The following is a 144,179-nucleotide window of genomic DNA, read 5'->3' as shown; positions in this document are numbered from 1 at the left end:
CTACGTTTCATGCCCGCAGGTGCAAGTAGGCAAGCTGAGGGTCCCCCTTCTTAAGATCCCTGATCAGCGAGAGTTGGCGTGCTCTATTTGATCCGAAGCTGCATTTGATATTGGTACGATACGCTTGTATATATATATGTATATAGGTATGACGTGGCTCAGTCCCGTCTTTGTACAATTATATTTCTATTAGAGGTCTGCGGATAGTATGTCTAGTTGGGTTGTATGTGGCCTTGTCGGCTTTCAGTTTTGAATGTATAGTTATCTATAGAAGCCTTCCCGGCTCGCCCACTGTATTCTGCATGTATACATACATATGCCTTTATGGTAGGTTTCCTTCATGTATGTTATTTTCGTAATGCAGTAGATGTTATTCAGGTTCATATCTTAGACGCATGCTTAGGGGTGTTTGACAGAAAGGACTCAGGTACCCGTCGTGGCTCATCGGTTTGGGTCGTGACAGTAGGCAGCTCAGAGACCAGGGTGCGGCCTATATTTTTCAAAACACCCCATTCAGCCAAAATCAGTCATCATTTCTTTACCCGACAACTCTTTCATCCTTCCCGGGTAAAGAGGGGCAGCTGTTGATATCCAATTTTTTCCTGATATTCCTCAAATATATATATACCTTCAAAATAGTGCATATGCACCATCACTTGGTTTATTAACATATGCAAGCATTTTTCATAATTTTCTATATTTTTTATAAAGGTTTTTATTCAATTTATTCTTGCATTTTTATCATATAAATAACTATTAGTTGCATCTCAAATAATTTTTATGATGATTTATCATTTAATTTTCCTCATTTGTATCCATATTAAGCTTTAAATATTTTTTATGAATTTATTATAATCATATTTGTATCTTTAGGCTAAATTGCATATTTTGCAATAATAGCCCATATATATGCATAATTGCATTATTTATACATAAAATGACTTTTTTTATTTGTATAATGTTAAGTAATTATTTTGAATCATTTTCATGCATAGGTGATATTTTTGTTATTTATTAATTATTTTCAATAAATTATTTATTTGTTAAAAATAAATATTTAAAATCTAGCCCTTTTCTTAATTATTTTCGGACCACCCCAACCCAGCTACTTAAACTCCTAAGACCAACACCCCTATATACCAGCCCAAAATAGCCAGCCCAAATCAATTAACCTAACCCGCTAAACTCGGTCGCTACCCATCTATTATAACCCGCCCCGGTCACCTTTAAATCCTAGCCGTTGATCCTTCAAGTTCAACGGCCCACATCCCTTCTCCCTATTTTAATTAACAAAACCCCTAACCCTAAATCTCATTCACCCAAACCCGCCGCCTCTGTATTCTCTCATCTCTTCCTCTTGTCCTCTCAAAACCCTAGCATTGTCATCTCATAAATATCTCCGATTCCAACCCCAAAATGGAATCAATCCATGATTCCTTTATCTTATTGACCCCTCCTCCTTACTGGTTACCCGTTTTGGTATTATATAATTGCTTGCTTAATATGGCAAGCAGATCTTGTAAGAATCGATCAAAAAATTAGTTCAAATCCTTAACTTGATGTTTATTCCGTCTGTGTTCATCATTTGCTCTTTGTAAGTACGAATATTTGTGTATCTTTTGTGGATTCTTACTTACCCTAAATTAGGGTTTTCAAATCTCTTTTAGTTGAACCAAAATAGGTTCGACTCTCTGATTTTAAGTATTATTCTATCCATATACATCCTATATTCTACTATGGCACGTTTTTATCATTTTTTTAATATTTGTCTTACCCTAAAATTAGTGTTTTCAGATTTTCTTAAATAGGACAAAAATTAGTTTGAGTTTTTGTTTTTTGTACTATTTGGGTCTATATTATTATTTTTATGTATATTCTGGTAATATTTGTTTTTCTCAAAAAACTAGGGTTGGTTGACTTCTCCTAAATTGATTCCAAATCAATTTCGGATGCTACTCTTTCCTTTTCTTTTGAGGTTAATTGATTGTTTTCCTTGTCTGTGCGTTTAACTTTTACCACTATTTAAACCCTTTTCCCGTTTCCCTTTCCCCTTTCCCCTTTAGAGAGACAGAGAGCTATCAAGACTCTCACTGAAACTTAGATTTTAACTCTAATTCTCTTTGCGCATTTGTTTTTGGTCTTGGCCCGCTGAAATCCAAGGCCGATTAATTCCGGACTTAACTACAGTGTTGTATTTTCTTGCTTTCCTGCTTAACTAGTAAGTCATTATCCCTTGCCATTTTATTTTTCTATGTTTCCATAATCTGTGTTGTTCGACCCAACATGTTTGAACTTTATTCTGAGAAGTCCCACCTTCATGATTCTATGAGTTCATCTAGTCCCAGAAGGGATATGGTTAATTGGTTATATTGAATAATATGAATCCTCTTAAAGGATAACTTATTATTTTAACTTGTCTCATGCATACTATTTGTTGGTCCTGAACATGTTCTGAACTTAGCATCCTTAAGGTATAAGTAGTATGGAATTAGTTAATCAATCCTAACTTTACAGATTTATATTGTTACTTAATTCATATGCCTTGCCAACTTGTTTTCTAACATGTCTTGCACCCTTCTAATTCATGTGATAATCTGACTGTTTGCCTTAACACTTTGCCTAAATGTTGCTTTGATTAAACAAAGTTGTCCTAAAATGTTAGCATGCACACTTAGTATAACTAGGTTTTTTTCTGACTTAACCTGTTTAAAACTATGTACTTTGCAAACCTTGCTAATTGGTTTCTTGGTGCAATTCTGCCTACAAATTCTGTGTTCTAAACTCTGTTATGATGGTTTTCTTTTAAAATCAACACTGTTTTAAATCTATCCCTGTCTCCTTTTTATGTGTTTCTACTTTTTAAACTCCTACCCTTAAGTCCTTTAGGTTCTATCCTCAACTTTCCCAGTGTGAGCATTGCTCAAGGTCCGTGTGAGATTCCTATGAACTCTGACACACTGGAATTTGGTTCCTAACCTCCTTTGAATAACTTCTAAGCATTTGTTATCTAGTGTGAGCATTACCCTGGGTCCTTGAGGTCCTTGGGAATTTTGACACACTAGAAACCTGGTTCTATATGTGCTATGGGGGAATTACTCACCACTGACTATATTGTACCTGTGAAATAAGCCTTGAAGCTGAAATGGTTTGAAGGCCTGGTTGCCTAGGTGTATTTGGGCCTATTAAAGGGCTTCATATAGTTTATTTTATTACTCTTATGTATTTCATTTACTGATCGAGTCTATAATAACTTTGTAACAAATAGATTCTGGGGTGTTTAGTAAAAAAATCGGGAAGGGTTCTTTATTTTTTTTGTTAATCTGGGTAGAAATCATGCCTATGGGGTTTGATTTATGCTTTTGATTCTGCTCATTTGTCAAAACTGTATAAGTTTTATATTGTGCTTAGAAATTTTGCCTATAGGATTTTCATTTGTGATGTTGATCCTGCTCATTTTGTTTACGTATTAGAGATCCCGCCTATAAGGTTAATCTTATAATTTTATTAGAGATCCTGCCTATAGGATGTATCAATAGGTCCAACAAATATGTGTTAGTGAATCATGCCTATAGGACTAATATCTTGCTTAATTGTTTTCTAGCAGTGTGTACAATTTCTGCCCCTTCACTGCATAATAGATATCATGCCTATAGGAGTAAAATAAGATCAATCCTGCCTATAGGATTCTGCTAAATGATTCCAAATAGAACCGTCACTGTCAATCACTTAGATACTATGCCTATAGGATTTAATGACCATTCTAGATTTATAGTTGTGACTTACTATTATTCATTATTGTCTGAAGCACCCAGATATTATACTGAATTAAAATCAGTAGGAAAATAATAGATCCTAACATTTGCATTAAGAAACTGACTTCTTTGCATAATGCTTCTCTCCTGTTTCTCACATAGATATCCTGCCTATAGGACTTTAAGATTAATAAAGCCTGCCAATTAATAGCGTGCATTTGTTGTTTTATGTGTGGAGGTCAACATGAGCCCATATCTACTTTTACATGAAAGTCCTAATTATTTTGCTTGTCGCCTAGTCTTTTACAATTTTGAGCAACCTAGGCTTAGTCTAGAACCATCCCAAATAGAGGTCCTAATGCCTCCAAGGCCATAGGTAAGGGACGGGTAGTGCATGCATAGGAAACAAACTAGAATCAACTAGAGCACTTTAAGTAACAATTTAAAGATAGTAATCGGGTAGCAGGAGATGATAGTCTATGCCCGTTGGATAATATGAGTAACAACCCTATCCTGGGGAAGTTACGAAGTATTGTTTATGTTGCACAGGGTGATGCTATAGGCTAAAAGATTTAGGACCCCCATCCCTATTAAATCGATTTCTTCGCTTTCCAAGACTAATTCGCTTAATTTATGTTCTACCGGGACCCACCGTTGTGGACCTCGAGAGGTGCCTAACACCTTCCCCTCAAGGTAATCTTAGCCGTTATCCGATCTCTGGTGATGCAAACTGGTATAATATGAGTTATCTGCTCTAGGTGCCCTAATTCACCTTAATCCGTTAGGTGGTGACTCTAACCAATTCCTTTTCCCTACCCTCTCAAAGGAGTTGTCAAATGTCCAAACCCGATTTCGCGAGAAAAAGGGGGCGCGAAAAAAGTCACTCATCAAGTGAGTGCAATTGTACATTCAATGGCACCTAAGTTGGAGGTTCCCGATTCTTTCATGATTCCTTGTACAATTGGAATTTCCTAGTTTGCTAAATTTCTTCGAGATCTTGGGGCAAGTATTAATTTGATACCCTACTTGGTTTTCAATACTTTGGAAATTGGGCAACCAAGACCCACCTCTATGAGATTTCAAATGGCCGATCATACTATGAGAGACCTTTGGAAGTGATTGAAGATGTCTTGGTTCGTGTTGATAAATTCATTCTTCTAGCGAATTTTGTCATTCTAGATTGTAAAGTTGATTATGAGGTGTCAATTATTCTTGGAAGACCTTTACGTGCTACAGGGAAGTCTATTTGTGATGTTGAGGCCGGAGAACATACTTTTCGGGTTGGAGATAAAAAAAATTGGTTTTCCATGTGTGTAAGTCCATGAGGAAACCAAATAGCAATGAGGTGTGCTAGTTTGTGGACTTGGTGACCGATGTTATTGTTGATGAAACAAGTGCTATGATCAATGTGGGTGATATGTTGGAGGCCATCTTGCTCAACTTTGATTATGACGAGATGGATAGCTTCATGGAATGTGTGAACTCTTTGCAAGGAATGGGGTCGTACAACTATGCACCCCGGAAGTTGTCCTTGGATCTTAAAAATAGGACAACTCCTCCTACAGAGCCTTCTATTGAAGAGCCTCCTACTTTGGAGTTGAAGCCACTGCCTCCACATATTCGTATGAATTTCTTGGTCCTTGTTCTACTTTACCGGTTATTCTTTCCTCTTGTTTGACTAACATGCATGTATGTTCCACTTTGGTGGTACTATAAAAGAGGAAGAAGGCTATTGGGTGGACCTTGGCGGATATTCGGGGGATAAGCCCCGCATTTTGCATGCATAAGATCAACTTGGAGGAAGGCGCCAAACCATCTATTGAACATCAAGTGAGACTCAATCAGGCTAAGCAAGAAGTTGTCAAAAAAGAGATTATCAAGTAGTTGGATGTCGGGGTTGTCTATCCCATCTTCGTTAGTTCATGGACTTCTCCGGTTCAATGTGTCCTAAAGAAGCGGTGCATAACGATGGTCACCAATGAAAAGAATGAATTGATTCTTACAAGAATGGTGACCGGAATAGAGAGTGTGTATGGACTATCGCAAGCTCAATAAAATCACAAGGAAGGATCACTTTCCACTTCCTTTCTTAGATTTAATGCTCGATAGATTGGCCGGCCGTGCTTTCTATTATTTTCTTGATGGGTATTTGGGCTACAACCAAATTCTTATTGCTCAGAAAGATCACGAGAAAACAACCTTTACATGTCCCTATGGTACTTTTTCCTTCAAGAGGATGCCATTTGGTTTGTACAATGCACCGACGACTTTTCAAAGGTGTATGATCGCTATTTTCACGTACATGGTGAAGGACTACCTTGAAGTTTTCATGGATGACTTCTAGGTGGTTGAAGATTCTTTTGATGATTGTCTTGCAAATTTGAATAAGTGTTGGCAAGATGTGAAGAAACAAACTTTGTGCTTTATTGGAAGAAGTGTCATTTCATGGTCGAGGAAGGCATTATCTTTGGCCACAAAATCTCAAAGAATGGAATTGAAATTGCCAAGGGAAAGATTGAGATAATTTTCAAACTTCCACCTCCAACTTCGGTGAAGGGTCTGTGGAGTTTCTTAGGCCACGCAGGGTTTTAACGGCGTTTCATCAAAGATTTCTCTAAGGTGGTGAACCCGTTGTGCAAGCTTCTTAAGAAGGATGCTAAGTTTAACTTCAATGATAATTGCATGAGAGATTTTGAATTGTTAAAGTTCAAGTTGACAACTACTCCCATCATCACCGCTCCAAATTGGATTGTCCCTTTTGAACTCATGTGCGATGCAAGTGACATAGCGGTTGGGGCTGTTTTGGGCAACCTATCAACAAGATTTTTCATCCGGGCTACTATGCTAGTAAGACCATGAATTGTGCCCAAGTCAATTATATCGTTATGGAGAAAGAGCTCTTTTCCATTGAATTTTCAATTGAGAAGTTCTGCACGTAATTGGTGGGTGCAAAATTCATTGTCCACATGGATCATGCGGTGCTTTGTTATCTTATGAGCAAGAAGGACTCCAAAGATCGACTGATGAGATGGGTGCCTTTGTTGCAAGAGTTTGATATTGACATCCAAGATAAAAAAGGGAGTGAAAACCAAGTGGCTGACCACTGGTCTCGTTTGGAGGAAGAGGGGAGACAGCATGATGGCCTTGAAATCAATGACTCCTTTCCCGATGAGAAACTCTTAGCTATTTCAATGAAAGAGGTGCCATGTTTTGTGGATCTAGCAAATTTTCTTGCATGTGGAATCGTTCCGGATGAGTTCTTTTCAAACCAAAGGAAGAATCTCAAATGGGATTGTCAATATTATTATTGGGATGAACCATACCTCTTCTAGATTTGTACGGATGGGGTGATTAGAAGATGTGTACAGCAAGAAAAACAAGGTGAAATTCTTGAGGCTTGTCATTCTTCGCCATATGATGGTCATCATGGTGGAGCGAGAATGGCAACCAAAGTTCTTAGTTGTTGTTTCTATTGGCCCACTCTTTACAAGGATGCAAGTGAGTTAGTGAAAAGGTGTGATGAATGTCAAAGGGCCAGTAGAATCTCAAAGAAAAATAAAATGCCTCTCACTACCATTTTGGAGATCGATATTTTTGATATGTGGGGTATTAACTTCATGGGTCCTTTTGTGAGTTCTTATGGAAACACCTACATCTTGTTCGCGGTGCATTATGTGTCCGAATGGGTTGAGGTCGTTGCTCTACCCAACAATGAGGCGAGAAGTGTGGTGGCCATTTTTAAGAAAAATATTCACAAGGTTAGCTTTAATCATTTTAATATTCCATTATGAGTTTAATTAGCTTTTCTTCTTTATTTTCTTCAATTTCCATTATGAGTAGCTAAATTTTTACCTGGGTTGTGATCCAACTCTAGTGTGTAAACCTTATGGTTATTTAATTTAGTGCTTCTTTATGATTGTGTGTTGATTATTTAGCTTAGTTCATGCTTTATTTTAGAATTAACGGTTGCAAACATTGATTCATGCCTATTTAACTTAGTATTTACTTGAGAAAGAGGGACTTAGTCTAGGGTAACTTAGCTAACAAGGAATTTGGTTACTTGAGAGATTGATTAATCTATTAAAGGGTTCAAACTAGAGATATTAAGAATCCGACTTGAACTCTTATCAATTGTTTTGGCTGATACTCATTTGGGCTTGAGAAAGCCAAATTGGCAAAATCATTCTCTGACCGAGAGGCATTGAGTGGGTAATATAGAGTTGAGAGCTATAATACACCCTAATCAACAAAACAAGCATTAACGTCTTTATCTCATTAGGCAGACACCTAGGTTATGGTCACATCCCTAGGCCTTTAACATATTTGGAAAAACCTGAAAAATATTTATCTCTAATCTATTTCCTTTAGCTTGCATTCATTAGAGTAACAGTAGAAGTAGAAAACAAAACTCTGTTGTGGAAGTGCAATCTTAGATAACCCATTTGCTTGCTTCGAATATATACTCCTAACACCCATCATAACTCCTAGTGGATTCGACCTCGACTTATAGTTGGGTAATTATTATTGCATATGACTGTATCATATCTCTTATTGAGGTGTGTTTTGGACGTCATCAGTGGGGCGTAATCGGATTCAACTATATCATCATCTATTCATATCATAATCTGGCCTTACTCCTTCTTATCAATTCAATACTGTTCAACATCGTTGCAGCGTGCAATCCGATCCCCAAATAATTTTAAACCATTAACTCAAATAACTCAACAACAATAATTGAAAAGTATCAACACATAGGGGTGAAATGTACAAACAATAAAGAACCACATTATAAATGGGGAATGCCCAACATCTAAAAATGTCAAACAATGGAAACAGGTAAAACACGTGACAATTAAAATATACAATTAAAGCAAATTGAAACAAGTAGCAAATAAGTAGAAATCGCATGGAAAATGAACAAATCATGGCAAGTAATAGTTAAATAACAAGTAACAAATATTGCATTGATGTCAAGTAAAAACGAAATAATATGGAACAAATGAAAACATGGAAGTGAATACTTCAACCCCGCATGCGAACTCTCGTGATAGCGCATATACACTTGTGACTTTGCATACACGCCGCTTCCCAACATAATACGCATAACAAATAATTCAATAAGTCCTAATTCCCTCAAGTTAAAGTTAGACTCAACACTTACCTCACTCCGGATTAAGGAACAACCACGACTTTTTCTTTAGAATTAGCTTCCAAAGCAATTAGATCTAGACAAATATAGTTCAAATAGTTCAAATTAGGCTTTAGAAACTACAACGAGTGAAAAAGATTCAATATTTAAAGATTTCAGAAAAGATTAACAAAAGTCAACCCCGGGCCCGCTTGGTCAAAATTAGAGATTCGAACCAAACCCAATTACCCATTTGCCCCCGATGTGATTAGCTTCAAAATTTGACCTCAATTTGAGGTCTAAATCTCAGTTTTTCAAAATCCTCAATTTCTACCTAAATCCCTAATTTCTACCTTGATAAATCTTATATTAAAGGTTAAAATCAATGGATGTTTATGAAAATGTAATAAAATAAGTTAAAATTTAATAACCAATGAAGTGGGATGAAAAACCTCTTCAAAATCACCTCTAGGGTGACCTGTAACTTGAAAATGGTGAATATCTCGACTTTCAGTTATTTTAATACCTCGCGAAGAACAGTGGCCCAAATGGCCTACGCGTTCGCGAGCCAAAGCTCATGTTCGCGATGAGTAACATATTGCCTTCCTCTCAGTACCCCATAACTCTACGTGTTCGCAACAGGACTATCGCGTTCGCGAAGGGTAAGCCCCCCGCTACTTTGTATTCGAGACCCAGTCCTCGCGTTCGTGAAGAACAATTCTGCCCCAACCCAAGTTTCCCATTTGTGATTGCGAGAGTAGCTTCGCAATCGCAAAGCACACCACACCAAACACTAGAAACTGCTGAAAACTAGCAATATCCTAAGTTCGAAATGGTCCGTAGCCTATCTGAAAATCACCTGAGTCCCTCGGGCTCCAAACCAAACATGCACCTAAGCGTAATAACATCATATGAACTCGCTGGCACGATCAAAACAACAAAATAACATCTAGAACTATTAATGGGACATCAAAATGTATGAAATTTCAAAGAAAACTCAAGAATCTCTAAAATCACAACCAAGTGTCGGAATCCTATCAAACCAACTCCGATTTACACCAAATTTTACAGACAAGTTACAAATAGCAAAACGGACCTATACCAAGTACCAGAACCAAAATCCGAACCCGATAACCATAAAGTTAACCTTTGATCAAATCTATGAAATTTTCAAACCTTTAAATTACTGTCTTTCTGCAAAATGAGTCAAATCACCCTAGAGACCTCCGATTTCAATTCCGGATATACGCCAAACCAAAGTCCAAAATTATAATACGGACCTACCGGAATCGTTAAAATAATGATCTGGGATCATTTTTACAAATTTTTTTTTTTTTGGCAATCTGCTAGGCAAGTGCCTAGGGCTAGTTTTTTATTAATAGAAGAAAAGAAAAATACAACAATTAGGAAAAGTACAAATAAGGGGGACAATAGCATCGGTATTGTTACCCATATGCCTTGGCTATATAATCACTCCTCTGCACCTCACATTGCCTATGGCAGCCTCATGTAGAGGATTTCACAAAATATTGACCTTAGTTAACTGAAGTTATTTTTAAAGTTAAAAATTTTATTTTGTTCAAATTTTAACGTAAAAGCTTTTCGGAAAAAAACACGGAGTGGCACGCAAATCGAGTAATATCAGGTGGATCTAATAGATGTCTTAGAATATGGAAATAAGGGCTAATACTCAAAATGACCTATCGGTCATCAAACACAAGCCTAAAGATCTTTAATTAGGAGAATTCAATCTTTTTTATTCTGAGTAATTTGAACAACTCAAGCTTCAGTTCTTTCAGTTTACAGAAGGATCCTGCTGGCAGAGGACCACAGACAGATCACTTGTAAACTGGTAAGACCAACAAAATTCAGCAACTCCAAAACAGGGAAAACGCCAACTCCTGGTATAATGCAGTTACGTGCGTTTACAAGAAAGTCGAAGATATCACAATTATAGATATGCTATAACTTTTACATTCTGAAAAGCCTCCGGGATCAACTCTTTCACTGCAATCCTTGAACCTTCTCCAACTAAATCTATATATTTTTGGCCCTTAATGTTGACCGAATCTAATTAGCTAATGGAGCCATTGTTGGTAGGGAAAGGTACATAGCTCGCTGGAAACGTTTTTTCGATATTGTTGGGAAGGAGATCTCTTATTGATATAGCATTTTTATCAGCTTTGAGGAAAGAAACATGTTTCTTAGAATAGCCCTAGCATCGGCTATTTCAATTTCTAAGGTACTCAAGTTTAGTAATGCTTCTAGTTCACTAATAGAAGCATTACTTTTTTCTTTGCCTTCTTCTTCAACAGCCCTTCTAAAACTAAATTTGCACCCCATATATAGTTCTTCCAAGCGAACTAAGCCCGATATCATGTTTGGTGCAATCTCTATAAGATCGCCACAACCTGACATATCCAACAACCTCAACTTCTTTAGTATTTCTATATCTGCAGGAAATACCTTAATATTAAAGCCATAGAAACTAAGAATTTCAAGGTTCACTAACACAACAATCACGGATACATCTTCTAATGAGAAACTATAAAGATGCATTGTAGGAAGGTTCTTTAGAAAGCCTAGAGATGGTGGTAAAAATGAAATATCCATGTGATAGACGTCCACTACTTTGAGTGATCTCATTCCTTCAAAGAAACTGTTTGCTACTGAGAACTGTGGCTTCTCACAATCTAATAGCAAAAGACCAAGTTTACTGAAAGTCAATCCACTTGGAAGTGAAGACATTTCTTTTGAAATCACAGACATGCACTTGTAACGCTCGTTGGAGTCTTCTATCGGCCAGTCTATGAGGTAGAGATTGTGGCTTATCATAAAAGCACGCTTAATGCAATAAATATTGCAACATCACGAACAAGAGATCATACATTTTGACATATGATGCTTTAAATCCCTGTATAAGCAAGAAACGATCTTTAAGTATCTCAACTAAAGTATATGCTTGATTTCTTGCTTCTACCAAATATATACGTAGTCTCGTTCCATATCTAATCAAGTCTTCAATGGGAATATTAAAATCTTCTTGGAATAAAAACAAAGTAGAAAGAGAGACCTTGCTTTACCGCTTTCAATCCATTCATAGCTCATCTCTAGTGGTCGATATACATTACGAAGCAATCTAGGTATGTTAGTAAGCATCCTTCCACAAAGGCTTGTGATTGTTTTGCATTGCCCTTCCTGCAGTTACAAGGGCAGTTGGATGAACTTTGCATTCATTGGAAACATCTCTTGCTATAGGACGTAAGTCGGGTGCTTCGATACAGTTTCCAGGTTTCCCTATAAATAGAATCCAGGCTTCTTCTTCATTTATTAAGACTTCAACTGTTAGAATTTTTTTGCAGTGCAGACATCTCGGACTCTGGATGGTTGCATGATTTTGCATCCTTCATGTGAGTCCCATAAGAAATTTCGAGTTCTTCAAGATCCAGCCTGGACCAAACATCATCTAGAATGACAAGAATCTTCTTAACATTTATTAATCTCATCCGTAAACGAGACTCCCTAGCTGATAAATTTTCCTCTTCTAACTTCAGACCCACTAACTTGAAATTTCACCTTGAATCATTCTGAAGTATGGTTGTTGACTAACAACTGTCATGACAACCTGATCAAACAGTTTCTCTTCTCCCGCTCTCTTAGCAATTGTTTTCACCATTGTAGTCTTTCCAACTCCTCCCACACCACATATTCCGATTATACTGGTAGTCCTATCCTTTAACGTTGTCATGATATCCAATATAACGACCCAACCAGTTGTTTTGCTTTCTAGAACCCCATTCCCCTATATAAGACTCCATGTACGTGCTTTTATTGTTTTGTAACCTGCGGGGATGGTTTGTTCAGGATTTAGAAGGATTCAGGTTGAAATCGGAACATTTGGTTCCTTAAGTGTGGTAAAAAAGGCTAAGTTTGACTTTCGTCAACATTTTGAGTAAATGACATTGGAATCAGGATTGGACGATTCCAATAGGTTTGTATGATGATTTCGGACTTGGTCTATGTCCGGATTGGATTTTGAAAGTTGGCATTTTGGGGTAAATTCCTTAAGTTTGAGTCGAAGGAATTTTTGTGTTATCGATGTTCGTTTGGGCTTTCAAGCCTGGGAATAGCTTTTTATGGTGATTCTGGTCTTAGGCCTGCATCCGGATGTGGATTTGAAGGTCCGTAAGTCGTTTCGGGGTCATTCGACGAAAGTTAAAAATTTGAAGGTTTTTGAGAAGTTTGACCGAGAGTGGACTTTTTGATATCGGGGTCAGATTCTGATTCCGGAAGTTGGAGTAGGTCCGTAATGTTATTTAAAACTTGCACGCAAAATTTGGCATCATTCTTGGTAGTTTAAGTATGTTTCAGCGCGTTCGGAGTAAATTGAAGAACTTGAAATTCATATTTTTGATTCAATTGGTTTGGGGTGTGATTCTTAGTTTTAATATTTTTTATGCGTTCCGAGAGTTCGAGTAAGTCCGTTTTATAATTCCAAACTTCTTGGGTCATTCGGGCAGGGCCCTAGGGGCCCCAGGTGTTAAACTGACGAGGGTCGGATCAAGTTTTTGGCTTAAGGAAAATGCTGAAGCTTTCAGCTTCTGGTGCGATCCACCTGCGCTTTGCCAACGGTTGCAAAGGAACGGCCCCAGGTCCTGTAGGTGTGAAGCTTGGCTAGCTAGGGAGGACCACACCTGCGAGGTTTTCTCCGCAAAAGCAGAACCGCAGGTGCGGCAGTGGCTTCACGGGTGCGGGAAACACTGCGCAGCGAGGTTGTTTTAAAGTTCGGGTTTGAGCATTTTTGCTCATTTCTAATATCTTTTGGGGACGATTTTGGAGCTGGTTAGAGAGGGGATTCCAACAACCAATTGAGGTAAGTAATTTATACCTATCGTGAGTTAAATATATAGTTTTTGGGAAGACTATAATATGTAAATTGGCAGAGATTGTAGATTAGATATAAAACCCTAGGTTTTGACAAAAATGGAATTTAACCATGAAATTTGTTATGGAATTGAGTGGAAATCATATATTTGAATTCGTAAGGCTATGGGTAATGATTTTCTTCGAAACTTTTCGGAATTCGGCATGTGGGCACGGGAATGAATTTTAAGAATCTTTTAATTTGGGTTGGTAATTGCTCAAATGGATAATTATGGACTTTTGAGCATATGTTGATTACTTTGTATAACATTTGACTAGTTTCGGATTTTTCGGCACCGAATTGAGGCTTTAGAACGGAATCTTAGCTGGAAAGTGAGCTTCGAGACGAGGTAAGCCTCTTTTCCCCTAGATGTGTTTTGCTAAAGATTTATTGTATATGGGGAGCTACGTAGGTACTAGGTGATGAGAGTCCATGCGTAGCCATATTTCATATAAAGTCCGGGTAGTCTTAGGATTCACATCATGTTTTGTTGTTATCATAATTTGATTATGTTTATTAGTTGTCTTGAAAAGTGTTGAGGTTGAGGATTTTGAGATTTAAGGCTTTCAATTAGCTTCCTTATATTAAGAAAAGAATTGAAGAATTATTTAATAATTTAAGAAATTTATATTCATTCGCGTCGCAACTGTTTATTGACCTTGAGAAGGCATACGATAAAGTTCTGAGGGAGGTCTTATGGAGGTGTTTGGAGGTTAGCAGTGTTCTGGTAGCGTACATTAGGGTGATTAAGGATATATATGATGATGCTAAGACTCGGGTGAGGGCTGTGGGTGGTGACTCAGACCATTTACCTGTGGTGATGGGGTTGCACCATAGATCGGCTCTTAGCCCATTTTTGTTTGCCTTGGTGGTGGATGTACTGTCACGTCACATCCAAGAGGAGGTGCCTTGGTGAATGCCATTTGCCGATGATATAGTGTTGATTGACGAGATGCGTAACGGAGTTAATGCGAGGTTGGACGTTTGGAGACAGACCTTGAAGTCTAAAGGTTTCAAACTGAGTAGAACCAAGACAGAATACTTGGAGTGCAAATTCAGTGAGACCCATGATGCAGACATAGAGTTTAAGCTTGATGCTCAAGTTATCCCCAAGAGAGCAAGTTTTAAGTATCTCGGGGTCTATTATCCAGGGTAACGGGGAGATTGACGAAGATGTCACACATCGCATTGGAGCGGGGTGGATGAAGTGGAGGCTCGCTTCCGGTGTTTTATGTGACAGGAATGTGTCGTTAAGACTTAAGGGTAAGTTTCATCGGGTGGTAGTTCGACCCACTATACTGTATAGGGCTGAGTGTTGGCCAGTCAAGAACTTCTACGTGCAGAAGATGAGATTAGCAGAGATAAGAATGTTGAGATGGATGTGTGGGTGTACCAAGCGAGATAGGATTCAGAGTGAAGCTATTTGGGATAGAGTAGGAGTAGTCTCCGTGGAGGACAAGATGTTGGAGTCGCGACTGAGATGGTTCGGACATGTTAGGAGAAGAAGCATTGATGCCCCTGTCAGGAGATGTGAGAGGTTGGCCATGGAGAGTTTGAGAAGGGGTCGAGGTAGGTCTAAGAAGTACTGGAGAGAAGTGATTAGGCAGGACATGGTGCTGCTTCAGCTTAATGAGGACTTGACACTTGATAGGAGGGTGTGGAGGTCGACGATGAAGGTATAAGGTTAGTAGGAAGTTAATAGTGTGCACTGATAGGCTTAGTAGCATGCATGTCCCTTCATATTCTTACATTTTTATTACGTTATGTGATTATGTTCGCCTCAGGTATTGTATTCACTATTGCTATTATTTGATACTATTTATCCTTTATCTGTCCCTTTTTTTTCTCTTTCATCTTTCTTCCTTCCTTGCTTTCCTCTTCTTCTTCTTGCTCTTCCTGAGCTGAGGGTCTATTGAAAATAGCCTCTCTACCTGCATTAGGTAGGGGTAAGATCTGCGTACAGACTACCCTCCCCAGACCCCACATATTGGGATCAAACTTGGTTTGTTGTTGTTGTTTTAGCTTCAAGAAGGTAATCTTAATGCTTCAAACTCATTTCTTATGAGTCGGTGAGAGTAGTTATAATATTTGTTTCAAGTATTTATGGTTGGATAATTGATTTCACAAATCATAGTTCATCCCATGAATAGAGTTTTTGAGAAAATGGGGAAGATAAGTGTTCTTAGAAATGAAATTAAAGGATGCGATGAACCTATGGAATCATTTTCTAGCTATATAGAAAGTGTTCAACTAAGCAATCATCAAATTGCATATTTTGGAAATGTTGGTTAACGAAGACGGTACATAGTAATTTGGCGGTATTGGAGAACTAATGTACTATCATTGACGACTTCAAAGGGGTATTAAATGATAAGAATGGAGTTGAATATGCTAGTAAGTGAATCTATTTGGCGATTTGAGTTGTTGGAGGATTGTAGTTAACATATGAGCCATAAATGGATGTTGATCAATATCTTAGGTCATATTTTTATGTAATTAAGGTATATAATTATAGATATCGACTTGTTGGTGATATTAAGCCTATCAACAGTGGAATGATAAAAGAGGATTGAAAATTTGTGGATGTTAATAAAGTAAAAGCGAGGTAAGTTGATTAAAATTTACTCTTCTTGAGGGACTTTCTATAAATGCATGTTTCGAGTTAATACTTAAGTTGTTTGCAAATGCGCTTTCGTGCTTGTGGGTACAAACAAGTATAGATGTCTCCATGTATTAAAGTATTATGTTGCATATGTAGTATCATGTTGTATTATAAAATTTCATTTTAAATCTTGTTGGCAAAATGACACTCAAGATAAATGTTATAAGTTTTTATCAAAACTTACGTATTGACAAGAGCATACATTTTGAGTGCTAAAGATAAGTTTTCATGTAAAGTATTTCTTTTGGAAATTGACGAACGAAATAGAACTTGTGGTATCTTTTAAAGATTGATATTAAATTGCTAAATGCTTTAGCATGTAAAAGGTTATTTATTTAAATTTTGTTCAAATGTTTTAGATTTTCTGTAAATGCTATGATTTGGTAAAACTAGATCCTTTGAGGTTACTATGGTATGAATTTATTTTTAAGGTATTAAAATGTTTTGGGAGCTACTTGTGTTTACTGAGATTGGCTTCGGATATATTGTGTTCGTCATCATGAAACTACACGTGCCAGTGTTGGCGTAGATGGCCACTTTGTGGTATAGACTACGGCAGAGTTCTCTCCCTTGAGAGTGTGCTATTATGTGCTATTATTAGCATGACTGAGTCGATTCGTACGGAACTATGATGTGATGACCTGAGCAAGTAGGGTATATGATACTTGCCGCTAGGTACATAACCTAGTTGACCTTCTTATGTCGGTGATGGTATAGTACTCCTAGGATGATTTTCTTATGTTTAGGCCTAAGGTGCCGAAAGTGATTTTAATGACTTGAATCAAATGGAATAATTTGTATAATTTTATCCAAAATCTTGGATCGATGTAAATATTTTAAAAGTTTATGTTGTGGGTTATATTTCACTTTAGTTTTATTTAAAATGACAAGGGTCATGAATTGATAACTTTATTATCCTTTTATATCAAATATTGGTGTATTATTTTTATAAAGTTTGTCTCAAGAACTTAAGTTAGAGAGAGTCTATGACACTTATTGAGTACCGATGTGATGTACTCAACCATTAGGGGGGCCCTCTAGGGTCCCGCTTACTTTACATGTTTCAGGATGATGTATGATACGTGGCATGCGGTCAGATTTAGGATGACTCTCTTTTCGAGGTATTATGAAGCACCACTTTTATTTCGTGGTAGCTGTCATGTTACTTCTTATTTTCTTTTGCTGGAATTACTCCAAGTGTTGGTTCTATACTTTGGTATAGAGGCTCGATAGATAGTTGTGTTGGATGGTAAAAATAGGATTGTGAACGTCATGCATAAAGGAATAATTATTTAATTCGATTATATCATTTTTATGAAAAGTTTCATGTATGATTTTGCAAATGAAAAATATGTTGTGACTTAATCTGAAAATACAAGGTTTTCAATTGGCTTTCGCAATTATACTTGGTCTTGATATATGGGTAGGTTTACTCGGGTCAGGTAGTGTATTGGGTGCCGGTCACGTGGATTTGGATCATGACAAACTTGGTATCAGAGCACTAGGTTCTAAGTCGAGTCCTATGAAGTCTATGGAGTTGTGTCATATAGAGTCCCTCTTATCGGTGTGTTGCCGGCCACACTTATATCGGGGAGGCTACAATGATATCTAGGAAGTTTCACTTTCTTCATACTCTATATAGTGCGTTTGTGCCTAAATTGAGAGTACGGATTCTCGATCATATTTATTATCTGGTTAGGAAGATACAGAAGTAACGGGAATAAAGCCCAAGGTTCAAGTTATAATACAAGATGTTTGGGCTAATAACCAAAAAAATTCATATTTGTTCAAAATGGAAGGATAAGTTGAGAATAGATTGGGACTGATACAGTCAACACGTAAAACTTTGGTGAATAAGAATTATCGGTCGAATACTAAGAAATTATGGAAGAAAATAAGGCGATGACGTCAGCTAGTATTGTCAGGATGATGTCCTGACTTATAAAGAATTTTACTAAAGGATGCGAATAAGGGCGCCTATGTTAGACCATAGATTTCAATTTAAGATTGTTGATAAAGATGTTGGAGCGATTGTTTACTATGATAATCACCATTAACGAGTTAAGCAAAGGTACAAAAAAAATTATAAATGAAGATGTTGCATCTTAATTATCATCACAAGATATAGAGAGTTGATATGGATCTAATTGATAAGTGAATATGAATCATTCAAATTTATGGTAAACATAGTATGACTCATAAGAAGTATGGAATAGTTAGGACATCGTGCATAATGACCAAAGACACCTTCCCAAAAAAAATTCTTGATTATCCGAAAAGAGAATGTTATAAGATGAGGGAGAAGACCCTTAATTATACTAGACATCGAATTTCCTCTGAGCATGATAGGTTATCGTCATGACTGTGTCATATGTAATAGAAATGACACACAAGAAATAAAGTGCCATGTGTAAGTAAGAGTAGAGGATAGACGAAACATGCCATATGTAAAAGATGGGCATGACAACATTGTAAGAGTAGAGGATAGACGAAGCATGTCATACGTAAAAGATGGGCATGACAACATTGAGTTCCTCCAGATGATGAATGTGATACAAATAAAAGTCAATCTTTAATTATGCATACCAAGGTATGCGAGGCTAAAGTATGTGGACTTAAATGGATAAGCGTGAAAATATTAAGGCATGAGATACACAAAAGGCGTAATCTTGGAGATTATAAGAAACAATATAGGTCGTTAGAGAAGGAAGGAAAAAGAAAATAATGTGGAATGATAATCTTGATTTTTTCTAATCAAGGTATGTCTTATTTTATTCTATTGAAATGATGAAAAATTTAGAATTTCCAAGAATGATCTCAAAGCAACTCTATATATGCCCAATATTGAAAGAGCAGTTAACTTATGAGCAAACAGATCACTATCATTCAAGAAGAATAAGTATTAAAATGACTCATGGGCTAAGTTAAAGTTGTTGAAAAGTTATACATATAATGTGTACAAGTGCAAGGCTCGAAAACAAAACTGAAAACGGTTATGGTATAGATTTGGAGATTGAGATATTACAAGAATTCTAAGACTACAAGATATCGTGTCACAAATTCCTAACATGATATGTATGGACGAGGTCGATGATACCATGAAGAATGGGAAGACAAGCAAGTATATATATTTTTTATGAGACATATGGTATTAGCTATGGCCAAAAGAGTTTGCATTATGATGAAGACATGAGGTAATAAGACCTACATGCATGACATCTTTATCATAATTATTTGCCTACTCGGTGGGATACAATCAAAATATAGTTTTATGAAAGGACTTAATAGAATGAAATATAATTTTAGATATATACTATGTTTGTCAATAGAAATATACGGGTTTAAATCGGAACATTTAGTTACTTAAGTTTGGTAAAAGGGACTAAGTTTGACTTTGGTCAATGTTTTGAGTAAACGACCTCGGCATCGGGATTTATCGATTTCAATAGGTTTGTATGATAATTTCGAACTTGGGGGTATGTCCGGATCGGGTTTTGGATGATCAGAGAACGTTTCAGCGCATAATATTGAAAGTTAGCATTTTGGGGTAAATTCCTTAAGTTTGAGTCGAAGTGGATTTGTGTATTATCAACGTCCGTTTGGGATTCCGAGCAGGGGAATAGCTCCGTATGGTGATTCTGTATTTGGAGGTCCATAGGTCTTTCGGCGAAAGTTGGAAATTTGAAGGTTTTTGAGAAGTTTGACCGGGAGTGGACTTTTTGATATCGAGTTCGGATTCTGATTCCGAAAGTTGGAGTAGGTCCCAAATATTATTTAATACTTGCACGTAAAATTTAGTGTCATTCCAGGTAGGTTAAATATATTTCGGTGCGTTCGGAGTAAATTGAAGAGCTTGAAGTTCATATTTTTGATTCAATTGGTTTGTGGTGTGATTCTTAGTTTTAACGTTTTTTATGCGTTCCAAGAGTTTGAGCGAGTCCGTTTTATGATTCCAAACTTGTTGGTGTGTTCGGGCGGGGCCCTGAGGTCCCCATGTGTTAAACAGACGAGGCTCGGATCAAGTTTTAGGCTTAAAGAAAATGTTGAAACTTTAAGCTTCTGGTGCGATCGCAGCTATGCTCGGCCAGCCGTAGGTGCGAGGCACGAGCCGCAGAACCAGTCAAGTCCGCAGGCGCAGAAGAATGGTCGTAGCAGTCCGCAGGTGCAAAGCTTGGCCAGCTAGGGAGGACCGCACCTGTGAGGTTTTCTCCGCAGAAGCAGAACCGCAGGTGCGGTAGTGGTTTCGCGGGTGCGGGAAACACTGGGTAGTGAGGTTATTTTAAAGTCCGAGTTTGAGCATTTTTGCTCATTTCTTACATCTCTTGGGGATGATTTTAGAGATGGTTAGAGAGGGGATTCCAACAACCAATTGAGGTAAGTAATTTCTAAATATCGTGAGTTAAATACATAGTTTATGGAAAGATTATAACATGTAAATTGGTAGAGATTGTCGATTAGATATAAAATCCTGTGTTTTGACAAAAATGGAATTGACCACGAAATTTGTTATGGAATTGAGTGGAAATCATATATTTGAGTTCATAAGGCTACGGGTAACGATTTTCTTCGAAACTTTTTGGAATCCGGGCACGCGCCCCCTTCGATGAATTTTAACAATATTTTAATTTGGGTGGGTAATTGCTCAATGGGCAAGTATGGACTTTCGAGCATATATTGATTAATTTGTATAATATTTGACTAGTTTCGGATTTTTCGGCACCTAATTAAGGCTTTAGAGCGGAATCTTAACCGGAAATTGAACTTCGAGACGAGGTAAGTCTCTTTTCTAACCTTGTAAAAGGGAACTTATTCCCCCTAGGTGTGTTTTGCAAAACGATTTGTTGTGTGTGGGGAGCTACGCACGTACTAAATGATGAGACTCCGTAGTAGCCATATTTCATGTGAAGCCCGGGTAGTCTTAGGATTCACATCATGTTTTGTTATTATCGTTATTTGATTATGTTTATTAGTTGTCTTGAAAAGTGTTGAGGTTGAGGATTTTGAGATTTAAAGCTTTCAATTAGCTTCTTTATATTATGGAAAGAGTTGAAGAATTATTTAATAATCTGAAAAATTCATATTCATTCGCGCCGCAAGTGTTTCCATTGGCGAGATATATGTTCCACTACACTCATGGGAGCAGGTCGTTCGTCTCGGCAGGTTAATAGATGCATTTATGGTTTGTGCCATTCGACCCTCGCAGTGCACAAAGTTATGTATATGTATTTTATGATCGGGCCGTACGTCCTCGGCATAATTCGTGCCTAAAAATATTTGGGGCCAATATTATACTTGATATCATTTATTGGCTTGAGAGGTTAAAGGATTAAATGGTGAAAAAAATTGATTTGGGATTTATTATCAGTGAAAGGATTGTTTATTTATTTCTGGTTATTGAGTTTCATTTTCATTACTTATGCCCATGCTTATTTAAGATTTAGATATTTTATTGTTGGCCCATAGTAAGTGTCGAAGTCGAACCCCCGTCACTACTTTTTTGAGGTTAGACTAGATACTTACTGAGTACATATTGTTTATGTACTCACGCTACACTTATGTACTAAATGTGCAAGATTTGAGGCAGGTGCATCTGGATATCAGTCCAGCGTGCATCCTTGATTTCACGAGACTTTGCGGTGAGCTGTTTTCTGAAACCGTTCTGCAACAGCCGAAGTCTTTCTTTTGCTTGTATTTTCTGTCTATATCACTTCAGAAAGTTGTGTAGTATTCTTTTCTATATTCTACTAGTAGCTCATACACTTGTGACACCAAATCTTGGAAATTATGCTAGTAGACACATGATGATTTTTGGATTATTTACTTATCCCATTTGATCGTAAAATTTGTTATAACAATTTTCACTTCTTATTTATGCACTAATAAAAAAGCAGCTATTTCCAAATTGTTAAAAGAAACAATCATGTGGTTAGATCACTGTTGACTTACATAGCGGTGACGTTGTGCGCCATCACGGCCTATAGGAGGAGTTGGGTCGTGACATCCAACTCCGTAAATTTTTGGAATTTAAATTCCATGTAAATTTTAGTGCCCAGAAAAACGTCCATCCCTAGTAAATGTGCTGGACCACACAAACTAAGATAACCATTGCCTTCAGTTTGTAGTTGTATGATAGTTTTTGTTATCTTCTTGACTCTCCGGCTTCGAGCATAGCGCACTTCAGATTGAGACACCATCTATTTAAACACCGATTTTCAATACTCAATGAATTCAAGATAGCATTCTTCATCTTTGGATTCATCTTCTTAACGTCGTCCAGCCATGCCTCCACATTAGGAACAATCTCCTGTAAGTTTCGACTAGCAACATCAATCGATCCCTGCACCCCATTACTTATAACCTCCAGCCTCTCTGATTATTGTTGAAGGTCCTTAACATTCTTTTCGTAGCAAAACAAATATCCAAACTGTTGGACAATTGGCTGGATCGAGTATTGGGCAACAGTCAAAGATAACCAATAATTTTCTCTACTACCATAGCTCATCCAACTTTTTACAGCATGCTGATATAGTTTTGGAATTTTTTAGGCCTAAACTCTCGTATGCACACTCCAAAACTATTTGTCATTAATCTGGATTGCTTTCATTTAAGATAACATCCCGTCACATAATAAGCATAACCTCTACTACACTCACTTATAAATTATAGGTCACAGTTCTTTTCAATGTTCTCTTAGGTGTAGCCAGTGGCGTACGCAGGAGTTTTAGCAAGCGGTGTCACCATTTTAGACTGAGCAGACCCTGCATAGAAATTTTCATACTTTGACCATATAAGCTAGACGCTTCTTTGTTGCGAGTGGTGTCACTTTACTCCACTTTATAGTTTTTGTTTTTTCTTCATTTGAATCATATATAAATAATTAGTAAAGATTTTCAACGAAGCGGTGTCACGTAATACCGTTTGGGGTAGGTTAGATCCGCCCCTGGATGTAGCAACAATTTTTTTTATTTAATACTTACTTCCATTTCCACTTGGTTCATTGAATAAAATTATATTACTAGTTTTTTTGAATACTGAACTTCTGATACTTACTTCCATTCCCACTTGGTTCTCCCTGTACCAAGTACCACTTTCCCCCTTTTACTTGCTTAGAGTTCCCCGTTCTAATTATTCTTTGTAGGAAAAATATCACCGGAAAATGGCGACGATACTGTAATCATATTATTTGTGAGTAGATACACAAATTGACTTGAGTCGTGTTGGACATTGTCCTAAGAAATTATTTTAGAAATGTGAAATATTTTTCCATGATTAAACAAACCTACCTCTATTTATTTAGAGGACACAGAAATCCGCAAAATTTAATAATAAATCCAGCAGGTTTGAAAGATTGGAGAGACGAATTAATAATAATGGATATTGATTATAGGAAGAAAGTAATGATTAGCTAACTATAAAGAAGGAAGAAGCAAGATGAATTCTCAGTTGAGAATTGGGTAAGTATGATGGCTAATCCACAGTCTATTTATAGACAATTAGGAAGGTTGCATGTATGACAAGTGTGAATGTCGTTTTACACTTGTCTAAATATATTAGTCCACTTGGCTTCAATATTAACAAGTGTACCTAGTCTTCCATGCATGAAGACACATGGTAGATTTGCATAGCCACTTCTTAAAGCCCTTCAACACTTGGCTTTAAGGCTTCATGCAAGAAGTCGCTTGGAAATAGATAGGACACTTGCAAAATGAAAAGACACATGACTATTTAAAATTTTGAAATACTCCCACAGTGGTTATTTAAGAAGTCTCTCAACATAATGTTCTTGTGACAACAATATGCAATCTTCACTCCTTATAAATTTAACTCCCAATATTGCATTTATTTCACCCAGATATTTCATATCGAAATTAGCAGAAATAATCTAGTACTTTGCACAATATTTAAACTTGTACCAAATATAGACATATTATCAAATAATCATTGTCTACCACTTTAGTATAAACACATTTATCCACCTCAATTGAAGAAAAATCATCTCTCAGTAAAACTTATTCAAATATCTCATACCACTGTTTAGGAGCTTGTTTAAGCCCATAAAGAGATTTAATTAATTTACAAACTTTATTTTCTTGTCCAAGAATGACACAGCCTTCCGGTTGAACCATATAAATCTCTTCTTCTAAATCATCATTTAAGAAAACTGTTTTGACATCCATTTGATGGATAAAATGCTTATGGATTGAAGCTAAGGCAATTAGAACTCGAATAGAAGAGATTCTAGTCACCGGTGCAAATGTATCAAAATAATCTATATTTTATTTTTGAGAAAATCCTTTTGCTACTAACCGAGCTTTATATTTATCTAAAGATTCATCATAATTAAAAAAAAATTAAAAATTCATTTACAACCAATAGGCTTTGTACCATAAGGTAAATCCGTTAAAATCTATGTATTGTTTTTCATGATAGAATCAATTTCAACTTTTATTGTCTCTTTTCAATAATTGGCTTCTGAAGAAGATATAGCTTCAAAATAGATGGTTCATTATTGACAAGAAAAGTTTGAAAATTATTTCCATAAGAAAATATTCTTTCCTAGGCCTTTTGCTCCTTCTTAGTTCCTTGTTAGAGGTAATTTTATTATTTGTTTTACCAGGTACACAAAAAAATTTATTAGACAGTGATAAATATATTCAAAGAACTCATCATTCTGTGTCTCAATTATAGTATTGCAATCAAGCACATCACTTTTTAAAACAAGAAAATTATATGCAGCACTATGTTGAGCATATCCAATAAGCATGCAATGAGTAGTTTTAGAACCTATTTTTCTCTTTTTAGGTTCATGCAAAAGAACTTTAGCAAGGTACTCCCACACTTTTAAATATTTCAAGTTATGTTTATAACCCTTTCGCAATTCATACGGAGTTTTGCCAGTTCTTCTATGTGGTATTCTATTTTATAAGTGAGAAGCAGATAATATAGCTTCACCCCACAAATTATCAGGAGCATTGGAACTAACTAACATGGAGTTTATCATCTCTTTCAATGTTCTATTTTTTCTTTCAGCAAATCCATTAGACTCAGGTGAATAAGGCAGAGTTACTTCATGAACTATTCTATTTTTTCACAAAATTTATTCAAAGATAAATATTCTCCAACTTTGTCAGATCTAGTTCTCTTGATTTTTCTACTAAGTGGATTTTCATCCTCAGTTTTATAAGAAATAAAAGCATTGAATGTATCATCTTTATTTTTAAGCAAATAGTACAACTTAGTATATCTAGAAAAATTATCAATAAAAGTCACATAATATCTTTTACCACATCTAGTCATAGTCTTCTTTAAATTGTCTAAATCAGTGTGAATCAAGGATAATAATTCATTTTCTCTGTGTATAGAAAAACAAGTATTTCTAGTACTTTTAGCTTCGGCACATATTTCACATTTGTCAATATTTTTTGAGTCTAAACTAGATATTAAGCCTAGTGACTACATTTTCTTTATATACGCGACATTAACATATCCTAGTCTAGCATGCCACAAAGAAATTTACACAACCATATAAGCAGAAGAAGATGCATTTTTATTGCTGGTATAAGAAATATTAATAAATCGTGGCTATAATATCCACTGCCCACAAAAATATTATTTTTGGTCAATACGACCTCATCATTCTCGAAAGAAACCTTCACTCCTACTTTTCTTAATAATCCAAAGAAATCAAATTGGTTTGGATATTACGAACATGCAACATATCACTCAATGCTAGAGTTTTACCAGATGTGAGTATGAGAAGAATTATTCCTTTCCCAAGAACACGAGTTGTTCTTGAGTCACCAAGATAAATAATTTTTTCTCCTTCCGATCCTCAACTTGTGTGTAAGATAAAAATTCATTTTTGTTTGCACAAATGTGCCTAATAGCACCAGAGTCTATCACCAAATCTCTCACATTAGCCTTATTATTTATTTAAGAAATGACTGCAACAATTATATTATCCGCGAGATTATCATTTATCCCAACTCTTTTCTTGCAATGAGATGTATTTTTCATGATAATAAGCCTTATCATGCAAAATAACCTTATTATCATGGGAGCCGTTTCCTTACTCCTCAATATGATAGCATATTCTATTTGCAACACCTTTTTAGGAACTGGAGCTAGAGAATCGACTTGTAAGGAAAATTTTGATTGACATTTCAACTTCAAGTGCTTTGTCATGCTAGGTCATAGACATATCCTTATTTTACCCAAGAATGAATTGAATTAGTTAGAAGAATTAACTCAAGTGGTTGCTCATCCAATCACTTAAACTAAAAATAGACGTTGAAGGTATAATATATGCATAATTTATGTATTATATATGTATAATTAATATATAATTAATGTATAAATTATATATGGCTAAAAAAAAAATAATGAATATGAACGGCTATTTGTGCAAAGATCCCTATTAGTAAGGTGAAAGTTTCAAGCCCGATATGGCCCAAAACCTTCGACCCTTCAGACATAAGAATTCTCTGACAGGAGCAACAATGGACGTACATAGCACATACCTATCGAGCTTAAGTTTCTATATCTAGCTTTTCGAAAATTGGGTTCAAGAGATATGTCTAAAATAGTATAACTCATTTTTTAATTAAAAAAAATATTAACCTACCCAACCGACATAAGAGCTTTCTTGCTTCACCCTGCACACACCCCACCCAGCACCCGCCCACACCCTTTGCATCTACAAAAATGTCAAATTAATCTGATAAGAGGAGATATTAATTTTTTCCCCGAAGAAGGATATATTAACTTGGTAGCGTAAGAGGCTATTTTATGGTGTTAAATTTATATAATGTCTCCGAAGAGACTCAATGGAGGTCGAGATGGATCAGGAATTAAGTTTTATAAGGGTTCGATTTTTAAGATTTTTGGCGTTGAAGCCACTGCACTTAGAAAATTATGATTTACATCATACTATTTTAATACAAATTTTTAGTAGATTTTTATACATAAATTTATACTTTACATCGTAAATAATGGGCTCAGATGAATTCGGTGCTTTAAGATGCATCCGCCCCTCAATGGAGGACCTACTTTAAGGCTAGGTAGTGTGTGCTCAAGCTCTCATTATTATTTTTACCTAAATATTATATCTTTTTATAGGAAATTAATGCTAATAACATATAAATTTATTGACTGAGTATCCAATTTCAGGAAATAATAACTCTAGATTAAAGGCAATTGAGCACTCATTACTTACAAATCCTAAATCTACCACTGAGGAGACTAGTTTGCATTGTTAAACCTCCAACTTAGTGTAACGACCCGGTCGGTCGTTTCGAGAGTTATAACCTCGTTCCGCATCTTATGCTTCATTTTTTGTGTTCTTCAGCTGTATTTGGTCGTATCGTGTTAGTTGGTTCAGATTCGGAGTGGTTTTGGGGAGAATTGAGACACTTAGTCTCTTTTGAGAAGGCTTAAGTTGGGAAAGTTGACCGGATATTGACTTATGAGTAAATGACCTCGGACTTGAATGTTGATGGTACCGTTAGCTCCGTTAGGTGATTTTGGATTTAGAAGCATATCCGGAATGTGATTTGAAGATCTGTGGTAGAATTAGGCATGAATTGGCGAAAGTTGGAAATTCGATAATATTGGGTCGAGAATGGAAAATTTTGATATCAGGGTCAGAATGGAATTTTGAAAGTTGGAGTAGGTTCGTAGTGTCATTTGTGACGTGTGTGCAAAATTTCAGGTCATTCGGAGGTCATTTGGTAGGTTTCAGTGTCATTTGTGGAATTTGGAAGTTTAGAAGTTCTTAGACTTAAATTCGAGGGTGATTTGGTATTTCGATGTTATTTTGAATGATCCGAAGGTTCGACTTAGTTCGGATGATGTTATGAGGTGTTTTAGTATATTTGGTCGAGGTCCCGAGGGTCTCGGGTGAGTTCCGGGTAGTTATCGGATCACTATTGGCCTTGGAAGTTGGAAATACCTGATATTTGGTGTTGGAAAGTTGCAGGTCTCGGATCATTTGGGTGTGTGACCGCAGTGTGGATTTTGCAGACCGTGGAGGCATTATGTGGCCGCGACAGAAGTTTGTGGATAGTGCAAAGGAAAAGGGGCCAGGTAGGCGACTACAATGGATTTTATGCGGACCGCAGAAGGTAAGGCTCAGAGTCCGCGGCCCCGATGTAATTACGCGGACCGCGGTGGGGAGTATGCGACCGCGGTGAGAAATATGCGGACCACGGAATGGATATTCAGAGGGTACTATATAAGCGAGGTTTAGAGTTTTATTTCACATCGTGGACTTTGGAAGCTCGTTTTGAGGCGAATTTTCGGGATTTTTCAAGGAAATCATTGGAGTAAGTAATTCTAACTCAGTTTTGACTAATAATCATGAATATTTCATTGATTCCATCATTTGATTAGTAATTTGGAATGGAATTTGGGGAAAATTTGTGGAGTTTCATAAAATGAACTTTTGGGATTTGAATGCCGATTGAGTGAAACTAATATGGTTAGTCTCGTAATCGAATAGGTTGACGGATTTTTTGACTTTGGTCGGATTTCGAGATGTGGGCCTGGGGCCCGTCTTTTGAGTTAACTTTTTGACTTTTGGCCTAAAGCTTAGTATTTTCTTATGGGATTGAGTCCTTTAGCTCGTGTTGATTGTATCGAATTGTTTATGGCTAGATTCAGAGCATCCGGAGGTTGATTTAAGGGGCAAAGGCATCCCGGAATATGATTTTGGCTTGGTTGAGGTAAGTAATACTTCCAAACTTAGTTCTGAGGGTTCGAGACCCTGAACTATGTGTTATATGATTATAGTGAGGTGACGCACATGTCAAATGATGGGCGTGCACCGTGAGAATTGTGGCCTGGTTCATTATATGGTATTGCTTAGTGACTTTTTCTTGTGGATATCCTTATTTCTATCATGTGATTAATTAAATACGTTGTATATCATGCTAGCTACCCTTTTGGGGTTTCACGCCGATACTATTGAGACTTGAGTGGTATTTTCTTGCTGTCATTTCATTAGATTCATTGATATTCTGTACTCAATTTTATTCATGCATATCATACATGTCTCAGTCTGTTTCGGGCTAGTTTCATGGCATTGTGAGCCCGTGTGTGTAAGACTGGAGAGTGATGACTGAGTGAGGCCGAGAGCCTGATTATGAGTGACAGTTATGGGATCGGGCTGCATGCTGCAGTGGTTATGTTGATGTTTATGATAGTGCTTGTGCTATAGGAGCCCATTCAGAGTCTGTAACACACCCCTAGTGAGCGCAAGTGATATCTTGAGTTATGGATTTACCTAGACATGGATTTGTCCGAAGCATTGATATCTGGAGATGGATTTCTCCACAGGGTTGGATTACCTTTTTTCCTGGGTACCGAGTGACTTATTGTCAGGGATGAATATGTTTCGGAATGGATTTCCCTGAGCCGGATGGCCATATGCGGTACTGAGTGGTTGAGTGTGTGTGTGTGTATATATATACCTAGAGATGAATTTCTCCTCAGGGTTGGATTATCTTTGTTCCTCGGTACTGGTTGACTTGCAGTCAGTGTTGTTTATGTTCTGGGAAGAAATTCCCTGGGCCGGATGTCCATATGCAGTACCGAGTGGTTGAGCACTTGAGAGTGGGAGCACATGGTGCATTTCATACATTCTGTGCATTGGCGTATAGAGTTAGCTGAGCTTTATATCTCACATTTTTCAGATTTGTATTTATTTTACTATTTGAGTTGTATTCCTGAACGGATAACATGCCTACTTTACTGCACAATTTATTTCTATTTCCTGTTGAGGTTATGTTCGTCACTACCTGTCAGTCCATAGCTTGAACTTGTTACTTACTGAGTTAGTATACTCATGTTACTCCCATGCACCTTGTGTGCAGATCGAGGCACTTTCGGTCCTAGTGGCAGTCATTGATCGAGGTTGCAGGCTTGGGAGATTGCTGAGATATCTGCATGGCAATCGTAGGCCTTGACCCTCCTTCTCCATTCTAGTTGTGTTTGAGTTGTATTCAGTAAACATTGTAGTAGATTATGCTATTTATCTAGACGCTCATGTACTCCGTGACACCCTGGCTTTGGGTTGGTTGTATCGTATTATTAATTTTGCCTTATGTTTTAAATAGTTTACTTAAACAATAAAAATGTTTCCATAAATGTTCTAAATTTTAGTATTGTGGTTTTAGATTTCATTGAGTTGAGGCTGGCCTAATTCCACGATAGGCGCCATCACAACGGATTGAGTTTTGGGTCGTGACGAGTTAGTATCAGAGCCTAGGTTACATAGGTCTCATGAGTCATGAGTGGGTTTAGTAGAGTCTTGGTGATCAGTACAGAGACGTCTGTATCTTCGAGAGGCTGCAGAACCTTTAGGAAAACATCACATTCTTGAATTCTTGTCATGCGAATCTGTTGATACGGGCAACTAGACTTCTGTTATTCTATTCTCTCATAGTTGGTGAGGACAAGTACTACTGGTCATGACAGACAGCCTCCAGTACCACCAGTTGGGGTCGCAAGAGGCCGAATTCACGATAGAGGTCGTGGCAGAGGTAGAGTTGTATCTCGCACTACAGCTAAGGTAGCACCAGCAGATCCACTAGCTGCCCCAGTTCAGGATCAGTTTTCGGGTGTAGATGCCCAAGCGAGACCAGTTCAAGCACCAACTGTGCCTATGGTTATTCCAGGTCTTCTGAAGACCTTAGCTCAGATTCTGATCGGGTGCACCAGTCTTGCTCAGGCGGTCACTGTTTCTACTACAGCAACTACTTCCCAGGACAAAGGGTGTCACTCAGACTCCCGCCACCCGCGCACCCTAGCAGGTTGTTCAGGGACTTCAGACACCGGGGGCACCACCAGCCCAGCCGGTTATGCCTACTTAGGAATATGCTTCTAGTCATGCCTGATGATGAGCAACATAGATTGGAGAGGTTCGGTAGACTTCAGCCTCTAACTTTCAGTGGTAGAGAGAGTAAGGATACCTAGTGTTTCTTCGACAAGTGTCATAGGATTCTTCGTACAGAGGGTATTATGGAGCCTAGTAGGGTCTCGTTCACTACCTTTTAGTTCTCTGGAGTTGCCTTTACTTGGTGGGAGGGTTTTGAGAGGCGTAGGCCAGTTGGTAAAGCAATGCTCACCTGGTAGCAGACAGTTCGAGCAGTTGCGTAAGGATGATATGATTGTGATGCAGTATGAGATGAGGTTTTCTGAGTTAGCCCGTCATGCTGTCTGGTTGGTTCCTACAGACAGGGAGAGGATCAGGAGGTTTGTGGATGGCCTCGCTTATCAGCTAAGGATTCTTATGACTAGAGAGAGCGTGTCTAGTGTTTCTTTTGAGGAGGTGTTTGACATTGCTTGGGAGATGGAGTCAGTTAACCGCCAGGAGCAAGTTGAGAGGGAGGCCAAGAGTCCTCAGGGATCTGCTAGTTTTGGTGGTGTTCCTTCTGGAGGTCAGTTCCAACACGACAGAGGCTGTCCATTCAGACATGCTCAGTCAGCTTGTCCAGGTCACCATGATGGATCATCTGTCCATGTTTCTCACAGTTCACATTAGGTCCATTCATTTCTGAGTGCACTTCCAACTCAAAGTTCGACACATGCACCATCAGTTCAGGGTTCATCTATGCCTGGTTCTTCTAGGGGGTATCTCGGTGCTCGGGGCTCCTTTCAGTCCCCATTGCTAGTGGCCGTAGAGGTTGCTTTGAGTGTGGAGATTTGGGTCATATCAAGAGGTTCTGTCCCCTCCTTACGGGAGGTTCATCCCAGTTGAGGAGTCAGCCTTCGGCTTCAGCACCAGTTACTTCCCCACTCGCCTAACCAGCTCGGGGTGAAGGTCAATCAGCCAGGGGTCACCCTAGAGGGGGAGGCCGATCAGGTGGCGGTCAGGACCATTTTTATGCACTCCCTGCCAAACCAGATGCTATTGCTTTAGATGTTGTGATCACAAGTATCGTCTCAGTTTGCCACAGGGATGACTCTGTATTATTTGATCCTGGTTCCACTTTTTCATATGTGTCATCATATATTGCTCATCTGGATATGCCCCTTGAGTCTCTTGTTTCATCTATTTGTGTATCCATTCTTGTGGGTGATACTACTGTTGTGGACCGCGTATATCTATCTTATGTGGTAACCATTAGGGGTTTGGAGACCCAAGTAGACCTTCTTCTACTTAGCATGGTTGATTTTGATGTGATATTGGGTATGGATTGGTTTTCTCCGTGCCACGCTATTCTGGACTATCACGCTAAGACGGAGACATTGGCTATGCTGGGGGTGCCATGGATCGAGTGGAGAGGTTCATCAGATTATGTTCCCAGTAGAGTGATTTCATACTTGAAGGCCCAGTGGATGGTTGAGAAGGGTTGTCTTTCTTATTTGGACTTGGTGAGGTATGTCAGTGCAGAGACTCCTACCATTGACTCAGTTCCGGTAGTGTGGGATTTTCCGGATGTGTTTCCTGCAGACCTGCAGGGCATGCCACCAGATAGGGATATTGACTTTGTTATTGATTTGGTGCCGGACACTTATCCCATTTCTATTCCACCGTATTGCATGGCACCGGTGGAGTTAAAGGAGTTGAAGGAGCAGCTTTAGGAACTCTTCGATAAGGGGTTTATTTGGCCTAGTGTGTCGCCTTGGGGTGCGCCTGTTCTATTTGTGAAGAAGAATGATGGCACGATGAGGATATGCATTGATTACAGGCAGTTGAACAAAGTCACAATCTATAACAAGTATCATTTGCCTCATACTGATGATTTATTTGACAAGCTTCAGCGAGTGAGAGTATTCTCCAAGATTGATCTCAGATCAATGTATCACCAATTGAAGATTGGTACTCGGACATTTTTAAGACAGCTTTCAGGACCCGATATGGTCATTATGAGTTCTTTATGATGTCTTTTAGGCTAACCAATGCCCCAACAACGTTCATGCACTTGATGAAGAACGCGTTTCGGCCTTATCTCGACTCATTTGTTGTTGTTTTCATTGATGATATTCTGGTGTACTCACGTAGTCAGGAGGAGCACACTGAGCATTTGAGAGTGGTATTGCAGCGATTGAGGGTGGAGAATCTTTATGCAAAGTTCTCCAAGTGTGAGTTTTGGCTTAGTTCGGTGGCGTTCTTGGGGCACGTGGTGTCCAGTGAGGGTATTCAAGTTGATCTGAAGAAGATAGAGGTGGTCCAGAGTTGGCCCAGACTGTCCTCAGCCACAACGATTTATAGCTTTCTTGGGTTGGTGGGTTATTACCGTCGGTTCGTTTAGGGATTTTCATCTATTGCATCACCCTTGACCAAATTGACCTAAAAGGGTGCTCCTTTCAGGTGCTTGGATGAGTGTGAGGTGAGATTTCAGAAGCTCAAGACCGCCTTGACCATAGCTCCAGTGTTAGTTCTGCCATCAGCTTCAGGTTCTTATGCGGTATATTGTGATGCTTCTCGGGTCAGTACTGTGTGTATGTTGATGCATGAGGGTAGAGTGATTGTTTATGTTTCTTATTAGTTGAAGACCCATGAGAACTACCCTCTCCATGATTTAAAGTTGGCTGCCATTGTTCACTCATTGAAGATTTGGAGGCATTAACTCTATGGTGTGTCTTGTGAGGTATTTACTGATCATCGTAGCCTACAACACTTGTTCAAATAGAAGGATCTCAATTTGAGGCAGCGGAGATGGTTGGAGTTGCTAAAGAACTATGATATTACTATTCTGTATCATCCGGGGAAAGCTAATGTGGTGGCCGATGCCTTGAGTAGGAAGGCGATGAGTATGGTTAGTCTTGTATTTATTCTTGTTGGGGAGAGACCTCTGGCGGTTGATGTTCAGGCCTTGGCTAATCAATTTGTGAAGTTGGATATTTTGGAGCCCAGTCGGATCCTAGCCGGTGTGGTTTCTTGGTCTTCCTTATTTGATCGTATTAGAGAGCGCCAGTATGATGACCCTCATTTGCTTGTCCTCAAGGACAAGGTTCTGCATGATGATGCTAGAGATGTTACTATTGGTGATGACGGGGTATTAAGGATGTAGGGCCGAATATGCGTGCCCAATATAGATGAGCTTCGATAGTTGATTCTAGAGGAGGCCCATAACTTGCGGTATTCCATCCATTTGGGTGCCGCGAAGATGTATCAGGAATTGACGCAGCATTATTGGTGGAGAAGGATGAAGAAAGATATAGTTGGGATTGTAGCTCGGTGCCTCAATTGTCAGTAGGTAAAATATGAGCATCAGAGACCAGGTGGCTTGCTTCAGCAGGTAGAGATTCTGGAGTGGAAGTGGGAGCGGATCACCATGGATTTCGTAGGTGGACTCCCATGGACTTTGAGGAAGTTTGATGCTATTTAGGTAATTGTGGATCAGCTGACCAAGTCCGCACATTTCATTCCTATGTTTACTACCTATTCCTTACAACGGTTGGCTGAGATTTATATCCGAGAGATTGTTCGCCTGCATGGTATCCCGATTTCCATCATTTCAGATAGAGGTACTCAGTTTACATCGTAGTTTTGGAGGGCCGTGTAGTGAGATTTGGGTACTCAGGTTGAGTTGAGCACATCTTTTCACCCTCAGACAGACAGACAGTCCGAGTGTACTATTCAGATATTGGAGGACATGTTACGTGCTTGTGTCATTGATTTTGGAGGTTTATGGGACCAGTTTCTACCGCTCCCGGAGTTTGCTTACAACAGTTGTTATCAGTCGGATATTCAGATGGCTGTCTATGAGGCTTTGTATGAGAGGCAGCGTAGATCTCCAGTGGGATGGTTTGAGCCGGGCGAGGCTAGGCTTTTGGGTACAGACTTAGTGTAGGATGCTTTTGGACAAGCTGAAAGTGATCCAGGAGCAGCTTTGTACAGCGCAGTCAAGGCAAAAGAGTTATGCTGACAGAAAGGTTCGTGATGTGTCTTATATGGTTAGGGACAAGGTTCCACTGAAGGTTTCACCCTTGAAGGGCGCTATGATATTTGGGAAGAAGGGCAAGCTGAGCCCTTAGTTCATTGGGCCTTTAGAGGTGCTTCAGGGGATTGGGGAGGTGGCTTCTGAGCTTGCTTTGCCCCCTAGCTTGTCAGGGGTGCATCCGGTATTTCATATTTCTATGCTCCGAAAGTATATTGGTGATTCGTCTCATGTTTTGGATTTCAGCACGGTTCAGTTAGACGACAATTTGAATTATGATGTGGAGCCAGTGGCTATTTTGGAATGACAGATCCGAAAGTTGAGATCAAAGGATGTAACTTCCGTGAAAGTGCAGTGGAGAGGTCGGCCCGTGGAGGAGGTTACTTGGGAGATCGAGAGGGAGATGCGGAGCAGATATCCACACCTATTTGAGGCTTCAAGTATGTTTCTAGACTTGTTCGAGGACGAACATTTGTTTAAGAGGGGGATGATGGAACTACCCAGCCGGTGGTTTCGAGAGTTATAGCCCCGTTCCCATATTCTGCTTCATTTTTGTGTTCTTCAGCTGTATTTGGTCGTATCAGTTTAGTTGGTTCGAATTCGGAGTGGCTTTGGGGAGAATTGAGACACTTAGTCTCTTTTGAGAAGGTTTAAGTTGGGAAAGTTGAGCGGATGTTGACTTATGAGTAAACGACCTAAGACTTGAATGTTGATGGTACCGTTAGCTCCGTTAGGTAATTTTGGACTTAGGAGCATGTCCAAAATGTGATTTGGAGGTCTGTGGTGGAATTAGGCATGAATTGTCGAAAGTTGAAAATTCGGCGATTTTTGTCCAACAGTGAAAAAATTTGATATCAGGTTCAGATTGGAATTACGAAAGTTGGAGTAGGTTCGTAGTGTCATTTGTGATGTGTGTGCAAAGTTTCAGGTCATTCAGAGGTGATTTGTAAGGTTTCGATGTCATTTGTGGAATTTGGAAGTTTAGAAGTTCTTAGGCTTAAATCTGAGGGCGATATGGTGTTTTGTTGTTGTTTTGAATGATCCGAAGGTTTGACTTAGTTTGGATGATGTTATGGGGTTGTTGGTATATTTAGTCAAGGTCCCGAGGGCCTCGGGTGATTTTCGGGTTGTTATTGGATCATTGTTTGGCCTTGGAAGTTGGAAATACCTGATATCTGGTGTTGGAAAGTTGCAGGTCTCGGATCATTTGGGAGTGCGGACATGGTGTGGATTTTGCAGACTGTGGAGGCATTATGCAACCGCAACAGAAATTCACGGACAGCGGAAAGGAAAAACGGTCAAGTAGGTGGCCATGGTGGATTTTATACGGACCGCGGAAGGTAAGGCTTAGAGTCCGCGACCACGATGGAATTACGTGGACCACGGTAAGGAGTGTGCGGCCGCGGTGAGAAATATGCAGACCCCAGAATGGAAGTTCGGAGGGTAGTATATAAGCGATGTTTAGGGTTTTATTTCACATCTTAGACTTTGGGAGATCGTTTTGAGGCAAATTTTCAGGAGTTTTTCAAGGAAATCATTGTGGTAAGTAATTCTAACTCGGTTTTGGCTAATAATCATGAATATATCATTGATTTCATCATTTGATTAGTAATTTGGGATGGAATTTGGGGAAACTTTGTAGAGTTTCATAAAATGAACTTTTGGGATTTGAAATCCGATTTGAAGTCTGAATTGAGTAAAACTAATATAGTTAGCCTCGTAATCGATGGGTTGGCGGATTTTGTGACTTTGGTCGCATTTCGAGACGTAGTCCCAGGGCCCGTCTTTTGGATTGACTTTTTGACTTTTAGCCTAAAGCTTAGTATTTTCTTATGGGATTTAGTCCTTTAGCTCGTGTTGATTGAATCGAATTGTTTGTGGCTAGATTCGGAGCATCCGGAGGTCGATTTGAGGGGAAAAGGCATCGCGAAGTAGGATTTTGGCTTGTTTGAGGCAAGTAACGCTTCCAAACTTGGTTATGAGGGTTCGCGACCGCAAACTATGTGCTATATGATTGTAGTGAGGTGATGCACATGCAAAGTGACGGGCATGCGGGCGTGCACCGTGAGAATTATGGCCTGGTTCATTCCATGGCACTGCTTAGTGACTCTTTCTTGCTGATATCCTTGTTTCTATCATGTGATTAAGTAAATGCGCTGTATATCATGCTAGCTACCATGTTGTGGTTTCATGCCGATACTATTGAGACCCGAGTGGTCTTTTCTTGCTGTCATTTTATTAGATTCATTGATATTATGTACTCAATTTTATTCATGTATATCATATCATGTCTCAGTCTCAGTTTTTATTATTTGGCACATCATATCATTGTTTCAGGCTAGTTTCATGGCATTGTGAGCCCGTGTGTGTGATACTGGAGAGTGATGAATGAGTGAGGCCGAGAGCCTGATTATGAGTGACAGTTATGGGATTGAGATGCATGCCTCATCGATCATGTTGATGGTTATGATAGCGCTTGGGCTGTAGGAGCCCCTCCGGAGTCTGTAACACACCCCTAATGAGCTCAAGTGATATTTTGAGAGATGGATTTCCTTGGACATGGATTTGTCCGAAGCATTGATATCTGCAGATAAATTTCTCCACAAGGTTGGATTACCCTTTTTCCTCGATACAAAGTAACTTATAATCAGCGATGAGTATGTTCCGAGATGGATTTCCCTAGGCCGGATGGCCATATGCGGTACCGAGTGGTTGTGTGTGTGTGTGTGTGTTTGTGTGTGTATATATATTCTCCTCAGGGTTGGATTACCCTTGTTCCTCGGTACTAGTTGACTTGCAGTCAGTGTTGTATATGTTTCGGGATGGATTTCCCTTGGCCGGATGACCATATGCAGTACAGAGTGGTTGAGCACATGGTGTATTGCATATATTCTGTGCATTGGCATGTAGAGTTAGATGAGCTTTATATCTCACATTGCTTAGATATGTATTTATTTTATTGCTTGAGCTGTATTCCTGAATAGATAGTGACAACTATGAATTCTACCTTATCTTATGCTCTCTTTTGCTTAGGTTTTGGATAAAAAATGTGTAAAAGTATTCCCGAAAACTAACTTATTGTGTTTGTTTGCATAGTTTGGTCAAAATGAAGAAAGAAAGTCATAACCAGCTCATAAAGGAGTTACACCTGCACAAGTTCAAAGCTGAGACAAAAGCGCTGACAGCGAAGGAAAAGAGCGGCCGCGGAAGGTTCACCGCTTAGGCGGCCACAATTACGCTGACAACAGAATTGAAGTTCAGAGAAAGTATTTTGGATGCAGACAGGCACCGTTGACCATGGTAAAATAGCACGACAGAGGGATAATTTATGCAGCCGCAGTGCAAATTCCGTTGAGAGCAGTAATCAAGGTTCAAAAACCCTGCAAAGTGAGCTCAAATGAAAAGCGCGGTCCGCGAACATTTTACGCGGCCACGGTTGAAGACAACGTTGAGGCGATCTCTTTTACGCGCCTAGCAAAATCAAGCCCATCCCTAATCCAAAATGGAAGAAACGCGGTCCGTGCTTGCTTTTGCGCGGCCGCAAAAGTTCAAGCGTTGAGGCGCTCAGTATTGCGCTGACAGCAAATCCTCCATAGGGGTATTTTTGTCCAGTAATTTTAGCTATGCATAAATAGATCTTTTTCAGATTTTTAGGTCATCTTTTGTACTGAGGAGCTCGTGAACAGCCGTATTTTACTACTTTGAGTAATTTAAGAGTAGCTTTAGCTTAAAATCTTAAATTTACTTCTTGTAATTAACTTTATGGCTCATATTTCATCTTCATCTTTGATTTCTACCTTTATTATGAGTTGCTAAACCCATTAGTTAGGGTTGTGACCCAACTCTAATGTGGGTACTTAATGGATCTTCTATTTTAGGGCTTAATTATTTATGAGTTAGTGATATTTAGCTTGATTCATTTTTTAATTGTAGAATTAGTGGTTGCAAACACTGATTCATGCCTTGATGACTTTGACTCTTCTTGAGAAAGAAGGACTAAGTCTAGGAAAATTAGGCTAATAAAGAATTGGGGTGCACTCAAGAGATTGATAGCCTCAATTAAAGGGTTAAACCTAGAGATAGTAATACCCGACTTGAGCCAATTTTACTTGTATTGTTTGAACACCCAATTAGGCTTGAGAAAGTCAATTAGGGCAAAGTTACTCAAACTACCGAGAGGTATAGAGTGAGTAATTTTGTGTAAAGGTTATATCACGACCTTAAATATAACAAGCTTGTCCTAAATTTTAGATCCCATTAGATACTCTCCTAGGTGTAAGTCACTTCCCTAGTGCTTTTTATCACTTGAGAAAACTTTACAAAAACATTATACTTAGTTTATTTTCAACAATCAGTAGCATTTAAAAGTAGAATAGTAACAACTCCAAACATGGTTAGAAGTGCAATTAAAAGAAACACACGTAGCTAGATTAGATAGAAACCCAACTCCCAACCAAAATTAACTCCCTGTGTAAATCGATCCTGACCTTTCGGGTAAAAGCTGCATCGACCACTCCTTGCTATTATATAGTGGTGTAGGGTTGGAGCCGATCACTTTTTGGCGCCTTTGCCGGGAGTTAAACGGTTTTGGATATCTATCTAACTAGTTGGGTGTCTTGTTTTTCTTTCCTTCTGTTTTACTAACTTGTGTGAGTTAATCGATTCAGGTACAAAATGGCAAACAATGATCCTATCTTAAATGTTATCCCGGGGGATGAGGTAGATGATAATGGTGAAGATGAGGTGCCTCTGGTACCTTAAGCTCAAAGAAGAGGCCTTCAGGCCAATTAAAATATTCCAGACCCTCCCCCAGCTCCTCCACGAATAGCTCCTCGGGTGCTTCCAAATGAAGGATATGCAAGTGCAATTGTCCCACCTCGGATCCAGGCAGGCAATCTTCAGATTACAAATGTCATGATGACCTTAATGCAACAAAGAGGGTACTTCATAGGCACTTCCCATCAGAATGCATATAAACATCTAAAGGGTTTTGTGGATACCTGCTGGGGAAGCAAACAAACAAATATGTCGGAGGATGCATTGAGACTGGGATTGTTCCTTTTTTCACTTAGAGGGAAAGCTTTGGACTGGCTCGAAAGACTCCCCAACCATTCTATCACTACGTGGGATAAGTTGGCCGACAAGTTTATAGCCAAGTTTTTCTCACCAGGACATAAGGTTGCATTAAGGGATGTGATCTTAGCATTTAAACAGGAGCCAAATGAACCCCTTCACGAGATCTAGGATAGATATAGAACTACGGTCAAGGAATGGCCAATAATGATATGACTGAAGCAATGATCCATCAGACATTTTATCGGGACATAAACATGACCAATCAATGTGTGGTAAACCAGTTAGCAGGGGGTAATTTTATGAAGCTGCCTTATGCTGAAGCCTGTGAGATTCTTGATGAGATGGCTGACACTACCTCAGCCTGGCAGAGTCGGGAAAATATTCCTCAGGGGGACCCTCATGTCATAAATCTTCACAAGGAGCTTCAAGACCACGGACAATCCATAGCTGAGTTGACAACAACCATGAACCAGTTAGCCAAAGCACAACTTCATCAGATTCAGGGACCGAAGCAGGTGAACGTAATGGAAGACGTTAATCTATTAGTAATCAAGAAGAGACAGCATGGGCAACAAATGCAAGGTAATCAAGATCGATATGAACAAGGTAGTAGTGGTTACAACCAGGATGATAGGTATTGTGAGCAAAGTGAAGAGGTTTTGTATGCGAACAACTATCAAGGACAGTGAGGTAATGCTCCAAATCAACAATAGAGATCGTAAGGGAATAATCAAAATTGGGGCAACCAAGGCCAAGGGAATTGGAACAATAACAACAACAACTCTAACAATTGGGGGAACAACAACCAAAATTAGGGAAACAATAGAAATTGGGATGGCAACAATAACCAAGGAGGTTGGAATAATGGTAATCAAGGTAATCGGGGGTCGGGTTTTCAAAGGCCTCCAATATTTCAACAACCAAACAATCCGCCTCCATTTCTGTCCCAAGGTCCTAGCTCGTCCAACAATGAGATGGGGTGGATTGAGTCAATGTTTGAGCAAATAATGAAGACAAGCATCGACTCTAATGCCCAATTGGTGCCCCATAATACTTCTATCTACAATCTAGAGGTCCAACTTGGTCAGATTTCACAAGCGTTAAACACTCGCCCTAAAGGGGCACTACCTAGTGACATGGTAGTAAACCCAAAGGGTGGGAACAATACCGGCCATACAATGGCGGTGACCACAAGGAGCGGTAGAGGTGGTAAAGCAAGTACCTCTAAGCAAAAGAAAGTTGTGAGTGATGATGCTGAAGTGCAAAATGAAGGTGATCCAATAGTTGTTGAGCAAGTGAGTGAAGAGAATGCGAATGGTGATGTGAGAATTGATATTCATGACAATGAGGAGGAGACTAAGAATGGCGTGAACTCGTCTAGGGAGCACGTGATAGACATGCCATAAATGGTAATGCCTAAAGCCAAGGCTCCCTTGCCAAGGCCTCCTCCACCTTACCCTCAAAGACTTGCAAAGCAGAAGAATAAAAACCAGTTCAAGAAGTTTATTGAGATGATAAAAAGTTTGTCGATCAATGCACCCTTGGTCGAAGCTCTTGAGAAAATGCCGAGATATGCCATATTTATGAGGATTTGGTAACTAAAAAGTGATCTATGGATTTTGAGACCATCAAAATTACTCGTCAAGTGACTGCCATTATGCACTCGATGGCTCCAAATCTTGAAGATCCCAGCGCATTTACCATTCCATGTACCATTGGGAGTGCGGATTTTGCAAAGGCCCTGTGTGATTTGGGAGCAAGTATAAATTTGATGCCTTACTCCGTATTCAAAAATTTGGGTATTGGTCAACTGAGAGCTACTTCAATGCGATTGCAAATAGCCGATAGAACAATGAAGAGGCCGTTTGGTATTATTAATGATGTTCTTGTCCGGGTGGGCAAGTTTATTTTGCCTGCTAATTTTGTGATTCTGGACTGCGATGTCAACTATACGGTGCCGATAATATTAGAAAGGCTTTTACTTGTAACAGGGAAGGCATTGGTTGATGTGGAAGCAGGAGAGCTCACTTTTCGAGAGGGTGACAAAAAAGTTGTCTTCCACGTGTGCAAATCAATGAGGCAGCTGAATAGTAACGAGGTTTGTTCTTTTGTGGATCTGGTGACGGAGGTGATAGTTGATGACACGAGTGCCATGATCAATATGGAGGATCCTTTGGAAGCTGTATTGTTGAGCCATGATGCGACCGAGGATGAAGTCTTGGTAGAGTATGTCAATGCATTGCTAGGAATGGGTTCTTACTCCTATGAGCCCCGTAAGATTTCCTTGGATATTGAGAACAGAAAGACTCCACCAACAAAGCCCTCAATCAAGGAACCTCTTGTATGGGAGTTGAAGCATTTACCTCAATACCTCAGGTATGAATTCTTGCGCCCTTGTTCAACTTTACTTGTTATTCTTTCTTCTTGCCTTACTAACGTGCAGGTAGATGCCACCTTTGAGTTGCTTCAAAGAAGAAAGAGGGCAATTGGATGGACTCTCGCTGATATTCAGGGGATAAGCCCCGCCTTTTGCTTGCACAAGATTATACTTGAGGATGATGCCAAACCTTCCGTGGAACATCAAAGGAGGTTGAACGAGGCTATGCAAGAGGTTGTCAAGAAGGAAGTTATCAAGTGTCTAGACGCAGGGGTTATGTATCCCATCTCAGATAGTTCATGGACTTCACCGGTACAATGTGTGCTGAAAAAAGGGGTATGATTGTGGTCACAAATGAGCAAAATGAGTTGATCCCCACTAGGACTCACACCGGATGGAGGGTATGCATGGACCTTCGGAAGCTGAACAAAATGACCCGCAAAGATCATTTTCCATTGCCCTTTCTTGACCAAATGATGGATAGACTTGCTGGGCATTTCTACTATGGCTTTTTGGATAGGTACTCAGGCTACAACCAAATTATGATTGCACCAGAGGACTAGGAGAAAACCACATTCACATGTCCATATGACACCTTTGCATTTTCCCGAATGCCATTTGGTGTGTGTAATGCACCGGCCACCTTCCAACGATGTATGATGGCTATATTTACTGACATGGTGGAAGACGTCTTAGAAGTGTTCATGGATGATTTTAGTGTTATGGGTGACTCTTTTGAAGAATGTTTGGGTAATCATGACAAAGTTTTAGCCCGATGTGAGGAGACAAATCTAGTATTTAATTGGAAAAAGTGCCACTTTATGGTCGAGGAGGGAATTGTCCTCGGCCATAAGATCTGAAAGAATGGTATTGAAGTGGACAAAGTGAGGATTGAAGTGATTTCAAAACTCCCTCATCCTACTTCTGTCAAAGGAGTGAGGAGCTTTCTTGGGCATGCGGGGTCTACCGAAGGTTCATCAAGGACTTTTCCAAGGTGGTGAATCCCTTATGCAAATTTTTTGAAAAGGATGCAAAATTTGTGTTTAATGATGAATGCATGAAAGCTTTTGAACTTCTCAAGTATAGATTGACTACCACTCTCATCATCACCGCACCCAATTGGATCTTGCCATTTGAGCTCATGTGTGATGCTAGTGACGTTGCGGTTGGAGTGGTCTTGGGGCAAAAGGTGAACAAGATGTTTCATTCGGTGTACTATGCAAGCAAAACTATGAATTATGCACAGGTCAATTATACGGTTATGGAGAAAGAGTTGCTAGCAATTATGTTTGAATGGAGAAGTTCAGGCCTTATCTCATGTGTGCCAAACTGATTGTTCACATCGATCACGTGGCACTTTGTTACTTGATGACCAAAAAGGACTCTAATGCTAGACTAATGAGATGGGTTTTGTTGCTTCAAGAATTTGACCTAGAAATTGTTGATCAGAAAGGAAGTGATACAGGGACGAGCAGGAATAGGCATGAAACCTAAATTCATCAAGTTCATTGAGTTGCTCTACCCGAAGATTTGCTGCAACATCCCACTCAAGATTTAACCTCTTCAGTGCCCACATGGCCTTGTGCTCTAACTCAATCGGAAGATGGCACTCCTTCCCAAACACCAACCGGTACAGAGACATACTAATTGGAGTCTTATAAGCAGTCCTGTAAGCCCACAAAGCATCATCCCGTTTCCTTGACCAATCAGTTCTATTTGCATTGACAATCTTTCACAATATGCTCTTTGACCACTTGTCCCGCTTGGAGGAGGAGGGGAGACCCAATGATGGTCTCAAAATTAATGATGCATTCCCGGATGAACAACCCTTCTCAGTTTCTTTGAATAGTATGCCTTGGTTCGCTGATGTGGCCAATTTTCTTGTGACTAGCATTGTTTCGAGTGAGCTCTATTCTAACCAAAGGAAGAAGCTTAGACGGGGCAGCTTGGATTTTACTAGTACGAACCGTATCTCTTCAAGATTTGTAATGATGGTGTGATCAAGAGATGTGTTCTGGAAAAAGGAGTAAATGAGTATTCTTGATGCTTGCCATTCCTCGCCCTACAGTGGTCATCATGGTGGGGGGAGGGCTGCTTCGAAGGTTCTTAGCTGTGGTTTTTATTGGATTAATCTATATAAAGATACTGGTGAGCTTGTCAAGAGATGTGATGAGTGTCAAAGAGTGGGTGGAATTTCAAAGAAGGATGAAATGCCTCTCACCACTATTCTTGAGGTTGACATTTTCGACCTGTGGGGCATAAACTTCATGGGGCCTTTTGTGAGTTCGTTTGGCAACACTTATATTCTGGTGGCCATTGATTATGTTTCTAAGTGGGTCGAAGCCGTGGCTTTGCCCAACAATGAAGCCCGAAGTGTGGTGGCATTTCTCAAGAAAAATATCTTTACACGGTTTGGCACTCCTCGGGTAATCATCAGTGATGGGGGTTCATTTCTGCAATAGGGCATTTGACACTTTTATTGCAAAGTATGGTGTCAATCACAATGTATCAACCCCTTATCATCCTCAGGCTAGTGGACAAGTTGAGGTCTCCAACAGGGAGATAAAGAGCATATTATCAAAGATTGTCAATGCAAATAGAACTGATTGGTCAAGGAAACTGGATGATGCTTTGTGGGCTTATAGGACTGCTTATAAGACTCCAATTGGTATGTCTCCGTACTGGTTGGTATTTGGGAAGGCGTGCCATTTTCTGGCTGAGTTAGAGCACAAGGCCTTGTGGGCGCTGAAGAGGTTAAATCTTGAGTGGGATGTTGCAGCAAATCTCCGGGTAGAGCAACTCAATAAACTTGATGAATTTAGGTTTCATGCCTATTCCAACTCATCCCTTTATAAGGACAAGATGAATTACTTACATGACAAAATATTCCCGAAGCAAGGAATTAAAGGAGGGTAACTTGGTTCTCTTATTCAACTCTCGGTTACGACTGTTTCCGGGAAAGCTCAAGTCAAAATGGAGTGGCCCTTTTGAAGTGGTACATGTGACTCCATTTGGTGCTCTTGATTTGAAGAATAAAAATGGTGAAGTTTTCAGAGTTAATGGGCACCGAGTCAAACACTACTTGGGAAAATTTGATGACAGTCACGTGGTGGCCTTGATCAACTTCAAATAATAATGGTAACATGCGTCGTGCCGCGACGTTAAATCAGGAGCTTCTTGGGAGGCAACACATGTGTTTTTCATTTTTTCCTTTTTCATTTTCTTTTTAGAGTAGGATTTGTTTTGGACTAACTGGTTGTGAGACTTATATAAAAAAATTTGATGCAGTGCAGGACAATACTAGAAAATATTTTGCTAAAAATGCATTTGGACCGCTGACCGCGCTCAAAATTCCATGGTCAGCGGAAGCTTTTTCGCGGGGGTGTTATTTGGTAGCGACGCGGATTTGAAAAGTCAAAAATTAGAACTATCTGAAGTATAAACCGCGTCTGCAGTAGCTTTTTTGCGGTCATCGGACGCGTTCCATGACCGCACCTGCTTTTCCACTCTCAGCAGATCCCTCTTGTTAACAACCCATCAAAAATGGTAATAGCGCGGACCGCGGTGGAATTCCGCGTCTACGCCAGGTAAAGGTTGTGGGCCTCTAGGCTTTTTAATATAAATAGAAGGTCATCAGACCTTTTACTGTTTTCGCACTTTGCACTCACAACCGAAATAGGCCACTGTCCATCTCCTATATTCTGAGCCCTAATCTGCATAACACCAATCAAAAGATCATTTACAACACTCATCAAACATCTAGTATGCTCAAATCATCACATTGTTTCTAAATTTGTGTTGTTCCTTTCTTTTAGTTTTAACTTCTTTATCTTTTCTTTTAGTTTTCGCTAGGGTTAATTAGTTGTTAATTGATTGATGCTAAATTAGTTAGGGGTAATTGGTTGTTAATTAGTTGATGCTTAATAGGGGTTAGTAGAGTTTGTGATACCCGTTAATGACAAGAAAAAGGAAAACCCTAGGTTGCCCGTTTAATTTTTGAATTCTGTGGCTGTAGGTGCAATTCCACGGACAGTGTTCTTGTGAAAACCTTCATAACTAGGTATTCTAGTTCATTTTACACTCCGTTTTACCTGAGTTTTGGTTATAAATGTATAGAAATAGTCCCAAAGGTTTGCATGTTGTGCTTGTTTGCAGGGTTTGGTCAAAAAGGTGATAAGTAGTCAAAACCAGCTCAATAAGGAGTGAAACATGCACAAGTAGCAAGAACAAGTCAAATACAGTTGCAATAGACCAACCGCGGCCACATTCCATTTAGTGCGGTCCGCGGTGAGAAAATTCAGAGAGGTGCGAATTTCGAGTTTAAAGGAGTGCGGTCCGTGGAGGTTTTCTCGCAGCCGCAGAAGCCTCTTCGCAACCGCAGTCCATTTTATGCGGTCCACGAAGAGGGGGTTTCAGAGATTTAGAAGTTGGGACAATTGAAGCCAGTGCGGTCCGCGGAGCATTTTATGCCGACCGCAATGAAACCACCACGTCCGCGGTGCATATTGTGCGACCTACGATGGCCAGATTCAGAGAGTAAATATTTAAGCCAAAAAGCCTCACCGTGGCCGCGGTGCATTTTCCGTGGTGCCTCCGCCGGGGTATTTTTGTCCAGAAAATTCGGCCTAGTATAAATAATTCTTTTCACATTTTAGGCTATATTTTGTTATCTGTTAAATCCCAGAGCACCTGAAAGGCTGTTTTATTCCATTTTGAGTAATTTGTAGCTAGATTAACACTGAATCTTCATTATCTTAGTTTGTAATCATAATTTATGGGTTATTCTTCATCTATTTATCTGTTTTCTTCCATTATTTTGAGTAGCTAGACCCATTAGCTAGGGTTGTGGCTCAACCCTAGTGTGGGTATTTGATGGGTCTTTTGATTTAAGGCCTAGATGTTTATGGGTAGTTGATATTTGGATTTATTTGTGTTTTTCAAGTTGAATTAGTGGTTGCCAACACTAATTTGTGCCTAGTTGACTTGGGCTCTTCTTGAGAAAGAGGGCTTGAGTCTAGAAAAATAAGTTCAACAAGGAATTGGGGTGTAATCAAGAGATTGATAGCCCCAATTAAAAGGTTAAACCTAGAGATAGTAATACCCGACTTGAGCTTATATTGCTTGCACAATTTTGACACCGAATTGGTCTTGAGAAAGTCAATTAGGGCAAAGTCACTCAAGTTACCGAGAGGTATAGAGTGAGTAATTTCTGCATTGGCTATATCGCAATTCCCTTCATAACTCCTTTGCCTTAGGCTTTAGATCCCGTCAAGTATTCACCTAGGAGAAAGTCACTTCCCTAGTGTCTCTTTAACTATTTAGAAAACCTTACAAGTATTCACTCTTATTTTAATTTAGCATACTATTAGTTTAAAAATTAGAAGTAACAAACAACCAAAGATGATTGGAAGTGTAATTAAGAGCACTATGCATTTCTAGTTTAGATAGTAATCGAATTCCCAATTCTAGCTCCCTATGGATTCGATCCCGACCATCTCGAGTAAAAGCTGCTTCGACCGCTATCGCCACTTTGTAGTGGTGTAGGGTTGGCACCGATCACTTTTTGGCTCCATTGCCGGGGATCTAACGGTTTTGGTTATCTATCTAAATAGTTTTGTGTATTGTTTTTCTTTCCTTCTGTGTTACTAACTTGTGTGTGTCGAAAACTTAGGTACAAAATGGCGGCAAACAATGCACCTCTTAGAGACCTTCCACCGGGGGAGGAGGTAGACAACAATATTGACGATTAGGTTCCTATTGTACCTCAAGGACAAAAGAGAGGCCACCAGGCCAATGATAATGTTCCAGACCCTCCCCCGCCACCTCCAAGAGTGGCTCCTCGAGTGCTTCCCAACCAAGGATATGCTAGTGCAATTGTCCCACCTCGGATCCGGGCGGGCTATTTTTCAAATTACAAATGTGATGCTGACATTGTTGGAGCAGTGAGGATATTTCATGGGTACTCCCCATCAGAATGCTTACAAACATCTTAAGGGTTTCGTGGATACCTGTTGGCGGAGCAAGCAAACAAATGTGTCAGAGGATGCACTTCGGTTGAGACTTTTCCCTTTTTCACTTTGAGGGAAAGCATTGGATTAGCTTGAGAGACTTCCCAACCATTCCATCACTACTTGGGATGAGTTGGCGGATAAATTCATTGCAAAGTTTTTCTCACCGGGGCACATGGAAGCATTGAGGGATGAGATCTTAGCTTTCAAGCAGGAGCCCAACGAACCATTGCACGAGATATGGGAGAGATACCAAACCATGGTAAAGGAATGTCCCAACAATGATATGACTGAGGCAATGATACAACAGACATTCTACCGGAGCATTAACACAACAAATCAGTGCGTAGTGAACCAACTTGTTGGGGGTAATTTCATGAAGCTGTCTTATGATGAGGCTTGTGACAATCTTGATGAGATGGCTGACACGTCCTCCACTTGGCAAAGTAGAGCCAATGTGCCACAGGGTGACATTCTTTCAACCAATAATAATGGAGACCCCAAGGCAATTTGGGCAATCAACAACAACAAGGGAATAGTATTTGGGGGAACAACAACCAAAATTCCAATTGGGGCAATCAGAACAATAATCAAAACAATCAGGGTAATTAGAGTGGCAACAACAACAACTAGGGTGGAAACAACAATCAGGGTGGTTGGAACAATGGCAACCAAGAAAATTGGGGGCAAGGCTTTCAAAGGCCCCTAATGTATCAACAACCGAACAATCCACCCCCATTCCCATCCCAAGGTCCTAGTTCTTCCAATAATGAAATGGGGAGAATTGAAATGATGTTTGAATAGATGATGAAAAAGAATGCGGACTTTGATGCTCAGTTGTATTCCCACAATACTTCAATTAGAAACTTGGAGGTTCAATTAGGCCAAATCTCACAATCCATGAATACTCGTCCGAAGGGTGCTTTACCTAGCGATACGATAGTAAACACGAAGGGTGGGTACAATTTCAAGCATGTAATGGTAGTAACTATAAGAAGTGGACGAGGTGGTGATGTGAATGCCTCCAAGCAAAAAGAAATTTTGCGTGATGAAGTTGAGTTGCAAGAGGATGAGATCCCTTTGGTGGTTGAAAATGTGATTGATAAGAATGTGGATGAGGAAGTGAGGATTGATATCCAAGATGCCAAGGTGGAAACTCAATATGACGTGAACCCGTCTAGGCAACACGTAATAGACATGCCAGAAATAGTTGTGCCTAAAGCTAAGGCTCCTTTTCCAAGGCCACCTCCACCTTATCCTCAAAGGCTAGCGAAGCAGAAAAATGAGAACCAGTTTAAGATGTTCATTGATATGATGAAGAGCTTATCCATTAATGTGCCTTTGGTGGAAGCTCTGGAGAAAATGTCGGGTTATGCTAAATTCATGAAAGATTTGGTGACAAAGAAAAGATCCATGGATTGTGAAACTATCAAGATGACCCTCCAAGTTAGTGCAATAGTGCACTCAATCGCTCCGAAGCTAGAAGATCCCGGTGCTTTCACCATTCCTTGCACCATTGGGAGTGCAGACTTTGCTAAAGCTCTATGTGATTTTGGGGTAAGTATCAACTTGATGCCCTACTCAGTTTTTAAGACTTTGGGTATTGGGAAATCGAGGCTGACTTCCATGAGATTGCAAATGGCAGATAGAACCATGAAGCAGCCATTGGGTATAACTGATGATGTTCTTGTCCGAATGGACAAATTTATCTTGCCAGCTAATTTTGTGATCTTGGATTGTGAGGTAGATTATGAGGTTCCAATCATATTGGGAAGACCTTTCCTTGCAACGGGGAAGGCCTTAGTTGATGTGGAAGCATGGGAACTCACCTTCCGAATGGATGATGAGAAAGTGGTTTTTCATGTGTGCAAGTCAATGAAGCAGCCCGATAGTTTTGAAGTGTGCTCTTTTGTGGACCTGTCACGGCAGTAATAGTTGATGATACTAGTACAATGATCAATGTAGAGGATCCTCTAGAGGCGGTATTGTTGAATCTTGATGTAAATGAGGATGAAGGCCGAGTGGAGTGTGTGAATGCTTTATATGGAATGGGCTCTTAATCTTATGAGCCTAGGAAACTCTCTTTGGATCTTGAAAATGGGAAGACTCTACCAACAAAACCTTCAATCGAGGAACCTCCGGTGTTGGAGTTAAAGTTGTTGCCTCCACACCTTAGGTATGAATTCTTAGGCCCTAGTTCAACTTTGCCAGTTATTGTTTCCTCTTGTCTTACTAACATGCAGGTTGATGCCACATTGGCAGTTCTCCAAAAGCAGAAAAAGGCAATTGGATGGACCTTAGCTGATATTCGGGAGATAAGCCCCACATTGTTTATGCACAAGATTATTCTGGAATATGATGCAAAACCCTCCTTGAAACATCAAAAGTTTTTGAATGAGGCACTGCAAGAAGTTGTGAAAAAGGAGGTAATCAAGTGGTTGGATGTCGGGGTTGTGTACCCCATCTCTGATAGCTCTTGGATTTCACCGATGCAATGTGTGCCAAAGAAGGGTGGTATGATCGTGGTTACCAATGCACAAAATGAGTTGATTCCTACCAAGACCATCACCGGGTGGAGGGTGTGCATGGATCACCGCAAGTTGAATAAAGTGACCCGCAATGATCACTTTTCATTGCCTTTTCTTGATTAGATGTTAGATCGACTTGCTGGGCATGCCTTATATTGTTTCTTGGATGAGTATTCTGGGTACAACCAAATTTTGATGTCTCAGGAAGATCAGGAGAAGACCACCTTTACTTGTCCATATGGTACATTTGCCTTTTCTAGGATGCCATTCGGGTTGTGTTATGCACCGACTACTTTCCAGCGGTGTATGATGGCCATATTTACTGATATGGTGGAGGACATTTTGGAGGTGTTCATGGACGACTTTAGTGTTGTGGGTGACTTGTTTGATAAATGTTTGAAAAATCTTGATAGAGTGTTGGCTCGTTGTGAAGAAACCAATCTTGTTCTTAATTGGGAGAAATGGAACTTCATGGCTGAGGAGGACATAGTTCTTGGGCATAAAATTTCAAAGCATGGTATAGAGGTGGACAAAGCAAAAATTGATGTGATTTCAAGACTCCCTCCCCCTACTTCTGTCAAGGGAGTTAGAAATTTTCGTGGGCATGCGGGGTTCTACCGGAGATTTATCAAAGACTTTTCGAAGGTAGTGAATCCTTTGTGCAAGTTATTGGAAAAAGATGTCAAGTTTGTGTTCAATGAGGGATGTATGCAAGCCTTTGAACTTCTCAAGCACAAATTGACCACCACTCCTATTATTACCGCACCCAAATGGAGATTACCTTTTGAGCTCATGTGTGACACGAGTGATGTTGTGGTTGGGGCGGTCTTGGGTCAAAGAGTGAAAAAAATGTTTCATCCAGTGTACTATGCGAGCAAGACAATGAATGATGCTCAAGTGAACTACACGGTGACTGAGAAAGAGTTGTTGGCTATTGTGTTCGCAATGGAGAAATTTCGGCCATATCTCATCGGTGCCAAGGTCATAGTTCATACCGATCATGCCTCACTATGATACTTGATGACGAAGAAAGACTCCAAAGCTAGGCTGATGCGACGGGTCTTGTTACTTCAAGAGTTTGATTTGGAAATTGTTGACCGGAAATGTAGTGAAAATCAAGTGGCGGACCACTTGTATCGCTTGGAGGAGGAGGGGAGACCTCTTGATGTCCTAGAGATCAATGATTCATTTCCCGATGAGCAACTCTTTTCTGTGTCAGTGAATAGTATGCCATGGTTTGCGGACGTGGCTAATTTCCTTGTGACTGGTATAATCCCATGTGAGCTCTCTTCTAACAAAAGGAAGAAGCTTAAACGGGATAGTTTGGACTTCTATTGGGATGAGCCGTACTTGTTCATGATCTGCACAGATGGTGTGATCCGAAGGTGTGTACCGAAGGAGGAGCAATTGAGTATCTTAGAGGCTTATCATTCCTCTCCCTATGGTGGCCATCATGGCGGGGAGAGCACGAGTTCAAAAGTTCGTAGTTGTGGGTTTTATTGGCCAACTTTGTACAAAGATGCAAGTGAACGTGTGAAGAGATACGACGAATGTCAAAGAGCGGGTGGAATTTCGAAGAAAGATGAGATGCCTCTCAATACCATTCTTGAAGTTGATATTTTTTATGTGTGGGGCATTGATTTCATGGGCGCATTTGTTAGTTCGTGTGGGAACACATACATTCTAGTGGCAGTCAACTATGTTTCAAAGTGGGTTGAAGCCATGGCTTTGCCCAACAATGAGGCCCGAAATGTTGTTGCGTTTCTCAAGAAGAGCATTTTTACTAGGTTTGACACTCCTCGAGCAATCATAAATGATGGAGGGTCTTATTTTTGCAATAAAATTTTTGATACTTTGCTTTCAAGATATGGTGTCAATCACAAAGTTTCTACCCCTTATCATCCTCAGGCGAGTGGCCAAGTTAAAGTCTCAAACAGGGAAATCAAGAGTATATTGTCAAAGACGGTCAATGCAAATAGGACCGATTGGTCAAAGAAATTGGATGATGCTTTATGGGCTTATAGGACATCTTACAAGACTCCAATTGGTATGTCTCCATACCGGTTGGTGTTTGAGAAAGCTTGCCATCTACTGGTTGAGTTAGAGCACAAGGCCATGTGGCTTTGAGGAAGCTGAATCTTGAATGGAATGTGGCAGCAAATCTTCGTGTGGAGCAGCTTAATGAACTTTATGAATTCCGATTCCATGCCTACTCCAGTTCGTCCTTGTATAAGGACAAGATGAAGTACCTTCATGATATTATGCTCGTGGAAAGGAGTTCAAAGTGGGTGATTTGGTTCTCTTGTTCAATTCTCGGTTATGTGTATTTTCGGGAAAGCTTAAGTCGAAATGGAGTGGACCTTTTGAAGTGGTGTTTGTGACTCCGTTTGGTACACTTGACATGAAGAAAAAAAATGGGGAGATTTTCAGAGTTAGTGGGCACAGGGTCAAGCACTACCTGGGCAAGAATGATGACAGCCACGTGGTGGCACTGCTCTATCTAAAGTGATTTGATGGTAATCTGCGTCGTGTCGCGACGTTAAATCAGGCGCTTCTAGGGAGGCAACCCATGTGTCTTTCTTTTTGTTTTTCTTTGATTTTCTTTGTAGTATAGGATTTGCTTTTGGTCTAATTGGTTGTGAGATGTGTGTAGGATTGATTTGATGCAGTGCAAGAACTAAACTGGAAAAATGGAAAAATGATGCACTCTCTGAAGTTTGGACTACTGTCGCAATGCATTTTTCGCGGCCGCAATAGCCTTGTTGCGGTGGAAAAAGTTCATTGTGGTCCGCACTGTTGATTGCAAAAAAGTGAATGCTCTTTGAATTTGTCACCGCGGCCGCATTGTCTTTCTTGCGGTCCGCGATGCCCCCCTGCGGCCGCAGAACATTTCTTGCGGTCCGCAGTGATTGCCTCCACAGTGCTTCAAACTTTTGAGTGGACAGCGATGCCATTTTGTGCGGTCCGCGATGGGTAGGTACAGTGGGTCCCAGTGTCCTTTTCTATAAATAGGACCTTAGGCCTTCATTTAAAACTTTTCGCTCATTTGCTTTCCAAATAGTAAAAAGTACTGTTCATCCCTAACCCTAACTGCACGAATTTAACGACTGATTCTCATTCATCTGTGTTTCATCTCATTACTGGTACTTTTAGTCTTTCCTTAGTCATTAATTTTGTTTTATTTTCTTTTAATTTGTCAGTTCATGTTTCATCTGCTTCCCTATTTTCTTATAATTTTTAACTTAGGGTTACAAAACGCTGTTAGAGTAGGGTTAATTAGTTAAACAAGGTGATTAACTACCTAGTGGGTTGCTAAAATGTTGACTAAGGCTAAAAAGATGTAAGAATTTGAAACCCTAGGTTGGTATTGCTGCTTATGGCTTACCGCAGTTCGCGGTGGATTTCTTGCGGTCCGCGGCCCCTCTCTGCGGCCTACACTGCCATTTTGTGCGGACCGCGGTGGTAAAAATTCATAGAGGTTGAATGTTGAGGACCGCGGTCGCGGTGGATTTTTTGTGGTCCGCGGTGCCTTACCGCGGCCGCACTACAATTCTAGTGGACCGCGATGGCCTTTATTAGAGAGTGGGTATTCTGATCCCCAACTCAATGCGGACCACGGTACCATTTTGTACGGTCTGCGGTGGTCCCTTTGCGGCCGCAGTGCATTTTATGCGGTTTGCAGTCTGCAACTATTTTCTTCTCTGTTAGCAATCACTTTCTTCTCTGATTCTTCTGATATTGTGATACTAACAAGCTTCAACTGAATTCCACTTGCAGAAAATAGTTAAATCACGAGGCAGAGGTGGAAAACAAAATGGAAAAGGAAAGTCCTCCCAGGGTAGGGGACAAGGCATGATCAGATTGACCCCCAAGTCCGGCAGGCAATCAAGGACACTAGGACATCAATAAAGGCTGCGGATAGAGCTTCTTTCCATTCGGGAAGTGAGTATTTGCTCTTCCGGGAGGCATCCGACTCCGAGTCAGTGCTGGAGTACGTTCCTGACTGGCTGGAAAGGCGAAGATTGAGAGATACACCTCCGGGCACTCCTACTGCTCAAGCTTCAGTTGTAATTTCTTCTGAGTCGTCTGTGGGCTCAGCTGAGGGCAGTGACAGTGGAGCATATACTTTCCCCACAGCTTCAACACTTGGGGAGGATCCTATTGAAAGGGGAGAACCTCAAGTAGGGGGTGGAGAGAACCAGAAAGCCGGAGGCTTGGCTGGATAGATTTGTCAGTGAGCTTTCTTACCACAAATTCCGAGAGTGGTGGCCCGAGAGAAAGTTGATACTTGAACGGAGATTCATTGACAAGGATCTTCTGCCTCACAACCCAAATGTGCAGAGGCAATTTAGAGAGAGGTCGGGCTGGGATTATTTCATAGGCAACGTTGAGGATGAAAATGAGCACTTGGTGAAGGAGTTTTACACTAAAGTTGCCCACATCAAAAAGGGCACTACAGTGACTAAGGTGCGAAATTTGAAAGTAAGTTTGATAGGAAAACAATCAATGACTACCTGGGCTTTCCAGATGAGGATGAAACTTTATACTTAGAACAGGTAGCATTGGGGGAGGATGCCCGTCCATGGTTAGCAGAGTAATTAGCAATCCCAGGTACCACCCCAGCATGGTTGACAGCGGGAGTCAAAATTTTGAAGAGAACCCTGAACTTCGAGGCAAAAAGGGTAGGAGACATTTGTTTATAGCAGGCCATACCCCACCACTCACGAGAACTCTCTTCCTATCTCTCGAGCTATATTGGTGGTGTCTATCATGGAGGGGTACCCGATCAACATCGGGAATGTTATGTCCAGGATGATTACGCAGGTGGTCAATGAAGGTGATAGATCATACCCCTTCCCACATTTCCTGATATGTACTTTGAGGATCAGGATGTACAAAAAATGATATTCGATGTGAAGGTGAAACCGAAGGCACCCTTTTCCTGGTACAGCCTCAAGGGTGAGGACAACCCCAAAGACCCTAAAGGCAAAGCCACTGCCTCTACTATCCAGTCTAAAGAGCTAGTGGTAGTAGTAGCTTATTCTTAGCCTCCCTCAGCCATACCAGAGACTTCTCCAGGACCCTCTACTTCCACTGCCCCAGATATCCCCTCATCTTCAGCCTACCCATTGTCTGCGCATCGTTTGGGCCAAACCCTTGCTAGTATCAACAACTAGATGCAGACAACTACTTCTAAGCTGTCTGTGCTTTCTAGCTCGGTGGCAAACCAGTCTGTACCCCCTCAGCCACAGGTTCCATTGTCAGTGGAGGATACTCTCAAGGAGCTTCTGGACAACCAGAAGAAGCTCCTAGAGAACCAACAATTAATTTTAAAGGCTATAGGTTCTCATGGCAAAGCATTGAAGGAGCTGACAAAGGAAACAAAGAAGTTGAGAAAGACTCGGGTATTAAAGGAGTCAGTGAAAGAGTTGAGGGTGGAGGTAGAGAAATTGAAGGCTGATCACTTGCCCTTGGAGCTATTATTGCATGACCCGGCTCCAGCAGCCCAGCCGGAGCAGGAGGTGGAGAGGCCAGAAAAGAGGAAGAGGGTGACTCCCTGTGCTGATGATGTTGTGATAGAGTTGGAGGATCCGCATGGAGGTTCCTCTAGCCATCTGCAGGCCCCAGTGCAGGCCCAGGACCCAGTACAAGCCGAGACCCTAGTGTAGACACAGGTTACAGGGATCCAGTCACAGGTTCCCGAGCAGTCTGATGACCTAGGGACCCAAACTCATGATCCTATGCAGATGGAGGGCCAATAGTGATTTTTCTTTACTCTCTATTTTATTTTGATCTATTTTTGGTTAGTTAGCATTGAGGACAATGCTAGCTTTCATTTGAGAGGGTAGCCCTATTTGGATGATTTGGTATTTTAAATATGATACTATTTTCTTTTTAGTATGCTTTGATTTTCACTTTTGGTATGTATATAATTTTACCATTTTATTTCACTTTTCGTACATTGCAACTTTGGTCTGTATATAAAGTTACTTTCTGATGTATATATTCATTCCCTCTTATGTATATTCCTCTAAATCCCCCCTTGTACATATTCATTCTACTTTCTGCATTTTTCTTTCATAGCTTCTTATTTCATTTTGGTAGCTTCTTATTTTGAGTTTTGCGTTTAATAAGCCTTTGGTTTTCTTAATGTCACGGTTCTTTCCAAAGGTGGAATTTGTGTGAACCGGGTGGCTCTTTCCTATGATGGATGGCATGATAACCTTCTTAAGGGTTTGATTCTATTTTCTTTTTGCTTTTTGTGTAAATAGTAGCTAGTGAGTAATGGTGCCTCAAGCAAAGCTTCACTTGGGTCTAACACATTGGCCTTTGATCTTATGGTAAAAAAAAACAAATTATTGTATATAGGATGGTAAAAGTTGTGACCTTGAGACTCTTGTGTTGGCTGATAACCATCAAGTGCTTTTTCAGGACCATTGTGTTGCTCAAATCTTAGCTAAGGTTGTTGTGGGCCCCTGACTCTGTCTCTTTAACAATCCTACAGCTTGTGTGGTGAGAATTTGAATTGCAAGTCCAAGTCCCGTGCCATTAATCTAGAACTTGCCCTGAATGTTTGTCTAGGCAAAATCCTAAATGTAGTTTAACTTGAGAAGAGATTATAGGCTCTCCTTGATCCGAATGTTATCTTTGCAAACTTCCATAGCCTATTAATGATACTATCCATAGTCAACTCTTTTGATCCATATAGCCCTTTTTCTTGTAAAAAACCATGATACAAGCCTTTACCCATTCTAAAAGTACCCTCTCTTGGCACCCGATCTTTTCTTAGCACAAGGCAAAAGCATAAGTTTGGGGGGGAGAAATGAGGAATGCAACAAAGTGGTAAAAGGTACAAAATGAAGAAAAAGAAAGGCAATGAAAAAAGAAAGAAAATCAAAAAGTCAAAAAGAATGAGCAATGTAAAAAGAAACGAAGGGATCAATAAAAGAAAAGAGATGAAAGGTGTGGAAAGTTTAGAAAGGAGAAAAAGGTTTGAAAAGAACAAGAAAGAGTGACAGTGTGTCTCTATAACCCCTAAGAAAGGAGTAAATGACTCAAATAATCAAGAGAATGCGTGCCAAAATGAAGTGCTTCAGGGAAGATGGAACCTACTTAGACCAAATATTTCCTACCCTAAACCAAAAACCTTCACTACATCTCCACAAAAGTCCTATATGATCTTGAGTTTAATGAATCTTACATTAGTGGTGACTCACAAAAGGGGCAAGCTTATGGTACTTAGAGCCGGACTTGTGACCTTTCTTTGAGAGAGATGAGTGTGTTTCCACAATCCTCGTTCTGAGTGCTACAATTTAAAAGTGAGGTTTGCTTAAAGGAGAGTGAGGAGTATGAATTTGGGTTCCACAATGACCAAAGTAGTAGAAAGAGTTTCCTTGATGGGTTGAGTCAACTCTTGATGTTCTTGTGTCGCACTCAAAACCATGGTGCTTAAAAGGTTGAATGTTGTTAATGATTCATTTGAATTGAGGGCAATTATTAGTTCCAATTAATGCTAGATGAGGTCACTTTAGGTCAGCTAAATTTTCTTGGTTTTACTCTTAAAGAGGTGGGACTTATTTTGTTCACTTGAGGACAAGCAAAAGCTTAAGTTTGGGGAGTTGATAACTAGGGATTCTAGTTTATTTTACACTCCGTTTTACTTGAGTTTTGGTTATAAATGTATAAAATAGTCCCAAAGGCTTACATGTTGTGCTTGTTTGTGGGGTTTGGTCAAAAAGGTGACAAGTAGTCAAAACTAGCTCAAAAAAGAGTAAAACATGCACAAGTACCAAGAACAAGTCAATGCACAGTTGCAATAGACCCACCGCGGTCGCAATCCATTTAGTGCAGTCCGTGGTGAGGAGATTCAGAGAGGTGCAAATTTGGAGCTTAAAGCAGTGCGGTCCACGGATGTTTTCTCGGGGCTGCAATCCATTTTATGTGGTCCGCGAAGAGAGGGTTTCAGAGAGTTGGAAGTTGGGACAATTGAAGCCAGTGCGGTCCGCGGAGCATTTTATGCGGACCGCAATGAAGCCACCGCGGCCATGGTGCATTTTGTACGGCCCGTGGTGGTCAAATTTAGAGAGTAAATATTCAAGCCAAAAAGCGTCACCGCGGACGCGGTGCATTTTTCAAGGTCCGCGGTACCTCCACAGGGGTATTTTTATCCAAAAAATTCGACCTAGAATAAATGCTTTCTTTTCAATTTTTTTGGATATCTTTTGTAATCTGTTAGATCCCAAAGCACATGAATGGATGTTTTATTCCATTTTGAGTAATTTGTAGCTAGATTAACACTAAATCTTCATTATCTTAGTTTGTAAACATAATTTATGGGTTATTCTTCATCCATTTCTCTGTTTTCTTCCATTATTATGAGTAGCTAGACCCATTAGCTAGGGTTGTGGCTCAACCCTAGTGTGGGTATTTGATAGGTCTTTTGATTTAAGGCCTAGATGTTTATGGGTAGTTGATATTTGGATTGATTTGTGTTTTTCATGTTGAATTAGTGGTTGCATACACTAATTTGTGCCTAGTTGACTTGGGCTCTTCTTGAGAAAGAGGGTTTGAGTTTAGAAAAATCAGTCCAACAAGGAATTGGGATGTAATCAAGAGATTTATAGCCCCAATTAAAGAGTTAAACCTAGAGATAGTAATACCCGACTTGAGCCTATATTGCTTGCACAATTTTGACACCCAATTGGTCTTGAGAAAGTCAATTAAGGCAAAGTCACTCAAGTTACCTAGAAGTATAGAGTGAGTATTTCCGTGTATTGGCTATATCGCAATCCACAACATAACTCCTTTGCCTTAGGCTTTAGATCCCGTCAAGTATTTACCTAGGAGAAAGTCGCTTCCCTAGTGCCTCTTTAACTATTTAGAAAACCTTGCAAGCATTCACAATTATAGCTCCCTGTGGATTAAGAGCACTACGCATTTCTAGTTTAGATAGGAATCCAATTCCCAATTATAGCTCCCTGTGGATTCGATCCCGACCATCTCGGGTAAAAGCTACTTTGACTACTCTTGCCACTTTGTAGTAGTGTAGGGTTGGCACCGATCAAGCCTAAGCTAAAAATGATTTATTTTCTGTGGTCAGCGATGGAAATTCTTCTGACAGTACAACTTTCGTGGCCGCACCCATTTTTCCGCTCTCAGCGGTACATCAGATTCAGAGGCTGGGTAGTCTGATCTCCAATCCTCCGTGTACGTGGCCTTTTTTCCGCTGTCAGCAGTACCCATTCCGCGACCGCCCTCCTTTTTCCGTTGTCAGCGGACCTTTGCCTGTGAAACACTGTCAACTTTTCCTCTGATTTTCCTTGACTATTCTTTTAACACCAATACTAATAATCTTTCACTAATTTTGTCTACTGACAATGGTACGATCTAGAGGTGCCGGTGATGCATAAAAAGGGAGGTCTAAATCCTCCCGAGGCAGGGGCAAAGGAGGTCAAGGAAGGACCAAATTACCATTAGCGGTCCAGAAATCGATAAGGGAGCTGAGGAAAACAATCAAATCTGCGAACAGAGCCACATCCCATTTGGAGGGTAGTGAGTATGTCCCATCCCGGGAAGCTTTGGAAGGGAATTCAGTGCCAACCCATATTCCTGCAGACTTTTAGGGGAGATTTTAGTTGAAAGACGAGCCTACACCCCAACTTTTCCTACTTCTCCTGCTTCTTCTGAGTCGTCTGATGGCTCAGAGGAAAGTAGTGAATCTTCAGCATCAGCCTCTCCTCTAGTTTCTCCACCTAGACAGGGCCCAATTGATGTAGATGCTGAGATCCTTGATGATGGGAGGGGTGGTGATACCCAAACATGAGGGTTGGAGAGAATAAGGAACCCAGTGGTATGGCAAGAAAGATTTGTCAGTGAGAAAGCCTATCACAAATTTCGAGAATGGTGGCTTCAGAGGTCACTCACACATGAGAGGCATTTCATAGAAAAGGATCTTCTACCCCACAACCCCAATGTGAAGAGGCAATTTAATGAAAGAGTATGGTGGAAATTCTTCACAAGCAAGCTGTTGGAGGCCAATGAGCATTTAGTGAAAGAGTTTTATGCCAATGTAGCCCATATCAAAAGGGGCACCTTTGTGACCAATGTGCGGAACCGGAAGATTAGATTTGATGGCAAGACACTGAATGACTATGCTGGGTTTAATGACGAGGATGAGTCCTTGTATCTGGAGAAAGTGGCTATGGATGAGTTAGCCTGCTCGTGGTTGGCATAAGTGATTGCTCTTCCAAGGACTACTCCTACTTGGCTAACACTTGGGATCCCAATATATAGGAACACTCTGTGCTTCGAGGCAAATGGTTGGGAGACGTTTGTGTGCAGCCGGTTAGACCCCACTACTCATGACACTGATATGCCAGTCTCCCGTGCTATTATTGTGGGGTCCATCATGGCGGAGTACCCGATCAATGTCGGAAACATTATGTCTAGGGTGAGCACCAAAGAGGTCAACAAGAATGAGAGTTCATACCCTTTCCCGAACTTCCTCACCATGTACCTGGAGGATCAGGAAGTCGAGGCGAGGGACTTTGACACCAAGGTAAAGCCAAAGAGGCCATTCTCATGGTACAGCCTGCAGGGGTCAGACAACCCCAAGTCCAAGGGCAAAGCCTTCACTTCCACTGTCCAGTCTGAAGAACCAGGGGTGGTGGCTACTTGTTTCGAGCCTCCCACTACCATACCACATCCTCCCTCCGCACCATCTACTTCCATGTCCTCTTTGGTGCCTTCGTCATCAGCATACCCTCTCACTGCCCTGAGGGTTAACAAGACTCTTTCCAGCATCAACAACTGGATGCAGGTAGCTACATCTAAGCTGTCTGTCATATCCGGCAGAGTGGCAGCTTAGTCAGTTCCAACTCAGCCTCAGGTGCCCACTTCTGTGGAGGAATCTCTAAATGAGCTTCTGGACAACTAGAAGAAGCTCCTGGACAACCAAAAGCTCATCATGGATGCTTTGGAGGCACAAGGAAAATCTATCACTGACCTGAGCAAACAAACAAAGAAATGAAGAAGACTCGGGCCTCAAATGAATCAGTCAAACTGTTGAGGAAGGAGGTGGAAAAGATTAGATCAGTTGGAGACATTCCTTTGGAACTGCTATTGGAGGACCTAGTTCCAGCAGCACAGGCACCAGAGCAGGAGGCTGATAAAGAGCCTATGAGGAGAGGGGTGATCCCCCAAACTGATGATTTAGAAATTGAGCTGGACGACTAGGCCAGCCACAGGACCCAACCGGTGATCTCATGCAGATAGAGGCACCATATGAAGTTTCTCTTGACTCTCTACCCTTCCCCTATTGTATTTTTGTTGATAGCGTTGAGGATAATGCTACTTTTTTTTGGGGGGGGGGGTGGCCTATTTTGATCTTGATGATGATTCAGACATTGGGTTGTAATAACTTTGATACTATTTCTTTTCTTTATTTTTTACTTTTCGTACTTTCGGTATGTATATAAAGTTACCTTTCCATGTATATATTCATTCCCCTTTTATGTAGATTCGTCTCAATCTCTTATTGTACATATTCAGTTTACTTTCTGTATGTTACCTTATAACTTCTTTTGAAATTTTCCTCAATAGCATAGCTTCTTATTTCATTCAGTAGTTTCTTTTTTCAATTTGTAGATTCTTACTTTTACAAGTTTTCGTGATCAATAAGCCTTTGGTTTTCTTAATGCCACGGTTCTTTCCAAAGGTAGAATTTGTGTAAACCGGGTGGCTCTTCCTGATGATGGATGTCATGAAAACCTTCTTAAGGGTTTGAGTCTGTTTTCTTTTTGTTTTTGTGTAAATAGTAGTAATGAATAAAAGTGTCTCAGGCAAATCTTCACTTGGGCCTAACATATTTACCTTTGACCTTATGGTTAGAAGCAAGTTGATTTGAAAAGAATGGTGCTAGTTTCGACCTTTAGACCCTTGTATTGACTAAACGATCAACGAGTGGTTTTTCGGGACTATTTGTGTTGCTCAATCTTATCTAAGGTTGTTGTGGGCCCTCGACTCTGTTCTCTTTAGCAATCCAATAGCTTATGAGGTGAGGTAGTAATTTGCAAGTCCAAGTCACGTGCCAATAAGTCTAGAACTTGCCCTGAATGTTTGTCTAGGCAAAATTCTAAGTAAAGCTCGACTTGAGAAATGGTTGTAGGCTCTCCTTGTTCCAAATTGAAACTCAAAAGCATCCATAGCCCACCAAATATGATATCTCTAGTCAACCCCTTTGAGCCGAAGCCCTTGTTCTTTCAATGACCATGATACAAGCCTTTATCCGTTCTAAAATGACCCTCTCTTGGCACCCGATCTTTCCTTAGCACAATTGGAAAAAGCCTAAGTTTGGGAAGGAGAGACGAGGAATGTAAAAGTGATAAAAGTTACAAAATGAAGAAAAGGAAAGGCAAAAGAAAAAGAAAGAAAAGCCAAAAAGTCAAAAAGAAAGTGAACAATGTAGAAAAAAAAGGGATTCAATAAAAGCAATGATGAGAGGCTTGGAATGATTAGAAAGGAGAAAAATTATTTTCATGAACAAGAGAAAGAGTGACAATGTATCTCTCTAGTCCCCTAAGGAAGAGAAAAATGACTCAAAGAATCAAGAAAATGTGAGCCGAAATGAGAAAATGAAGTGCTTAAGGAAAGATGAAACCTTGATAGACCAATATATCCTACCTTGAACCAAAAGCATTCATAGCATTCCCACAAAATCCCTATATGATTTCGAGTTGAGTGAGCTTACCTTAGTGGTGATTCACATGAGGGGCAAGTTTATGGTACTTAGAGCCGGACTTGTGACCCTCCTTTGAGAGAGATGAGTGTATTTCTTCACAATCCTTGTTTTGAGTGCTTCAATTATTAAGTGAGATTTTGCTTATGGAGAGTGGAGGAGAAAGAGTTTGGGTTCCACAGCGACCTACGTGGTAGAGCGATTTTCCATGATGAGTTAAGTCAACTCTTGAAGCTCTTGTGTCGCACTAGAGCCATGTTGCTAAAAAAGTTGTGTATTGTTGATAATACATTTGTGTTGAGGGTAATTGTTACTCCCAATTGATGCTTGCTGAAGTCACCTTAGAACAGCTGAAATTATTCTTTCTTTTACCTTGTGGAGGTGAGAATTACTTTGTTTGTTTGAGGACAAGCAAAAGCTTAAGTTTGAGAGAGTTGATAACTACAGATTCTAGCCTATTTTATGCTCTCTTTTGCTTAGGTTTTGGATCAAAAACGTTTAAAAGTATTCTCGAAAACTAACTTATTGTGCTTGCTTCCAGGGTTTGGTCAAAATGAAGCAAGAAAGTCATAACCATCTCAAAAAGGAGTTAAACCTACACAAGTTCAAAGCTGAGACAAAAGCACTGACAGCGAAGGAAAAGAGCGGTCGCGGAAGGTTCACCGCTGAGGTGGCCACAATTACGCTTACAGCGGAATTGAGGTTCAGAGAAGGTGTTTTGGATGCAGACAGACACTGCTAACTGTAGTGAAATAGCACGGCAACAGAATAATTAACGCGGCCGCGGTGCAAATTCCACTGAGAGCGGTAATCAAGGTTCCGAGACCCTGCAAAGTGAGCTCAAATGAAAAGCACAGTTCGCAAACATTTTACGCGGCCGCGGTTGAAGAAAACGCTGAGGCGGTCTCTTTTACGCACCACGCAAAATCAAGCCCAGCCCCAGTCCAAAATGGAAGAAACGCGGTTCGCGCTTTCTTTTGTGCGGCTACGAAAGTTCAAGCGCTAAGGCGCTAAGGTGCTCAGTATTGCGCTGACAGCGGAACCTCCGTAGGGGTATTTTTGTCCAGTAATTTTAGCTGTGTATAAATAGATCTTTTTCAGATTTTTAAGTCATCTTTTGTACTGAGGAGCTCGTGAACATCCGTATTTTACTACTTTGAGTAATTTTAGAGTAGCTTTAGCTTAAAATCATAGATTTTCTTCTTGTAATTAACTTTTATGGCTTATATTTCATCTTCATCATTGAGTTCTACCTTTATTATGAGTAGCTAAACCTATTAGTTAGGGTTGTGACCCAACCCTAGTGTGAGTATTTTATGGGTCTTCTATTTTAGGGCTTAATTGTTTATGGGTTAGTGATATTTAGCTTGATTAATGCTTTAATTGTAGAATTGGTGGTTGCAAACAGCCTTGATGACTTAGACTCTTCTTGAGAAAGAGGGACTAAGTCTAGAAAATTTAGGCTAACAAGGAATTAGGGTGCACTCAAGAGATTGATAGCCCCAATTAAAGGGTTAAACCTACAGATAGTAATACCCGACTTGAGCCAATTTTACTTGTATTGATTGAACACATAATTAGGCTTGAGAAAGCCAATTAGAGCAAAGTCGCTCAAACTACCGAGAAATATAGAGTGAGTAATTTTGTGTAAATGTTATATCACGACCCCTAATATTACAGGCTTGTCCTAAATTTTAGATCCCACTAGATACTCACCTAGGTATAAGTCACTTCCCTAGTGCTTTTTATCACTTGAGAAAACATTACAAAAATATTATACTTAGTTTATTTTCAGCAATTAGTAGCATTTAAAAGTAGAATAGTAACAACTCCAAACATGGTTAGAAGTGAAATTAAAAGCAACACACATAGCTATATTAGATAGAAACCCAACTCCCAACCAACATTAACTCCCTGTGGAAACCGATCCCGACCTTTCAGGTAAAAGCTGCATCGACCACTCCTTGCCATTATATAGTGGTGTAGGGTTGGAGACAATCAGATAGCATGCCTACTTTACTGCACAGTTTATTTCTATTTCCTGTTGAGGTTACGTTCGTCACTAACTGTCAGTCCATAGCTTGCACTTGTTACCTACTGAGTTGGTATACTCACCTTACCCCCTGCACCTTGTGTGCAGATCCAGACACTTTTGGTCCTAGTGGCAGTCATTGATCGAGGTTGCAAGCTTGGGAGATTGTTGAGGTATCTGCATGGCAATCGCAGGCTTTGACCCTCCTTCTCCATTCTAGTTGTGTTTCAGTTGTATTCAGTACACTTTGTAGTAGACTATGTTATTTCTCTAGATGTTCATGTACTCCGTGACACCCTGCTTTGGGCTGGTTGTATCGTATTATGAATTTTGCCTTATGTTTTAAACAGTTTACTTAAACGATAAAAGTGTTTACGCAAATGTTCTAAATTTTAGTATTGTGGTTTTGGATTTCGTTGAGTTGAGGCTGGCATAGTTCCACGATAGGTGTCATCACGACGGATTGAGCTTTGGATTGTGACACTTAGCTTCTTTAACTTGTCAATAGATCATCATATCTTATGAAACCACAACTACTAATCGTGTAGTGTTAATTGCTTTCACTAATACAATTTACTCAACACATACATGACTATATATATAGTTCTAGATACGACAAGAGATGACTCAGATAGATATACTACAAGTGAATGACTAACTAGTATCCTGAAAGTTTGATTTGGCTTTGCCTTGTGTTGAGACCAACCTTGCCTACTTGGTGAACACATCAGCTAGCTGCGGCTTCGAGGAGATATAGTGCACAAATAAGTCTTTTTGCGCAACTTTATCACGAACAAAGTGAAAGTCAATACTAGTCCCTGTAGACTGTTAGTCATTAATTCATAAATTGGCCATGTCCAAGTCACATATAGACATAATGCTACTCTCCAATAAGATGTGCGAAGAGGTGAATAAGCGAGAGGAAAGAAAGAGAAGGGTTGCACTCAGGGTTTTTTTTTCTTGAACTTTTTCTTCGATTCTACTTTCTTCTTTTTTGGGGTGGAAGTACATTATCTAAATCACTTTTGTGAAACTGCAACCATGAGTCAAGTTGCTGCTTTCTTTGTTAGTTAGGCCATTGATAGCTATAACTATGACTTTCAACTATGAAAAGAATTGGAACTTGAAATTACTTAATGATGACAACAAAGTCAAGCACCACATATTCACTTTTAAAACAGTTTGGAATGTTCATGCTGTACCTTTTGGTATTTGGAATTAATTTAAAAAGCCGCTCACTAAATCGCATAATTAAAATAACCGGCGTATATATATATATATATAATAAGTATATAATTTATGTATACCCGCTAGAAAAAATAAACACTAACCTCGGCCGGCTATTGTGTAAAGATCCCTTTGGTTTAAGACCATTTCTTTACACAAAATCTACTTTATATATAGAATTATTATACGAACAAAAAAAGTAGTAATTATCTTCTCAAGAAAGATTATGCTCTAAAGAAATGTCTTTGTACGTCATGAAGGAACCATTTGTAATTTCTCTTTATTTTATAACGTCTTTACCTCCAAGATCATTGACCACTTGAAAACAATATCTGTATATCTTCTTTTTCGCATCTGCATTTGTCTTTTGCCGGCCATTTTCTTAACTAGAAGACCAAAAGAGAATAGAGAAAAGGAAAAGAATTTCATACATTCTAATAAAAAATGCTTAAGTAACACTGTTGTATTAAAAAAGAGTAGAGGAAGAATATACAAAATTTCAAAAACCAATTTTTTTTGTTGGCCGAATATATGAGACACCTAAAGTTGTCACCATTCATTATTTAAACACCTCAAGTAAGCTTTAATATTCCGATTAAATACCTATAATAGGCCCAAAATATACCAATTAGTCATATTTCGCTAACATGGTTGATAACACGAGTCGCACTGTGTAGAATGCTTTTTAGTTTGATGTCCTGGCTGTAGTTTGCCAAAGAGTTAACGATAATTATTAAGTTTTTTTGAGTAAAAATAGAGTAATTAAGAGATAAAAGTGTGTATGAATATATATTTTTGCGTCGAAAGTGCTTCTAGGACATCAGTAGAGGACAATGAACATGAGTATTTTATAGGTGCAACTCCCGCTATTAAGCATGTAAGCAAAATGTGTCTGATTGTATATTTTGGGCCTACTACAGATATTAAATCTAAACAAGGCATACTTGAAGCATCTAAATAAAAAATCATGGCAACTTGAGGTGTTTGTAAAAAAAGCAAATGCAAGCAATTGTGTGCGTTATAGCAATCCGGATACGCCTAGAATATTGAAGTCGGATTTAACTTCTATATTTTGATAATGTAAGAATTTTTTTTAATATTGGATTATTTAACATGTTATAATAAGTTGTCTATTTTATTTTCCATCTTAGTGAATCCATTTATTATGAACAGTCACCTAAAAATATTTTTAAAAATAAACTCATGCCTAAAGATTCTTTCTCACTGTTGGTGGATAAAAATAATCTCAATGAACTCGTATCTAGTAAAGCATATAGGCCTGATGAATCTATCTCCTAACTATTCATGAGGTTCATGCAAGAAAATTGCTCTCTATGAAAGTCCAGCAATACGAATCCTCCAATCCCATACCACCCAAACCACCTGATATTCTAATGGATTCCACTTTAACCTCATCCCATAATTCTTTAACCAACTCCAACATCAGTCTGAATAGCCATATGAATATTGATATCATGAAACTATCTCAAATTCTTCTCCACTTCATAAATCATACCTACACACCTTAACCTCTCATAATATTTCGTCTCCGCCATCTATCACTCAAGAATCACTAAACCTTAATTTGGTAATTAAAATGATGAACACGAAGCACCCTCTGACCCCTCCATTTTTATACCACTATCTCTTGAAGAAAAAAACAGGATTTGCAAACCTTGGCAACATGCAGTAATAGTTAAGGTATTTGGGCGCAAGATTGGACATCAAATACTTAGGCAAAAAATATATGCCATATGGAAACCGACTGAAAATCTCCCTCTAATTGACTTAGGGTCCGATTTTTTCCTTCTTAAATTTCAAAAAGACGAGAATAAGACACGCATTACAGGGCGGTCCTTGGTTCATTCTAAATCATTTTCCATCCGTTCGTCAATGGGAACCCAAATATGGATTCTGAAACTAAAATCACTTCCTCTGCTATTTGGTTGCGATTACCTGAATTACCTACTGAATTTTATAATTTTCAGATTCTTCAAAAACTAGGTCATAAAATTGGAAAATTATTAACTATTGATACGTGCACCTCTTCAACAACAAGAGTAAGATATGCAAGGCTATGCGTTGAGGTACCATTGGATAAACCATTACGGACACACATATAATTGGAAATCATAAATAGAATATCTTTTACGAAGAATTAAATTTGTTGTGTATTAAGTGTGGTCGGATGGGACATAATCAAAAGGTTTGTACATATCAATTACAAGTTAATCCTACTACCGATACCTCTAGCAAGGAGCTCACACCCAATACTAATCCTAACACGTCAAATATCTCACTGCCATCTACTGAAGAATGGAAGATTGTTCAATTTCCTAAAAAATCATTCATGAAAAGGAACACTTACACGAATAATTAATTCCAACCGGTGCAATCTTTGGAGGCTAATTCCACATGTATTCATGTAAAAATGGTTTAATACCCCTAATGCTCTTCCTTTCACAAAGCTAACCATTACTAATAATAATCCTTCTAGTTATAATTCAAACACATCCCCCCTCATTTTTTAAATAATAATAAATTTGCAAACCTTTTTACTAATGCCTTGGATAATAGTAATCCCTTACCTAATTCTACTGAAAAGAGCAAATTACACCAAACTAGTTCCACTCAAGTACAAAACTACTCGGCCCAATTAGAAAACACTCAAACATTAAAACCTATCCTAACCCATGCAAAAAGACACGTTACCCCACCCCACATGCAAGGCATGCCCCAATACCCAAACACACCTCTTCAGCACCTCACGAAAACCACCTACACACCCTCTCCAATCATCCACCACCTACTTTGATTATCGAAATACCATCACCATTGAGTAAACCTACTGTAGCTCCCATGCAAATAGGTAATGATGAGTTTTCCATTTCTAAAGACCACTCCAACACACCATCTCCAAATCAGTCATTCCAACCGCCCATATCTACCATTGATATAATTCCCTCTCTAGTTATTCATTCAAATCCAGATCACCCTACTACAATTAATCCACTACCAACTCCTCCCAATTTAGAAGATGTTTCCGTCCAACCTCAATCACTTACGCCGACCACAAAACCCAACTAGGCAAAATACTCATCGTCTTCAGCACAATCCAACTCCTTTCTCCCATCCTCCCTCACATCTGATAATGGAGCCCAATACAATTATCTACACAACTCAAACCCCACACGCACCAACACTACTAACATCTTGGCTCGAGGCAGGCCTTCAGAATCATGCTCTAACATTCGCCATGGAAGTCAATCATCAGGAGGTGACAATACTTATCAACCATCCGAGGGACTTAGCACAAATAGTAGTGGAGGGCATGCAATTAGGGATAGGCATTTATGGACGTTACCACTGGTCAATGATGCAAGCACCTTACCTAGCACCATACCATCTTCTTCATCTCCCAACACCATATTGGGATCCAACTCATCTTCTGCAAATGCCGTTCTATCCCACACCAACTCCTGCCAACCCTTGGATTCAACCTTACTAGGATCCACAACCAAACATACCACTCTTGGAACCAGTAACACCTCCTTCACCACCACACCATCCCAATCGACTCGCACAAGATGTGATATTTCAGGAAGAACTGGAAGCAGCAGTCGTTTACCATAGAGAAACACGTCCAATACATGCATGTCTAGATGGCATCAAGGTCTTTGTCCAGAAGGAGGAGTACGAAAGAAAAATCTTCATAAGGTGTCCCCTAAATCTCTTGGAAACATCGTTTCGACTAAGGCCAACAACAAACCCAGAGGTGGGGAAGTATGCCATGCTTCTACTCCCCACGTTGCGTCTTCGTCCAAGAGAGCTCACTGGAAATCAAAGGAATCCCAGGAGCAGTCAACTGCTTTAACCAATCACTAGCCATATAAACTTCATCATTTGGAATTGCAGGGGTACTTACTCAGTTGATTTCAGAAGAAATTTTCGATCTTTACTGGATTACAACCGTCCTTCCTTGGTTGTTTTGTTGGCAACTCACTGTCAAAGTCATCAAATATTGAAGGATGATTTTAATTTCATGGGTATGATTGAGGTGGCTGCTATAGGTCAATCTGGAGGAATTTTTATCTTATGGTTCTCTGATGTGCTGAACTGGTGGCTTCAACTACACAGGAAATTCACTGCCATGTTCAGGTTCATCTTTTTCCCTTTAAGTTTTTATTTAGTGTTGTATATTTTAGTTCTGATGTAGCAAATAGAATTTCCATATGGAAAAATCTAATCTGTGTATATGATAATTATAAGGGTCCATAGATTTTAAGGGGTGATTTTAATGAGATATTACATGCAGATGAAAAATTTGGTGGTTTACCTATTAATAATTCAAGAGAAAACAAATTTATAGATTGTATCAACTATTGCCACTTAACAGACTTAGGATACAAAGGTAGTCGTTATACTTGGACAAATGGTAGGCATAATCGTTTTAATGTACTTGAACGTATTGATCGTATTATGGCTAATTATGATTGGCTCACTACTTGTCACGACCCAAAAATCCCTCCGAAGGAGTCGTGATGGCACCTAGTCTCTAGACTAGGTAAACCTAACATAACTAAAATAACATTGATGCTTACTAACTTTAAATTACATTACTCTGAAAAAATTACAACTCCCAAAACCGGTGTTACAAGTCATAAGCCTTTCTAAGAGTAATTATACAAAGTAAATACAACACTGTTCTAGAATAAGAAGGAATCATTGAAACGTAAATACAAACAAAGGTGACTCCGAGACCTGCGAACGCAGCAGCAAGTTACCGTGAGTCTCCACTGCGACGACCTGCACAACTACTATTGATCAATACCTAGATATGTACACAAACAAATGTACAGAAGTGTAGTATGAGCACACCACAGTAGTGCCCAGTAAGTATCAAGACTAACCTCGGTGGGGTAGTGACGAGGAACAGTCAAGACACCTACTAGTCAAATAAAATGAACAGGATATGATAATAAACTATTGAGATATAGTTAACGAGGTAATACCAACAGCGGAGAGAAATCAAAATACAAACAGTAGGGAAATAAGGGAGAACACGGGTAGTAACGAACGATAACCAAGTAAATCAGATAATCAAGTAAATCAGATAACCAAGTAAATCAACACTGACATAACAAGAACAGAGACAAGTAAGAATGTATCCAAATAAAGAAAGCAATGCCAACTAAATCAATTATATCATGCCTAGTACACAATCCCGACCATCTCAACACTTGATTCCTCATATCATAATCTCAACTTCCGAACCTTCATCACACACGGTACCTTGTGCCCCCATATTTCATTTCACTTTTAACAACAAAATCTACATGCTACATAATACATAACGCCCGTACAATGCACTCAATATGTCCAAGAAGTCCCATTTACCTAATATAAGTAAAATTACAATTTATAAGTTAATTAGGAAAAGCCATCGAGAAAAGATGAAGTTGTTTCTTTGAAAATCCTTTGAGTAAAGAAAGTACCCCTTTTTAATTTAAAATACAACGACAAATGGATTTTTGCCTTTAACATGAGAGTTAACAACTTAAAACTTAGTATAAATTCCTTTTTAAGAAAAATATAACCTCAGACGGTTTAAGGGGATATAATTGAGAAACCAATTGAATTAAGGGTGTAACAACTGTTGAAGTTTGAAGTATTGGGACGTATATATATATATATATACACGGTGAGGTATTGAAAATATTGTGGGTTCTAACACCAAGAATCACAACAATAAGGAATTAATGGTTTAAATATTTGAATTGATAACAACAAGTAAACACAGCAGCAGAAAGTGCACGACGTCACCCTTCGTGCTTTTACTCTCGTTCTCTCCATAAGAATCAATATTCACTTTTATTTTTTCTTGTTGCGGCGTGCAACCCGATCCCAAACACATAGTACTGTTGCGGCGTGCAACCTGATCCAAATCATATAGTGATATTGCGGCGTGCAACCCGATCCAAGTCATATAATATTATTGCGGAGTGCAACCCGATCCAAATTATATAATGATGTTGCGGCGTGCAACCCGATCCATATAATATTGTTGCGACGTGCAACCTGATCCATATAGTATTGTTGCGGCATGCAACCCGATCCATATAATATTATTGCGGCGTGCAACCCGATCCATATAATATTATTGTGGCGTGTAACCCAATCCAAATCATATAATATTGTTGCGGCGTGCAACCCGATCCCAGCATACAAATCAACACCAATTACGAAAGAATCCCGACAAAGGAATAATAAGGAAACAACTATATCCCGGCAAGGGAGTCAACAACAAGGATAAACACATCCTAGCAAGGGAACCAACAATAAGAATTAAATACATCCCGGCAACGGAATCAGCTATAACCAAACTTGTACCAACAATTAACATCACAACGAAACCTCAACTAAACAACAAGACATAATAAGCACGTGATGACTACACTGACAACCACAACAATTGGACATGTAACCTATTTGCACGAAATCATAGAGGAACTCACAATCAAGAAGTATCAAAACAATAAGGAAGACAATCACTTCAATCAAGGAAATTAAGGGTCAATGTAACACGTAAGAATTAGAGAAAAGCTATCAACGTCATATGAAGCATATAGAGGCAATTTAAGCAACTAGGAAACCCAATCATAACAGGATACTTTCCACATAAAGACCTGAGAACCCTAGAGGCAAATTTCCCACAAATAAGACCGAGCACACACTCGTCACCTCGTATGCTTGGACTACAATTAGAATAGAAGACTCAATTCCTAAAAGGAAGTCCTCCATACAAGGTTAGGCAAGATACTTACCTCAAAGACGACAAACCGATACTCTAAGATGCACTTCTCGGGTGAAAAGACCTCTGTACGGCTCAAATCTAACCAAATTAACTTCAAAGTACAAATAAAACACATATAAGACTATTCCGGATCATAAAGTCTCAATCTTGATCAAATTCTAAAAATCGGTCCAAAATTCGACACCCAGGCCCGCACCTCGGAACCCGACAAATTTTACAAAATCCGAATACCCATTCCAATATGAGTTCAACCCTACAAAATGTATTAAATTCCGATATCATTTGGCTCTTCAAATCATGATTTTTCATTTTAAGAATTTTCTTCAAAAATTAACACTTTACTCAACCCAAATCACAAATTAAATGATAAAAATAAAGACAAATTCATGAAATATAATTAATTCTAGGTGAAGAACACTTACCCAATCGTTTTGCTTGAAAAACCCTTAAGGAATCGCCCAAAACCGAGCTCTAGAACTCCAACAATGTTAAAAATGGCCTAACCCTCGATTTGGAAAACTTATATTCTACCCAGATATTAATGCATCGCGAACGCGGAGGAAGTATCGCATTCGCGAAGAAGAAAAATGAAGGCTGCCCATATGTACTTCGCGAACGCGACAACATGCACGCGAAGGCGAAGAAGGAAAATATTATGGCCCAGAGATTGCTCTTCGCGAATGCGTGAACTAGTACGCGAACGCGATGAGGGATAAAGCAGAGCTTCATGAACGCGAGGAGTATTACGTGAACGTGAAGAAGAATTTCCAGGTGGTCAGCAGCAAAGTTTGTGAACGTGAAAGGCTATTCGCAATCGCGAAAGAGGATACCAGAAGCAGAAAACAGTAGTTCAAAAACAAGGGAAATGACCCGTAACCCACCTGGAACACACCCGAGGCTCCTGGGACCCCGTCCAAACACACAAACAAGTCATATAACCTAACATAGACTCGCTCGAAGTCTCAAATTACATCAAACAACGCCGAAACATCAAATCACACCAAGAATCGAACTTAGGAACTTTCGTGAGAATGTGCGAGAATATGTAAGTCCTCGGGATCAAACCCATCAAAACAAGGGAGCTGATGGTTTCCATATGTAATAAAAAGCTCGGTACAGCCTGAATGAACGCAGAGGAGTCTAAGACTAGGAGCAATTAGAAGACATAAAATATTTTCCCAGTAGTAGAATAAGGGTGTAATTGTGATAGATAAGAGGATGACATTTAAGCCTTTGATTGAGGAATAATTTAAAGAGAAGGGATTTTATGAATTGCATGGGATTGGAATACCCCCATAAGATGAATCGTGTTAGGATGCTATGAAATAAGGTTATTGAAGTATAGTATCGTCCCTAGGTGGATCGGGCAAATCACTTCAGAACTACAATACTGCCCACTACCTAGGAAAAACATTTTTCGACTTGAAACTATATGGACTACACATCCTTCCTTCCCATCAGTCAACGAACAAGTTTGACTAGAGAATTTACAATTACTCCCTGCTATTAATAAATTCACTGAAACAATACAAGATTGGAATAAATAAACGTTTGAAAATATTTTTAAGCGTAAAAAGAAATTACTGGCCCGTCTAGGAGGTATTCAATCTTCTTTACTTATCCAACTAATACCTTTTTACATAACCTGAAAAATTCATTAACAATGGAATTTAATAACATTCTAAAGTTTGAGGAAGATTTTTGGAAGTTAAAATCACGAATTGATTGGTTAAATGATGGCGATGCCAATACCAAAATTTTCCACCTTAGCACTTTAAATCGTAGGCGACATAATCGTATAACTGTGATTCAAGACCAAGGGGGAAATTGAATCTCCGACCCTCATCACATTAAAGATAATATCACACATTACTACCAACATCTTTTTACAACTCAAAAATAAAGTTCTACTAGAAGAACATTTCAACAGTATTTTAATATATTATCATCTCTTGAACAGTCTTGTTTAATAGCACCATTGCAAGACTATGAAATTCTAAATGAAATTCATTCTTTTAAACCTCTGAAGGCTCCTGGACCAAATGGTCTTCACCCTTTATGTTACCAAAAATATTGGCATATCGTAGGCAACTCCGTTAAATATTTTGTCATAAAGTTTTCTTGGACCATCAAATTGATCCGTCTATTAATACGACCTTCCTTTGCTTAATTCCCAAGAATAAGAATTCATCAACAATATCACAATTTCGACATATCAGTCTTTGCAATACTATCTATAATATTATTACAAAAATTATTGTTAACAGACTAAAACCTGTTCTGGAACATATTATTCACCCAACTCAATCTAATTTCCAAAGGAATAAGCGAGCAACTGATAATGCTATTATTGTACAAGAAATCATTACTAGATTCCAAACATTGAAGGGTAATAATCTAAATATGCTTCTAAAGTTGAATCTTGAAAAAGCCTTTGATAAATTAGAATGGTCGTTTATTTATAATACTTTAATCACCCTAAATTTCCCTCCCACCTTCACTAACTTAATTATGTCATGCATAACAACTACTACTACTGCTATTTTGATTAATGGCACTCCTACAGACTATTTTACACCCGCACGAGGCATTAGACAAGGAGACCCTTTATCTCCTTATCTGTTTATTCTATATTTAGAAATGCTTTCGAGGAAAATAAACACAGCAGTTGATTATAATGATTGGATACCAATTTCAATTGGTAAACTGGGACCTCAATTATCCCATTTATTTTTTGCTGATGATATTATTTTGACATAAAAAATTACAGCTAACTCAAGTCAATCAATAGTTAACACTATCACTCACTTTACACACCAATCTGGTCAAACTATAAATTTGGAGAAATCCAAAATTTTCTTTCCAAAAATTGTTCTTCCGATTTAAGGACTACTATATTATAAATTTTCCACATGAATGAGGTGAAAAGTTTTGGGAAATACTTAGGATTCCCTATATTTATCACAAAGCTTGCCAAACGAGATTACCAATTTTTAATTGACAATTTCAAAAATAAATTGGCAGGTTGGAAAATAATTGTTTTTTTATCAAAAGCATGAAGGACAACTCTAATTCGTTCAACTTTAAACACCCTTCCTAATCACCTTATGCAATATATTAAACTACCTTATTTTATTATTTCCTATCTTAATAGATATCAAAGTAATTTTCTCTTGGGCACCACTCTTCAAAAGAAAAAGTTACATTTAATTAAGTGGTCTACCATTACACAACCTCTAGACCAAGGGGGTTTAGGTATACAAGATATTAGTACAAAAAATCAAGCTTTGCATGCAAGTCTTGCATGGAGGTTATTTCAAAATCCAAATCAACTATGGGCTCAAGTGTTATTACATAATTACTTGCGACCACCCCAACTAATCAAACACCACGTATCCTTCACTTGGCGTAATGTTATGAGAGGATGGTCTAACTGTTGTTTAGGGTATAAATGGAACCTAACTACTGGAAAACATGTACAATTTTGGAATGATCCCTGGCTCAATCACAATTCTTTGCTTCGTAACTGCATAGCTGGACCCCTTTCCCAATATGAGGACACAAAACTTGTTTCTTATTACTATTACAATCATGAATGACACTTAGATAAATTACCATTTACATTACCTACTCATATACAATCTGCAATTATAAATATTTATATGCCTATTGTGCATACAATATATGACAAACTATATTGGGCTCTTACACCAAATGGTATGTTCTCTGTGAAATCAATGTACAATTCTATCATAAATTGCCTAAAGAAAAAAACTCCAAATCCACTATATTCCTATAAGTGGATTTGGAAACTTCATATTCCATCAAAAATTTCTTTCTTTTTATGGTTAATCTGTCATGACAGGCTCCCCACAGTTGTTTATCTTACTAGACTAGGGATACTTAATTCATCCTTATGTCCACAATGTCATATGGCACCTGAAACATTAAAACACCTTTTTCTAGAATGTCATAATGCCATTACACTTTGGACTGTTCTTAAAGTCTCATCTACACATCTCAATTCTCATATCTCTCATACTGATAGTATAACTTGGTTATACAACTTTATATATAACCAGTCATTCTCCACCACCCATAAAATCCCATATACCACTCTCATACCATTTGCATTATGTCATCTTTGGATTATACGAAACAAGAACTCTATTGAACATCATAAAATTAAGGTCCATATACCTCTAATATTGCAACAGGCTGCGGAATTTTATTATCTTACAAATCCCATATCAACAAATCATTCCCTCATAACTTGTTATATAAAATGGCATCCACCAAACCTCCATACTTTTAAGCTTACCTTTGATGGATCTTGCTCAACCACTCAAAACAAATTTGGGATTGGTGGTATTTTCGAAATCATCAAGGCAACTGGATTATAGGATTTGCAGGAACATCAAACCATGGACCAAGTGTTTAAACATAATTGTTAGCACTGCTTATGGGGCTGAAAATTGCTGTCCAAAAGCATCTCACACCACTCATCATTGAGACAGATGCTCATGCACTAATCGGTATGTTGAACTCACCTACAATGCAATACACTAATTTAATTAATAATTGCAGGTTATTACTCCTACAGCTGGATAGTCCTCCTATTCAAAGCATCTACAGAGAGCAAAATTATGTTGCAGATAGTCTAGCTAAGTAAGGAGCCATGCATGCACTGGAGAGTTGTCTACTTTTTGGAAGTCCACCTTTTGTCACACCTTATTACCAACAAGATCACAATGGCATGCTCAGACGAAGACTGATAAAACCTAAGTCTGTTTTGTGTAATAGTAGTGCATTATCTAGTACTGTATCTAGTAGTAGTAGTGTTGTAGTCACTAATCCTGCTTTTGTTGCTAGTAATGATTCCCACACGGGGGCCTTAGTATCAAACTATACTTTTGTACATCTGATGTAGCTGATGCATCTTAACAACTCTTTTGTACGTGTTTAATTATATATAATATAACTATATCTTTTCGACAAAAAAAAAAAAGAATCTATCTCCTTATCTTTTGGAACATTTCATGACCAATAAAAGATCCTTCAATTCCTTTATCACTGTTGTTTCAACCACTAGATAGAATCTTCAAAAATGCATCTCCCTTATATTCACAAATTCCCTAGTTATAGCTTAATTAGTTAGTAAAATGTTTTATTTTATGTAGCTTTGTTTGAGTGGACCGGAGTTTAAGAGAAAAAGAAAGACTTATGAAAATTGTGATTTAAAATAAGCCATATACATTATCTTTTGTCAATTAAGCTATACTTTTGAGTTACTTGCGTTTAGTTCGAGCTATAACTAATTATAATGATTATGGGTAATTACCCTTAATTATTTTGAACAATTAACGCAAATAGCTGTCCACTCAATCGCTTAAACTAAAAATAGGCGGTGGAAGTATAATATATACATAATTTATGTATTATATATATATAGAAAAAGTAAACAATGAATATGATCAACTACTTTTTTATTATTATAAACGATCCATATGGAGTACATGTGAATACGTTCTACCCTTGGTTGACTGCATATGAAAATTTAAGGCATGATGGAAATTAACCAATCAAAGGAAAAGGAATCTGTGAGCAAAACAAACACAGTTACAAATGGGAAGCTAATTAATCTACATAATTCTATTAAATATTGTGATGTGACGTAGAGGGAATTTCAGATAGCACAGATTCTATTTATCACAAAGCTTTATGCTGTATATCAACATATATATATATATTTCAACTAAAATGTTCCCTTAATATCAGAATATGAAAGGCAGTACCTCAAAAGTCAAACCTGAGCAAGTTGTCGTCTAAAAGGCAAAATAATTCTCTCTTTTTTGGCAGATCAGTTAAGAGATTAATTTCCAGAGCACGTACAACTAGAGAACTACAATTACATAATAGAGTTTACTATTCCAGCTTTAACATTCTGGTCAAACGCCGTATATAACTAGTAAAATATTAAGAAAGATCACTAATAAGTCAACAAGGCACTAGTCAATTTCTGGTAACTAAAAAGTGAACTTCCGTCCTTGGACAGTAAACCTAAAAAGTTTTTTAGGCGGTTTGAGAATACCAGCATTACTGGATTGCAGTCCAACTCAAGGCTAAGCTTTACGGTCCTGCTGCTTTCAAACTTCTCAAAGTGTTGATTAGCAGGACCTGATCAGGCCCTCTATGGAAGAGTTTATAACAAAGGATTAGGGTTGATTATTTATAGTGCTAATTAGTTTCGTCCATTAGTTGAAGCACTTTTTAATTTAATTGTTGTTAATCGTTATTCTATCCGTACTTAGTTTCTAGGTTTTGCACTTGTAAATACTCATGGATATATGTACTCTCACAGTTTTCATACAATAGAAAAAGAAATTAATTTAACTTTAGTGAAAGTGAAGATCACAAAATATATATTGTACACACATAAAACATCTCCATCCAGAATATATGAAACAGATATCACATCTTAAAACATGATTTCAGACCATGCATGCATGGGTATACGCGATAATGCAAGCATCTTATCTCGATAAAGGAAAAGGGTGACAAATACTCTAGGAACGGAATATTCAATATCTACAGATCAAATATAAAGAATGCACTAAAAATTAATCTTTACTCAATTGCATTTAGTTACTTAGGCCGTTTCATTTTATGTATTAGTTTGACTATGCACGAAATTAAGAAAATAAATTAAGGAGACTTTTGAATCTTTTGGTATTAAGGTAAAGAAGTGTATAATGTTACAAAAATGGTTTTTGAATTTTGTTCTAAAACATGTCATATATGTGATGTTCGAAATTAAAGGTTACTAAATATAGGAAATGATAACCTTTTCTAAACAGGTACAAAAGGAAGGTAATCCACATAACTTGAAACAAAGGGAGTATAACTTAACAAATTAATTAAAAGCGTAGGTTTCAACAGTCAAAATCAGTAAATAGGTAGAGACCAGATTTTTGGCTTTTGAATATTTTTAGGCTATGTGATGTCTTAAAGTAACTTCTAACTTTCCTTTAAAAGTTGCATCTTTTAGAAAAAACTTCTATCTTCGTTGCTAAGTTACACAATACATAAATATAACAGCCGGATGCATTAAGATTTCGTTATGTATATAGATTCGGGAAAGATTTGGATCACAATTTATCTATTGCACGCAATGTTTCCTTACATTTCTTTAGTTGTTTCCACGTTGTGAAGTTCATAAAGTATAAAAAAAAAAATTATGATTTTGAACTAAATAAATCAAATGATTGGTGATAGAATCCCAAACTCAATCCCATAAAGTTCAACCTGGAACCATCTTTGACCAAAAACGTTTTTGAAGTTCAACCTGATTCGAGCAATTAAGAATATTAATCTTGCACCATAGCAAATTAGAGTCAGAGCATGAAGAAACTCAGCGAAAAGGACGTATTTTATAGATTCCAAACAACGGGAATAAGTTATCTTTAAGATGCTTTAAGCTTAAGAGCCGTTTTGATTGGCTTATTTTAAGTGTTTTTAAGTTAAAATTGCTTTTAAGTTATTTGTAGTGTTTGGATAAAGCAAAAAGTATTTTTAAGTACTTGTTTTTAAGCTAAAATGACAAAAATAAGCTAAAAGCTACAAATTATAACTTTTGGCTTAAAAATCTCTTAAAACAAGCTCATCCAAATGAGATCTAAATCTTAACCAACCATATAGAACAATGGTAACTATACATGGGCTGTTATAAAAAATTATCTAATGGTGAATGTTCATAACTCATAAATGAGTAATTCCCACTACTCTGATCTCCATTATCTCCATAACTCCCACTACTCCAATATTTATGGAGTTATATATGGTTGTAACTCTCATACCTCCATAACCTCCCCATGATTTTCCTCCATGATCTCAAATATTTAATGTCATGTTTATGACATTCTCTTGTATACCTCTATGTAATACTATAAATGGAGGATGAGAAGTAATATTGTACACAGTTGAACACTTGATGAAATAAGAAAGTTATCTCTTCTTCTTTTATTCTATTACTTATCATCTTGTTTTATATTGTTACTTTGAGTTACATTTCTTAACATGAGCATAAAATAGTTCTTTAGCCTGATTCCTTTTGCAAGTGCTTAAGTATTTGGAGATCTTTTTTTGAGCCTAATTGAACCATGGACAAGACTCAAGAAGGTGTTCTTTGAAAAATTAGCACACTTGTGATTAATTTCACTAAGTATACATGGAAATCACCTAAAAGCAAGAATTTAATTAATTTCGCTGTGAAGAGATGGGAGATACCCTAATAGATTTTTCTAGCTACTAGCTAGGGACTATTATCCTGTGTCGGTGCATTTATCTTAGCTACTAGCTCACTCGGTTTTATTTGATATTATATTTTAGTCTTTTCCATAAAGAATTAATGATATATTTTTTATTTATAGTAATTTAATTTTAAACTTATCATTTTAACTTCATTAAGATTATATATATATTAAATATATCTTGACTTCTATACAATTATATTTCAAAATATTTTTAACACAATTAGGTTATCTTAAAAACAAATAAAGGTAAGTACTACCTTAACATATATAGAAAACTAGTTAACTAGAAAATAATATAGGCAGCCAGTTAAAATTATACTTAAATTACACAATGAAGTAAAAAAAAAATTACACTGTCAAGTGTATGTAAGTTAAATAAATATTTGGATAAATTGACTATTATTCACTTATTCTCTCCCCACCTCCTCCCTCGGCCTTCGGCCCTAGCCCACCCCATTACTTTTGCTTCATATTAGGCTCTTAATTAAGCATCACATCTACTCGCAGAAGAAAGAAAATAGAACGAAAGGAAAAAAATCAAAAAGATATTCGCCAGCTTGCTCCAACTAATTAATACCTTCTCCTCCAGCATATAAGGAGCTAAAAATGCTCTCTTTTACTCAAACCACACCCTCGAATTAGGTGATTTTCCCTTCTTCTTCTTCTTCTTCAATTCAATAGCACACTGAAATATAATCTTCGAGTCGAAGTTTACAAAAATGGCCTCTAATTGGACAACAAAGCAAAACAAGAGGTTCGAGGAGGCTTTGGTCATGTACGACAAGGGCACTAGTTCCGAAAGATTGCAAAACATAGCCAAATATGTTGGTGGGAAATCAGTAGAGGAAGTTAGAAGGCATTATGATCTCCTTGTTAAGGATATAACCCAAATTGAAAATGGTCAAGTCCCTTTGCCTAATTACAGGACTACTACTACAGCAGAAACCAATGCTAGAGGAAGATATGCTAATGAACAGAGGTAAATGGTATTTCCATATTATGGATAATACATTTTTGCATTTTATATTCTCTAAGGTCGAGCATTAAGGAAACAATAATCTAAACTGTTTTATAAAGGATATAACTAACTTATATACACTGAATAGTGTAAAATTTTCTACATTACACTTTATTTAATATGTTGTGACAGATTTTCTACCGTAATTTTTATATAGAGTAATTCCTTTTATTAAGGATCGGAGGATTGCCTATAATTATCTTCTAATTGATTTTATAATGTAAATTTTTTTTTACATTATACATGTTAGAAGTTTAACTTATGCACACTAACACTGCACAATTTTTATACACCATCAGACTTATAAGATATACCCTACGACCTACGTACAACCAGTGTTTTAAAAGGCGTTTCTGGGGCGAGCCCTGGGGCGAGGCGTACCAAAAACGCCCCGGGGCGATGGTGGGGGGCGAAAATCCCATAAGGCGTACGCCCAGAAGTTCGAGGCGTACGCCCGGGCGAGTTTTTTGGTTGAGGCGAGTTTTTCGGTTGAGGCGTAAGCCCAAGAGATATCTTTTTAAAAAGGAATTAAAAACATTAAATTTAAAAGTAAACTTTTTAGTATTGCTAAAAGTCCTAAATTAGAACTCTTTCCCAATTCTTTCTGCTAGTCTGCCTCTACCAAGAGCAACGATTTATCACTTTTTTTGGCAACAGAAAACTTCATTCTTCTCCGTAAGTCAAATTCAACAGGTTTGTTCTTTCCTCCATGTAAAAATTTTATTATTTTGAACTCATTACTTTCCTCTCTTTTTATATTTCACTATTAGTTTGTAAATATGTATGTAATTAGTTTTTTAAGTTAAATACTTCTCTTGCTCTCTTTCAAAATATAATATGGTATTATATGTATGCGTGCTTTTATATATATTGATTAGATTTATATATAATTTCACTTATTTATTTGTGATTTATAATTTCATTAGATAATATGGGATTTCACTTATATATAATTATTTGGGATTTATATGTAATTTCACTTTATTTGGGACTTCTATATAATTTCATTAGATAATATGGGATTAATTATATATTTCACTTATTTATAGTTTTTTTTTCAAAATTTTATGCAATTTTACCTATTTAATAATATTTTTTATAATTATATTATTTTATAAAATATTAAAAATTAAATACCCATGGGGCTTACGCCCCGCTGAAGCATATGCAAAATGCCTCGCCTTACGCCCACGCCTTTTAAAACACTGCGTACAACAATAGGAAATTCACTATAATTATTATCCTAATTTCATAACCTAAATATGCAGTAAATACCTTGTTATAACTGGTTAAAGATACTGATAGTGTAAAAAATTTAACACATGTAAGTTAAGCTTACTCTTGAAAACACACTAAGCTTACTGACAAGCGAGAAGTTAAATTTAGGTAAAATATACAATAGAACAGAGGCGGATTCAGAATTTTAAGCTTATGGGGTCTTATAACAATCTCAAGTTAATCTACATGAAGACTGGACCAACGTACTGATGTCCAAAGTAAATATTCTTATACTTTTAGTGAATTTTTTAGTATAAATACAGAGTTTATGTAAAAAATTAATAGGTTCACGGAAATCCGTACCCTTTGCTCTACATCCGCCCCTGCAATAGAATGTATAATTGAGTACACGGTACACATAACAGAATGTATAAGTGTAAAGTTAAAATTACCAAGAAGATTTAAGTTTCAGTCCATTGCACACATAATAGAATGTATAATTGTCAAATATTTTTAAAAAGACCTTACTAGCCTATTTAAGGCTTTAAGCAACTAACGGCCACGTTAAATCGAATCCTGCAAATTAAGATCGCATGCTTATGGTCATCTTAATCTCTCCAATCAATAATCTCTAATATTATAAGCTCTTAAGTACTAGTACTATTAATTATTTTATGATAATATAATTAACATCTTTTTCTTACGTGGATATATCTTCACCTTTCTCTGCTTTTATTCTTTGAGTCAGTTGCATATCCTTAGAAGGATGACGATTTAGACATCCACATGCAAAAAGGTTTCTTTTATATTCACCTTTGGCTTGAAACAAAAGCTAACTTCTATGATCTAGTCTTGACATAAGCAATAAAAATCGTAGTATTATCTTGGGATCTAATTATATAAAATGACCGTGTGAAAATTTTTAAACTATCATTTTCAGCAAAATTGTAGATATATGTATGAAAAAACTTGAAAAATTGGTATAACTATTAAGTTTTAAATTCATATTTCTTAAAACTTCAAAACCATAAACCCATTAAGTCAAAATATTGAAACTGTCTCACATAGCCACGAGGATATAATGGATTCATACAGAGATACTTCAACAGTTCGTACTTTTTTATTAAAAAATTGATTGTTTATTCTGTTCACAGGCTTCTGAAGAATCTATCTCTACAGTGAGAAGAAACTTGGACTATACTCAACAGTCAACACGCAACACCATATATCCAAATATCTTTAAAAAATTCCAAAAATGTGGATCCTTAATTGTAAATTCATGTTTAAGCGTTTTCTATCTTCTGTTTTAATTAAATTGTTGCCAATTAAGAGAGAAGGAAATCATGTGTAACTTCTGTCTTTCAAGTTTCAGCTACGTACCTTTGTTCCTGTTTAAGCTATCAGCCTATGATATATAAATTGAGATTTTCTAGCATTATTCGTTCCAGCAGGCATTTTACATTTAACAACATGGGATATATGAATTTTTCATCGTCCCACGTTCACGACAGCATAATAGATATTTGTGATTTAATGAAAAAATGAAATATTTAGAACATCCATTTTTTAGGGGGAAAAAAAAACTTTATCACGAAGATCAGAGTTGGAGACAAAATGTTGCAACCTATTACCCAATATGTAAATCTAAATACAAATGATATATATGAATAATGGAGACTCTATAGCTAGTTGAAAAATATTCGATGTACAAGAATCAAAATTCTGGTATCCACAAATAATTAATTTAGATATTTTTATAATACAAATAACCAAAACATGAATGGTATGCGTACAATGAAAAAAATTTAAAACAAAAGTCACGTTTTAAAGTCACTTATTTAAGTGGGCAAAAAAAAAGAGAGAGGTAGTTTTGTAGCATTTAAATTTTAAGTTATATAGGTATATCAAGGTTGAGGAGGTTGTGGGAGCTATGCGTAAGATGAGTAGGGGCAGAGCGACCGGGCCAAACGAGATTCCGATGGAATTTTGGAAGTGTCTGGGGAGAGCAGGTTTGGAGTGGTTGACTGGCTTGTTTAATGATATTTTTAAGGCGAAGAGGATGCGGGATTAGTGGAGGTGGAGTACGGTGGTTCCATTGTATAAGAACAAGGGTGATATCCAGAGTTGTAACAATTATAGGTGTATCAAATTACTGAGTCATACCATGAAAGTATGGGAAAGGGTGGTTGAAGCAAGGGTGAGGATGACAATGTCCGTATCCGACAACCAGTTCGGGTTCATCTCGAGTCGTTATACTACCGAAGTTATACACCTTGTTAGGAGGTTGGTAGAACTGTACAGAGAGAGGAAGAATGACCTACACATGGTGTTTATTGACCTAGAGAAAGCGTATGATAAGGTTCCTAGAGAAGTTCTTTGGAGATACTTGGAGGCAAAAGGTGTGTCGGTTTCCTACATTATGGTAATTAAGGATATGTATGATGGTGCTAAGGCTCGGGTTAGGACAATAGGAGGCGATTCTGAGCATTTTTCGGTTGTAATTGGGTTACACTAAGGTTCTGTGCACAGCCTGTTCTTATTTGCCCTAGTGATGGACACGTTAACACACCATATTCAAGGGGAGGTGCCATAGTGCATGCTATTCGTCGATGACATAGTTCTGATTGATGAGTCGCGAGCCGGTGTTAATGAGAGGCTGGGAGTTTGGAAACAGACTCTTGAGTCTAAGGATTTCAAGCTGAGAAGCATGAAGACGGAATACCTGCAGTGTAAGTTCAGCGCTGAGCCGGGGGAAGTGGGCATGGATGTGAGGCTTGAATCACATGTCATCCCAAGTACATGCAGCTTCAAGTACCTTGGGTCAGTTACGCAGGGGGGATGGGAGATCGACGAAGATGTCACACATCGTATTAGGGTATGATGGATGAAGTAGAGGCTAACTTCTAATACCTACAACTAGTAGTTGTAGAATTGAACTTTAATTTAGATTAAACATGGGCATCCTTAATTTACTTTAGTTGAGTACAAACCTTTTTAAATAAGTTGAGATGTGCCATCCAATCACATAGCATATGGCCCTCATATTAGTACAAATACTAGTGTAGAAAATACTTTGAACTCTCGTATTTTTCTTTAAGCGCATTAATTAAATAAATTATCATAGCTACGGGTACGGTTCCCATGACATAGTTGTGATACTTAATTTTCAAATTCGGGGGTACATTTATGTGATCCGACCATAACAACTAACAATGTTAATAAATTAAACATGTTGTAGATCGTGGGTACGGTTCCCGTGATAAGATTCGCAATGTGTACCAAACAAACAAGTGTACGACAATCGTAACTTATTCTAGAATAATTTCATAATTAATTAAAAGCGGTCAAAGGGTAAAAAAATGCACAATAGGATTAAAATATGTAATTAATCAGATAATTAGGCTAATAATAATAGTTGAGCAACCGTGCTAAAACCACGGAACCCAGGAATGCCTAACACCTTCTCCCGGGTTAATAGAATTTCTTACCCAGATTTTTGTGTTTCGTGGACTGTAAAACAGAGTCAAACTTCCTCGATTCGGGATTTTAAATCGGTGACTTGGGACACCATAAATTATCCCATGTGGCGACTCTAAACTTAAATAAATAATCCAGTTTTGGTTTTGTCACTTTAATTTGAAAAACTCCCCTATACCCCTTTTCCGGGGTAGAAAAAGGAGGTGTGACAGCTCTGGCGACTCTGCTGGGGACAAGAACCTAGAATCTCTTGTTCATGGTTTAGAATTTGAGCTTAAAATACCTTTTATAATTGGCTTTTATTTATTATCTGTTTTGTATTATATGTTTGGGCCTAATGTGCTAAATGCCGCTTTTACCGCTTTGATATTATTTGAATTGTATGTAAACTGTTGTGAAACCCTTCTCTTCTCATCTTCGAGGAAGTGCACGCTGGCGTGACTTCTTTTCTATTAGTGTCTTACCCTAATTTAGAAAGAGGTTCAAACAAGTTACAAAGCCGGATGGCCTTTTGGTTCCCGGTACGTAGCCCCCCTCGGCTCGAGTTGTCCGCTCGGGTACACCAAGTCTAGAATAATATACCCAGGTTTTAAGCCTAGAATAACTCAGCCTCATGCCGGATCCCTAGTAAAAACGCTTGTTTGCATCATGTGCATTTGACATTGGGGACTCAACATTGGTGTTGGGTCTATCTAGGACAGGTATACCCGAAAATAAAAAAAAGACCAACCTGATACATTTTTTTACGTGCTACTTGTGCATCCATTTGTTTTGGCTTACATAGTGACTGGCTTCTGGATTAGGTAGGAAAAATAAAAAAGGAAAACCAAGTTTGGGATATGAGAGAGAATTTCATCCATTTCCCAAAGTCCGGTATCCAAAATATCCCGAAACTCGACCAAAGTTTTTGAAAAAAAAGGGAAAAGTTATTTCAAAGTGTTTGTATTTTTCCATTGTGTCAAAACTGGCCGAACTATGTGGATTTGATTCTCACTGAATGTGGGATACATAGGTAACCCTCATCGGGTTCAGCCCCGCATTTGAAAATATTGGAAAAAATATAAAGTGTCGTCATTTTTGTCGTAAATAAAATGGGGGATGCCGTTTTTGTCTATATAACCGAATGTCCCAACAGGATGTCGGAAGGATGTTTTTTGCAAAAATAGCCACTAACGGTTTCTTTATCAATTTTGACCATTTAGCGAACACAACCCTAAAAACATCCATGTCGAAGTGCTGAAGAGCTGTATTCGCAAAAGTAGCCCTGCTTTATCTGATTTTTTGCAAAATAAACCCTTTTATGAGTTTTTCAAATGAGATTCACTTTTTCTTTAAACCAATCACCTTAATCTAAATGTGCAGAATGAGCACGAGTCAAAATTTACCAATGAAGGTCATGACCAAAATTCCGTTGGAACTACACATGTGGTGGAAAGATTTAGGGTGGGCAAGGACGAGACATGGTCAACCATTATTTGGGGGTGGTCACCGAATTACTAAAGATCAAGCCTAGGGCAGATATAATAAAAGCGTTGGTGACATTTTAGGATCCATCTCACAACGTTCTGCATTTTTCGGACTTCGAACTCACACCTACTTTGGAGAGATAGCTGGTTATGCTGGGAGTACTGAGGGTCTAAGACATAAATACCTGGTCGCTCGAAGGGCCGTCACCCCGCAAAAGTTTTTGGATTTGTTAAAAATAAGCAGAGGGGTCGAGTATGCAGATTTGAAGGGTAGGTTTTCCACTCTATACTTCATATACCAGCGGTACGGACATATCGGAGGATTTGAAAACCCGGAAAGCAGAATCTGTAGTAAGGGGAACCGATCAAAATGGAAAGAGCATAGATGTTTCGCTTTTATGGTGGCATTCTTGGGTCTTCTAGTGTTTCCCAAGAGGGATGGGAATATTGATCTACGGGTAGCCAGAGTCGTCAATACTTTAATTGTCAGTGCCAAGAGCACCCTTGGACCTATGATATTGTCTGAAATATTCCGAGCTCTCATAGCTTGCAAAGACGGAGTAGATTTTTCGAAGGTTGCAATTTGTTGCTACAAAAGTGGATGATTGAGCATCTATATCATCGTCCTCGGTACATGAACTATGGGTCGACAGGGAAAAGCTGCATAGAGGAGTTTGATACAAGGGTCGATGGGTTCAAGACGCCAGAAGGGTTCGTAGATTAAATATCCTGCCTTCGCTTCATAACTGCAGATAAGATAGAGTGGAAGTTGGGTTGGCTTCTTGTTAATGAGATTATATACATGCCTGCCACCGGTCCTCACTTCCTCCTAATGGGTCTCAGAATTATCCAACCTTATGCCCCATACTGGGTTTTGAGACAACTAGGAAGATGTAAAATAACCCCCAAGGACGAAGACCTTAGCATTCATGCAGTCGAGATCCGCTCTGATGGCCAATTTCATGAAGTAGTGGTTCGCCAGATCTGAAGTGTTCCAATATCTGACGGCAAACACCTGAATGCATGATTTATCCGGGGGTGAAGTCTCATCCGGTTACCTTGCTTGATATAAAAGAAGTGTTGAGTTTTGAAGACTAGCCAAAAGGCCCCACCTCCAATAATTTGTTGAAGCATCACAGAAACAATGGGATTGGTTGACCAAAGAAAATGAGTATAGGGCCACCATAAGCAAGTTGGAAAAGCAAGTCAGAGATCTTCAATTTGAGAGTGGTTTGCAAGCCGCTGCGGATGAGGGTGAAAAGAAAATGTTAGCCAAAGAAAATGACGCCTTCCAAGCCCAAATCCAGAAGATGAAAATAGCAGCTGAGAACCCTGCTAGAAATGAAAAGGATGAGAAACTTATAGACAACCTTAGGAGGAAAGTATGTGATTATGGGTTTGATTTGGAAACGACTTAGGGCGAACTAGCAAAGGCCCGAGTAAAGTTGGTCAGGAATGCGGAGGAATGGCCACATTTTGTTCAACAGTTGAAGGAAAAATACGATAAAGGAATCATGGGGTTGGAAAAAAAGATCAATACCCTTGAGAGCGAAATGACCAAGCAAGCAAAGAACTTCAAAGCGGAAAGAGAACACTGATATGCCTTGATGTCACAACTAAAAGAGGACCTGCAACAATTGTAATAGCAAAATCATACGACCACACAAGGTGATCATGGCTGGCAAAGAAATGGAAGTGAGTGTTATTGACCCGCCAAGAGAGGAGGAAGAATCTGAGTCCGGTTTGAAAGAAGAGTTACATAAGCTAAAGCACCAATACCAGGCATGGATGAAAGGGAATCCTCCACCATCATGCCCCGCCAACCCTGCTTTTATCCCACCGCTGGCTAAATCTCAAGAGCCCCCCGTTGTTGAGTTATCCCCACAACACGCACCAAGCTTCACCCCATACCACCACTATCATGGAACCACTTCCCAAACCATCCAAGCTCTACCAGCCAAAACAACCACATACCCCCCTCTGCCAGCCACCCCTATCTTTGTAGCACCTCCCCCATCTATACTCCATCGATCTTCCAGTGAGCCGGTATTCCAAGCACAAGATAACCAGTACTACACCCCAGAGCGCACCTTCAAAGTCCTAGACCACCTATATTTGACTAAGATAGAGAAAAATCCCAGTAAAAGCTTCATGGAGTATGGTTTCCGATGGAAAGAACAGGCGGCACGAGTCGACCCTCCAATGAAGGAAAATGAAATGGTGGATTGCTTTCTTCAGACCTTGGAGCCTACTTACTTTGGTCATCTGGTCTCGGCCGTAGGTAAGTCTTTCAATGAAGTGGTGAAGATGGGAGGAATGGTAGAGGAGGGGCTCAAGTCGAGCAAGATGATAAGCTACTCTGCCATCAAAGCAACCACACAAGCGATCCAGAATGGCACCGGGGGCGTGTTAGGGAAAAATAAGAAAGAAGATATTGCTATGGTTGTCTCAAGATCGTGTCCTGGCCAGAGGGGTCCGCCACACCATTACAACCAGCCTCAACCCCAGCCTCAAACCTACACCCAAATGCTATATAATCCACCCCAACACTACTTCCCACAACCAGACCCTCAGTATTCAGTCAGGCCACCACAATACCATGTCCATCACGCATATTCATATGCTCAACCCCCTCCTTACCAGCAATGGCGTGCACCAGCTCCACAAAATACTTACCCTCCTCCACAAACATACCGAAACCCTACTAGTCCAAGCTTTCACCCCAGGACGGAGTATAGGAAGGAAAGGTAGCAACAGAAGCAAACTTTTACCCCGCTTGGAGAGTCTTACACCAGTTTGTTTCAGAGGTTAAAGTAGTTAGGCATTCTAAGGCCGATTGAGTCAAAATTACCAAATCCCCCTCCGAAAAACCTGGATTATTCCCTCAGATATGCATATTGTTCTGATGCTCCAGGGCATGACACCGAAAAATGTTGGCATTTGAAGAGCGCTATCCAAGAGAATATCGATACAAACCAGATTAAGGTCGAAAGACCGGAGGTGCCCCACATCAATAAAAATCCATTGCCAGCCCATGTTGAAACACATATAATTGAGATAGTGTATAAGGATGGGAAACCCGAGAAGCCTTCGAAATCTGTCATGATGATCCGTGCCAGTGAAAATAATTTAATCAAAACCCTAATTGTTACAAATGCAACATCTTCGACAGTTGAGGGGTTGATAGACAAGATAAGCAAGCTAGATGCTAAGCCGTCTGTGGTAGGCGTGAAGGTATCCTAGATGATGTTGAAGCAAAACAAGGAAAGATTAAGGTGGTCGTGCCAGGGGTAGCAAGTAAGCCTGTCATAATTGTGGAAGGAGCTTGCACGACTGCTATTGTCATTAAACGTGTGACCCAGTTGCCGGTAGATGACACCAAGGCCGTCCCGTGGAACTAGAAGCGAGTAGTAGTAACTTATAAGGGTAAAAAAGTGGAAGAGGAAGTTAATGAAACCCGGGGGTTGAATCGTTTGGGGAGATGCTTTACCTATAGGAATTAGGGAAAGCCAAGACACTCAAAGACAGTCCAATTCTAGTGAAGAAACCAGTCACCGAAGAGGAGGCGGAAGAATTTTTGAGAAAAATGAAGGTGCAGGATTACTCCATAATGGAACAATTGAGAAAGACCCCCGCTCAGATTTCTCTTCTATCATTGTTGATACATTCAAACGAGCACCGCTGGGCCCTCATGAATATTCTGAATGAAGCTCATGTCCCTGACAAGATCACAGTGAACCATTTGGAAAAGATTGCCAATAAGATATTTGAGTCAAACAGGATCACCTTCTCGGATGATGAGTTGCCTTTGGAGGGTACGAAGCACAATCGAGCTCTTTATCTCACAGTGAAATGCGAAGATTCTATAATCACAAGGGTGCTAGTTGCCAATAGTTCCAATGCAAACATTTTCCCTCTCTCCACTCTACACAAGTTGAAAATTGATGCTGAGAGGATCCACAAGAACAATATATGCGTTCGAGGTTTTGACGGAGGGGAAAGGGTTCTGTTGGAGATATCATGCTCGAGCTGACAATAGGAGCAGTTGAATTTACGATGGAGTTCCATGTACTAGATGTGGCTATTTCTTACAACTTGGTATTGGGTAGGCCCTAGATACATATTGCCAAAGCAGTCCCATCCTCTCTACACCAGATGGAAAAGTTCGAGTGGGACAAACACGAGATCGTTGTGCATGGTGATAAGAACTTATGTTCTTACAATGATACATACATCACGTTTATCGAGGCCGAAAATGATAAGGGGCTTTGGGTTTACTAGGTTTTTGAGACAGTGTCACTTGAGAAGGTTCCAGAAGGGGAATGTATTCCATGTCCAAAGCTAGCTTCTGCAACCGTCATGGTAGCAAATTAAATATTGAAGAATGGTTTGTACCGGGCAAGGGTTTGGGTGCATCTTTGTAAGATATCATGCAACCAATGTCTCTACGTGAAAATCTGGGTACATTTGGTTTGGGGTTAAAGCCCACATGGGATGATGTGAAGAAGGCTAAAAAGTTGAAAAAGATGGCGTGGTCGCTCCATAAGCCTATCCCACGCCTCTCCAGGTCGTTTGTCAAGTCACGGGTAGGGAAGCGTCCGGTGTCAGCAGTTCCAAAGCCTATGGTTGACTTCGATGAAGAGTTGATTGAAAGGCTTTAGAGTCTATTTGATGAGGTGAACATGGTAGAAATTGGGGATGGTTCTAGCAAAGCGGATGTATAGTTTATCGGGCTGAAAGTGCAGTTTAGCAATTGGAATGCTACTACTCTCCCTACTTGGAAAGAGTCTTGGTTGTTTGCTTTATTTTCCTTTCTATTATCTGGATTATTCCGGGGTTGTAATCCAGATTTTTAATTTTCGCTTGTTTTGATATACAAACCCTTATATCCTTTTTTTTCAATGAAATACAATTTTCCATTTCCATTACATCTGATAGTGTCATTTTTGTCTTTCTTTGTACAGTTCTTTTTATGCTAGTTTCAATGACATGACATGCATGAGGAATCTTCAGCCAGGTCTTAAAAGCCAATCTAACTCTGAAATAATAATCCAAGAAATAGAGTGTGATGATGAAACAAAATATGATGAAGAGGAGGCATTTGAGGAAATTAGTAAAGAACTAAATCATTTTGAAGAGAAACCCAAGCCTAATTTGAATGAAACTGAAGCAATCAATTTAGGGGATCCAGATAATATTAGGGAAACCAAGATATGTGTACACTTGGAACCACAAATCAAGGAAGAAATAATCAAAGCACTATTTGAATATAAAGATATTTTTGCATGGTCATATGATGACATGCCGGGTTTGAGAATTAACTTTGTAGTTCACAAATTGCCAACTAATCCGGCATTCCCTCCCGTCAAGCAGAAGTTAAGGAAGTTCAAGACATACATAAGTGTGAAAATCAAGGAAGAAATCACAAAACAGTTGGATGCAAAGGTCATTCGAGTCACGTGATACCCTACTTGGTTAGCTAATGTTGTGCCAGTACCAAAGAAGGATGGTAAGACCAGGGTGTCCATTGATTACCGCGATCTCAATAAAGTGAGTCCAAAGGATAACTTCCTATTGCCAAATATTCACATTTTGATTGATAATTGTGCCAAGCATGAGATCGGGTCTTTTGTGGATATTTATGTGGGATATCACCAGATTTTAATGGATAATGAAGATGCAGAAAAGACAGCATTCATCACACCATGGGGAACGTATTGCTACAGGTAATGCCATTTAGTTTGAACCCTGCAAAGTGTGCATTTGGTGTTCCGTTTGGGAAACTGTTGGGGTTCATATTCAGTCGGCGAGGCATTGAGTTGGATCTGTCAATGATCAAAGCTATCCAAGAAATTGCCACCCCTAAGGAATAAGACTGAGGTGATGAGTTTGCTCGGGCATTTAAACTATATCAGCACGTTTATCGCACAACTAACGACAACTTGTGAGCCCATCTTTAAGTTGCTAAAAAAGGATGCTGCAGTCAAATGGACTGATGAGATCCGGGAGTCATTTGATAAGATCATGGGGTACTTGTCAAACCCACCTATGTTGGTCCTGCCGAAACCCGAGAGACCTTTAATTCTCTATTTGACAGTCTTGGATAATTCATTCGGTTCTGTGTTGGGTCACCATGACATCATTGGTAGGAAGGAGCAAGCCATCTATTATCTTAGCAAGAAGTTCACATCCTATGAGGTTAAGTATACTCCCCTTGAAAAGACATGTTGCGCCCTGACTTGGGTGGCTCAAAAGTTGAAGCACTATTTGTCGTCCTACACTACTTACCTCATTTCTTGCCTGGATCCTCTAAAGTATATCTTTCAGAAGCCTATGCCCACAGGAAGACTTGCAAAGTGGCAGATTTTTCTCACAGAGTTTGACATCATCTATGTTACTCGAACCGCGAAGAAAGCCCAAGCATTGGTCGATCATTTGGCCGAGAACCCGGTGGATGAAGAGTATGAGCCATTGAGGAATTATTTTCCTGATGAAGAAGTGATAAATATTGATGAGGTGGAGCAGGATGAAAACCCAGGTTGGAAACATTTCTTTGATGGAGTTGCTAACATGAAAGGTGTCGGAATATGGGCTGTGCTCATTTCTGAAATAAAGCAACACTATCCTATTACAGCCCAACTATGTTTTTATTGTACCAACAACATGGCTGAGTATGAGGCATGCATTCTAGGTTTGAGATTAGTTGTAGATATGGGAGTCTAGGAAGTCTTGGTCCTGGGAGATTCAGATTTGTTGGTGGACCAAATTCAGGGAGAATGTGAGACTTGGGATTTAAAGCTCATACCGTATCGACAATGTTTGCATGATCTTTGTCAATGATTCAGATCTGTAGAGTTCAGTCATATTCCTAGGATCCATTATAAGGTTTCCGATGGCTTGGCTACTTTGGCGTCAATGTTACACCATCCGGATAAGGCATATGTATACCCTCTGCATATTCAAGTTCATGATCAGTATGCTTACTGTAATGTGGTTGAGGAGGAACTTCATGGTGAACCATGGTTCCATGATATCCCGGAATACATCAAGATTGGGGTGTATCCGGTATAGTTCTCAGGTGATCAAAAGAAAAAAAATCGACATTTAGCTAGTAGATTTTTCTTGAATGGGGGAATTTAGTACAAAAGAACTCCAAATCTTGGACTACTAAGGTGGATAGATGCTAAACAAGCCACGACCATCATGACCGAAGTGCATTCCGAAGTTTGCAGACCGCATATGAGTGGGTATATTTTTGCAAAGAAAATTCTTCGAGCAGGGTATTATTGGCTCACCATGGAACGAGATTGAGTCAGTTTTGTGCGCATGTGTCATCAATGCTAGGGACACGGTGGTTTGATTCACTCTCCACCGTCTGAGTTGCATACTATGTTTGCCCTTTGGCCTTTTGTTGCTTGGGGCATGGATGTCATTGGACCGATTGAGCCAGCAGCATCAAATGGGAGTAGGTTTATTCTGGTGGCCATCGACTATTTCACTATGTAGGTTGAAGCTATGACTTTCAAATCTGTGACGAAGAAGGCAGTGGTCGATTTTGTTCACTCAAACATCATTTGCCGGTTCGAAATTCCTAAGGTAATCATCACGGACAATGGTGCTAATCTTTACAGCCATTTGATGAAAGAAGTATGCCAACAGTTCAGGATTACGCATTGTAATTCCACTCTATATATCCCCAAGGTGAATGGAGCTGTTGAGGTGGATAACAATAGTATAAAAAAGATACTTTGAAAGATGGTGCAAGGTTTTAGGCAATGGCATGAAAAGTTGCCTTTTGCTTTGCTGGGTTACCACACTACTATTCGCACTTCAGTAGGTGCAACTCCTTATTTGTTGGTATATGGTACTGAAGCAGTTATACCCGCAGAAGTTGAAATTCTATCCCTTAGAATTGTTGTTGAAGTAGAAATTGATGATGATGAGTGGGTCAAAACCCAGTTGGAGAAATTAAGCCTGATTGATGAAAAAAGACTGGCAGCAGTATGTCATGGTCAATTGTATCAGAAGAGGATGGCGAGAGCATACAACAAGAAGGTGCATCCCCGAAAATTTGAAGTGGGTCAGCAAGTATTGAAACACATCCTTACACATCAAGCTAAAGCTAAAGGCAAGTTTGCCCCAAATTGGCAGGGGTCATTCATTGTAACAAGAGTGTTGTCCAATGGTGCTTTGTATTTAACAGATATAGAAGGCAAATGTGTAGATATGACTATCAATTCTGACGTAGTCAAAAGATATTATGTATGATTTCTTTGGTTCGTCTAAATTGTGTTGTTTGTACTTGGCATGTTTTGAAGATTGGAATGACGAAGGCATTTTATTCTGCTATCTACACACTCTAACCTTTGTTACCCCTTTTGAGCCTTATTATTATCTTTCATACCTCTCTTTTGGAATCAGAAGTAGAGTTTAGAAATACTAATATAGAAGATAAACAAAAAGAGAAAAGAGAAATAGAAAATGAAAAAAAGTAAAGCTAAATAAAGAAAGGAAAAAGAAAAGAAAAGAAAAAAAAGAAAAGAATAGAAAAGAAAGAAGAAGAAAAAAAAAAGTAACAAAAACAAAGCAATTCCTATGTCTTGAACTATGTTCGACCTGATTCTTTTTAAGGATACGTAGGCAGCCTCACAGTTTGGTCCCATCAAAATAAAAATTCAAAATTCCCCAGGCAAAGAAACCGGGGCAGAAGTTGTGGTTTTGTAAAAGATGTGATTCCAAAAGTTGTAATTCTGACCCCTTTAATTTTAAGATATTCTAAGCCTTTATGATATCCTTTCTGTCTAACCCTATCCAAAAGCCTACATTACGGTCCAAAGAAAGACCTTCCGATCAATCTTTGAGGAATGCCAAGTCAAGCGAGATAGAGGTATGATTCACATAACGGGCAACACTCCGTTCTACAAGTTGTGGTTTTGTAAAGATCTGATTCAAAAAGTTGTAATTCTGAGCCCTTTTAAGATGTTCTTGAGCCTTTATGATACCTTTTCTTTCTAACACTATCCAAAATCCTACACTACAATAAAAAGGAAGACCTTCTGATCAATCTTCGAGGAATGCCATGTCAAGCGAGATAGAGGTATGATTCTCAACATGGGCAACACTCTGTTCTATGCAAGGAAAATGAATAAATGAGAGAGTCTTATTGGTGAAAACCTTCACGGGCACCGAAAGGCGATGGAAAGCTGACAAAAAAATTAAAAATGAGAGAGTCTTACTGGTGAAAACCCTCCCGGGCACTATAAGGCGACAGTGAGTTGAGAGATTAACAAATGAGAGAGGTTTATTGGTGAAAACCCATCAGGTCACTACAAGCCGAATGAGGCTCGTGACTTTGCTGAGAGATTGGATTATAGAAAATCACGGTTTCAAAGTATGAAGACGGGGCACAAAATGAAATATGATTAGGTGAATGGTCTAGGATGATTAATCTGAAATGCATGTCATGATCATTGGTACCAGCAGCTTTGCTTAGATGAGTCTCTTTTCCATCTTTCCTCAAACAGTCATCTTGTTTCAAATTTTCTTCTTTATTCCTAATTCTTGAAGTCACTTCGTTTCATTTTCTTTTGGGTCTACTTTCTCTAAGTCTTTTCCAATGTTAGCCTTCCTAAGCAAGGAAGAAAGGATTTCCTAGCTTATTAACAACTTTCAATTACATAAAGCAAAGTGCGGGCAAAGCATACCAGAAATAACATGATTCAAAATGAGAGATAAGGTGTTAGTAGGAGTTCAAGTGGTCAAGTGTTTTCGCGAACTTTGAGGAGGTATAGAGGTTCAAATTGGAAAGAAATAAATGTAAAACAGCAAATTGAGTGTGAAGCACTTGGGTCATTCAGGATTCTTTGGCTGAGGTTCGATTAGAAGGTCGAACAATTCTTTGCTAGCCCAAGGCAGCTAATCGGAAAAGCATGGTAGTGGAAAGGCTACCTTCAACAAGAATGCCGCAAACTAACCACCACATTTTCGAACTCATAAGATTTTTCTTTGATTGAAACAGGGGCAGGAAAGCTGAGAGAAAACTAAAATGAGAGAGTCTTATTGGTGAAAACCTTTGTGGGCACTGTAAGGCGACAGTGAGTCACAAGATGAACAAATGAGAGAGGCTTGCTGGTAAAAACCCGTCAGGGCACTACATGCTGAATGAGGCTCATGACTTTGTAGAGAGATTGGATTATGGGAATCTCGGTTTTAAAGTATGAAGGCGGGGCACAAAATGAAATATGATTAGGTGAACAGTTTGGGCTGAATAATCCGAAATGCATGTCATGATCATTGGTACCAACTGCTTCGCTCAGATGAGTCTCTTTTCCATTCTTCCTCAAATAGTCATCTTGTTTCAAATTTTCCTCTTTATTCCCAATTCTCGAAGTCACTTCATTTCATTTTCTTTTGGGTCTACTTCTATAAGTCCTTTTCAATGTTAGCCTTGTTAAGCAAGCAAGAAAGGATTGCAAATCTTATTACCAACTTTCAATTTCACAAAGTAAAGTGCGACCAAAGCATACCAGAAATAACATGATTCAAAATGAGAAATAAGGTGTTAATGGGAGTTCAAGTAGTCACTTGGTTTCGTGAATTTTTAAGGAATATAAAGGTTCAAATTGGAAGGACAAAAATGTAAAACAGCAGGATGAGTACGAGGCACTCGAGTCATTCAGAGTTCTGTGGTTGAGGTTCGATCAGAAGGTCAAACAATTCTTTGTTAGCCCAAGGCGGCTAATCGGAACAAAGCATGGCAGTGAAAATGCCACCTTCAGTAAGAATGCCACAAACTAACCACCACATTTTGAAAATGATAAGATCTTCTTTGATTGAAATAGTGGTAGGAAAATTCGTTTGTTCCGGTGGAACCCTACGTGAGGAAAGCAGGCACCAGACAGGTTCGACCGTAAAGATTTCAATAACCTCCTGGATAATGGGATTTAATTTAAAGTTCTTAGGACCCTCCTGGATAATGGAATTTAATTTAAAGTTTTCAGGACCCTCATGAATAATGGGATTTAATTTAAAGTTCTCAGGACCCTCCTGGACAATGGAATTTAATTTAATGTTTTCAGGACCCTCCTGGATAATGGGATATAATTTAAAGTTTTCAGGACCCTCCTGGATAATGGGATTTAATTTAAAGTTCTCAGGACCCTTCTGGAGAATGGGATTTCATTTAAAGTTTTCAGGGCCCTCCTGGATAATGGGATTTAATTTTGAGTTTCCAGGAACTTCCTGAATAAAGGGATGTAGTTTTAAGCTGTCAGGACCCTGCTGGATAATGAGATTTAATTTCGAGTTCTCAGGACCCTCCTAGATAATGGGATTTAATTTCAAGTTTTCAGGAACCGCCTGGATAATGGGATTTAGATTCAAGTTTTCAGGGCCCTCCAAGATAATGGGATTTAACTTTTATATTCTTAGGGTTCTTTTGTATAACATGATTCGATTAACACTCACAGATGTTCCCGAAACCAAACATGGGCAGAAAGTTTTTTTTGTTTTGTCTATTTTATTGTAATGGCAGGCGCCCACCTGGATAACAAGGGAATTCATTTTCATTTTTCAGCATCAGGTGCCCACCTAGATAACAAGGAAATACATTTAGAGTTTTTCATCAGGTGCCCACATGGATAACAAGGGAATACATTTAAAGCTTTTGCATTAGGCGCCCACCTGGATAATGAAGGAATACATTCCATGTTTTGCATCAGGCGCCCACCTGGATAACAAGGGAATACATTTCAAGTTTTGCATGAGGCGCCCACCTGGATAACAAGGGAATACATTTCAAGTTTAACATTAGGCACCTACCTGGATAAGAAGGGAATACATTTCAAGTTTTTGCATCAGGCACCCACCTGGATAACGAGGGAATATATTTCAAGTTTTTGCAACAGGTGCCCACCTAGATAACAAGGAAATATATTTCAATTTTTTGCATCAGGCGCCCACCTGGAAAACAAGGGAATACATTTCATGTTTTTGCATCAGTCGCCCACCTGGATAACAAGGGAATACATTCAAGTTTTGCATCAATTACCCACCTGGATATCAAGGGAATATATTTCAAGTTTTGCATCAGGCGCCCACCTAGATAATACGGAAATACATTTCAAGTTTTGCATCAGGCGCCCACCTGGATAAGAAGGGACTACATTTCAAGTTTTTGCATTAGGTGCCCACCTGGATAACGAGGGAATATATTTCAAGTTTTGCAACAGGTGCCCACCTAGATAATAAGGGAATATATTTCAAGTTTTTGCATCAGGTGCCCACCTGGAAAACAAGGGAATACATTTCAAGTTTTTGCATCAGTCGCCCACTTGGATAACAAGGGAATACATTCAAGTTTTGCATTAGGCACCCACCTGGATATCAAGGGAATATATTTCAAGTTTTGCATCAGGCGCCCACCTGGATAACAAGGGAATACATTTCAAGTTTTGCATCAGGCGCCCACCTAGATAATAAGGGAATACATTTTAAGTTTTTGCATCAGGCGCCCACCTAGATAACGAGGGAATACATTTCAAGTTTTGCAACAGGCGCCCACCTAGATAACAAAGGGAATATATTTCAAGTTTTTGCATCAGGCGCCCACCTAGAAAACAAGGGAATACATTTCAAGTTTTTGCATCAGTCGCCCACCTGGATAACAAGGGAATATATTTCAAGTTTTGCATTAGGTGCCCTCCTGGATAATAAGGGAATACATTTCAAGTTTTAGCATTAGGCGCCCACCTATATAACAAGGGAAAACGTCTTAAGTTTCGCATCAGGCGCCCACCTAGATAACACGGGAATACATTTCTAGTATCACATCAGGCACCCACCTGGATAGCAAGGGATTACATTTAAAGTTTTGTATTAGGCACCCACCTAGATAACAAGGGAAAACATTTCATGTTTTTGCATCAGACGCCCACCTGGAAAAGAAGGGAATACATTTATAATTGGCATCAAGCGCCCACCTGGATAACAAGGGAATACATTTTAAGTTTTGCATCAGGCATCCACCTGGATAAGAAGGGAATACATTTCAAACTTTTGCATCAGGCGCCCACCTGGATAACGAGGGAATACATTTTATGTTTTGCAATAGGCGCCCACCTAGATAACAAGGGAATATATTTCAAGTTTTTGCATCAGGCCCCCACCTGGAAAATAAGGGAATACATTTCAAGTTTTTGTATCAGGTGCCCACCTGGATAACGAGGGAATAAATTTCAAGTTTTTGCAACAGGCGCCCACCTAGATAACAAGGGAATATATTTCACATTTTTGCATCAGGCGCCCACCTGGAAAACAAGGGAATACATTTCAAGTTTTTGCATTAGTCGTCCACCTGGATAACAAGGGAATACATTCAAGTTTTGCATCAGTTACCCACCTGGATATCAAGGAAATACATTTCAAGTTTTGCATTAGGCGCCCACCTAGATAACAAGGGAATACATTTCAAGTTTTGCATCAGGCGCCCACCTGGATAAGAAGGGAATACATTTCAAGTTTTTGCATCAGGCGCCCACCTGGATGACGAGGCAATATATTTCAAGTTTTTCAACAGGCGCCCACCTAGATAACTAGGGAATATATTTCAAGTTTTTGCATTAGGCGCCCACCTGGAAAACAAGGGAATACATTTCAAGTTTTTGCATCAGTCGCCCACCTGGATAACATGGGAATTCATTCAAGTTTTGAATCAGGCAACCTCCTGGATATCAAGGGAATACATTTCAAGTTTGCATCAGGCGCCCACCTGGATAACAAGGGAATATATTTCAAAATTTGCATCAGGCGCCCACCTGAATAATAAGGGAATACATTTCAAGTTTTTGCATCAAGCGCCCACCTAGATAACGAGGGAATACATTTCAAGTTTTGCATCAGGCGCCCACCTGGATAATAAGGGAATACATTTCAAGTTTTAGCCTCAGGCGCCCACCTATATAACAAGGGAATACGTCTTAAGTTTCGTATCAAGCGCCCACCTGGGTAACAAGGGAATACATTTTAAGTTTCGCATCAGGCGCCCACCTGGATAACAAGGGAATACATTTCAAGTTTTACATCAGGCGCCCACCTGGATAACAAGCGAATACATTTCAAGTTTTGCATTAGGCAACCACCTAGATAACAAGGGAAGACATTTCATGTTTTCGCATCAGGCGCCCATCTGGAAAAGAAGGGAATACATTTATAATTGGCATCAGGCGCCCACATGGATAACAAGGGAATACATTTCAAGTTTTGCATCAGGCATCCACCTGGATAAGAAGGGAATACATTTCAAGTTTTTGCATCAGGCGCCCACCTGGATAACGAGGGAATACATTTTATGTTTTGCAATAGGCGCCCACCTAGATAACAAGGGAATATATTTCAAGTTTTTCCATCAGGCCCCCACCTGGAAAATAAGGGAATACATTTCAAGTTTTTGTATCAGGGCCCGCCTGGATAACGAGGGAATACATTTCAAGTTTTTGCAACAGGCGCCCACCTAGATAACAAGAGAATATATTTCAAGTTTTTGCATCAGGCGCCCACCTGGTTAAACAAGGGAATACATTTCAAGTTTTTGCATCAGTTGCCCACCTGGATAACAAGGGAATACATTCAAGTTTTGCATCAGTTACCCACCTGGATATCAAGGGAATACATTTCAAGTTTTGCATCAGGCGCACACCTGGATAAGAAGGGAATACATTTCAAGTTTTGCATCAGGCGCCCACCTGGATAAGAAGGGAATACATTTCAAGTTTTTGCATCAGGCGCCCACCTGGATAACGAGGGAATATATTTCAAGTTTTGCAACAGGCGCCCACCTAGATAACAAGGGAATATATTTAAAGTTTTTGCATCACGCGCCCACCAGGAAAACAAGGCAATACATTTCAAGTTTTTGCATCAGTCGCCCACCTGGATAACAAGGGAATACATTCAAGGTTTGCATCAGGCACCCACCTAGATATCAAGGGAATACATTTCAAGTTTTGCATCAGGCGCCCACCTGGATAATAAGGGAATACATTTCAAGTTTTTCATTAGGCGCCCACCTGGATAATAAGGGAATACATTTCAAGTTTTTGCATCAAGCGCCCACCTAGATAACAAGGGAATACATTTCAAGTTTTGCAACAGGCGCCCACCTAGATAACAAGGGAATATATTTCAAGTTTTTGCATCAGGCGCCCACCTAGAAAACAAGGGAATACATTTCAAGTTTTTGCATCAGTCGCCCACCTGGATAACAAGGGAATACATTTCAAGTTTTGCATCAGGCGCCCCACTGGAAAATAAGGGATTACATTTCAAGTTTTAGCATCAGACGCCCACCTATATAACAAGGGAATACATCTTAAGTTTCACATCAGGCGCCCACCTGGTTAACAAGGGAATACATTTCAAGTTTCACATCAGGCGCCCACCTGGATAACAAGGGAATACATTTCAAGTTTTACACCAGGCACCCACCTGGATAACAAGGAAATACATTTCAAGTTTTGCATTAGGCACCCACCTAGATAACAAGGGAAGACATTTCATGTTTTTGCATCAGGCGCCCACCTGGAAAAGAAGGGAATACATTTATAATTGGCATCAGGCGCCTACCTGGATAACAAGGTAATACATTTCAAGTTTTGCATCAGGCATCCACATGGATAAGAAGGGAATACATTTCAAGTTTTTGCATCAGGCGCTCACCTGGATAACGAGGGAATACATTTTAAGTTTTGCAATAGGCGCCCACCTAGATAACAATGGAATATATTTCAAGTTTTTGCATCAGGCCCCCACCTAGAAAATAAGGGAATACATTTCAAGTTTTTGCATGAGTCGCCCACCAGGAAAATAAGGGAATACATTCACGTTTTGCATCAGGCACCCACCTGGATATCAACGGAAAAAATTTCAAGTTTTGCATTAGGCACCCACCTAGATAACAAGGGAAGACATTTCATGTTTTTGCATCAGGCGCCCACCTGGAAAAGAAGGGCATACATTTATAATTGGGATCAGGCGCCCACCTGAATAACAAGAGAATACATTTCAAGTTTTGCATCAGGCATCCACATGGATAAGAAGGGAATACATTTCAAGTTTTTGCATCAGGCGCTCACCTGGATAACGAGGGAATACATTTTATGTTTTGCAATAGGCACCCACCTAGATAACAAGGGAATATATTTCAAGTTTTTGCATCAGGCCCCCACCTAGAAAATAAGGGAATACATTTCAAGTTTTTGATGAGTCGCCCATTTGGAAAATAAAGGAATACATTCACGTTTTGTATCAGGCACCCACCTGGATATCAAGGGAAAACATTTCAAGTTTTGCATCAAGCGCCCACCTGGATAACAAGGGAATACATTTCAAGTTTTGCTTCAGGCGCTCACCTGGATAATAAGGGAATACATTTCAAGTTTCGCATCAGGCGCCCAGCTGGATAACAAGGGAATACGTTTCAAGTTTCTCATTAGGCTCCCACCTGGATAACAAGGGAATACATTTCAAGTTTCGCATCAGGCGCCCACCTGGATAACAAGGGAATACATTTCAAGTTTTGCATTAGGCACCCACCTGGATAACAAAAGAAGACATTTCATGTTTTTGCATCAGGCACCCACCTGGAAAATAAGGGAATACATTTATAATTGGCTTCAGGCGCCCACCTGGATAACAAGGGAATACATTTCAAGTTTTTGTATCAGGCGCCCACTTGGAAAACAAGGGAATACATTTCAGAATTCAATTCGAGTTAGCAACAAAAGAAGCTCGCCTCGAGAGTGCGAGTCAATAGTTCAAGATGCATGGCAGAACTGCAAAAGTTTCAAGATCAAGTTTGAAGATATATAGATAGGATTCTTTTAATAATAGATCATAGTTTAGCCTAGCTTCTTTTCATTTTGTTTCGGTGTAATAAGGAGTTCAGCAAGCAATACCATCAACAGCAGCAATGAAATCACAGCTTCTCAGTAGTGCGAGCTACCAAAACTTCCAAAACTACATTGACCTAATTCCTTTACAGCCATGGATATGTAGGCAACCTCGAAAGCAGGGTTCGGTCAGCATTTTCAAAATTTCATCCCATGGAGTATCCAAACGGGCAAAAATCGCTCATATTTGCTCACTTTATCTTTGCTCGGAAACTCTTCATGTTTCCATGCAAAGAGGGGCAACTGTGAGCACGTAATTTTTGCCCTATGTGAAATACTCCTACAAATTAAAGAAATAGATTTTTCCAAAATTATTTGAAATGTTATAGGATTTTTGTAGAATTTGGTAATTGTTTGCATTTTTGTGCACGTCTAATTATGTTAAAATCATAAAAAAATGTCAAAAAATATCATGCATTGAATTTGTATTTTGCGTTCATATTTTAGCATTAATTAGTTAATTGCTTTATTAAAATGAAAATCACAAAAAAATAGTCACACCTCCTTTTTCTACCCCGAAACGGGTATATGAGAGTTTTTCCAATTAAAGTGACAAAAATCGAAACGGGATTATTTATTCAAATTTATAGTCGCCACTTGGGATAATTTATGGTGTCCCAAGTCACCATTTTAAAATCCAAATCGAGGAATTTGACTCTTATTTATGGTCCGCGAACACAGAAATCTGGGTAAGGAATTCTGTTAACCTGGGAGAAGGTGTTAGTCATTTCCGAGTTTCGTAGTTTTTGCACGGTCGCTTTAATCATACTTGGCTTAATTAAATTGTCTAATTATTTATTTAAGAACCTATGTGTATTTAACTCTTTTAATTATGAAATTATCCTAAAATGAGTCATGCGTACGTGTACTTATTTCATTGGGCGCGTCAATAATCAAGTCACGCATACGTGTCCACAATTAATCACGCTTTATTAATATTAAGAAAGTTTGGTCGAAGTTGCGCGAATGCATACCCCGATTTTGTTTAGAGTCATAGTTAGCTGAACTAAGTTAGAGGTTCATAATATTTACTCTATATGCATTATATTACATATAATAATCCAACCTTCTTCAATTTTACCCCATTATCAAATCTTCAATGGGTGTCAGCTGATCTTAATCTCTTGGCCGCATGGATAAATTCCACCACCTCTTGTACGTCATCAACTCGCTGCGATGAGAAGTGTTGCTGCATAACACTAAGCAGTTATTCCTTTATCGGGTTAGGGTTAATATGTGCAAGGTTGAGATTTCGCTAGTTACTTCTCTGTTTCAAGAGCAAATCTTCATGTCCAAACAATTGAAGCATTACTGTTATCCTTCTCATTTATTTAGATTTAAATAAATTAATATTCAGCAATCAATGTAGCACACCAACAATATTACATTCAGTCAAATTTAAACAATAAACTAAATTAACACAAGTAATTTTACATATAAGTATCACAATAGCATCATTAAAATTAAGATCAGCGAGAGATGGACCTTCTACAACTAAAAAAAACTTCCCTATACTGAAGAAACTCCATTACAACGGACTCCCGTAATTTAGATTCGACCGAAAAATAACAATAGGGACATAAGCTTGAACTGTGCACCTCGTCGACAACCTCGAACTGTACTCACTGGACTCATGTGACTTGAAACCACCTCGGCTTTCACAGGGAAATCTCGAACTCCAACTCAGAAACTTCAGCTACACATCATTAAGAAGGAAGTCGATTATGGTTTTCACTGAATTTTGGTGAGAGTTTGGATTGAAATGGCCACAGAAAGTGGTGCGCTTTGGTGGAGTTGTGACGGCTGTTATGGCTTGGAGATGAAGAGGGTGGCCGTGTTTGATTTTTCTGGCGAGTCTGGTGACGGGAAAGAGCGGCACCGACAGGGATCTTCAAGAGAAGGGGGTGTCACGACTATTCTTTGCTTTTTTTCTTTGTCCGTCGTGTGCCTATGTGTGTGTGTTAGTGAGAAAATTGAAGAAAGGAGGGGGTGGGCGATGGGTCTAGTTAAGAAGCGGGTACAATCGCTAGTTTTATCCGGCACCGGCGCGGCTTTGGTGTTTTGGGGTCACCGGTTGAAGGTGAAGAAGCTAGAACAGCTGGGGTTCGAGATGGAGTTCGGGGGGTTTCCTTTTAGGTCTATGCAGATTTTGGTGGTTGATCAGGAATGTGGGTAGTGGCTCCGTTTGGTTTTTAGCGATGGTGAAGGGGTGGGAGAGGGGGTGACCGGCGATGGGGTCAGAGATGGCCGCTCTCTGTTGAAGAAGACGACGGCAGGGGGGTTCCGCTTTTTTGGTCTTTTTTTGGCTGATACCCTTTTTTTGGTAGGGATTATCCTTTTTTGTTTTTATGTCTAGGTTAGTCCAAATAAAATCTTGGGAAGGTCAAAAATTACATGTCTATAACTACTCCTCTTTGACTGGAAACACAAAGAGTTTTCAGACAAAGAATGACGGGACCTGTTTTTTGACTCGACCCTTATTTAGAGAGACCAAAAACTAAGAGAAAGGAGAATATGACCGAGCCCTGGTATCTGAGCTGCCTATATATCCTTGGCTATAAAGGAATCAGGCCACGGGTAGTTCAGAAGTAGGAACAGTGATGGAGTATACCGAGGTAGAGAGCCGATTGAGGTGACGTTTCATCGAGGTTCCGGTCCGCGGCCCTGTTATTACATCAAAATCAAAAAATGAAAAAGACTAACTAAGCTTGTCAACTATGAGTTACAAGATTCCTATCTATAAGTCTTTTGAAGCTTGATCTTGAGTCTTGAATGGTTCTTCATGCACATTTTAGATTTGAACCTTGACACTTGCTAGCTACAGGTGCTAGTTCATTCTTCTTCAGCTTTTTCAAATCAAGACCAGACATGTAGCGTTCGTGACTTCAACCATGTCATGAGCAGTTCACATCTTTATCTGCTTCTGCATTTTAGATTCACTTCTTTTTCCTTTCTTTTATTCTGGATTGATACTACTTCTATTGGTCATCTCGAATTGTTGATTCGCCTTCTTACCGCGAGCTTCTGCTACTTGACTTTCCATGTTCTCCAGGTGGGCACCTGCTACTGAAACTTGAAATGAATTCCCTTGTTCTCTAGGTGGGGGCATGCTACCAATACTTGAAATGAATTCTCTTGTTCTCGAGGTGGGCGCCTGCTGCCGATACCTGAAATGAATTCCCTTGTTCTCCAGATGGGCGCCTGTTGCCGATACTAGAAAGAATTCCCTTGTTCTCTAGGTGGGTGCCTGCTGCCGATACTTGTATTGAAATCCCTTATTCTCCAGGTGGGCGCCTGCTGCCGATACTTGAACTGAATTCCCTTATTCTCCAGGTGGGCATCTACTGCCGATACTTGAAATGAATTCCATTGTACTCCAGGTGGGCGCCTGCTGCCGATACTTGAACTGAATTCCCTTGTTTTTCAGGTGGGCGCATGATGCAAAAACATGAACTGAATTCTCTTGTTTTCCAGGTGGGTGCCTGATTCAAAAACATAAAATGTATTGCCTTGTTATCCAGGTGGGTTCCTGATTTCAAGACTTGAAATGTATTCCCTTGTTTTCCAGGTGGGCGCCTGATGCCAAAACTTGAAATGTATCCCTTTGTTTTCCAGGTGGGCGCCTGATGCCAAAACTTGAAATGTATTCCCTTGTTTTTCAGGTAGACACCTAATGCCAAACTTGAAATAAATTCCCTTGTTTTCCAAGTTGGCGCCTGCATTGTGGCAAAACAAAAGAAACTTTTCTGCCCCAGTTTGCTATCGGGAACATCTGTGAGTGTTAATCGAGTCTTGTTATCCAAAAGAGCTATAAGAATTTAAAATCTAAATTCCATTATCCAGGAGGGCTATGAAAACTTAAAACTACACCCCATTATCCAGGAGGGTCATGAAAATTTACGTCTGAACCTGTATGGCACATGCTTTCCTCCCGGAGGGTTCCTCTAGAACAAACGAAATTTCCTGCCCCTGTTTCAATTAAAGAAAAATCTTATGAGTTCGAAAATGAGGTGGTTAGTTTGCATCATTCTTACTGAAGGTGGCCTTTCCACTGCCATGCTTTTGTTCCGATTAGCTGCCTTGGGCTAGCAAAGAATTGTTCGACCTTCTAATCGAACCTCAGCCAAAGAATCCTGAATGACCCGAGTGCCTCACACTCATTTTGCTGTTTTACATTTCTGTCTTTCCAATTTGAACCTCTATACCTCCTCAAAGTTTGTGAAAACACTTGACCACTTGAACTCCAACTAACACCTTATTTCTCATTTTGAATCATGTTATTTCTGGTATGCTTTGGCCGCACTTTGCTTTATGCAATTGAAAGTTGGTAACAAGCTAAGAAATCCTTTCTTCCTTGCTTGGGAAGGCTAACATTGTAAAAGACTTAGAGAAAGTAGACCCAAAAGGAAATGAAACAAAGTGACTTCGAGAATTAGGAATAAAGAAGAAAATTTGAAACAAGATGACTGTTTGAGGAAGAATGGAAAAAAGACTCATCTGAGCGAAGCAACTGGTACCAATGATCATGACATGCATTTCATATTAATCAGCTCAGACCATTCACCCAATCATATTTCATTTTGTGCCCCGTCTTCATACTTCAAAACTAAGATTTTCTATAATCCAATCTCTTAGCAAAGTCACGAGTCTCATTCGGCTTGTAGTGCCTTTATGGGTTTTCACCAACAAACCTCTCTCATTTGTTCATATCTCAACTCACTGTCATCTTACAGTGCCCGCAAGGGTTTTCACCAGTAAGACTCTCTCATTTTTTATTTTTCTCTCAACTTTCCATCGCCTTTCAGTGCCCGTGAAGGTTTTCACCAATAAAACTCTCATTTATTCATTTTTCCTTGTGTAAAACGGAGTGTTGCCCATGATGTGAATCATACCTCTATCTCGCTTGACTTGGCATTCCTCAAAGATTGATCGGAAGGTCTTTCTTTGGACCGTAATGTAGGCTTTTGGATAGGGTTAGACATAAAGGATATCATAAAGGCTTAGAATATCTTAAAATTAAAGGGGTCAGAATTACAACTTTTGGAATCACATCTTTTACAAAACCACAACTTCTGCCCCGGTTTCTTTGCCTGGGGAATTTTAAGTTTTTATTTTGATGGGACCGAACCGCGAGGCTACCTACGTATCCTTCAAAGGAATCAGGTCGAACGTAGTTCAAGACATAAGAGTTGCTTTGTTTTTGTTACTTTTTCTTTTGCTTTCTTTTTCTCTCTTTTTTCTTTCTTTTACTTTACCTTCTTCTTCTTTTTTCATTTTTCTTTTCTTTTTTTTTCTTTTTCTTTTATTTATGTTCCTAAACTTTACTTCTGATTCCAAAAGATGGGTATAAAAGAAAATAAATAAGGCTCAAAAGGGGTAACAAAGGATAAAATGCCTTCATCATTCCAATCTACGAAACATGCCAAATACAAACAACACAATTTGAAGACAAACCAAAGAAATCATACATAATATCTCTTGACTACATCAGAATTGACAGTTATTTCTACACATTTGCCTTCTATATCTGTTAAATACAAAGCACCATTGTGCAACACTCCCGTTACAATGAACGACCCCTGTCTGTTTGGGGAAAACTTGCCTTTAGCCTCAACTTGATGTGGAAGAATGCATTTTAACACTGACTGATCTACCTCAAACTATTTAAGAGACATTTCTCTGTTGTATACTCTTATCAACCTCTTGACTTCCTAGACTAACTGCCTCAGTTTCACTCAATTCAAGCTTCAGGTTATCTCAGAATGCGTGAATCTTTATTTGTTTCCTCAAACGCATCTTTTATCATATTCAAAACTATGTTTTATTATCCCATGATTAGATTAGCTTTCAAGATCTGGCTAAAAACTTCGCATGCATGTCATGTCATTAGAACCAACATAACAAGAACTATATAAAGGAAAACAAATTGAAACATATATTAGGAGTAACAATAAAAGAAGAAAATTTTGGATTCCACTGAAAATAAAAGAATAGAAAGGGTTTGACCATCAAAACAAGCAGAAGTGAAATCTGGGTTACAACCTTTTGAATAGTCCAGATAACAGAAAGAAAAACAAAGCAAACTACCAAAACTCCTCTCGGGTGGGGAGAGGAGCGGCTTCCCAATTGCTAAGCTTCACATTTGGCCCAACAAAATGCACCTCTTCATCACTAAAACCTTCACCAATTTCAAACATATCGACCTCATCAAATAGATTTTGGGACATTTTGATCGACCTTTCATTAAAGTCAATTGTTGATTTCGACACGGATGATATTGGAAGTTTTGTAATCCCCGGCTTGATAAATGACTTGGAAATGTGTGGGGTAGGCTTGGGAAGTGACCACGCCTCCTCAACCTGTTTTTTATCCCTTTTTCTTTTCTTTTCCGTGGCCATGAATCCCAACCCCAATGTACCAATGTTTCCACATGGTCACACTAGATGCACAATACCCTGTAGAGATGAACCCAGACCTTTACCCATCACACAACCATACTTCAACATCTCGTTATCTACCATGAAAACTGAAGGTGATATCCTCGACCTTTGAATGCATTTTCCTTCAGGAATCTTTTCGATGGACATTGTTTTGAAAGTTTGGTAAACTAAAGGTCCTTTATCATCTCCAGCCTCAACAAATGGTACAGATGAATTGTCATAAAGAGATAAATCATCCTCACCATGCATACCTATTTCTTGTTTTCTCCACTCAAATTTTACCATTTTATGTAGAGAAGATGGCATTGCCTTAGCCGCATGTATTCAAGGCCTACCCAATAACAAATTATAGGAGGCAACCACATATAGCACTTGAAATTTCACACTAAAACCAACTGGCCATATCACCAATTCAAGCATTATATCTCCAACAGAATCTTTTCCTTCCCCATCAAATCCTCGAACGCATACACTGTTCATGTGGATTCTCTCAGTGCCGATATTCAACTTTTGCAAAGTGGACAGAGGGCAAATATTTGCACTGGAGCCATTATCAACCAACACCCTTGTGACAAAATAATTTTCGCATTTCACCGTGATATAAAGAGCTCGATTGTGTTCCATACCCTCTATAGGAAGTTCATCATCTCCAAAAGATGTCCTATTTTCTTCGAAGATCTTGCTAGCAATCTTTTCCATTTGATTCACTGTGATCTTATCAGGAACATGTGCCTCATTCAGAATCTTAATTATGGCCCTGCAGTATTCATCCGAATGTATCAACAAATATAACAGAGAAATATAAGCTGAAGTTTTCCTTAATTGTTCAACAATGGAACAGTCTTTCACTTTCATCTTTTTCAAGAACTCTCCGGCCTCTTCCTCGGTAACCAGTTTCTTCACTGGCATTTGGCTATCCTTGGAGAGCTTGGCCTTCCTCAATTCTTTGGAAGTAAAACATCCCCCGAAATGAGTCGGTCCTCCGATCTCAACAAATTCTTCCTCCACTTCGTTTCCCTTGTGTGTCATTATTGCTCGTTTGTAGTTCCACGGGACAGTCTTTGTCTCAACCGCTAGCAACTGAGTCACTGGTTTAATAACAACAGGGGTAATGGGATACCCTTTCACAACTACAATAGGCTTGCTTGGGATCCCTAGTACCACCAACTTTGGCTTTTTCCGACTTGCCCCAACACCGTTCGAAGACCCTTTTGCAAACATCACATGTTTCTTCACATTAAGCGGACTTAGTTCCTCTGTCGTCCCCTCGATCGTCAAGGGAATTTCTTTTGTAGAGCCTATAGACATACTTGGATTACCTTCACATACACGAACCCTCGCGACGAACTTGAAAGAATTCTTGGACTTCCCTTCTCTTCGAACTATTTTAATCGTGTGCCTCTCTACATGTGCTGGCAAGGAATTTTGATAAATGTTTGGTGTATCAAGGCTTTTCACTACAATTTGATCCTTATCCAGAAGCTCTTGGGTTACTCTTTTCAAGTACCAAGACTTACTTATGTCGTGCTCTGGGAGGGACGATTTGGGAGAATGTGGCTCCGTATTTCTTGCATGTCCCTTGAAGACCGCACTAGGCTTTTCACTTTTCTAAACACCTCATCTTGCTCCACAATCTTAGCGGGTTTTTCAATTTCAACGAGAGGCCCAAAATGAGGAGTGCAACAGTATTGATCCGAGGTCTAGAAAGTTGGTTCTGGAGCATAGTATTGGGCATCAGGAACTTTGAACAAGGTTCCACTAGAAGATAGAGGGATGATGGCATGTGGAGGAGGTGCAAAAACGAGAGTAGTTAATGACGCGCGGTATGAAGCTGTATTGGCTGGTGGAGCATGATAAGGCAAGGTGCCAGTGTAGTTGTGGCAAGAGGTAAAACCTGGGGCGTGTTGTGGGGAGAGATCATCAGCAGTAGAAATCTGGGATTGTGATGGTAGTGGGATGGAAGCAAGATTTTCAATGTAGTTAGTGGGGAATGAGGGTAGAGGATGCCCACTAATCAAATCCTAGTACATATCTATTATCTGGTGTTTCAACCTTTGGGCCTCTTCTTTCAACTCAAATTCCGATTCCACAATCCCCCTTGACAGATCAACAACACCTATGTCCAATTCCTTACTAGTCATGGTTGTCTTGCTATTTGACATAGCGTGTATGGATGACTAGCCCAAATGCCACAAACTAACCACGTTCCTGTGATTAATAACAAGGATAACAAGGAGGAGCAAAACAAAGCCAACATGTTAGAGTTAGAGCATTTATCATGTGATAATATCACATTACGTGCAATGCACCTATCATCGATTAATGGTTCTAGAATGACTTCGAAGGTCGCAAGGTCATATGACATCATCCCAATTTTACTCTCCTGGCCTTTTTTCTCCTTTTTTCTTTTGTAGCACTCCTTGTTTTTTTTTTCTAATTATCACTTTTTTCTCTCCTCTTATTTCTCACATCCCATAATTTCATATCTTTTTTTCTTTTTTTCTTTTACTTTAAAATAAAATGATTCGATCGAACCATATGTAGGTTGCCTACGTATCATGACGCCGCATGAATCAGATCTTTGCATAGTTCGGAAAAAGTAATGGACAAATTAAACTTAAAAATAAAAATCTTTGTGGATTATTCATTACAACTTTTTTTTATTTTCAAATACAAAACACGAAATATGATAACAAGAGACTCAACTCAACTATACTACGACAAACTCCGACGACAACTAAATGAATCATTACTACTGGACATGACTATAAAGTACAAGACAACATAATAAGAAACAGTCTCAAAACATAAAAAAAATCTCCTTAAGCAACTCCTGGATGCAACAATCCTAACCAGACGGTTTTGGGGTGTCTGTCATGCTCAAATTCCGATAAGTAGATCCACACCTTTATAAGAAAACTAAAACCAAATAGAGTTAAGGGTTTAGAACATTACATAAAACATGATTGCGTAAAATAGCTTACGTGGCCAAAAGGAAGCTAAAAGTGCAAACTTAACAAGGCGACCTCTGAGACATGAAAAAAATACTTTGCAGAAATGACTGATTTTGTCGAAATGGCCTATGTGGACAAAAACGGCTAAGCATGCAAATTCAACACAATGGACCTTAACAGATAGAACATCTTGTTGTGGACTTATAACTCTAATACATGGGTCACTAAACCACTTTTTTGTGAAAATGACCCCATTTTGCAAGAACGGCCAATGTGGCCAATAGCGGCTAGACATGCAAATTTAATAAGGATGGACCTTAAAGTAAAGAGACACCTAATTGTGGATTGAAGACTCTTCAGACAATTAAATAAACCACTTTGCGAAAATAGCCATATTTTTTTAAAAACAACCAATGTAGCCAAAAGTGGCTAGAGATGCAAGATTTGGCTACGACCCTCGAAGCCAAGAACCTAAGACTTACTAGGAAGACCGGACCCTATGTGGGTTGTATACATATCATGCTACGAAAGACGAGAATCATGTATGTGTAGTTCAGGAAGATTGGATATGGTCGAGAATTAAAAAAACAACTAATTAAAGAAAACATATTTTTTTGTCTATTTTTGTTTTTTGAAAAATAATGGGGAAAGTGCAAAATCTTTTTGGATTTTTTAATTTTTTTGTTTTTTGTTCAATTTTTCTTAAAACAAATGTGAAAAAAAACATAATTGGGCCACTTGCTTCACTTTTACACTTCACCCTCTTTTCTCATTTACCATCAGCCATCATTGGTCTACCAAATGACCCCTTTCACCCTCAAAAATTGCAACATGTAGCACATAGGATGTATCAGAATGGTCTTTTATTTTTGGGTACACTTGTCCTAGACGGACCCAACCCCTGTGTTGAGTCCCCTAAGTCAAATGCGCGTGATGCAAACAAACGTTCCTACTAGGGATCCGGCATGAGGCTATGTTATTGTAGGTTTAAACCTCGGGTTGTGTTCTAGACCTGGCTAACCCGAGAGGACAGCTCGAGCTGAGATGGGGGCAACGTACCAGGAGCACGAAAGTCTACCCGGCCTTGTTGTTGGCCCAACCTTGCTCTATTTAGTATAACTTCTAACAGAAAAGTGGGCCATTTTTAGAAAACTCATACGGGAGGCTTAAGAAGTCATTTTAATATAAATCAAATAATATCAAAGCGGTACATAAACAACAGTTAGCACATTACGTCCACAAATACAGCAATATGAGCAATAAATAAAGCCATGTAAAAATCACAAAAACAAGCTCGAATTCTTGAACCCTGAACCAGAGATTTTGGGTTCTTCTCCCCAGCAGAGTCGCCAGAGTTGTCACACCTCCTTTTTCTTCCCCAAAAGGGGTATAGGGGAGTTTTTCCAATTAAAGTGACAAAAATCGAAATGGGATTATTTATTCAAATTCAGAGTCACCGCCTGCGATAATTTATAGTGTCCCAAGTCACCGGTTTAAAATCCCGATTAGAGGAAGTTGACACTTATTTATGGTCTGCGAACACATAAATCCGGGTAAGAAATTCTTTAACCCGGGAGAAGGTGTTAGGCATTCCCAGGTTCCGTGGTTTCAACTCGCTACGATGAGAAGTGTTGTTGCACAGCACTTGTCATGACCCGGTTCGCCCTCCGTGAACCATTGTGATGGCACCTAGTCACTACGACTAGGTAAGCCTAAAATATGGAAAATAAACCAAACTTGCGGAAGAAAAGAAAGCAATTTAAAACAAAAATAGAGTAATAAAACAACGTTTAAAAGTGCCGCTCGACATACACAATATTTAACTCTCAAAACTAATACATATTCCAAAAACCTGGAAACCCATGAATCACAAGCTAAGGATACTACATAGTGCTCTAACTCCAGAATGTTTAACAAGAACAGAAATACCGAAGGGCTAATACTTAAAAGCGAGAATAAAAAGGGACTCCTCGGTCTGCGGACGCGGTAGATATACCTCGAAGTCGCTGGAGCAGTCTCCTCGCCTTAAGGGTGATAGGACTGAGTAGCAGTACCTGGATATGCACATGAAACCATGCGCAGAAAGGGTCTGAGTACACCACAGCGGTACTCACTAAGTGCCAAGCCTAACCTCGGTCGGGTAGTGACAAGGAAGGTCAGGGCCCTACTGAGGTTAAATAAAATATAAAGTTCAACAGTGTAGAGCAGAAAAGTATAAATAAAAGCAATATCAGATATAAAGGGCAACAACAACTATTATAGAGACAAGGTAAACACAGGAAGAAATACGGTCCAGCACCAAAATAACAATTGGTGATCTCCTAGGATACCGTCCTATAGTCTCAAATATACATATCCAATGGATCTCCCGGGATCTCGTCCCATAGTCCAACTCATAGTACGCGGGGATCTACCGAAATCGCGTTCCGCAGTACCAAATGTAAATAAGTAGTACTGGGGGAATCAACCAGGTGCATTCCCATAGTTCCATATAACTGTGTAAGGGGATCTACCGGAATCCCACATCCTTAGTCCCAAAATAAACATACAAGGGGGAGCTACCGAAATCCCACATCCGTAGTCCCAATGTAAATACACAGCAAAAACAGGAAAATACTCAGAAATATCAAGTTCCATATTAAGGCCAACAAGTAAGTCTAGCCTAGCATGTTGCACAGAATTCAGGTAAGGCATTTTGAGCAAGTAAAGCAATTAAGTCACTTAGACATGCTTTCCTAAGCCAACAACAGGCTTAATAGTGCAAGTAATAAAAATAGGAAAAGAAACATACTAGTAATTACTTAATGAAAACTGAATTTCAACTAATTAGCACAAGTACACACTCGTCACCTCACGTACAAGGCATTTCAATTACCAAACATACCAAATCCTAAGGAGAAGGTCCCCCACACAAGGTTAGGCAAGCCACTTACCTCGAACTAGCTCAAATCAATCCGAAACCACACTCTTTCTACGAGTACTCGACTCCAAATGGCCCGAATTTATTCAGTTCAATTTCATAATGCAAATAACACTTCAAGCAACTGATTCTACAAAAAAATTCTAAGCTAATACGCCAAAATTAGGTAAACTTACCCAAACGCCCCTCGGGCCCACGTCTCGGAATCGGGTAAAATTTCATTTCCAGAATTCTCACACTCTCACGAGTTCATTCATACCAAAAGTACCAAAATCGGACCTCAATTGGTCTCTCAAATACCCATTTAAGGTCTCTAAATCTCAAGCCCTAATTACCCCTTTTTCCCAAATTTTTCACCACCAATTAGGTATTTAGTCACATATAAATGAGTTATGAAGTCAAAAATATTACCTCCAAATGATTCCCCTCGAATCCCACTTCAATCCTCTTCAAAAAGCTCCAAAAACGACCACCAATGGAAGAATTAAACCCTAAAATCGCGGAGAAGATGACTATTTAATCCTTCTGCCCAGGCCTAAAATCCTTCTTCGCGAACACGGTCAAAGCCTCGTGTTTGCAAAGAACAAAATAACTTTGACCAAATTTCCGCTTTCGTGATCGCGACCTCCCAATCGCGAACGCGATGCTTTACTCAGACCACCCTTCGCGATCGCGTTCCCTCTCTCGCGAACGCGATGAATAAAATACCTCAAACCTAGCTGACCACTTTTCCTCTATGCGAACGCGATCCACCCCACGCCTAGCCCTTCGCGAATGCGAAGGCTTAAATTCCCAGCTTCATTTGCTGACCCTTCGCGAATGCGAGGACCCACTCGCGAACGCGAATGTCATTTCTCTACAGCACTGATCTGCAATTTTCTACAACTCCAAACTTCATCAAATGGTCCGATTGACCATCCGAAACTCACCCGAGGCTGCCGGGACCTCAAGAAAACATACCAACATACCACATAACCTCATTCAAACTTATTCCAACCTTCGGAATGCTCAAAACAACATCAAAACACAAATTCGCATCCGATTCAAGACTAAGAATTCCAAAATCTTCTAAATTATCCTTTTGATAAAAAAACCCAACCAAACCACATCTGAATAACCTGAAATTTTGCACACATATCTCAAATGACACAACGGAACTACTGTAACTCTCAGAATTCTATACCAACCGGAAATCGCGAAAAATCTAATTTTGCCAAGTCAAGCCTAAATCTACTCCGTACCTTCAAAAAACAATCCGAACATGCCCCAAAGCCCGAAATCACCCAACTGAGCTAATGAAACCAGCAAATTTCCATTTCGAGGTTGTCTTCACACTACTCCGACTATGGTCAAATTTCGAACACTTAAGCTCTCATTTAAGGACTAAGTGTCCCAAAACTCTCCAAAACTCAAAAACGAACCTACCGAAAAATCAAAATAGCACAAATGAACACGGAAAAAGCAATTAATAGGGGATCGGGGCATAAATTTTTAAGACGACCGGCCAGGTCGTCACCGCACTTAGCAGTTGTTCCTTTGTCGGGTTAGGGTTAATATGTGCAAGGTTGATGTTTCGCCAATTACTTCTCTATTTCAAGAGCAAATATCCATGTCCAAAAAATTGAAGCATTACAATTCTCCTTCTCATTTATTTAGATTTAAATCAACTAATATAGCCATCAATGTAGCACACCAACAATAATACATTCAGTCAAATTAAAACAATCAACTAAATTAGTACAAGTAATTTTACAGATAAGTATCACAATAGCATCATTAAAATTAAGATAAGAGAGAGATGGACCTTTTGCAGCTAAAAAAAACTTCCCTCTACTGAAGAAACTCCATTATAATGGACTCCCGTAATTTAGATTCGACCGAAAAATAACAATAGGCACAAAAGCTTGTACTATGAACCTTGTCGGCAACCTCGAACTGTACTCGCTGGACTCATGTGACTGGAAACCACCTCTGCTTTGATAGGGAAATCTCTAACCCCAACTTAAAAACTTCAAATAAACATCATTAGGAAGGAATTCGATTTCGGTTTTCATTGAGTTTTGGTGTGAGTTTGGATTGAAATGGCGACAGAAAGGGGTGAGCTTTGGTGGAGTTGTGATGGCTGTTATGGCTGTTATGGCTTGGAGATGAAGAGTGTGGCCGTGTTTGATTTTTCCGGCGTGTCTGGAGACAGGAAAGAGCAGCGACGGCAGGGATCTTCAAGAGGAGGGGGTGTTATGGCCATTCTCTGCTTTTCTCTTTGTCCGTCTTGTGCCTGTGTGTGTGTGTGTTAGTGAGAGAATTCAATATAGGAGGGGGTGGGTGATGGGTCTGGTGAAGAAGTGGGTACAACCAGTGGTTTTCTCCGGCAGCGGCACGACTTTGGTGTTTTCGGGTCGCCGGTTGAAGGTGAAGAAGCTGGAACGGCTAGGGTTTGAGATGGAGTTCGAGGCGGGGGGGGGGGGGTTTCTTTTAGGTCTGTGAAGCTTTTGGTGGTTGATCGGGAATGAGGGTGGTGTCTCCGTTTGGTTTTTAGCGATGGTGAAGGGGTGGGAGTGGGAGTGACCGGCGATGGGGTCAGAAATGGTAGCTCTCTGTTGAAGGAGAGGATGATGGGGGGGGGGGGTTCCTCTTTTTTGGTCTTTTTTCGGCTGATGCCCTTTTTTGGTAGGGATTATCCTTTTTGTTTTTGTGTCTAGGTTAGTCCAAATCAGAAGAAAAACGGCTACCCTCTTTTCTTTTAAGTCTAAGGTTCTTTTATTTTGTTAAAAAGAAAAGTCTAAAAGGGTCTCTAAGGTTAGCTTAATGGGTATTAGGTATTGATCTTGGATATATAGGCTAAATCCGAATCGAGTCCTAAAATTGGGCTCTAAGACTCTTAAAATTGTGGTCCAACACCTTAGCTAACTCCCTTTAATAAAAGATAGAAATACTAGACAATGCAAAAACTAATTCTAATTAATTAAACTAAACTATATTAAAACATGAAACTATTATATTTTTTTATATTTTCAAGATTATATAACGATAAAAATAAGGTATTATTTTGTATTTTTTTAATTTTATGAAAGGTACATAAAATAAAATATTTTTGTAATTTTTATTTTTGTGACGAATTAAAGTAAAAAGGTCAATTAGTTGAAATAACTATATTAGACTTAAATTAAATATTTAAATGCTAAAATATGTAAAATCTTGGGGAGGGTAAAAAATTACATGTCTACAAAAATATCTTTCAATTTACATTTTTAGCCTTTAATGCTAATTTAGTAATTTTTTTTCTTTAATTTAGGATCAACTAATTTTATAAATATCACAATTATATAATTAGTTTAATTTTGCAAACTAAATTAATTTATGATTTAATTTAGGATCTTAATTAATTAATGAAAGAAAAAGAAATTTTTTAATGAAAGAAAAAAAAAGAAGAAAGGTTTGTTTGGGACTCAATTTGGGCCAAATATGTTAAGCCCAATTAATTTTGGCTCAGAATTGACCCAACCCCTACCCAAATCCGGTCCCGCCCCTTGCATAAGTCAAACGACACCGTTTTTAGTTCAATCAAATCCCAGCCGTCGATCTTGTGTGATCCAACGGTTGGGAACTGGCCTTGGTTTCATATATCGCTGTCCGAACTCGGACCCCTCCCCCCCAAAAACCCCTCTCATTTTCACTCTCCAGTTCTAAATTAATGAAACCCTAGCAGCCTAAAATCTCCCCCACCGTCTCCTCCGCTGGAAATCGCCTCACGGCAGTGGAACTTCTCCAAATTACCCCAAAATTTAGCCCTGCAACCATCGTCCCCTCCCCTTTCCAAATCCCTAAACCTTTTTACTCAAACCTCGTTCAATCTGGCCAAATTTCAGATCTGTGACATGCAAAAAACCTAAGTCCCAGGCCTTCAAGTTTCCAAGGACGATTTAGCCTGAAACTGATGTCAATCGTTTATTCTTAACAAGAACATTCGATTAACACTAATTTTGGCTTAAATCGGAGCAGCCCGGATTTCGCCTGAGCCAACTGCCATCAGTTCAGATATAGGCATATCTAATCTTCCCCTACTCTTTCTATTTCTTCGTTCTTTCCTTCTCCTTTTCCTTTATCTTCTTCTCTCATTCTTTACTCTGTCTCCTTCTATTTTTCCCTTCTTTGACCAAAATGAAGAATGTTCAGGTAGCCTTAACTTGTGGGTTGTTAGGTGTTTTCCTCTCATGCTTAGTCAGTAGGTTTTAGTTTCCCTAATCTATGTATCTATCCTCAGAATCATTAGTTTGTCCGGTTATGATTTGTTAATTTGGTTTAGTTTTGTTTAACCCTTTTAACTTATAAAGCAAGTTCAGTTGATTATTAGTTTTAGTATTTTTTTTGGTTTAATTAGTTTTACTTTTAACTGCTTAGTTTAATCACTGCTTAATTAGCCAAGGTTTAGTTTGTATTCCATCATCTAGTATTTTCATCATCAAATTTGTTAGTCTAAAGAACATTTGTGTTGTTTCATTTTAAATTTGGCTCATTTTGGAGGTTAGGATTAGTTTGAGTTTTCACATGTTCACTTTCAGCTTTGTTATTTGCTCTTGATTCGTCTATTTGCCTATTTGCTCCTGTTCACCACAATCTGTAAGTCATTTAGAATTTGTAGGGGTTAATTGAAAATAAAGAAACTTAAGGGGGTTTGTTTGAAAGTGTATACGGCGAAATTAGAGGGGTCAATTTCTCGTTATTAATGAATCTCGGAAGATCACCTTGAAGGCTCGAGACCACGGACCGAGTACCCTCCCTCGAGGGTCGTCGACACTCGTACTCAGGATAATGACGATCTCGGTTATAGTAGAAATGGGAAGCTCCTTAGGAGCACAGATAGGACTGATAGAGCCTAGTGGACTACTCTAAGACCAGAATCAGGGTGTTATCTAGTTGTCACATCTCCGTATCTTTGTAATTAATGCTTGTTGTACTATGATGGGATTCCCCTCCTATATAAAGGGGATCCTTATCACTTTGTAAATGGTTGTTGCTTCAGTTGCTCCACACGAAAATATACAAGAACATTCCATTTGCTCTTTAACATAATCTCTTGATATTAGTGCTTTCATTTATTATCTTCATATTTTTTCTCCATTTATTTCTTATCATTGGCCATAAAGAACCTCCGTTAATTTTACTCCAACTGTTAGTCATACTTCGACCCCCCTCGATAGCTCCCGGCCGAGGTCTGGAAACGACCTCAAGACCCGAATTGACAAGCTCGAGGCCCCAATAATTAGCCTAATGGTTTGATTATCACCCTATTCCCAACCCCCATTTTGCTTCTAAGTCTCACACTCATAACATCAACTACTTAAAACCAGCATAAAAATAGATCACGTATTTTTAGAGTCCCATAATCAAATTTAATTGTTATTACCATTTTCAAGGTAAACAGTTTGGCGCCCACCATGGGGGTAAAAATAATATTTGATTATTTTCTTGCTGGTTTAGCTACATAATGCAAAATATCTTTCATGCCTTTTGTTGCCCAAGATCTTCGATTTCAGGTTAATATGTCTAACTCAGTGAATGGAAGTGAAAACAACGATCTTGAGGACGACAGAGAAAACGGTGTGGATGTTTCATGTATTGGTATTCTACCACAAAACCCTGGGAATGAACTAGAACCAATCCTCATAGACACAGTCTCACGCGATGCCCAACGGGTTGATATAAGCTCGCATACTGACAAGAGCGTGCGTCAGGGAGATCCATATGAACCTCAGAAAACCCCAACTAGGGAAGAACGGGAGGTTAGCATTCATGTTATTTTTGAAATGTTGCAGGCACAACAACTGGCTATTTCTCAACTACAAAGTCACTAGAAAACTTCTAGCACGGTAGCGCCAGGGACAACTCCCCTGGCAGAACAGGTACCGGAGAGATCGAGCAATAACGGGTCGATGATCGATCCCGTCATCATAAAAATGCTCGAGGACCTCACCAGGAAGATCGAATCGGGCGAGAAGATGATAGAAGCCAACGACAAAAAGATCGAAACCTACAACTCCAGGGTCAATCAAATTCCGGGCGCACCCCCAGTCATGATAGGTGTGGATTCGAAGAAGTTCCTAGAAAGGTTGTTCCCGGAGGAAGCGGCCCCAAAATCTGTCCCAAAGATGTTCAGAATGATAGAACTCCCAAAATACAATGGGACCTCAGAACCAATGAGCTCGTTACTGCTTACACTTGCGCAGTGAAGGGCAACAACATAAAGGATGACGAGATCGAGTCCGTCGTACCGAAGAAGTTCGGGGAAACACTCTCGTAGGGGGCCATGATATGGTCACACAACCTAGCTCCTATCTCCATAGACTTATTTGCCATGCTAGCAGACTCCTGCATAAAAGCACATGCCGGTGCCATCAAAATAGCAATGAGGAAATATGACGTCTTCAAGATCAAGCAAAGGGAGAACGAGATGCTGCGAGAATTCGTATCTCGCTTTCAAACAAAACGAATGGAACTACCACCGGTTTCTAATGACTGGGCGGGGCAGGCCTTCACTTAAGGTCTGAATGAGCGAAGCTTGGTGGCTTCGAGGCCGTTGAAAGAGAATTTGGTCAAATATCCTGTCGTAACCTGGTCGGATGTCCACAACCGATACTAGTCAAAAATTATGGCCGAAGATCACCAGCTGGGATCCCCATCGGGCTTAGTATACCCAAGCAGGCTTCCGACGAAGGAACCAAAGCCAAATAAAGAAAGATATCAGTCATACACCGAAGATAGCAGGAATGCACCGAGGCGCAACCCACCTTGCAATGATAGAAGGATAGACTGAGGAAATGATCCTCAGGGACTCATCAACAGAGTCAGATTCGATAGGAACGCAGGGCCAACGGGGGCACCTCACTTATCAGAATAAAACTTCAATGTTGATGTATCAGACAGCGTATTTGCCATTAGTAAAATCAGAGATGCTAGGTGGCCGAAGCCTGTACAATCTGATTCTTCACAAAGGAATCATAACTTGGTGTGCGAGTTTCACAACACGCACGGCCACATGACCGAGGATTTCCACCAACTTCGAGAAGAAGTAGCCAGACTACTCAATAAAGTTCACCTCCGAGAATTCTTAAGCGACCAAGCCAAAAATCAGTTCCGAGAAAGAGAGGCGGCCAAGAAGAATAAAACAAATGAGCCACAACATGTCATCCAAATGATCTTAGGAGGCGTCAATGCCCCGCAGGAACCTGTGATAAGAAGGACAAAAATATCCATCACCAGAGAAAAGCAAACCCGGGTTATATACCCGAGGATGCCCTCACATTCAGCGAAGAGGACACCAAGACCTTGTCTCAACCTCACAATAACGCATTGATAATCTCTTTCCTTGTAAATTCTTTTCAAATAAAACGTGTACTCATGGATCCAGGTAGCTCAGCCAACATTATCAGGTCGAGGGTGATAGAGCAGCTCGGTCTACTTGACCAAATCGTGCCCGCCACTCGACTCCTAACGGATTCAACATGGCAAGTGAAACAATGAAAGGAGAAATCACCCTCCTAGTCACCTTGGCCGGCACAACCCAAAATGCCAAATTCTATGTCATCGAAGGAGATGTGAGGTACAACGCCTTGTTCGGACGGTCGTGGATACAATGCATGAGAGCATTACCATCCACTCTCCACCAAATGATTAAATTCCCGACAAAAAATGTGATTAAAATCGTCTACGGAGAACAACATGCGGCGAGAGAGATGTTAGCGGTGCACGATGTGGCACGGACACCAATGCCTCCACCCGCAAAAGAGCCGAATGGTAATCAAACTACATCATCGATTAAGACCAATTAAACAAAGTAAAGGACGTACCGCGACCTCATCTTGAATAACTAGGATATATCGGTCTCCGAAACATCACCAGCACATCCCAAACTAAGGTATAACCATCTCCCTTTTCATTTCGTATTTAATACTAACCCTTATGCAGGCGTCCGACCGAAGCAGTCAAAGCGCTAACCCATCTCTAAGACCTTAAGATTTTAAATCTTCCGTTGCACTCTTTTCCTTTGATCGAGTTTTTATCCTGAAAAGGGCATTACCGGTAAGGTTTTTAACGAGGCAACATCCATATGCTACCTAAGGAAGACTTAACAAGTATTCAAGGCTTCTTTTGCAATCAACCTCGAACAATAGGGGACATCCCCCCCTCGGGAGGCCATCCGCTCGGAAAAACCAAGAAACACCAGATGGGCCCCAATAGGAAAATGATGTACCGAGCCAAACGGTCAAACGAACCGTGTTCATATAGCCAGGCCCCCGATGGCAAAAACATGTACACCTGTACCAAATAATGGAATAATATCTTTTATCAAAGCATCTCACACTCCAAAAGAAGCTCGGCACCTCCACAAATATGACTCCTCCGCCGAAAATGTCCCGAACACTCAGGGACTAGCGTCAACAATTCAACACCCCAACGACCTCCAGGGTCGGGACTCCAAACTCATAAGCCGTCAGATGAGGCAACATGAAAATCGCGAAACGTCTCCAATGCCGAAAGTGCCCCAATACTCGGGGACTGGCGTCAAAATCTCAAAAAACGCACGACCTCAGGGTCGGGATCCCCAAAATCATAAGCCCTCGATGAGGCAATACAAACTTTTCAAATAATGGCTCTCGAGTCTAGAAACCCTCGATGACTCGGGGACTACCATCAAGCGCCACCTCCATCGACTTATCAAAACCCGAGGCCATAAGACCCCGAACGGGCAGACTTGGTCTCGTAAGACCTAATAAGGCAGCAACTATATTTGTAAGACCTCAAGCAAGGTATGAACAATACTTGTACCAAGTATCCAAAACTGTAAGACCTCAACGGCATGTAAAACTTGTAAGACCATACTAAATGCATAAACCGGATCCCAAAGTTTTGGCTATATATCGAACTTGTAAGACCCCTAAAAAGGCATACCTTTGATATAAATGCCGAAAATACTTCGCTCGGGATTCAATGACTCCGGCCAAACAAAAGTGACTCCGGTTACACGGCTGTACTAGCCGAACAAACGCGACTCGGGGATGCCCGACTGTCGCTACAAAATCACAGGCCTTCAATTACTTCGAATCTACTTCGAAAAGAACTGATTAAACAGGCTACCCTCGATATAGGCAAAAAATCTTCGACCATGTCAGCTCCTAAGCATCAGCTTCGAGATACTCAGCCTCCGAGCCAAACCTCCCGAGGTGCTCGATAATCGCCATATAATGACTCATAATCGAGGTTTTTTATTAAGCCGTCGAAGAGTCATGCAAACACTATTTCAAAAAATCCTTATCGAGGGAAAAGTAAAGCCTACATAAATGGTCGCAACAACCAAACGCATAAGAGCCATTGTCACTAGCCTAATGAGCCTCAGGGCCACAAACATAAAAGGTCGTTTCGACCCAAGGCATAAGAGACACTGTTGCCAGCCCACACAAATACAAAACTTAAGGGTCAAATGAGCTCGAGTCGTAATCTGATTCGGAGACTGAACCCAAAATAGTTAATCAAATATTCCTAAGAGCAAGGCATAAGAGCCATTGTCGCCAGCCCACACTAAAAGGCTGCATCAGCCCAAGGCGTAAGAGCCATTATCGCCAGCCCACATAAAAGGCTGCAGCGGCCCAATGTGTAAGAGCCATTGTCGCCCGTCCACATAAAAGGTCGCGTCGACCAAGAGCGTAAGAGCCTGTGGGCTAGCCTAATGAGCCCCAAGTCTGTATCACGACTCTAAAGATTCCTACCAACTCGACGACCAGTTCACCTGGCCAAAATAGAAAGAGATACAAAAGAAATAAAGCCGCAAGGTTTTCTTTTGTACACATGCAAAAAAACACAATCTCTAGCTACAAATATGCTATGAAAATGCTACATACAGATAGCAAAATCTACGTCTCTCCGGGGGCTACGTCCTGCTGACCTCATCTTCGCTTTCTTTAGCATCAGGCAAAAGTAACCAAGCATCATGCTCGTCTACCCTTGCTCGCGCCAACTCTTCCGAGAGAGCAAAACCCCTAGCATGGATCTCCTCGAGGGTCTTTGTTCGAGATTTGCAGCGAGCGTATTCTTCAATCCTTTCCTCGCGGTCCAGGATCCTTCTTAGCTCAGCTTGAGCATCGGTAACATCCCTTAAATAGATCGCCATCTCCTGTTCAGCCCTAGTTCGGCTCATTACATCTTCAGCTCGTGCGTTAACGATCTCAGCTTGTACCTTCGAAAGCTCTAACTCAAGCTTCGTAATCTTTTTTGTCTGAACCAAAGCGTTATCACGAGCTAAGCTAAGTGGAGCGTCAAAAGCGAGAACTTTAGCCAGAGCATCCTTCCCCTCTAAAACCTGAGCCTCCGCCCAAGTTTTTAAATCATCATGCTCACGCTTGGCCCGGCCAACTTCATCCCGAAGGTGCTGCAAGGCCTCTGTCTTTTTCTGCAACTGAAATAAATGGAGCGTTAGCCTCAGAAACTAGAAGGCAGAATGCATGCTCACCCGGAATAGAAAGCTACCTGCTCCTTCAAGTATCTCTCATAATTCAAGCTCCGGCCCACCTTATACCGCAAGTGTACCAACTCGTCTTCCCTTCCATTACAAAGGAGCCTAAGGGATCTCTCCTTATCGAGAGCTTTCCGCAGCCTGGCTTCATAATAAAGCAGCCCGAACTTAATCTTGTCGAATGCCTACAAAAGAAAACCCAATAAGGAAGGGAAGGGGCGAAGCTTGAAAGACCTGTGCTAAAACTCACCGCAAAGTGAAGCCGTTGGGCTTCCTCGAAGGTCGAGCGCACATCCATTAACCTAGGTCCCATAGCTCTGAAAGGTCTGACTCCGGTCGAGGCACAGTCGCTCGGTGTATGTGTCCCCGGGTTTCTAGTTTCCCTCGAAGTACTATCGACGGAAAAAGAGGGCGACAACAACATGGAAACCATCTTTCCAGAACCAAGGACTACGGGCGCAGCAATCTTGGACGATGCTTCCGCTCCGGAGCCCCGATCCCGTTTTTCCTTTCTTTGAATGCCATCTCTCTCGCTTATTGCTGTCATCCTTTATCCCAAAATCTAGCAACCATTCCCTCTCTCCAGAGGAGCGTGGCATAGCCTCGAAAGGCTCTTTGATTCCTACAACGGCAAGTTTAATACGCATAAAAGGAAAATGCCTCTCCAAATAAAGAAAGGGATAGGGAAGCATAGCATGGCACTCACCATGATGTTTTGCTTCCCATCTGCCCTGGGACAAAGCTCACCACTTGCGCTAATCACAGGTCGAGTGGATCGCCAAATTTCGGACCTAGTCCGGCAAATCAGGAACGTCACCCAGCGCCCATAAAACCGCTGTAGAAAAGAGGGCACAATTATGAAACCAGTTTCTGCCATAGGAAAAACTAAGAAGGCATGAAAGGCACCACTTACGTGTATAGTTCCATTCCTCAGGGAATTGCATAAGCTCCATGGGGACAAGGTCAGCGGTCTGCACTCAGACGAAGTGACTCATCCACTCCCTGTCTCCATCTTCCTCATCATCAACAATGAAAGACGTGTTCGATCGGCATCGCAAGGTTAGCAGACCTCGATGGTGAAAGGGCTGGTACAACCTGATAAGATGACTAAGAGTAAATTCAAGCCCCGCCTTCTTCGCGAAAAAATCTCACCATCAATATTGTTCGCCAAAATGATGGATGGATCTACGCCAAGGTAACCCGATACTCTAAGCAGAAGTCAAGCACAAGCCTATCAAGGGGACCCAGTATGAAAGGATACGTGTACACATTCAAAAAACCATCGGCACGATCCGTGATGCCTTCGTCCGGCGAAAATGTTTGTAACAATACTTTTTATTCACATCCGCAATTTTTTCTCACTAACTCAAGGTGCTCATCTCAAAGCGATCTGCAAGTTATGCTCTCGTTGGTCCTGAGTGCTGGAGGCGGAACTCTTCCCTTCCTGCCGGACAGACCCCGACGTAGCTACCATAGCTATGGCAAAATTAAAGAACTAAAGCATGATTTGTGCAAGTATGTTGGTACTGAAATAATGAAAGACTTGGCGCAGAAAAAGAAGGGTAACTATTTAAAATGGTGGAATCTCCAAAAGAACAGAAACAACCCTATTTATACATGGAAGAAATGGCGACGATTCGCCTTCCCCAAAGTCAATTAGAGACACTGACCGATGTCATCACCACCAGTCCCAAGGTGGTACACGACCTCGAGGACCTCTGTATAAGGGAAGGATAGGCTCCAGGAAGCCAATAATAGCTTCGCCAGTCCCGTGGTAGTACCCGACCTCGAGGACCTCTATTAGAAAAAGTTAGGCTCCCGGAAGCAAATAATACCTTCGCCAGTCCCGAGGTGATACCCGACCTCAAGGACCTCCATCAGAAAAAGGTTAGGCTCCAGGAAGCCAATAATACCTTCACCAATCCCGAGGTGGTACCCGACCTCGAGGACCTCCATCAGAAAAAGGTTAGGCTCCAAGAAGCCAATAATACCTTTGCCAGTCCCGAGGTGGTACCCGACCTCGAGGACCTCCATCAAAAAAAGGTTAGGCTCCAAGAAGCCAATAATATCATCGCAAGTCGGAGGTGGAAACCGACCTCGAGGACATCCATAAAAAAAAAGTCAGGCTCTAAGGAAATAAGCACTTAAACTCCATCTGTATAGGCTTGGTCCCGGGGTACCGTCTGAGTTCGGACGAACCCTCTTCTAGAATCTATTTACAGCGCCTTAAGTCTATCTACACTTAATTCAAAGCAAGTTTCCAAGTGGTCCGAATTTGAACGAACCTCCACTCGGGGACTGACCTCGAAAAGCTCAGAGGCAATCCCTGTCCACGGGCCTTCGAGCAAATTTCTCCTCAAAGGTTACCACGGAGCCTAAATGATATGTCACAATTTCATGGCTCGAAGCGTTACTTTCATTCGACTCGAAGCAAGGGTCTCGACAAACCTAGGTCATCGGCTCGGTCCAGGCTCGATCCAAGGAATGACGAAGGGCTCCATGAGAAGCCATGCTAATCAGTCAATGGTCGGAAAAAATCTTCACACCTAGGTTCAATATATGCAGTAGCCGACAGAGTCACGCATTCAAAGTCTCCATAAGTGCAAAATAAAGGAAACGCAGCAAGTATCAAAGATAAAATCGAAGAAACCTCTTTGTATTCAGAAAACACTTGATTACAAAGACCCTCGAAGGGTCATAACATTTGATTGCAAAAGCCCACAAGGGTCCTTACACTGAAACAAAGAAGAAGAAAAGGTACATATGCAAGAGAAGCCTAGAGTCTAATCAATTCTTGAGGGTTCATCCTCAGCGGCAGTATCTTCTATCACTACCGACTCGAGGGTCTCATCTCGGTCTTCCAAAGTAGTGTCTTCAATAGAGAAGATGAAGAGGAGGAAAGTGGAGAAGTAGGAAGGGATGAAAAAATTCCATAGCCCGCCAAAGGTAGAGGACCCTCATCGGCCCTCATCGGCGAAGAGAACCTCGGACCGATTAAAGACTTGGCTAGCGTCGGACTTACTTGTACCTACTTTGAGTCCACTTCTTGGGACATTGAACCGTGCAAGTTACTGGTTAGGGGCAAAGTGCCACACTGGGCCAGGGAATGAAGGTGAGCAGCAGTGTATAATCCGAGCACCGTCGTGGTCAGCTGTGTATAGTCCAAATACCTTCCCAGACAGAAGATATTAGCCTCCCTATCTCTTCATCTTGAGCCAACGACGACAGCAATAACGACAACAACAACAACAACAACAACAACAACAACAAATACAAGACAATATGATCTCACTTGACAGAGAAAAGCCCATGCAAAGGGCCATGGCGTGGCTGATAAGAACGCCGCCATAAGACTTTGATTCCATGAACCCCAAACATGGTGAGTAGCAATGGAGGAAGATAACAGGAAGAATGGGATGGAAATGTGTTGAAAGGAACTTAGATGAAACGATAGTACTAGAAGGCCCCCATTTATAGGGGTGATAGTAAGGCCAATAACGCTATCAATGCCTTTGAAAGATGAATCGGCAGGTGCAATCAATGCGCCATTGGAAACTGGTACGATGGCGATATTGTCACCTTGAAGAATGGGAATCGGCGATACATTGAATGACGCTGAAAAGACAAATCCATGGGATGTACCGATTATCGTGAAGGTTTATGTCATAAGTATGATATCATCAGCGTGACATCATTGTGGGAAGTCCGAAGAGTTTGATGTCAAAATTATTTCTTATCACTCCTCTCTAAGAAATACGGGGACTATCTGTATACGGCGAAATAGGAGGGGCCAATTTCTCATTGTTAAGGCATCTCGGAAGATCACCTCGAAGGCTCGAGACTACAAACCGTGTACCCTCCCTCGAGGTTCGTCGACACTCAAACTTAGGATAATGACGACGTCGGTAATAGTAGAAATGGGAAGCTCCCTAGGCACACGGATAGGACTGACAGAGCCTAGTGGACTATTCTAAGACACGAATCATGGTGTCATCTAGTTGTCACATCTCCGTATCATTGAAATTAATGCCTGTTGTACTTTGATGGGATTTCCTCCTATATAAAGGGGATCCTTATCACTTTGTAAGGGGCTATTGCTTCAGTTGCTCCACACGAAAATATACATGAACATTCCATTTGCTCTATAACATACTCTCTTGGTATTATTGCTTTTATTTATTATCTTCACATTTGTTCTCTGTTTGTTGCTTATTATTGTCCATAAAGAACTTCCATTAATTTTACTCCAACTGTGACTCATACTTTGACCCCCCCCTCGATAGCTCCCAACCGAGCTCCAGAATCGACAAGCTCGAGGCCCCAATAATTAGCCTAATGGTTTTATTATCACCTTACTCCCAACCCCCATTTCTCTTCTATGTCTCACACTCATAGCATCAACTGCTTAACAACCAACATAAAAATAGATCACATATTTTTAGAGTCTTATAATCAAATTTAATTATTATTATCATTTTCACGTTAAACAGTTTATTGCTTATCATTGGCCATAAAGAACCTCCGTTAATTTTACTCCAACTGTTAGTCACACTTTGACCCCTTTTGATAGCTCCCAGTCGAGCTCCGAAATCAACCTCGAGACCCCGAATCGACAAGCTTAAGGCCCCGATAATTAGCCTAACGGTTTGATTATCACCTTATTCCAACCCCGATTTCGCTTCTAAGTCTCACACTCATAGCATCAACTGCTTAACAACCAACATAAAATGGATCACGTATTTTTAGAGTCCCATAATCAAATTTAATTGTTATTACAATCTTCACGGTAAATAGAAGGGTAGATAAGTATGAAATAGGATAAAACCACATGGGAAGGTTCTAGAATAGGGGCAACTGGCTCTATTTGTCCTGCACAAAAAAGCCGAAACGAATTAGAGGCTGCCAGCTGTCCCAATTCTGTTACAAAGATACATTTAGGGGTTGTGTGAGGGAATAATTCCCTAATTCTGTTTTAAAGCACATGGCATTTTCAGGGCTTATATATAGAACCCTTCCCTCACTCCTTAGACAGATTTTGGACTCTAAAAAACACCCAAAATGTTCTGCATTGTAAAAGGCTGAATTCTTTTTTCTGATTTTCTAGAGTAAAAGAAAAACACTTTGAAATTTTCTCTGGATTTTTTGAATTTCTGATTTGAATATGGACTAAGTTGGAGCTGTGTGTTGCTGATTATTTGCCATTGTCTTTTTGGCTGAAATTATTACCCAATTCTTGCTTTGTTCTTGATTTCCAGGTACTCCTATGAATTTTTTGAATGGAAAATGAAGCTGTAAAGAATGTATTTTGCTTGTGTTATAATAAGAAATTTGTGTATTCAAGATGTTAAAATTGTGGTTTCATGTGTATGCTATTTACAGTTTGTTTAGTTTAGCATCTTGGTTTTGTATAAATATTCTGAATCTAGATGTTTAGCCTCAACTTAGTATTCATATCAATGATCAGGTTAGCTTAGTCAATTCTATGTATTATTTTGGACAATTTTAAAATATTAGGTAGCCATAATAGTTTATGTGGTCGTTACTAGGATCTGTTGGATTCTGAGAGTATTTTTATAATCATTTGATAGTTCACAACTAAGTGTTAGCAATGTTAGTAGTCCTTAATCACAATTCTAGTTTGTTTTGGTCCTTAAAGTCGAAGTTAGTTGAAGTTTCCTCTCCTAAACAACTTGTCTTGATTCAAGGTTGTTATGTTCAACTAATCTAGCTAATATCAATGCTTTACATGCCATGTGGATAATACAATTGATTCAGCATATTGATCTTCAGATTTTAGTATCATGTTTTGTTATTTGTGTATTTAAAGCAGCCTGAATATCATGAAAGGCTTTGGTATGTTTAAGGCCTTCAGTTTGAACGTTGGGCCTTGTTTTGACCGCATGAGTTGGCCTGTTTGACTCGAGGCCTAGCGCGACCAGATCTAGTTTTCTCTTGTTTTGGGCTCAATGTCGAGCCCAATAGTCTTCAGCCTTAGTTTGTTTTTCATTAAGTTTTACGTTAATTTAATAAAAGATGGATTTTAATGTGGAGTTTTGGTAGACTGTTGCGACGGGTATTAGCCCAAAACAAGATAGCCCTGATCACATTAGACCTGATAAGGTCTTTGAGGATCTGTTCCTTTTGGGCCAAGCTTCACGCCTAGGCAGATGCAATATCCTATTTCCTTGATCAAATATTAAATTGGGCCTATCGTTGGTCCAGTTTACCCTAGATAATTAAATGTCTAGTATATTGTCCAATTCATACCTACAACTAGTAGTTGTAGAATTGAACTTTAATTTAGATTAAACCTGAGCATCCTTAATTTACTTTAGTTGAGAACAAACCTTTTTAAATAAGTTGAGGTGTTCCATCCAATCACATAGCCTATGGCCCTCATATTAATACCAAAACTAGTGTAGAAAATACTTTGAACTGTCGTAATTTGCTTTAGGCGCGTTAATTAAATAAATTATCATAGCTACGAGTACAGTTCTCGAGACGTAGTTGTGATACTTAATTTTCAAATCCGAGGATACATCTATGTGTCCTGGCCATAACAACTAACAAAGTAAATAAATTAAACATGTTGTAGATCATGGGTACGGTTCCCGTAATACGATTCACAATGTGTACCAAACAAACAAGTGTACGACAATCGTAACTTGTCCCAGAATAATTTCATAAATAATTAAAAGTGGTCAAAGGGTAAAAATGCACAATAGGTTTAAATTATGCAATTAATCAGATAATTAGGCCAATAATAATACTTGAGCGACCGTGCTAAAACAACGGAACCCGGAAATGCCTAGCACCTTCTCCCGAGTTAACAGAATTCCTTACCGGGATTTCTGTATTTTGCGGACTGTAAAACAGAGTTAAACTTTCTCGAATCGGGATTTTAAATCGGTGACTTAGGACACCATAAATTATCCCAAGTGCCGACTCTGAACTTAAATAAATAATCCCATTTCGATTTTGTCATTTTAACTGAAAAAACTCCCCTATATCTCTTTTCCGGGGTAGAAAAAGGAGGTGTGACACTCATTTTTTTAAAAAAGTAACAATAGAACTCAAATGCTTAATCTCTTTAACATCAACAAAATATTTTTTTAATAAAACGTATAACGTTAGTCTCAAGTGTCATTTTACCAACCATTCTTTAAAAAAATATTTTAGAAAATAACATGCACTTCATATGCAGTACAATATTTTAGTATATGGAGATATCTGCACCCGTTTGTCCCCATAAGTATGGACAAACAAATATAAATAACTCTTGTCTTAACCCAAATTACGCCCTTAGATAAAGTCCCTCAAGAAAGGTAAGTTTAGTCAACTACCTCAAGTCCAAGCTTCAAACTACTACTACGATGCGTCAAGTTGTTTAAAACGTCCAAACGCCGTCAACAAGTCGATATCAACATTTATGAATTCACATATATCATTAACGCACCACAACAATACAAATTAAACTAATTAAGTGCCTATATTACACCTCATATCTTCATACATGAAAATTTGCCAAATAAATTAATGAGAGCCCGGAAGTGAGATGTCATGTCCCGCAGTATTACATTACGGTGATGTCACGTTTCGCAGTATTAAGTTACAACAACGTTGCACCCTGAAGTATTGTACGTTAAAATTTCATTTTTAGTTAACCGATGTAAGACTTAGGGATGAAATCATCTTGACGTTAATGTACTTACGCTATTTATAGCAAGCAATAAATAAGTATTACGAAGAATGAGAGGGTACACGGATTAAAGAAAACGAGTTTAGTTGAAAGTAGTCAATTTGGAATAAAATACGGGTCGAGCGATAACATCCGATAGTTATGGACTTGTACTATACAAGATACCACATGACCATAATAATAATGTGTATAAGGTATGTAAAAAGTGAGTAATATTTTAAGTAAGTGGGAATGATTCTTAATTATACGGGTAATTGGTACTTATCTAAAAAGAATTTGGATAAGGTTACTAAGCCAAGAACATGGCAACTAGGGGTTAAGTCATTGTGACTCATGGCTCTTGAAAAATAAGTGGCATGTGTAGGAAATTTTTAGGATTAAATAAATCCCAAAAGTAGGCCCTACAAGTCTTTAAGGTAAGACATTCTTATATATTGAAATTAAGTACTTATGTTGCTTCAACAAGTTGTTTTACGTGATTTCATTCCAAAATGACTCAAAACCCCATTTTTAATTCATTTTGTGTCTCCAAGATTAATAAAAAGGTTCAGCAAGAAGGTTTCCTCCAAGATGATACTTGATAGTAACGTACGTTACTTAATTTCATACGAAACTTCTTAGAAAAATTAGCCACAGGATTTTGCGATTCTAAAGGAGTACGGTGAAATCTTTCTCAAGAACATCATACGAATTTTTCCCTACTCCAGGTATGTTAAGGCTAAGTTTTTCTTTCATTTGGCATGATCTCGGCATTACATTCATATTCCGGAATTTACGTATATTTTGCTAGTCCCGCAAATTGCGTATATTTTTCTAGTCTTGTAAGTTATAATATTCTCCTTATCGGGATTTCATATTCAGTTGAGTATTTCCTTCTTCCAGTCAAGAGAGTAGAGAAGTTACATATATACAGTATTAAAAATATTTTCATTACCATCGAGCTATAATCGATGGGCAGGCCCCTATTGGGCAACCTCTGATCAGATGGTAAGTTATATGATGATCCTACTGTGGCCGAGCGCATATGAGCGAGCCCAGTTGGTCAAGATACAAAGCCTAGTATGTCCGAGCACTTATGAGCGAGCCTACTGCGGCAGAGCAGATATATGTATATATGTATACCGAGTCTTATAGGGCCGGATACCTATTTTACGTAGTATATTGAGAGAATTGAGTCAGTATCAGCAGGTAAGCATATCTTCAGATTATCTTTGACTTTCAACTACTTACAGTTATTATATTATCAGTTCAGTTTCAGCTTTCTATACATTTCCTTACATACTCAGTACATTATTTCGTACTGACGTCCCTTTTCTGGGGGCGATGCATTTCATGCGTGCAGGTAAGACAGATAGATGAGTAGGCCTCTTCAATAAGTATTGCTCGAGTTCAGCTTGATCGGTAATCTCCATGCCTTTCGGAGTTTCCGGGTCTAGAGCCTTATATATATAAATATATATATATATATATATATATATATATATATATATATATATATATATATATATGTATATGTATATATATATATGATTAGGTCGGGAAGCTGTTCCGAACACAGTATATACATCAGTAGAGGCTTGTAGACATATACTATCAGTTAGTGCAATATGTTAGGCTTGCAGGCCTTGTATGTATATTTGGTTGGTTTGTCAGCTGTAATAGTTATGACGGCCTTGTCGGCCCAGTTGTATATTGACATTTAGTCAGCACTAGCAGTTATCTTGCAATGTGGCCCATAGCCAAAGTATGACATCATATGTTCTGAGTCCTTTAATTGCAAGTTAGTACGCAATGATAGGAGAGGCACTGGGTGCTAGTCTCGCCCCCAGGTTCAGGGCATGACAAAAAGTGGTATTAGAGCAGTTCTGTCCTAGGGAGTCTACAAGCCGTGTCGAGTAGAGTCTTGTTTATGGGTGTGTGGTGCACCACACTTATAAGCAGGAGGCTATAGGGCTTTTAGGATTGTCACTCTTTTCTCTTACTCTAGATCGTGTGGTAGAGCTCACTTATAAGAATCCAAGTTCCGAAATTCAATTTTATTCGTAATAAGACGATACCTACATCTGGAAAGAAGGTTTTGAAAGAGAGATAGTTGTGGAAGAGCAAAGTCAGAGGAATTGGATTCTTGTATGATGCCTACGATAAATAAATGTGAGGTCTTTAGCAGATCATGAGTGTGCTGAAAGGTGTAAGCCTCTTGATAAGGGACCGTAAGGCAAGAATATTTATCCACCTTTATGGTAAAAGACAATGCTTTTAAGAAGTAAAAGAAGCAAGGTGAAGAAGGGTATGAGGCGCCCAGTTAATGAAGGTTATCAACGTTTATAATTGAGGCAGAGGAACATAATCTTTTTGAGTTATATTCAATAGTAACAAGAGATATATACAATTGGTCCCACCCATTCCAGATATTCCCTATGGGGGTTAATAGAATTAGTATAAGAAGATATGATGGATGAATTATTTATGTTAGTTGATATTTCCGTAGGATATTGCAAGTATATTAGTAGATCTCCTTGTGAGACACCTAGATGGTGCACCCTAAAATATTAAAGCTAGATATGAGCACTGGAAGCCTTGAAGGAATAAATATTATCTTAGTGTGGTTCCCGCCCCAGTAAAGAAAGAATGCTAGGCAATTGAAAGAGCCAAGGGATGGATCAAGGGGATCCAAAGGCAAAAGAAAGTTTTGTTCGAGTTTTTAGAATAAAGCAGTAGACATAGATAATTAGCGGGAGATGAGAATAGAGTTAATGAAGCATTATGAGTAAGATATGGCACACGGATGTTAACAGTAGGTCAAAAAAAATGATGACAGTATTACAGAACTTACAGTCAAGCGACGGGAAAGACAAAAGATGACAGACCTTGAGACAATGAAAGAATATTGGCCATAAAGCCATATCCTCACTTCGAGAAATAAGTTCGCAACTCTGACGCAATCACCAAAAGGAAAATTTAGACCCCAGAGTAATAGAAGCCAGTATGGATTAGTGAACAAGATAAACTAAACATGAAATAGGGACTGAGTGAGTTCATAATAGTCGGTATAATTAGAATTTCATATAGTATTCCGGCAATAATAGGACGAATAACAGAAGAAGGTCTATGAGAAATTTAGAGGATTTTCATTCAAGAAGACGCTTCCCTAAAGCAAGCAATGTTAGCAAAGTTAAGCTTAAGGGACTGTATGTACCAGTTACATTAAGTGTCACCCTCGCGAGTAAAGGGATTTGTCATCCATGGTACAGAAGGAATGCTGCAAGGCGAGTAAGGGTCGTTGATGACGTGAAAGGATATCAAAGATGAAGAGGAAAAAAAACATCTATAGGAAGGTCTTCATAGCTCCAAGTCTTAGTACTCCTCTAAAGGGGAAAATATGGAATGATAAAGGAAGGATGCGATAAAAATGAAAAAGGAATTAGATTACACTTATTTAGCTCCTACATACATGCTACAATTCCAGAACATTATGCCAACACGACGTTAATGAGAGGAAGTAGGGTCCCTGCCCGAGATGTTATTAATAGTAAATGAGTCAGTGTGAGGCATAAGTTAAGACAAAGGATACCCAAGAAAGATTTTGCAGAATATTGACATGAGAGTGGGCTAACGAGTAGTTAGTAGTTGATTCAGGAAGAACCTAGTCACGACAAGACAAGAAGTTAAACACAAATCAGCAGATCATGCAAGATAAATGTAGTAAACCCCAGCATGGAGAATTCAACCCCGCAGTTATGATATTGTAAGACTTGAGATATATTCATATAGGAGTTGGAGAAGTTAAAAAGGTACTATATGAGTATTACGGAAATAAAAGAGAGTGACACTAGGAAGAATGCCAAAATATCAGTTCAGAAGCAACCATACAAGCACAAGGACATGGAAGTAAACAACTACAGATGATTATAGGCAAGTAAGGACATACAAAAAGGGTCTGTAATAAGCTCGCAGCTTTACGAGAGTCAAGAGTCCTCCCTATAAGAAAGAAGGCTTCAACCTAATCACAACAACCTAGAGAGGAAATGGTCATGTAACAACAATCTCGTAACAACATTGTAAGCATCCCAAGGAAAATGGCACCTACCGTGGCTAATGAACGGGAAGTAAGAATTAAAACTAATATTCGAGATCATATGAGTTGTGTGAAAACTCTGGTAAGTGTGGGCACTAAGATAAGCTAAGTAAGGATGCAACAAGGGAAGAAAGACCAGGAAAAGTAATTGCACACGCTTAAAGAAAGCTGAGATGGAATGAAGGGAATTATTCGATCAATGATTTTGAGTTACTACGTTATGGATAAACTCAAGAATTTGGAGCATTATCCAGGCAGTATATTTATTGATAATCATACAACCATAGAAGACTCCGATATAAGTTAAAAGAAAGAATTGAGCCCAGGGCATAGACAAAGGATTGAATTGTTAGAAGATTGCACCATGTATATCCCTCAATGCCTATGAAAGGCTAAAGTAATAACCAATACCATGAGCCACAAATCAGAAGATAGCTTAAGCCTACGTAAAGGCTGATCAGAAGGAAGAGGAAACTAAAGAATTACATCACCTAAGTAAATCAGGATTCTGATTATTGGACCTAGAAAAATTATAGAAGTGTGCTTGAGAACATGACAGAATCACCCTTAATATTAGACATTCAAGAGAAATAACACAACGACCATAATCTATAATGGCTCTACAAGGAAGCCGGTTAGAAGCAGTACCAACCTCATAAGAAGTAAGTACGAAGCTCCCACCAGATTGTGTATATACCATAGGTGCGAGTATTATAATAGAGCTTCAAGTTATGGACGTGAATTACACCTAGGTGGAAATGAGGTTATGAAAGAGATAGAAGATGCGATACGAGAGTTTAAGGTAAGTAAGGTAAAGGTGAACAACGTACGAGATACCTAAAGGTAGCAGATCGTGAATAGTCCATACTTCCGATAGAAGGCTATAAGCATGAGGACTCAATATCCAGGAATAATAGCAGCAACGTCAGTAGCATATCTCCGGCCTATAGTCTAGGTATCGAAAATCCTGATTATGAGAGTAAAGGATAGTTAGAGACGATATGATGTCTCGCTTGATGCTCCAGAACAACATAAGGAAATATATGGTGCAAGCAAGTTGAAGGAAGGCCACGGATAGAATAAATAGACATGTATAGATCCCAAGCTAAAGTATAGTAGAGCGACAAAGTTTTAACAAAACATGAATAAGGATGAGGAAAGGCAAGTGGAAGGGTGACGAGAACGGATAAGTCCTCGGGATTGAAACCCATGAAAACAAGAAGGCTAATGGTTTCTCTAAGTTATAGAAAGTTCAGTATAGCCTAAATGAATTCAAAGGAGTCTAAGACTAATAACATTCAGAAGAAATGGAATGTTGCCCTGTTAATAGAATGAAGGTGTAATTATTATAGAAGAAAAAAATGACGTTTGGGCCTTCGATTGAGTAATGAGATCTCATGAATTGGACAGGATTAAAATACCCACGCAAGCTAAATCACATTAGGATACCGTGAGATACAGTTATGAAAGCAGGGTATCGCCCCAGGTGGATCAATCTAATCATTTCAGATGTTCCCCAATAAAACGTGAATCCTACCAGCAATATTACATAAAAGGTTAAGTTATCAGGGGTGGATTATGGATTAAAATTGAGGTGAATCAACAATTGGATAAAAGTTATAATGTATGAGAAGAGATTAGGCAGTCATTCTTAAGATGAACAGTAATGTGAAAGCATTAGAGGACATAGATTTATACGTAAAGGATAAGCAATAAAAGTAACCTGGAATTTGGTAGCAGACCTCAGTAATGTGAAGTCAAGGTAAGAGTTATGGTACAGTATGACCTATGTAGATGCAGTAAAGTCATAAGAATGGATAACCCCATCTATAAAAGAAGATATAGTGATATTCGTAGGTTCAACAAAAAGCGAAGAACTTCAGGATAGGCTAAAAACAGGAGGAAAAATGAGAGGAGGGTCACATAAGCACACTTACAAGGTCAGTATCATAGAAGCTGCATGATGGGAGGTAGCAACAGTTGAAGGAACTTGATCACAAGTCATGGCATGGGAAAGAGGCCTAAAGGGGGGAATACCCTGGCCTTTGGACTTATTCATAGAACATTTGCCAAGATGGCGAGAGGACTACTAAAGTATTCGCAAGAGCTTTGGGATATGAGAATGATAAGTGCATTAGTGAACATTCGAGGACGAATGTTCCAGAGGGGGGGGGGGATGATATTACAGCCCATATCTTCGTACATGAAAATTCGCCAAATAAATTAATGAGAGACCAAAAGTGAGATGTCACATCCAGCAGTATTAAGTTACAGCGACGTTGCACCCTGAAGTATTGTACGTTAAAATTTCATTTTCAGTTAACCGATGTAAGACTCGAGGATGAAATCATCTTGACGTTAACGTACTTACGCTATTTATAGCAAGCAATAAATAAGTGTTATGAAGAATAAGAGGGTACACGGATTAAAGAAAATGAGTTTAGTTGAAAGTAGTCAATTTGGAATAAAATACGGGTCGACGATAATACCCGATAGTTATGGACTAGTACTATACAAGGTACCATATGACTATAATAATAAGGTGTATAAGGTATGTGAAAAGTGTGTAATATTTTAAGTAAGTGGGAATAATTCTTAATTATACGGGTAATTGGTACTTATCTAAAAAGAATTGGGATAAGGTTACTAAGGTAAGAACGTGGCAACTAGGGGTTAAGTCATTGTGACTCATGGCTCTTAACAAATATGTAGCATGTGTAGGAAATTTTTAGGATTAAATAAACCCCAAAAGTGGGCCCTACAAGTCTTTAAGGTAAGGCATTCTTATATATTGAAATTAAGCACTTATGTTGCTTCAGCAAGTTGTTTTACGTGATTTCATTACAAAATGACTCAAAACCCCATTTTCAATTCGTTTTGTGCCTCCAAGATTAATGAAAAGGTTTATCAAGAAGGTTTCCTCCAAGATGATACTTGATAGTAACGTACATTACTTAATTTCATACGAAACTTCTTAGAAAAATTAGCTACGGGATTTT

The 144,179-nt window shown here is 39.3% G+C and overlaps 4 protein-coding genes and 1 pseudogene across 4 annotated transcripts; 4 read left to right on the top strand and 1 right to left on the bottom strand.

The window, feature by feature from the left end:
• Positions 1 to 11,725: 11,725 nt before the first annotated feature.
• On the bottom strand, positions 11,726 to 12,628 carry LOC138883593 (probable disease resistance protein At4g27220; annotated as a pseudogene).
• A 70,457-nt stretch (positions 12,629 to 83,085) lies between these two features.
• On the top strand, positions 83,086 to 86,134 carry LOC104243279 (protein RADIALIS-like 1). Its single transcript, XM_009798450.2, has 2 exons — positions 83,086 to 83,442; positions 85,854 to 86,134. The coding sequence occupies exons 1-2, from the start codon at positions 83,183 to 83,185 to the stop codon at positions 85,879 to 85,881; spliced, it is 288 nt and encodes a 95-aa protein (XP_009796752.1). The 5' UTR covers positions 83,086 to 83,182; the 3' UTR covers positions 85,882 to 86,134.
• Positions 86,135 to 91,316: 5,182 nt separating this feature from the next.
• Positions 91,317 to 95,515, top strand: LOC138883592 (uncharacterized). Its single transcript, XM_070164288.1, has 6 exons — positions 91,317 to 91,923; positions 92,557 to 92,876; positions 93,139 to 93,645; positions 93,752 to 93,840; positions 94,607 to 94,739; positions 95,369 to 95,515. The coding sequence occupies exons 1-6, from the start codon at positions 91,317 to 91,319 to the stop codon at positions 95,513 to 95,515; spliced, it is 1,803 nt and encodes a 600-aa protein (XP_070020389.1).
• A 151-nt stretch (positions 95,516 to 95,666) lies between these two features.
• Positions 95,667 to 97,394, top strand: LOC104243285 (uncharacterized). Its single transcript, XM_070164287.1, has 4 exons — positions 95,667 to 95,840; positions 95,970 to 96,313; positions 96,488 to 96,707; positions 97,149 to 97,394. The coding sequence occupies exons 1-4, from the start codon at positions 95,667 to 95,669 to the stop codon at positions 97,392 to 97,394; spliced, it is 984 nt and encodes a 327-aa protein (XP_070020388.1).
• A 3-nt stretch (positions 97,395 to 97,397) lies between these two features.
• Positions 97,398 to 108,326, top strand: LOC138883591 (uncharacterized). The gene is made up of 2 exons (XM_070164286.1): positions 97,398 to 97,827; positions 108,253 to 108,326. Exons 1-2 carry the CDS (start codon positions 97,398 to 97,400, stop codon positions 108,324 to 108,326), a joined length of 504 nt encoding a protein of 167 aa, XP_070020387.1.
• Positions 108,327 to 144,179: the final 35,853 nt, after the last annotated feature.

Source organism: Nicotiana sylvestris, chromosome 12, assembly GCF_000393655.2.
Source record: "Nicotiana sylvestris chromosome 12, ASM39365v2, whole genome shotgun sequence".
In the NCBI taxonomy this organism is placed as follows: Eukaryota; Viridiplantae; Streptophyta; class Magnoliopsida; order Solanales; family Solanaceae; genus Nicotiana; species Nicotiana sylvestris.
The sequence above is the reverse complement of the archived record's forward strand: the minus strand, read 5'-3'. Positions and strand labels throughout refer to the sequence as shown.

What these genes read in the sequence shown, in the direction of transcription:
- LOC104243285 (XM_070164287.1), top strand. Translation starts at nt 95,667, where the DNA reads ATGGGGTACTTGTCAAACCCACCTATGTTGGTCCTGCCGAAACCCGAG. An exon ending in AGAAGTTCACATCCTATGAG is followed by an intron (nt 95,841 to 95,969) that starts GTTAAGTATACT and finishes TATATCTTTCAG; the next exon opens with AAGCCTATGCCCACAGGAAG. An exon ending in TGTACCAACAACATGGCTGA is followed by an intron (nt 96,314 to 96,487) that starts GTATGAGGCATG and finishes TCAATGATTCAG; the next exon opens with ATCTGTAGAGTTCAGTCATA.
- LOC138883591 (XM_070164286.1), top strand. Translation starts at nt 97,398, where the DNA reads ATGGTGCAAGGTTTTAGGCAATGGCATGAAAAGTTGCCTTTTGCTTTG. An exon ending in AACAAGAGTGTTGTCCAATG is followed by an intron (nt 97,828 to 108,252) that starts GTGCTTTGTATT and finishes CGGCTTTCACAG; the next exon opens with GGAAATCTCGAACTCCAACT.
- LOC138883592 (XM_070164288.1), top strand. Translation starts at nt 91,317, where the DNA reads ATGGCTGGCAAAGAAATGGAAGTGAGTGTTATTGACCCGCCAAGAGAG. An exon ending in CGTCTGTGGTAGGCGTGAAG is followed by an intron (nt 92,877 to 93,138) that starts GTATCCTAGATG and finishes CTTTACCTATAG; the next exon opens with GAATTAGGGAAAGCCAAGAC. An exon ending in CAAAATATGATGAAGAGGAG is followed by an intron (nt 94,740 to 95,368) that starts GCATTTGAGGAA and finishes GTATTGCTACAG; the next exon opens with GTAATGCCATTTAGTTTGAA.
- LOC104243279 (XM_009798450.2), top strand. Translation starts at nt 83,183, where the DNA reads ATGGCCTCTAATTGGACAACAAAGCAAAACAAGAGGTTCGAGGAGGCT. An exon ending in AGATATGCTAATGAACAGAG is followed by an intron (nt 83,443 to 85,853) that starts GTAAATGGTATT and finishes TTCTGTTCACAG; the next exon opens with GCTTCTGAAGAATCTATCTC.